We start from the raw sequence: 144,179 nt of genomic DNA, 5'->3' as shown, positions 1-144,179 counted from the left end.
TAAACCAAGCATATATGGTCAATTAATTTACAGCAAAGGAGGCAAAAATATCCAATGGGGAAAGAATAGTCTCTTCAATAAATGATGTTGGGAATACTGAGCAGCCACATGCAAAGGAAAGGAATTGGACCGCTATCTTACACCATAGACTAAAATTACCTCAAAGTGGATTACAGACTTGACTCTAAGAGCAGAAATCATAAAACTCCTAGGAGGAAATTTAGATGGGTAAGCTCTGTGACAGAGCTCTTGGTGATATTTTTTTGGATCTGACTCTGAAAGCAATGGCAACAAATGAAAAAATAAACAAATGGGACTACATCCAAAGAAAAAGCTTCTGCACAGTAAAGGAAACCACCAACAAAATAGAAAGGCAACCTACTGAATGGGAAAAGATATTTGCAAATCATATGGCTGATAACAGTTAACATCCAAAAAATATAAAGAACTCATACGGGGCCAGCCCTAATGGCCTAGTGGTTAAAGTTCGGCACACTCCGCTTTGGCGCCTGGGTTCAGTTTCCAGGCATGGAAACACACCACTTATCTGTCAGTGGTCATGCTGTGGTGGCGCTCACATAGAAGAACTAGAACAATTTAGAATTAGAGTATACAACTACGTGCTGCGGCTTTGGGGAGGAAAGAAGAGAAAAGAATAAAAGAGGGGAAGATTGGCAACAGATGTTAGCTCAGGGAGAATCTTTTCTGGCCAAAAAAGGAAAAACAAAATAAAAATGATGGGGAAAAACCTCATACAACTCAATAACAAAAAAACAAACAATCTGATTAAAAAATGGGCAGAGGATCTGAATAGAAATTTTTCCAAAAAAGACCCACAGAAGGCTAACAGGCACATGAAAAGATGCTCAACATCAGTAATCACCAGGAAAACGCAAGTCAAAACCCAATGAGATATTACTCACACCTGTCAGAACGGCTACTACCAAAACGACAAGAAGTAATGTGTTCTGTTGAGATTATTAATTGCTGCAGCCACTATGGAAAACAATATGGAGGTTCCTCAAAAAATTAAAAATGGAACTACTCTATGATCCAACACTTCCACTTCTGGTTATTTATCTGAAGAAAACAAAAACACTAATTTGAAAAGACATATGCACCCCCATATTCATTGCAGCATTATTTACAATAGCCAAGATATGGAAACAACCTAAGTGTCTGTTGATGGATGAATGGGTAAAGAAGACGTAGTATACGCATACAAAGGAATGCTACTCTGTTGTAAAAACAAATGAAATCTTGCCATTTGTGACAACATGGATGGACCATCACTATGCTAAGTGAAATGAGTCAGACAGAGAAAGACAAATATCATATGATTTCACTTATATGTGAAATCTAAAAACGGAATCAAACAAACAAAGCAAAACAAAACTCATAGACACAGAAAATAAATTAGTGGTTGCCAGAGGAGAGGAGCCTTGGGGTGGGGTGAAATGGGTAAAGGAGAGCAAGAGGTACAAACTCCCAGTTATAAAATAAATAAGTCCTGAGGATATAATATACAGCATGGTGACTGTAGCCAATAATACTGTATTGCAAATTTGAAAGTTGCTGAGTAAATCTTAAAAATTCTTATCACCCACACATAAAAAATTTTGTGTGGTGACAAGTGTATCCAAACTTATTTTGGTGATCATTTTGCAATGTATACAAATGTCAAATCATTATGTTGCATACCTGAAACTAATATATTTTTGTATGTCAATTATACTTTAATAAAAAGCATTCCTTTCCAAAGATTCCTTTGGAGTTCCTTTTCCACAAAACTTAGTGGCTTTAATTACATATATTAGAACGTTTAACCCTTAAAAACCTTAATTTTTAGTGAAAATAAAGAAGTAAACAATTATTAACTGCCTTTTATATTAGCATTCTGTGGCTTGATAAATTTACAAATACTTTTTATAAGTTTTGAAAATATATACTTTCTTGTAGTAAATTTCTCAGCATGGGACAGACTTGTTTACTAATAGACCCAAATATCTTTAGTTACTCTGTAAAAGGAAGCCAAAAGTGGATAAACCTATGTTCAGTAATTAATGTTTCAGTATTTTTTCTTATTTGGAAATGATCTAGATATTTAATGACTATCTATCATTTAATTTAACTTAGCAAAACTTTAGGTTTTAAATCACCAAAAAGATTTGGGGGAAACTTATCTAAAATGTTTGCCTAAAAATTTTTTATCCCACTTACATCTATTGAATTTACTTGTTTTAAATGATTATATTTAGATTACTTATGAAAATTTCATCATACCAAGTTATTTTTCTTGCTGATAAATTTCATAACAGAGGTAATATGAACTCATTTGGCTAGTAAAACCAGGTAGAATAAAACTTGTATGTCTACGTTATTTTTAATGCTGATAACTCTAAAGACATATCTATGGAAATGAAACCAACATACCTAAACTGCTTTTATTTGCTAAATATTATCTCAGATCATGTGAACCTGAAAAACTTTTGGAGTAGTTTTTATTTTATTTCTAATTTTCATGTAATTCATATAAGCATTTAATTTTCCTTATGCCAATTAAATAGAGCTCTTTTATAAATTAATTTTAATAATGCCATTCAGAGATAGAAAAATACCATATGTCTACAACACATATATAGACGCACATAAATAGACAGTTGCAAACAGAGACCTTATAGCTTTTGTTTTAAAATTACTGCCATAAATCAGGTACAGTAATACAAAACTCACTAGTTATAAAAGAAGTTGGATCTAAGTTGTGTTTCTGGTAGATGAATAAGTTTACCTGCTCAGATGGCTAAGGTTTTTTCTAATATTTGTGCAGGAGACATTTAAAAGATTTTCCATTGTCTAAGTTTCAAATGACCTTCCCTCTTTCATTTTCCTTCTGATGAGAGTTAACATCCTGAAGTTTGTAGAGCCCCGACATTTCAAAGGTGCAGGGAAAGAACACAAGGTCCTCTACAAAGGGCTTGATTTCCTAAGGCCAGAATTTTTACAATATTTACAAATTTTTGACATAAATAGGGGAGTTTTGGGATTAGTAAAAACGGTAGGTAGACTTTGGACTGACTCTGGAGTTGCATTTCTAATTTTGCAAAAATTTGTAAGATAAGGACAGTTGCTCTTAATTCCTTGAAGAATTAGTTGAAGCCTAAATGACATTATAGATTGATCTGCCCATCCAATTACATTATCTTTAATTTTCATTTTTTTTAATCAGGGAGAAGATCTTTAAATAAGATGGAAATCAAAAGATTTCTGTGTTCTGAATTTAGAGCCCTTTGCCTTTGGAATGTTTTAGTAAATTCTTTCACAAAGGCTTTTAAAGGTTTTTTTTTCCCTCTGGGTACACAGTTTCATTTTAGCTTAGGGGAGCAGGCCTAAAAAAAGTTCCTATCAGGCTCTGAATATACACTTCCAATTTCTAATCAAGTTCTGACCACAGAGCTACATTAAAAAAAATATTTAAATACTTTGTCAGTTTTCAGCTAGAACAAACAGTCAATATTCCTGGCAGTATTGAACAAGCCCTTGGACTTCAGAGGTGTCCCCAGAGAGGGTGCAAAAGAAATTTTATTTTCCTTTGTCAGGTGCTGTAGTAGACACAGATCTGGGACAGATGAGTCTGGTAAGAAGTCTCGCCCTGAGCCAGCTTCTGCCAGTTTTCCTGGGATTCTATCAGCAGGCTTGAGCAGGGTTTAAAGTAAAGGATGCAACTCCAGTATCTACAGGAATTTGGCAAGTTTTTCATTAATTTTAATTTTAGTTTCCCCTGGCTGTTTAAGGGAATAATGTAGCTGTTTACCAGAAAATCACTCATAATCCTGTCAAAGCCAAGAGGAGCCCATACAGGGGCCATCCTTCAAGGGTAGATATGGGGATGTCTGTAAGGTCATTAACTTGGCTGACTTTTGTTTACGGTCACGTAAAGGCAATTCAGACAGAGAACGGGTACTGGTAGAATGGGTACTCAAATAAAGGAGGACGGAGGAAAGCAGTAGGAGTTACATCAGTTTTATTGTTTTTTGTTTTTAGGCACCTCTTGTGTCTTTAACTTTTTATTAGCCTTTTGCTACAAACATTTTAATGAAACTATTTTGGAATTTTGAAGACTTTTGGAGGCTTCTGCATACCAATAAAAATAGATATCCCATTCTGTTTGTTTGATTTCAGAGCCCTTGCTTTTAAATGCACTTTTAAATGATCTTACCTAATTGGAGCATTCCTCATATTGGCTGTTTTAATTTCCCTGAGGGCTGGCAGAAGTTTGATAGGACCCTTAGCTGCAAATGAGTTCAACCCACATTTCTGTCTAGCCATATCTAGGCACAAAGTGGGTGCAACCCACACTTCTGTTCAGCCATATTTTGGGGCCCTCAACCTGATGGTTACTAAGCCAAGCTCTCTGGACACAGTAAGATTTTGCCATTTTTGAGATATTTATAGCTTCCAGGGCTGTAGTTCTTAGACATAAAATAAGCAGTTGTGCTGGAAGGTGCACGCTTAACTCTTTAGAATTTAAGCATCCTATCTCTTTTAGCGAAGACTTTGGTTCTCTTGGAGCCAGATTAATACCTAAGAGAGATGTGCCACTCAGGTGGGAATTGTGTGGTGTTTTACAGTGTACTTCCTTTCACAGAAATTTTCATGAGTTGGTGGGTGACCTAGTGTCAATTTAACCTATTCTATGACCAACTTATCCTAACACAGGAGTCTTAGAGTTAGGTGGAGAGCATGCTTACAGCTTGACCCATACCCACCAATTTTTGTGGCTTTTTGGCTTCCAAGATTCCCATTAGCCTTTATTTGCATAAAACAAGACAAACGAACATGCGCACCTTAACATACTAGCAGTAACCAAGGGATGTTATGGCACTTAACACACTAGCAGTAACCAAAGAGACATTTCTGTGGACTGGCAAGAGAAGGCCCTGAACACACCACCAGCAATTCCCAACGTGGAACTGAGGACTGAGGAAAGGACTGAACCAGCACACCCCAAAAATGAAGACAGTGGACTCGACTGGGGACTGGAAAAGACTGAACCAGCGAATCCCAAAATTGAGGATTGTGAGCTGGATTGGATTTCCAAACAAAAGGGGAATTGTGGACTGGAAAGCCAATTGGATGGGGAGCTTGATGCAGAGAGCAGAGCTCAGAACTGAGAAGAACTTACCCACAGCCCTTGGAAGAGGCAAGAAATACAGAGAACTCAAAAGGGTTCATGGGTATCACACCTGTGTTTCTCATTGTCTCCAAATGCCATTTGGTATTTGCCAAATCCAGAAATTTGCTTCGGATCCTGACAATGACACCAAATCTGGTAAAAAACAAAATTCAACTCAGTAAATTTGAAGATCTAATTGGGTTTATTCGGTGATTCATGAATGGGACAGCATCCCATCTAGTAATTAGAAAGGAGCTCTGAGGAGCTGTACGAAATGGGAGGCTTTTACAGGCAGAAGAGAGAAGAGAGTGGATTGTTTCAGGCAAGGTCACCTTCCTTTAAGGGATAAATCACCTTCCTTTAAGGGATAAAAGGGGGCTATCAGGCAAATTACCTCACTAGTGCTGACCAGGAAATTCCAGGCTGACTGGTTAGGATCATATTCCCAGGGGAGGTTGACACTGCAATTAGGTTAGATATTAAGTGTTGGTTTGATGACAGGCTTAGCACAAGTGACTCCATTTTGGGTCTATTGTCTCCTTTGTAACGCTAATTATAATAATCTAATGCAGCTATCACAAGGTCACATTGTCATTGAACATCTACACAGAGAATATGTCCAAATTAAAAGCCATTCTAAAACTGAAAAGTCTTGGGAGATTTAAATAATAGAGCCATTTCTAAAAAGATAGTGTCTTGAAATTATTGTGTATTTTCCAATTTAAATATAAGACTGTGAGTTGTAAGGAGTGTTTTTGTCAGTCCATATGCATATTCCATATACTCTGTCAGTCTCCAGGTATCCCTGAATCCCTTTTCTGCAATTTTAGAGAAGCCAGTTAGGTTGTTCCTTTCCTCAGTTTAAAATTTTTTTCTTTGAATTTGCCATAGGAGAAAAAAGAAAGCATCCAGTTAAAATTCCTTCTTTGTCATCCCTGATGCATTTTATTTAAACTGAGTTTCTCCTCCCTATGAGGAAACTATCTTAAGAACCAGTCTTTCAAGAATGGTGATTACCCAGCTATTTGGTAATGAGAGGGTGGGTAGATTATGAGTCTTGCACTGTAGGTAGCATTATGTTGGTGACATTCACACCTCACCTTTGAATGTGGCTTGTGTTCTAATTTCACTAATAAATCTTGGAATCAATTACAACATTTAAATGTTTATAAGCATATTATATAGTTAGGGCTTATCAGCTGTACACATACAGCTGGATTTCAAATATTTGCTGTGTCCATTTCTCAGTGAAAATTTAATAAAGATATTATCTGTTCACAAAAGAACAAATAAGTGCTCTTCAAGGCTATATTTAGTCAACAACATTTAAATGTTTTCGTTATGTTTGAATTATTACTGACAGCCTTTGTAAAAGTAGCGTCTGGTTTTTTTTTCCAGACAGTATGAGAGCTTCTGAGGCAAAAGAGCAGCCAGATACACTTGAGGAACCAATTTCTGATTTTCATGAGAGTTGAGGTTTGGAGTTCACATCCTCAAGTCTACCCGAAATATTAACTACTGCAGAAACACAGCATCATCTTTAGATTAGTGTGCTGGACGAATCATAGTGCTCTACGAATCCACTCCTATCCTCTTGATTTGTACTCCCTCCTTCCCTCCCCCAGTATCGAGGACTGAAGATTAAATTTCTCAGATTACCTCACAGATTCAGGATTTGTCAATATGCGGCATTTGTGAAGTTTTTGGAAGGGAGCAGAGTGGTGGATGCCATCCTTCCGGAGTAATGCAGTTACATAAATGGGCAGCTTACAGACAGTAAGCGTTGGCAACAGCTGAAATATGTGTTCTACATTTAGCACCAATTTTGTGAATGCAGGTGGTGGTAATGGGGGTAATAATCACAGCAGATGTGATCATATGAATTTGAAGTCACAGACTAGGGTAAGCTTCTGATTTTCACTCCTCTAAGTTACCAATAATCTTATAAGCAGGTAATCCTTGAATTAAAGCTCTTTTCTTGAAACACCTTGAACAGTATCTATTTCGTGTGGTGAACCTTACCTAATTAGGTATTTGGCACCAAAATTTGATCTGGAAATAGACTGACAAAGATAATAATATGGCATTGGTTGTCTGACCTGGTTGAGTTTCCAGGCAGAGAAAACTTCATGACCAGTGGGAGGTGAAATACTGTTTTTCGTGTAGCAATAGTTGAATTTTCACCTGTGGTCATCTAGAATGAAATAACTATTGAAAGCAAAGGCTTTGGCAGACCAAGTGGCTGCTGCATTGTAGTATTATGATGGAAATGAGAAATATAAAGACTTGAGTGAGATGGCTGATTGTGCAGAACTCACGGACAGAAAATTAGCTTGTGTTTTAAATTCTTGGCTGCCCTAAGAGACCTTCCTATATCTTGTAGCTACAGATCTGAACTGTCTCAAAACAAGAGCCAAAGTTTGATCCAAAGTGGGTTGCAGAATTACAGCTTAAGTTCACAACCTCGATAGTTTCCTAAGTGAAGTTGTGGTATTACTAGGGAAAGGGTGGAAGCCAAAGAACTGGAACGGGGAAATTTGGATAGATTTGGATGACTCTGAGAACCTGAATCGCTAAATCTCATTGAATATCCCTGGTCAAGAAAATCAGCCTCTTCTACCTTGTCAGCTGACATTAGTCCTTTGTTGCTTGAAATCCTGTAATGACTTCAACCAATGTAGTTACCTTCTAAAGGGATGTTGATCTTCCTCATGCCTGCCTTCTACTCTTTCAGTGCCATCAGATCCATCAGGAAAGTTAGATCACAGCGTGCTCCAGAGAGACAATTACAAAATCTACCCTGGAAGGAGATAGTTTAGAATTATAGGATTTGGCTAATTTTCACCTGCAGAAATGATAGGAATAGATTCTAAGAGCAAAACAGAAAGAAACGTGTCTATAGACAGGACTGAAATTATTAATACAGGGGCACTTACCTGAAATTCTTAAACTGAGGACACAACTCAACAATGAGGAGTAGTTTTAATGATTTGTCAGCTGTTTGACTAAACTCTGGAATCATTGGTGGCCTACATTAAAATGAGATATATGTTAGAAATTCATTGGAATAATGTGGAGGAGAGAATGCAAAGGCTTAGGGAGTTAGGAATGTGGGAGATGACTTATCATGTGCAACTCACTTGACCACCCCTTACTATGTTTGAGAAATACATTGGCAAATGTACATTGGTAATGCGTCCTTGAAAAATTATGTAGTGGCTATTTTCTGTAGGCTAGAGAGTGTAGGGATGAAAACCTTTTCTCTATCCTCTTAGGTGTGGAACTGAGACCTGTAAGTTAAACTGATAAAAAGACAGATTAACAGGAGACAAAGTTTATCACTTTTGTTGATGTTAATATTTTACATGCATGGGGACTTCATGGAAAAGAAGTGAGAAACCCAGAGAAGGGGGTTAAACTCAGGGGCTTATATACCATTTTAACAAAAGGCAAGAAATTGTGGAGAACTAACCAGACAAGGAAAGGGTATCTGGGCTTATACGGCTGATAAATTGTGGGAAAGTGCCTAGGAAACATATAGGCGAAACTAATGGTAGATAAGGGTTATTTCATAAAGTTTGTTTGTGCAGACTCATCTCAGCGCTGTCTTCGTTTCCTGTGGTAAGTGTTGTTTTCCTTTTTCTGATATGGGCAAGGGAGACAGCTTCGTAAGGGAAATTTACGCTTTGCTGTTAAGGCAGATGGAGGGCAGAGAGCTCTTCTTGTGTCTGCTTTTTCTCAATTGCCTTCAGCTCAAAATAATCCTTATGTCAAGGTGGCATATTTTGGGGTGACATATTCTGATCTCCTTCAGGATAATGAGGGAGAGAAGGTGCTGTTTTCTGAAATGGGTTCCCTGACTTCAGAAGGAATGATGGTATGACACATTGCCAGAGGCCAAACGGCAGTGCTTGAATGCCAGAGACAAAGTGGATATGTTACAGTAATGAGCAGCAGAGTCAGAGAGGTTATTAGATTGGCTTAGTCCAAGAGTATCTATGGTGTTGGCTAATTTATTATGATGTCCCTAGGGCTGAAATAGATAGGCAACCTACCAAAGTCCTACCTGATCTGTTACCTGACTCTGAAGTTAGTGAACGTAGGCCTGGCTTGAGTCATCATAATAGAGAGATACAGCCCCATGCCAATTTCCTTATCTGTGTCAGTTCACAGACCAGGAGCTTCTTAAATGCAGGGACTGTTGGGTCTCATTGAGGAAGTTCCCTGTGACAATGTCACCAGGATATCCTGTAAATTCTCCTCCTAGCTTTCATCAAAAGGGAAGGGAATGAAGCAGACTTTGGGGGGATTAGTGGGACACTGAACCGACGCTGATCATTGAGCACCCCAATTGCTACTGTGATTGCCAGTCAAAATGGGGACTTACGGAGGCCAGTTTCTGCCTGAGTCCATCTCACATTTGGTCCAGTGCGTCCCCAAAGCTATCCTTTCCAGCTCTTGAATGTGTAGTTGGATTAAATGTACTCAGCCTCCAGCTAAATCTCCACATTGATTCTCAATCTCATGGAATGAGGGTCAATATGGTATGAAGGCCCAAGTCAAAGCTCCTAAAATATCCCCTCCTTCTTGAAACAGCAGACCAAAAGTAATGCCACATTTCTGGGTGAATGTCAGCAGTTTATGCCGGTGTCAAAGGCACGGAAGTTTCAAGGGTGATGATTTTTTATCACACACCCGTTTAACTCTCCTCTTTGACCTGAGGAGAAATCAGAGAGTCTTGGAGAATGACAGTGGATTATCATTAACTTAATCATATAACTCCAACTTCAATGGCTATTCCAGATGTAGTCAGTTAACCGAAGCAAATCGACATAATTTTGGCATCTGATATTCAGCTATCAATCTGTTAAAGTTTTCTACTCCTTTCCAATACAGAGATAACAGGAGTAGTTTCTTTCACCTGTATTCCTTTGCAGTCTTATCTCAGGACAATGTCAATTATCCAGTATTCTGTCATAATCTAGGAACCTTGTTTGTCTTATCATGCCATAAGACATTGCTTTGGTCCATCATGCTGATCAGATGCGGTGAGTAGGAGGTAGCAAGTACCATAAATTCCTTGGTAAGGAACATGTGTGGCAGAGAGTGGGAGGGAAAAAAACTGTGTAAATTCAAGGGCCATGATGTCACTAAAGTTTTTGGCAGTCCAATGATCTGTAGCCAGGTTGAGACTTTTTGACATTTTTGACAAGAAGTTCTGAGAAACTGTGTGCAATGTGTGTGACGTTGTTTGTGTTCCCTGTAAATGCTTACCAAAGGCACCTTCTGCAGAAGGGGCTTTCAATACACAGAGGGATAGGGCGACCTGATATATGGATGTTAGTCAGCCTCTTTTCCTCCCCACCCCTTGTTTGTCAATGGCTTCATAAAGAAAATGAGCAATATGGAATGTAGTGGGCTGGATGGTGACCTCAAAGATATCAGGGTTTAATCTCTGGAACCTATAAATGTTACCTACTTAAAAAAAGGAATCTTTGTAGATGTGATTAAGTTGAGAATCTTGAGATGAGGAGATAACCCTGGATTATCTCCGTGGGCCCTAAATGCCAACAAGTGTTCACATAATAGGGAGTGCGACACACACAAAGAAGAGAAGGTGTTGTGAAGATGGAGCCAGAGATGGGAGTGATGGAGATCAGGAATGCTGGCAGCCACTAGAAGCTGGAAGAAGCAAGGAATGGGTTCTCCTCCAGAGCTTCTGGAGAGAGATGGCTCTGTCAACACCTTGATTTCAGATTTCTGTCCTTCGAAGCTGTGAGAAAATAAAATTTCTTTTGTTTAAGCTGACAGTATTGTGGTAGTTTGTTACAGCAGCCACAGGAAACTAATATATACAGGAGGGAGGTTATACAGGGACCCAAACAGTAGGGACTTCTCAGCAAGGCTTATCTGGCTAGGACTTCTGTGAGTGAGTGCCTAACCTGCCAATAGCAGAGACCAGTACTGGCCTTATGATGTGGAACCATACTTGGAATAGCCAGCCACTTGGTGGATCCTATTATGGAGAGGACATCGGTTTGCTCCTACTAGAGCAACACTTCTTCTAAAACGGATTTGCCAGCAGCACCACCCGTTTATGGACTTCTTGAAAGCTTTATTCAACACCGTCGTATGTCACAGAACATTGCTTCCGATCTGAAAATTATTTTATAATAAAAGAAATGGGACAATGGGCTTACATCCATGGGATTTAATTATATTTCCACATATTATTCAGGATAGGCTAACTACTATCCAAACAAGCCAAAATGAAAAGGCTTAACATAATAAGTAAATACAATAAATTGATAATTTAAAAAATTCTACTTCACACGCACTTCACAGTCCAATGGAGGTTGGCAGGACAGGGTGGAAGGCTCTGCTCCACGCAGCCATTCAGGGATCCGAAATCTCCTTTCCTCAGCTGGTCTTCTGCAATCAGCCGCATAGATGCGGCTAGAGAAAGATTGCTCAGAGGCCTTTACAGAGGGAGTGAGCTGTTATTGAGCCAAGTTTGGGGGTGATGGCCATCAAATACCACCCACACTAGATTGGCAGGAGCTCATTCAATTATAGCTCTTAGGAGCAAGGGACACCGAAAAGTGTAACCTGAGTGTGTTTCCAGGAAGAGAGGAAATGTGCTTGTGGGTCACTGTCTGCAACATGTCGTATACTCTATCTGCCTCAAGCATATAGCCTTTAAAACAGTCAAATGTCCTCTTGAAGACAGTTATGACCCGAGCTTAGAGATAACAGTTTGAGAAGCTGGGGTGCTTTCCTACAAGATGCAGTATATGCTCCGAAACCAGTCACAACTGTATAGCACCATTTCTCCCCTAGCCAGAATATTACAACTACACGCAACATTAAAAAAGGTTTGTTTGCAACTTTGTGCTGTGTTGGTTTAGAGATCTTATTTCCTGAAGAAGGAAAATTTCCACTGAGGGATACAATAATGGTTTCAGTGAACTTGTAGTTGAAACTGTCACCTGGAATTTGGGGATTCTCACGCCATTGAGCAAACAGGCAAAGAAGGGAACACGGTACCAGCTGAGGTAATGGCTGCTGTGAAATGCAGGGGAAAAGGTGTATGTCTGTAACCCAAGCCCTCTTTGGTGTCTCCAAGTACTTACATGGTCATTTGCAAAATTTAATGGATGCCTTTAGCAATCTCAAAAGGGACAGGGCTACCAACCTGTCAGCAATGAAAGTTCGGGTTACCCTACCATGTGAAGAACTTTGTGTAGCTTAAATTATGACTGAGGCAAAACACAATTGGAATGAGCAGTGGAAAAATTAAGTTAACGGTACTATTTATGGTTTTATGTCCAGTTTCAGGAAGCAGATCTGATATCATTGTGCATATTTTTCCTGCTTTATGTTTATATTTGTATAACTTAATCAAAAATTTCCCCCTCTCTCTTCCCCTTCCCACTTGATATGAGGCATATGAAGGGTGGTAAAATTTACAATCTATTTCTTAATTTAAAGGATATCAAGGTGGGATTATAACTGAACTAGAAGAGAAATGACCAATATCTCTAGATGGATACAGTGAATAGACTTTGGATCTTCTCTTTCAAGAGAGAGCGAGCATGTTCTTGTTTATTTGAGGGCCAAATGTATTATGCAAGATTGGGAGCATTTTGGTTTTGGTCTGGTTTTTGTTTGGAAGTTAAACCTGGGCGGAAGATTATGGATGCTGGGTAGCTACCCAGTGAACTGTGCTCGTTCGTGTCTATTGGCATGTGGCATCTGTTCCCACCTCTTTCTCATACGTCTCCCATATCACATATTGAAGGGCTAGAGTGCTGAAGGCCACATCTCCAGATGTCCTTGAAGCTAGAATCCTGGATACGGTTTCTGTTATGCCAATGAAATGCAATTCAGCGAATGGGTTTTTTGGAAGGAGATGGCTGTCAGAATAGCTCAGACAGACTTAACATTGAGAGCAGCTGGATGCCATGTGCCAGCGTCTATCATCAGCTTCATTAGCGTGGGGCAGCTTTGATGTCATTGACGGTAGTAGCAACGGCAGAAGCTGTTTCCTGACCTCTGACTCCCAGCCATAATAGTGGTCCTTGGATTACAAAATACAGTGGTGGTTCCGTGAATTCTCTTCCTCTAGCCTTACACCATTATGTACTCACGTGATTTCCTCTATTAAAACCCTTTCTGCTTGAAAATACTAGTTTCTGTTTCCTGCAGGGAATCCTACATACTAGAGATGAATATCCAGATATTTCACAGATGCTTAAATTAAGTACGATATGATATAAAAATACACTATTCTATGAATGCAACAGCAATAAAATTTTATATGGCTCTAGTATTCTAAAATGGTCATTCTGACCTTCAATAGGGCTTTTCCTCTTGATGTGCCCACACACTCTTCTAAATAAATACTGAGGAAATGTTTCTCTATATTTAAGGGGTGCCAAATAATTGGCCCAACTTGGGCAACCACATATCTCAGCATAGCCCTGATTCCTAGACCTCTTGTGTCATTTTGGGGGTCTCCTTAAGAGCCTAAGGCAAGGTCTTCGACGCAGAGAGTTTGAGAGGTTATTCAAGGAGGCCGGAGTGGGAGTGTTATGAGAGTAAGACAGGGAAAGAGGGAAAGTCAGTAAAGGGTGTGTTTCGGGCTGCTTACCATTGTAGGCCACTGACATACAATTCTGTGGGGAACACTGACAAACCATAAAGAAATCTCCTTAGCGTTTTGTATCTGGAGGATGGGAGACTGGGGCATCCATCTACAGATTTCTTTCTCCCATTGGTTACCCTGGGGAGTATCATCTGTAACTTCCCCCTGACTTCTGGGATGTACTTCTTCTCAGGCTAAGGAGCCCTGAAGCAAAAAACAAAGAAAAGCAGCAAAAATGAGCTGAAATGGGACACTGGCAGTATTCACGGAACTGTCTATTATAGCGCTGAAATGAGAGGTAGGCTGAGGAGTGTGGTTCTCAGCAACAGGAGCTACTGCTACATCTGACTTGACTCTTAAGAACTTGCCTCATTTTTAAAAAGAATAGTCTTGCTCTCTGTTTCTAGTATAATCCATAGCACGTATAATTGTTTGCAATATTCTCTAGGCACAAAATTTATTATGTAGTCCACATTGTTTTTTAAGAGTCGTACAGGTGATGCTATGGTTAGCCAATTGCTTAGAGAATTTTTATAACAAGACTCTAACTCATCGCTTGTCATGAGTGGTAATCTGATAAGATAGAATAATTAAAGATTTCTGAGATATAAATTTACACATATAAAAATGAATAAGTATACTGAATCTCATAATGGAAATCAACAGTCCCTCACTTCCTTACTCTCCATCCTCATTTGTGTTCCCAAGAAGCAACCGTTTTTAACTGTTTCCAGTTTGATTTCTTCTGGTAGTCTTTTTTTTGGCATTTATAAGTATCTTCTATCTTCTGGTAGTCTCTTATTTATATTTCTAAATAGTAAATATATGTTTCCTGCTGTTCCTAGATTTGCCAAGTGGAGGCATTATATAATGAGTTCCTGCTATCATAGATGAGGATTCAGCTCAGTTCCACCACGTGCACCTTATTTAAGTCTAACGATATACTTTTTTTCCCTCTACTTCTCTTATCATGAGCTGTAGAAAGTGTCTTTTGGTGTCATATTTTGTAAGATGTGAATATAAAAGTCCCTATATTTCCTTTCTTTCTATTCCCTCTTTCAATTTGCATTCTATGTCTGTATTTTTAATTTTACACTGTCAGTAGTGACAATATTTACATTCTATTCTGTTATCATAATTGCCTTCTATGTTTTGTTTTCAAGATTATTCTGAAAGTTAGAAAATCAATAAAAGGCATTCACCTTATTTAGACTATGTAAATTCTGAGATCTTCAGGGCCAAGTAGTGTCCTGATCACACTTCCTTTCTTGTATAGCTTTTCATTTTTCTTAGACTTTTGGATTGCCTTTTTGTTTTCTTGAATTTCCTATTTTCCAATGTCTCAAGTATACTACAAAATCTGTGGAATCTCCTTTTGGCCCTAGATATCTCACACCTTGAGCTTTGCAGAATGTGTTCTCTCTAGGCCTTTTGTACAGCTGTCATTTGAGGAATTCCCTTCATGTTCACAGGAGTTGAAACTGCTGCTTCTTGGGTCCACATCTTCCTCTTCCCTGGTTTATTCTCTCATTTTTCGGATTATATCCTTTCCTAAGATAAGTTATGTGAGTCGTATATTTTCTGAGTACTTATGTCACTCAAATTGCCCATTCACTTGCTTAATAATTTGGCTGAGTGTGGAATTTTAAACTCAATATCAATATTTTTTACTTAGAAATTTTGGGGAAAAATATCCATTTTCTTCATATGACTAATGTTTAAGAAAAATTGAATGTCAGTCTGAGTTTTAGTCCTTTGTTAGTGACCTGCTTTCCCCTTTTCTAACAGCATTTCTTTACCTTTAGGTTTCTGAAATTTCACAACAGTTTTTTGAGGTATGGTTATTTTTTCATATATTCTGTTACACACCTCAAAGCCTCTTTTAATTTGAAAAATATACCTCTCTTCAGCTAAGAAAAATTCTTTTCTATTATTCCTACAATTCCTTCCCCTTTCATTTTCTCTGGCCTTTTTTCCTGAAAATACTATTATTTGGATGGTATAGCACCTAAAAGCATCCTCTGTATCCTTTATATTTTCACAAATATTTTGTGTCATTTTTGCTTCTGTGTACGTTTTGGGAGACTTCCTTGACTCTATATTTCAATCCTTCCATTGCATTTTTGTTTTATCAATCACATTTTAAATTTCTAAGAATATTCATATTCTTTGATGTTGATTTTCCCCATAGTATCTTATTTTTGTCTTATGGGTACAGCATATTCCCAAATATTTCTAACATTCTTAATGAGAAGTTTTCAAAATTCCATGAATTGCCTCTGTTTCCTCTAGGGTCACATTTTCAGTGTATCTGTCTCCATCTTTCTATCTCAGAGGTGTGGAATCCACGCTTGCTGTTTATATTTGAACATGATACAAGACAAGGCTGATTGGCAGCTGCCACTCCACGGCAGAGTGTATTTTCTGTTAAGTTGGACTCACTGGAAGCAAGGGGCTAGCTGTTCCACTGGAGGCTTCCCAAGGCCAGAATGAGGAGGACTGTAATTTGAGGCACCAACACCTGTACTGTCTGCTCTAGTTCTTACCATAACCTTTTTTAAGAGGAGACTTTTCCCTTTTCATTGAAGGTATGAGAAGTGAAGGTTAGTGCTGTAATGCTAAGAATTTTGAGGATGAGAGTGGGAGAAGGGAATGGGGGTTTTGACTGTTCCATACACAGACTTTCTAAACCTCCTCTTTTCAACTCAACTTCTCACATCCAGCCTCCCTCAGTGCGGCGTTTTCTGCGGGCGATGGAAGGAACGCCGGCTCCCTCCTTCACGATGGCTACTTCTGCATGTGGCTCCTGCAGGAAGAGGAAGCATGCAGCTTCCTCTACTGTGCCTCGTGCTTCAACTATTTAACCACCTGCTTTCCATCTTCCGGAAAGTTACTGAAATCTCTCACCTGCTGTGGCCCCTTCATATTCTCCCCATTGTTGCGGGTCTACACATTTTACTGATCTTTGGCTATTTTTAAATGGAGCCTTGAGAGAGAATGAAAACAAATAGATGAGCGCACTCCACCATCTTGAGTCAGAGGGCTCTTTAATGTTTCTAAAAAAGGAAACACTCTTGAAGGCATTCTTAAAGCAAATGGGGAATTCAGATCTGAGTTGGCAGTACTGATATAACCGTGAACAAGTTACTTAATCTTTCGGGGTCTGTTTCTTCATCTGTAAAATGGAAATAGTAATATCTAACTCAAATAGTTAATATATGAGAACTAAATGGGAAAATGTATATAAAGTATTTAGTATAGTGTATAGCTCATAGCCCAAATTACTTAATGTGAATTCTTTGCATTTTTCTTGGCACCTTCTTAAAAATTCATTCATCCTCAGATCTGGTAGAGTTGTTTTATTTTTATTTCTCGATTTATTTTGTGGCAGTAATGGGGAGGGCTAGGTACTTTGCAGGTGTGTCGTTCTTTCCAAAGTCATAAGAAAGAAAATGACTGCCTGAGGCTTTTTTCTAATTGCAAGTGATCTGCAATCTGTGTTTATGTTCATCTACAGAAAAGAGTATTTTTCCATCCAAAGAAACAAACTATTCTTTACTTGCTTAAGACAGTTCATAATTTTCTTCTTGTTTTCTATTCACAGCTTAAAGCCTACCTCTAACACGGTGTTGCTATAGTTAGAAAGTTGTAGAGACTTTCCTGTGAATTGATTGTATTAAACATTTTTAAGAAAACATAATACACGGCATGTATGAACTGCTTAGTCACGATTCAGCATGTTGTTACTTGCACAGCACAGCTGGCACATTACGATTTATCACAAAGCAGTTACAGTGATGCTCTGAATTTGGAGCCCCCTTGAAAAACATTCATAATGAGATACAAATAATAGCTCCAGTGCAGAGGGAAACCTTCCAATCCAAGAGTTATTGGGGTATTAATTGTCCCTCTGCTGTCCTGATATTGTTGATTGTGGATTAATATACTATAATTTGAATTCAGGCAAAGAAAATCACTAAAGAAAATAGGATGATTTCTTAATCGAGTACTGAAGGACTTCAAAGTTTATTTAATAGCACAATAAATTTTTAAAACTTTCTCTATTAGCTCTTATTGTTTTATATTAGGAATTAATTTGCACTTGTTATAAGACAGTGACGGAATGGCCCTGGTTAGAATAGCAGGAGAGATAATCAGATTAAGGGCTCATGGTCAGGCACTGTGACAATAATAGAAATTAATGACTTTAAATCCAGAGGGGCCGACCATGGATCCCTGGATTAAGGAACATTACTAATACCATGCCCATCCCTGTATACATCTATAAACCTCCTACAGTTTGAATGGGGGGTAATTAAAAATAAAGCTGCTATTAATATCCATGTGCAGGTTTTTGTGTGGACATAACTTGCCATCTCCTTTGGGTGAGTACCCAGGAGCAAACTGCTGGATCAGGTGGTAGGAGCATGTTTGCTTTTGTAAGAAACCGCCAAACTGTCTTCCAAAGTGTGTGTACTATTTTGCACTCTCACCATCAATGAATGTTGCTCCACATCCTTTTCAGTATTTGGTGTTGTCAGTGTTTTGGAGTTTGACCATTCTAACAGCTATGTAGTGGTGTTTCACTGTTGTTTAAATTTGCGATTCCCTAATGACATGTGATGTGGAGCATCTTTTCATATCCTTATTTGCTATCTGTGTGTCTTCTTTGGGGAGGTGTCTGTTCAGGTCTTTTGTCCATTTTAAAAATTGGGTATTTCTTTGCTTGTTGTTGTGTTTTAAGAGTGCTTTGCATATTATGGATAGCAGTACTTTATCACATTTATTTTTCAATTATTTTATTGAAGTAATGGTTTATAACATTGTATAATTTCAGATGTACCTTTTTATTTATCAGTTTCTGTATTGATTGCATCATGCTCACCACCAATAGTCTAGTTTTTATCTGTCACCATATCTATGTGCTCCTTTCCCCTTATGCTCATCCTCTATCTCCTTCCACTCTGGTAGCTACTGATTGGTTCTATTTATCCATGTGTGTTTATCTTCCACATGTGAGTGAAGTCCTGTGGCATTTGTCTTTTTCTGTCTGGCTTATTTCACTTAAAATAATACCCTCAAAGTTTATCCGTGTTGTCCAAAATTGGACGATTTTGTCCTTTTTATGGCTGAGTAGTATTCCATTGTATATATATACAACATCCTCTTTATACATTCATTGGTTGATGGGCACTTGGGTTGTTTCCACATCCTGGCTATTGTGAATAATGCTGCAATGAATATAGGGGTGCATAAATCTCTTTGAATTGTCAATTTCAAGTTCTTTGGATAAATACCCAGTAGTGGGATAGCTAGTTATCCCACTATCATACAGTATTTCTATTTTTAATTTTTTGAGAAATCTCCATACTGTTTTCCATAGTGGCTGCACCAGTTTGCATTCCCACCAGCAGTGTATGAGGGTCCCCTTTTCTCCACATCTTCTCCAACACTTGTTATTTTTTGTCTTCTTAGTGATAGCCATTCTGACAGATGTAAGGTGCTATCTCATTGTAGTTTTGATTTGATTTTCCGTAGTAATTAGTGATGTAGAACATCTTTTCATGTGCCTATCGGCCATCTGTATATCTTCTTTGGAAAAATGTCTGTTCATATCCTCTGCCCTTTTTGGGTTTTTTTGGCGAGGAAGATTGGCCCTGAGCTAACATCTGTTGCCAATCTTCTCCTTTTTGCTTGAGGAAGATTCTTGCTGAGCTAATATCTGTGCCAGTCTTCCTCTATTTTATGTGGGATGCTGCCACAGCGTGGCTTGACAAGTGGTGCTAAATCCATGCCCAGGATCCGAACTTGCAAACTGCAGGCCACTCCAGCAGAGCATGGGAACTTAACCACTACACCACTGGGCCAGCCCCTCCTCTGCCTACTTTTTGATCGGGTTGTTTGTTGTGTTCTTGTTGAGTTGTATGAGATCTTTATATTTTGGAAATTAACCCCTTGTCAGATATATGATTTGCAAATATTTTCTCCCATTTGGTGGGTTGTCTTTTCGCTTTGTTCATGATTTCCCTTGCCTTGTAGAAGCTCTTTAGTCTGATGTAGTCCCATTCATTTATTTTTTCTTTTGTTTCCCTTGCCTGAGTAGACATGGCATTCAAAAAGATGCTGCTAAGACCAATATCAAAGAGTGCACTGCCTATAATTCTTCTAGGAGTTTTATGATTTCAGGTCTTACATTCAACTATTTAATCCATTTTGGGTTAATTTTTGTGTATGGTGTAAGATAATGGTCTACTTTCCTTCTTTTTAATGTGACTGTCCAGTTTTCCCAACACCATTTATTGAAGAGGCTTTCCTTACTCCAGTGTATGTTCTTGGCTTCTTTGTTGAAGATAAGCTGTCCATAGATGTGTGGTTTTATTTCTGGGCTTTCAATTCTGCTCCATTGATCTGGGTGTCTGTTTTAGTACCAGTACCATGCTGTTTTGATGACTATATCTTACTAGCATATTTTGAATTCAGGGATTGTCATGACTCCAGCTTTGTTCTTTTTTCTAAGAATTTCTTTGGCTATTTTGGGTCTTTTGTCATTCCATATAAATTTTAGGATTCTTTCTTCTATTTCCATGAAGAGTGTCATTGGGATTCTGATTGGGATTGCATTGAATCTATAGATTGCTTTAGGTAATATGGACATTTTTAACTATGTTTATTCTTCCAATCCATGAGCATGGAATATCTTTCCATTTCTTTATGTCATCATTGATTTCTTTCAATAATGTCTTAAAGTTTTCAGTGTACAGAACTTTCACCTCCTTGGTTGAGTCTATTCCTACATATTTTATTCTTTTTGTTGTGATTCTAAGTGGGAATGTATTCTTGAGTTCTCTTTCTGCTAGTTTGTTTTTAGTGTACAGAAATGCAACTGATTTTTGTAAGTTGATTTTGTACCATGCAACTTTGCTGTAGTTGTTGATTAATAGTTTTCTGGTGGATTCTTTAGGGTTTTCTATGTATAGGATCATGTCATGTAAAAACAGTGATAGTTCCACTTCTTCCTTTCCAATTAGGATCCCTTTATTTCTTTTTCTTGCCTGATTGCTCTGGCCAAAACCTCCAGTACTATGCTGAATAGAAGTGGCAAGAGTTTGTCTTGCCTTTGTCTTGTTCTTGTTCTCAGAGACATGGGTTTCAGTTTTTTCCCACTGAGTATGATGCTGGCTGTGGGTTTGTTGTCTATGGCCTTTATTATGTTGAGGTACTTTCCTTCTATACCCATTTTATTGAGAGTTTTTATCATAAATGGATGCTGGATCTTGTCCAATGCTGTCTCTGCATTTGTTGAGATGATCATGTGGTTTCTATTCCTCCTTTTGTTAATATGGTGTATCACATTGACTGATTTGTGGATGTTGAACCATCCCTGCATCCCTGGTATAAACCCTACTTGATCATAGTGGGTGATCCTTTTAATGTATTGCTGTATTTGGTTTGCCAATATTTTGTTGTGGATCTTTGCATCTATGTTCATCAGCAATAATGGCCTGTAACTTTCGTTTTTTGTGTTGTCCTTGTCTGGTTTTGGGATCAGGGTGATGTCAGCCTCATGGAGTGAGTTAGGAAGTGTTCTGTCTTCTCCAACTTTTTGGGATAGTTTGAGAAAGATAAGTATTAAATCTCCTTTGAATGTTTGGTAGAATTCTCCAGAGAAGCCCTCTGGTCCTGAACTTTTCTTTTGTGGGAGGTTTTTTGATTACTCTTTCAATCTCTTTACTTGTGGTTGATCTGTTTAAATTCTCTATTTCTTCTTGATTAAGTTTTGGGAGGTTGTATGAGTCTAAAAATTTATCCATTTCTTCTAGGTTATCCAATTTTTTGGCATATAGTTTTTCATAGTATTTTCTTATAATCCTTCATATTTCTGTGGTCTCCATTGTAATTTCTCCTCTTTCATTTCTAATTTTATTTATTGGAGCCGTCGCTCTTTTTTTCTTAGTGAGTCTGGCTAAGGGTTTGTCCATTTTGTTTATCTTCTCAGAGAACCAACTCTTAGTTTCATTGATCCTTTCTACTGTTTTGGGGTTTATATTTCATTTATTTCTGCTCTAATTTTTATTATTTCCCTCCTGCAGACTTTGGGTTTGTTCTTTTTCTAGTTCTCTTAGGTGTACTGTAGAATTACTTATTTGAGATTTTTCTTATTTCTTGAGGTGAGCCTGTATTGCTATGAATTTCCCTCTTAGGACCAGTTTTCTTGCATCCCATAAGAGTTGGTATGTTGTATTTCATTTTCATTTGTCTCTGGGTATTTGTTGATTTCTCCTTCGATTTCTTCATTGATGCAATGGTTGGTTGACAGCATGTTGTTAAGTCTCCACGTATTTGTGATTTCTAGTTTTATAGCATGGTGGTCAGAAAAGATGCTTAATACAATTTCAATCTTCTTAAGTTTATTGAGGTTTCCAAACATATGTCTATGTTTGAGAATGTTCCAAGTACACTTGAAAAGAATGTTCTGTTTACATCTATTAAGTCCATCTGGTCTAGCTTTTCACTTCGTTCCACTATTTCCTTGTTGACTTTTTGTCTGAATGATCTATCCATTGATGTGAGTGGTGTGTTTAGGTCCCTTACTATTACTGTGTTGTTAATTTCTCCCTTCAGATCTGTTAATAGTTGCTTTAAATACTTTGGTGCTCCTGTGTCAGGTGCATATTTATTCATAAGTGTTATGTTCTCTTGGTGGAATGTCCCTTTTATCATTATATGCTATGCCCCTTTGTCTCTCATTGCCTTTTTAATCTTGAGTCTACTTTGTGTGATATAAGTATGGCAACACCTGCTTTCATTTGCTTGCCATTTGTTTGGACTATCATCTACCATATCTTCATTCTGAGCCTGTGTTTGTCTTTAGAGCTGAGATGTTTCCTGGAGGCAGCATATTGTTGTCTTTTTTTAATCAATCCAGCCACTCCATGTCTTTTGATTGGAGAACTCAATCCATTTACATTTAGAGTGATTATTGATATATAAGGGCTTAATACTGCCATTTTAACTCTTGTTTTCTGGTTGTTTTATATTTCCATTGTTTCTCTTCCCCTGTATTTCTGACTGTCATTTCAGTTTGGTGGTTTTATGTGATGGTTTTCTCTATTTTCTCTTTATGATTTGTGTCTCTCCTGATTTTTTTTTAGTGGTTACCATGAGATTTGTATAAAAGATCTCGCAGATGAGACAGTCCATTTTCTGAGAGCTTCTTATCTCCATTAACCTAAGCAGGTTCCAACCCATTCCTCTTTCCCTTCGAAGTTATTGTTGTCACAAATTATCCTTTTTGTGTTGTGAGTTTGTGACTAAATTGAAGTGTTTATAGTTATTTTTTATGCTTTCCTTCTATTTATTTTTTATGTTATAATTGTTTGCTAACCTATTCTGATAGAGAGCTGCAATTTTCTGATTTTATCTGTCTATTTTTATCCTTGCTCAAGGCTTTGCAAACCTTTGCCTTTTTGTTTCAGGTAAGAGGGCATCCTTGATCATTTTTTGTCAGGCAGGTCTAGTGGCATTGAACTCCCTCAGCTTTTGTTTATCTGGGAAAGCTTTTATTTCTGCATTGTATGTGAAGGATAGTTTCACTGGATAGAATATTCTTGGTTGAAAGTTTTTGTCTTTCAGTATTTGAACATATCATTCTGTTCTCTCCTAGCCTGTAAGGTTTCTGCTGAGAAATCTGCTGAAAGCCTGATAGGGGCTCCTTTTTAGATTATTCTATTCTGCTTTGCTGCCCTTAATATTTTTCCTCTTTTGTTGACTTTTGCCAGTTTTAATATATACCTTGGAGAAGGTCTTTTTGCATTGATGTAATTAGGAGTTCTATTGACTTCAGGTACTTGTAAGCCCAGTGCTTTCCCCAGGTTTGAGAAGTTCTCAGCTATTATTTCTTTAAACAAGCTCTCTGCTCCTTTCTCCCTCTCTTCTCCCTGTAATACCTATAATCCTTATGTTGCATTTCCTAATTGAGCTGGATACTTCTCAAAGAATTTTCATTTTTTTTAGTCTTAGTTCTCGCCCCTCCTCCACCTGAAGCATTTCTATATTTATGTCCTCTAAATCACTAATTTTGTCCTCCATAGCATCAACTATGTTTTTAACATTTGTAGATTGTTTTTTATCTCATTCATTGTATTCTTTTTCGTTTTAAAGATTGGCACCTGAGCTAACAACAATTGCCAATCTTTTTTTTTCTGCTGTTTTTTTCTCCCCAAATCCCCCCAGCACATAGTTGTATATTTTTAGTTGTGGGTCCTTCTAGTTGTGGCATGTGGGATGCCACCTCAACGTGGCCTGATGAGCAGTCCCATGTCCATGCCCAGGATCTGAACTGGTGAAACCCTGAGCTGCCACAGTGGAGTGTGTGAACTTAACCACTCAGCCATGGGGCCGGCCCTATCATTCATTATATTCTTCATCTCCAGAATTTCTGTTTCGGTTTTTTTTTACAGCTTCAATTTCTTTGGTGAAGATTCTATCTTCTCATTAATTTTATTCCTGAGCTCATTGAACCGTCTTTCTGAGTTTTCCTGTAACTTGTTGAGTTTCTTTATGACAACTATTTTGAACTCTTTGTCATTTAGATTGTAAATTTCTGTAAATTGTAAATTGCTTTCTGGAGACTTGTCATTTTCCTTCTGCTCTAAAGTGTTGCTGTATTTTTTCATGGTGTTTGTTGAACTGATGCTTTGATGAGGGTTTTGTATTAGTATGCCCTCACAGAGCTCACCTGCTGCCTCTGGGTAGGGCAGGGGCTATGTTTTCTGAACCCACCATGTCTGCTGGAAGTGGTGCCAGTAGGGCTCATCTATATTTGCCTACTGGCTGCAGCCACTTGGTGGGCCACACATGCATGCACAGGTGCTCTGATGAGCAACCACTGCCTTGGATGGGGACTTTCTGAGCTGGTGCACTAGGCAGGAGAAGAGGGGTGCCTTCTTTCACATGTGCAGGCCTACTCTGTGCTCATGGGCAGTTCACCTGGGCTGCTGTGCTTGATGAGGGTGCCCACACGATGGCTGAGCCATGCCACTCAGTGTGGAGTGTTCATGTAGGTCAGGCTGCAACTCCAAAAGTGAAAGCATTCACATGCCGGCCTGCCTGCCCCCTGCATCCTCTTATGGTTGTGTGCCTGCTACTGTGTGAGGACCTATGACTTAGATCGCTGCCGCTGGGGAGGGGGAGGGAATCTGCTGCCCTCCTTCCACTGTTTCCCAGGGATCCAGTACCCCCACCTTCAGATGTATGGCTATGTGAATCTCTCAGATGTTCTATTGTGCTTTGTAGGGAATCCTCTGTTGGTTAATGAATGTCTGTTTGGTTGTAAATTGGAGGGAAGAGACTAAGGGAACAACTCACTCTGCCATGATGCTGATGTCACTCTCCATATATTTGTCTTTTGCAAATATTTTCTCTCAGCTTGCCTGTGTTCTCACTGTCTTGATAAATCATACTTTTCGGATTAAGTAATTTATCTTTCTTTAGGGCAAACAAACTGGAGTAAATATATTCCAAAATTGTTTCATTCCTGCTTGTTAGAGATAAATTGTGATTTTATAAATATATTAAGTCATAACAATCATAGACTATTATTAAGGCAATACCACTTGCTTCTCAGAATAATCAGTCACAGATATTTTAAAGTTAATCACTTATGTTTGTTATGTGTATAGTTAGTTTCATTTAGCTACTGTTGAATGAATCATCATTTTTTTTGTGCCATCAATGTGCTGTAGACGGGCAGGAAAAGAGGAAGGAGGAATTCTTTTGTCCAGTTAGAAACTGAGGCAGCTTAATTCCTCCCCAATTTCATGTTTATATTTAAAATTCATGCCTGTTTGCCCACTTCTTTATCATAATTAAGTGATCAGGTTTTGGTGAGGATTCAATGAGATCTTTCTTGAAAAGCATTTAGCCTAGGGCCTGGCACATTTTAAATGTTCAATAAATCGTCAATATTATCACAAGGTTTCTATAATATTATTGCCACAATAGTAATCCTTATTATTAGTATCATATAATTGTAAAACTATATAACAATTATTTTGACTTACAACTTGTCCTGTTTTGATTTATATTTATCAAGGATCTTGGGGAGCAGTGTTCACCTGCTGTGAAGTTCACAGCACCATATGGCCAGCTCAGTTCAGGAAAGGGATTGCCTTCCTCATACCCTGACTGCGAGCTGAGTTAGGGCAGTAGCGGAGGGATAATTAATAAGCAAATCATACACAACTAGAAGAAAGGTCTGATTTTCCTATTCTGGCATCATAGAAAGAAGGTCACCAAGACCTAATGGGACTTCTTACGATTGTGGGTATGGAATATTAATTATTTAGTATGGGGAAAGGGACAAGAGTGACAGGGAGAAGAGTGAAAAAATAAGGCAGATATGAAGTTCATTTAATATTTTTTCTCATAGATTTACTAAATATTTAGTATAAATTAATACATTGCTTTGATCTTAGTCTGAAAGTTTTATTTATATATAAATAAATCTTGATCTGAAAATTTTATTTATTTATATATGTAAAATCACAGTGTAAGTGCTTTTTAAGATACCTAGATGTGCTATAGAATCATACTACCGCTTGAAATTATCTATCTTTCAAAGACTTAATTTTAAACATCTTCAGTGATGATTAAGATTATAGCAATTTATAAGGTTGTAAAGGTTGTTATAAAGGTTAAAACTGCAACAACTTATGCAACCTTTACCCTTTCATATTCAGATTTTAAGTCAGAGGTTTCCTAATTGTTGCCATAATTTATATAAACATTTGGAGGACAGTAGTGTAATTCTGGAAACAAGACACTTCCTTGTCAAGAAGTGGTGTGCTTATGTCAGAACCCACATAGTATAAAGAGAGCTCTGCAGATCACTTTTATGGTAATTATACTTTCTACTCTCACAACACTGTTGAATGTATTAATTTGACAAATATTTAGTGAATTCTTTCTATGCACTAATTATTGTGCTAGCCCCAGAAAGATAATAATATACATCCCAAGCTTTTGCAGAAGCCAATGACTTGTAGAGAGGATGGGCAAAGAAAGAAATAATTATATTAAAGGTGCTAAAATCGGGGTGCAGACAAAGATGAGAGAGAGAGAGCTAAACTACTTGATAAAATCTTGCTTCTAATTTATAAACAGCTTTTTGGAATAATATTTTCATGCCTAGACATGCATAGATTTGCTTTCAAAATTTATGGTAGCCAATAGATATGATACTATATCAGAAACTTTGATACAATGTAAATGGAACATACTGCTTCCATATAAATTGATTGAAGAATTCATTGACTGAAATATGTGCTTATGGAAACATGAATCTGGGAAGATATTTAATTTAAAAACCACCTTATTTTGACTATGCATATAAAAATAATCAGGATACAAACTAGAAAAATTTGACCAAGTTCTTACAGCCAGCTAGAGCCTGAACCAGAATCCAAGTTTCCTCTCTCCTCATCTGTACTGTCATCTTGAACAATTAGAGGCCATTAGTATATGTGGAAGAGGTAGATAAAATAATAAGCTCAAAGAAGGAGGTTATTTGTCAGCTTGTTTCGTATTGACTGGAAGTGGCGTTATGGTTCAATATAAGAGCACAATACAATTTAAAAGAACGTTTAAAACAAATACGGTGGATTTTTACTATTAGTTACAAATTTCTAGAGTTAATGTTGCAGAAATAAGATTGTTCATATAGTGCTGGAGAGGCCACTAAATTTTAATCCATTCCTTTCATATGCAGTGTTGTAAAATGGCCAAATGCCACCCTATCACCAGAGGAGTAGGCATGATAAATGCTTATGAACATTAAGAAAAATTTTAAACATGTTAAAAATAAGAAGTAGTTGAGACCAAGTAGAGCCAGGTCATGTTGCAATTATTAATTTTTGTAATAGTAACTAACTAGGTGTTCACCATCCATCAGGGATGATGACAGAATTTGCATTGCTAAGCAAGTTTGGATGCAACCAGTTTAAGCTGATACTATGGGAATGTTCCCTAGGCACAGTGCTATTACACAACGCACTGAACATGTGTCTCGAGCCTCCTAGGCATTGCGGGATTATGTTTCGAAAATGTGTTGATCATTCATTTGTTTGACCCTGCAGCTGAAACAACGTCCTACATAGGTATTAAACCTTAGGCCTACCCACAGGGCCTACTGAACTTAAAGTTCATCTGGAATAAAAAGTTGTACTTGAAACTTAAACATCAAGTAAATCAATGGTATTTATCTGGGGAAAGGCTTTCAGAGTTCTAACTGGAGGTGCCCGTTCCACAGCCGACATCCCCACCACGATGGAAGCAGGAACGCACTGAGCCCCAAGCCATTGCTGGCAGCTCTTCCAGCTTAAGCAGAACCACCAAAGGTCAAGGGCTGGGAACAGGGGACAATGAGGCAAGAGGACACAGTCAAGAGGGAGGTAAACACCTCACTGGGTTATAAGCCTGCTATCAGAGGGTGAGTTCTTTGACAGCTGAGACAATATCTTATTTGTCTGTAAATAATGTTTCAAGACTTAGGGTTTGGCACAAGCACACATTTAAGAATGGCAGCCGTGATTTCTCTAGTAGTGGCTACAGTCATTAACACCCAATTCATCCCAGGGGTAAGTGGATAGCTTGGACTGCATCCATGAACTGAAAGAAAAACATGTGTCCCATTTTCAGAAAGCTTCAGATCTTGAAAATAAAATCAACATTCCCTGAAACTTAACAAATAGTTGGTAAACATTACCTATTCTTATTACGTCTATTGATTGAATACCTGCTGTGGCCCTCTCAACGCTGCCTCTCTACTCTGTCTGTTCCAGCAATTTCAAATTATCCCCAGAACTTAGCAGTATTTTATTTTATAAATATCCTCAATCAAATGAAAATTTCTTTCAAATCAATAAATATTTATTATGCATCTCCTTGGTATAAGATGCTGTCCTACAGAATAGTATGTTGAACCAATGAAACAAAACTACTGATTCAAGTAGGAGTATGTTTGGCTGTAAGAAAAAAATACGATTAATAATAGTTCAAATGAATTGCTCTATTTTTTTTCTTACATAGAAATCTGAAAGCAGAGTACAGATTTGGTGCAGTGGCCAACTTTAGAAGGTTGAAAAACAAATTCATGTAATTCTTCAAATAATTTTTATCCTTTCTTCTCTACTGATCCCATCTTTATTTGAAATTTTGATATTTTCTTCATCATATATTTTTTGCATTAATTCTGACTTTTAAAAGTGTGGTATTTAAATATTAATCTTGATTACTGAATTTTTTTGGCATCCTCTTAAATTTTGTGCCTGAAGCAAAGGCCTCACTTGCTTTACTCGGGCCCTGGCCCTGTGTATTCCAATTATTTTAATAATCCTTTTTAAACACATATATAGTCATTGAGTTTTGAGTCTACTGCTTGAATTACTTTTCAGTGTTCTGAAGCTTCAGAAGGAGGGAAGATATTTCAGAAACAAAAAACAAACTAACTGGAGTTTGTGTTTCCAACCATCAGAAATGAGAGCAGAAGGGCCCACCCTTCCTTAGGTCGTCGTGTGCTGGACAGCCATGAAACGTGGCTGCGTGGAGCAGGGGACTGCTTACTGAGAGCGTCGCTCTCGTCCTGGCTTCAGTGTCTATTGGCCTCAGTTTCTTCGCCCCTAAGGTGAAGGTAATAAAATCTGCCTTGTCTACCCCTCAGAGTAGCCATAAAGATCTAATGAGTCAGGAGCTTGACATGGCTTTGTCAACTGTGAAGTATGAAAGAGCTTTGTAAACGGTAAAGCACCCACTGAGGAGGTGGAGACAGTGTCAACGTGAACCATCACAGGATCAGTCATGGAAAGTTGCCCATAACCCAGGCCGGCCCTCTCGCTCTGTCGTCAGGGAAAGCGAGGACGGGGGCACACGGCTCGCCCCACCTTAGACAGACAAGCGGGGGCAGAGATGGAGCGGGACACAGGCCTGCTGGCCTGCTCCACGCAGGGCTCTCTCTCTTCTCTGAATTACGATCTCAAAGACATCAGATTCAGGGTAGAATCAGGACAGGCCCTTCTAGAAAAGGAGAGACAGATTCATGTCCTTAGTGAGCGAGGAAAATTATTGTTGCTCAGGGAGAAGGGAAAGGGATGGGAAACTGAGAGGATCTGTTTCTGAGGTGTGGACCATTTTGACTGGGACCAGCGAAACTGGCATTTCCAGGCCCCTGTGGTGAGGTGTGGCCACACAAACAAACTACAAGGAGTTACATTGACCAGGTTGCCTGTTCTGGTTGGTTTTGCCTGTGGTGCATAGACACCAGTTTAACAAAGAGGCAAAGACGAAAACAGGAAAACCATGGTGAGTCATTATGTTTACAAGTAAACTATCTTTGAAAAAAATTTACATTAAAATCAAACGTCTCTTATATAATAATAATTTACTTTAGAAACTACAGAAAAGCACCCAGAAAGGGATCCATTTTTTGGGGGGGGGGTTTAAATTCATTCTCTAAATTTCTTTGTTCTCATGAAATTAACCATTTTGCTAAGCTCCACCCAATTCCTCATTGCTGTACTTGATTCATCAACCTAATTATTAGCTTTTACAGAGTACAATATGCACTCTAATGGCATAACAAGTGAGAAATTTTATTGACATTAGTCTTAAATGGAAAAAAAATTATGAAAGCTAAGAGTAAGAGAACCAAAATTTTGTTTAATAATTATGTCTCACAGCACACAAATAAATGGTTCAAAAATTAAAGGTAAATGGCATGGTATCCCTATTGTGTGCAATGATTTTTCAGGGAACAAAATTATCTGCATCTTCTCTAAATCATTCCTAAAATCTTATTGTTTATAACATGCCGAAAGCACTCAAACAACTTTCTAGTAGCATAATCACTTAGTTTATTTCTGCTAGACTCCATCCAGAAGACAAATGAAATTCTAGTGACCTGATTGAAATAATTATGCTAAGCCTCCAGCAAAATTTCTACATCTCCTTAGCAACACTGACCTTCCTAAAGCCTGGCTTTAGGAATCCTACGTGAAGTGTTTGGTCACAGATTGGTAGCCACTTCTTGTCGTTCTTGGAAAGGGTGGGTCTGCCCCATTTGAAGGGAAAGGTTAGGCTCTATACCTAATGGCTCATATTCTCTCCAAAATTTGAAAGAAGAGATATGTGCATCTTTTGGAGTCATAAGATGGGAATTTTTAAAGGTGGTAATATTGCAGGAAACACAGCCATGTGTGTTTTAAGAGTCTACGCTTTCTGAGAAGGTGGGTTCACGTGGTTGCTATGGTCCTATATAACATATGGATAGAGCATCCCAGTGTAATGGACAAACTTTTTCTCTTCCTTAGAGTTTGAGAATCTAATGCAAGAAAATTGTCACTCTGCGGAAGAAATATTTAAGCCACAATACAATGTTGCTGATGGTAGTAATCTTCAGAAACCAGAATGAGGAAGAGGAGAGGAAGATCAAACAAACTAGGTCTGGTTGAGAGAGAATTCTGAGAGTCTGTCCTTTGCCTGGTTGTGTAGTCCAATGCTTGATTTAAATTTTATGTAAAAGAATTGTCTAGTTTCTCCACTCATATGAGACAAATTATACGATGCTATTCCTTAGAAGGGATATGAAATCACACCTCCTGTGACTTCCATCCTGTCCTCCCCACCTCTACCTTTCCTATTCGCTGTGCCTAACGTTCAAACTCCACACACCTGTTGCTTACCTAGCAGGAACATCGTCCCCATTAATGGAAAACCAACCTGGCTGAGTTGTAAAGCGGGGGCTGGGTTAGATTAGTGGCTTGCAAACTTAGCATCTATAAGAAAGACCTGGAGAGATTGCTGAACACAGATGTTGGGCTCTACCCCCAGAGAGTGATTCAGCAGGTGAATTTGCATTTTTGACCAGTTTCCAGGTAATGTTGATGCTTGCAGTCAGTCAACTACACTTTAAGGAGTAGGTGGTTAGAGAGTCACTCCATGACCAGGGGCCTTTAATGTAGCTTACACAGATTTGACCACTTCCACTCTGTCATTTTCCCTTGCTGCCATTCCGTGATTACCTTTCAAATCTTTTCGGGGGAACCAGTTCTGATTTAGAGGATCAAGTATCCAGCAGGTAGTACAGTGCTGCTGCTGAGGAAGTAAATCAAAGGGAGGAAAAAGGTCACTAGACCACATTGAGTCTGATCAGGTATGAAGTGTAGGAGAGTTAGAGGAAAAATGATTTAATTATTATGGCTTTATAATGTCTAATGCCATGTAGTGCAAGTCCCTCTTATTAATTCTTTAAAAAATATATTGGCTCCTCTTTGCTTGTTTACCGTGTTATCTTGTAAACTGTGGTTTTCAGAGTTTTTCATTATATCCATTTTCTAAACAGGATGCAATTGTGGTGGCAATTTCTATTTTAACCCAAAATTTATTTGGATGATCTTAGATCTACAAATGGCTGTTTTTCTACTGCTGTCAAATATTTTGTTATGAATTTTTGAATTTTGAATTGTAATCAGAGAATGTGGTCTGAGCCACTTATATGCATTGAAATTTTTTGTAAAATTACCATGTTTCAAAGTGATGTATTTTCTCTAGAGTATACAATTAAATGTTTATTCAATCAGACTTTTAATTATATTACTCACATTTTTCAAATCCTTACTTATCACTTATTTATTACCTCTAATCCTGTTTAGTGTTCATAGTTGTTGAATCCTATTTTATTTCCTGCTAGTTTTGCCACCTTTTCTTTTCTTTCCCTTTTTCCTTTCTTGATTTTTCTTTATGCATCCTATAATGTTTAATTTTAATGTATGTATTTCTATGTGTAATGTGTAATTTTAATGTAATACATTTAATTAATGTACTTATTTTAAGTGTGTCTTACGGAAATGGCATTTACTTAGATTTCGTATTCTGATCCAACTTGAAAGTCTTTCATTTTTAATAAAAGATTTTAATCTATTTGCATTTATTATCAATCATCAAAAATATCAAAATTGATATTTGTTCATTTTTATAATTTCTGTATTTTATCTATTTCTGTTTTCCTTGCTCTTTTAAATATTATTTTATGATTTTAAAATTCTAATGTTTTAAAAACAGGCTGGCCCCGTGGCCAAGTGGTTAAGTTCCTGTGCTCCACTTCGGCAGCCCAGGGTTTCGCCGGTTCGGATCCTGGGCACGGACATGGCACTGCTCATTAGGCCACATTGAGGTGATGTCCCACATACCACAACTAGAAGGACTCATAACTAAAATATACAACTATGTACTTGGGGGATTTGGGGAGAAAAAGCAGGAAGAAAAAAAAGAAGATAGGCAACAGTTGTTAGCTCAGGTGCCAATCTTTAAAAAGAAAAAAGTGTGCTGCAAATTTTATTTTACAATCATGTGCCACATAACAATATTCTGTCAACAATGAACTGCATATACAACAGTGTTTCTGTAAGATTAGCACCCTGTAGCCCAGGTGTGTAGTAGTCTATACCATGTGGGTTTGTGTAAATACACTCTATGATGTTCCCACAATGATCAAATTGCCTAACAATGCATTTCTCAGAAGATATCCCCATCATTAAGCAGTGCATGACTGTGTTAGTGATTGGCTTCTAATTTTAAAAACCTGCTTGCCCCTATTCTACTCATGTTTTTGACTTCAAGTATGAGACATGGTTAATTTGTCCTTCAGTTAAAAAAAGAAAACTTTGTTTAGCATACTTTCACTGCCTTGAAACACTCTTACCATCACTCACTGCTTTCCAGTACTTGTTACTATGATCTTGGATTGGAGATCCTGTCTGTTATTGTTAAGGTCCTCGTCTACGGGTGATTTTTCCCGTTATCAATTAACACTTTTAGCTCTCTCACGGCAGTATTTGCCCTTCACACTGTGTTTAATGGGGTTTATTGACCATTGTGGGTCTTTATACAATGAGTACCACATTCCTCAGTTTCTTATTTTAATTCATATCACAGCGGTCTGAAACATATCTCTGAATAGTTTTTTTTTTCAGTAAGTCTATAGCTGTTGGTAGACGTTTGTAGTCCCTTTATGTCTGAAAATATCTTTCTCTTGGCCTCACTATATCGAGTTAACAAATTGATTGAGTATCAAATTCTTGGGTCACACCCTCTCTCCCCACACTCTGGATGCCTGTTTCATTATCTTTTGTATCTCATTGTTACAGAAAAGAAATCTGAGAGTAAATGGATATATTTCTATTACTGTGGCTGAAGTTAAAAATTCCACCAGATTATAGCAAGGAGTTTGTCACTTAATAAATATTTGTTTTATTTGATGAGCCTTTAAATGTGCTGACTTGCAGTTTTAATTCAGGAAAGTTTTCTTCCATTATGTCTTTGGCTTCATCTCTTCTTTTCTCTCTTTCTGAGATTCAGATATAAAGATTAGATTTCTAGGATCAGTTCTCTGTGTCTTTTGTCCCTTTTTTCATCATTTTTATTTCTTTTTTCCTTTATCGAGTCCCCGTGAAATATAGGATGAAATCTCATCTTCGTTGCCTCCACTGTGGTTTTTAAATTTTTTTTTAAACTTAACTGAGGCATGATTTACATAAATAAATGCATTCATTTTAAGTGTGCAGTTTTTATAAGTTTTGACACTGTATTTACTCATGTACCTATACCACCATCAAGATATAAAACATTTTCATCACCCCAAAGGGCTCCTTTGAGTCTTTTACCACCCCATATTGGCCCCAAGTAACTACTGATTTGCTTTGTCCTGTAGAACAGATTTGTTTTTTTCTAGAGTTTCAGATAAACAAAACAATATATTTTGTATTCATTTGTGTCTACCTTCTTTTGCATAGCATGTTTTTGAGAATTATCCATGTTGTTGGGTGTCAACAGTTTGTTCCTTTCTATTGCTGAGTAGCATTCCATTGAATGGATGTAACACAATTTACTTATTTACCTGTTGATGGACATTTCGATCATTTCCAATTTTTGACTATTATAAATAAAACTGCTGTGAACATTCATGTACAAGTCTTTGTGTAGACATATATTTTTGTCTTCCTTGCCTAAATATCTAAAAGCAGAATTGCTAGGTTGTATGGTAATTGCATGTTTAATTTTTTAAGAAACTACTGAACAGTTTCCCAGAGTGATTATACCTTCCTACCAGCAACATATGAGAGTTACAGTTGTTCCCTATCTCCACAAACACTTGGTATTGTTAGTGAGTTTTTTTGGTCAGTGTTTGTTGTTTTTAATTTTAGTTATTTTAATGAGCGTGTAGTGGTATCTCATATTGGTTTAATTTGTATTTTCCTAATGCTAACAATGTTGCACATTTTTCATGGGTTTCTTTTGTAAAGTGTCTGTTCAAACCTTTTGCTTTTTTTTACATTGGGTTGTTTATCTTCTTCTTAATGAGTTGTAAGTGTTCTTTTTATATTCTGTATACAAGCTGTTGTCAGACATATTTGTTGGAAATATTTTCTTTCAGTCTGTGGCTTTTGAAGAACAGAAGTTTTTAATTTTGATGAAGCTTATTTTATTGATTTTTATTCCTTCTGTGCTTAATGCTTTTAGTGTTCTATATAGGAAATCTTCCCATAACAAAAGGTCACAAAGATTTTCTCCTATATTTTCTTTTACAAGTTTTATAGTTTTAGATTTTATCTTTAGGTTTATAGCTTATTTGCAGTGAAGTTTGGTGTATCATGTGAGACAAGAGTGATTATCCTTTTCTGCCAAATGAGTATGTAATTCTTCGAGCAGCATTTGTTGAAAAGAGTCTCCATTTTCCATTTAATTACCTTGGCACTTATGATACAAATTAATTGAGTATATATGTGTGAATTTATTACTGGATTCTTTATTCTATTCTAAAGATCTAAATGGTTATCTTTACACCAACACCACACTGTCTTGATTACTGTATCTTTATAGTAAGTCTTGAGATCAGGTAGTATAGATCTCCAACTTTGTTCTTTTTCAAAATTCTTTGGGCTATTCTAGGTCCTTTGTCTTTTCGATATAAATTTTAGAGTCTTCTTGTCAGTTACTATAAATAATCATGCTAGGATTTTGATTGCGGTTATATTGAATCTACACATCAAATGTAGGAGAATGGCCGTTGACATCTTAACAATATTGAGTCGTCTGACACGTGAACATTCTATGTCTCTACACAAATCATTAAATGGCTTCAGTTCTTCAAGTACCTAGCTTTCTTGATTTCAGACTGTTCTTTTCTTCATGACTGCTCACCCTAATTTCATAAATACGATTTTGTCTCAAATTAGAAATTTTCTAAAATTGCCTCTTTTTTCTTTGAGTAAATCTATTTGGAAGAAAGGAATTTCAATTTTATCCAAAGCCATTTTCTTCTTTAATAAATCTAGTCGTTTTCTTCTGCTTGCTCATTCAGAACAAAGCCCCGCTCTGCTGACTTTCTGCTGGTCACAGCCACATGGTCTGGGAGACAAAGGAGGAGGTTGCTCCTTGGTGTTGGGCTTTTGTTTGTTGTGTTCATGTGCTCCAGGAGGATGCCCACCCCACCAAATTCACGTCCTTTCCACTGCCTGCCCTTATCGCCTTGAGTCTCATACAAGACGAGCCTCTTGTTATCTACTGGTTGCTTTGCAATAATCCAGTGTGTGGGGGGGAAAGTGGGTGGAGGTACAGACAAAATGAAACTGACAATGAATTGACAGTGGTTCAACTGGGTACTGGGTACATGGTGTTCATTGTACTTCTTTCTCTGCTTTTGCACATGTTTAAAAATTTCTATAATTAAACATTTTAAAAGAATCAGCTTAGGTTAAAAACAAAAGAACCAAGTTGAGTCTGTTTTCCTCCTATTATTGAACTTATTTTATGTTTAAAAATGTGTGTATGTTGGGGAGACTTTTCTTCTACATAGGTTGAGTCACCCGTATCCCAGACATCAGGACTTGGGGTTATTGTCATGCTGCTCTTCCCAAAGCACGGCTGAAAGGAGTGAATTCTCATCTTCCTTTACCTTCCGGACCATTTGGTGTCACTGACCACCCACTTTCTCCTCTCTTCCTGTCATGCTGGAAAACACTTGCTTTTCCTTCAGTCTCTTAGACTCCCTCTGTTTTCTTTAGTTGTAGTTCTTGGTTTAGTCGTTTGTCTTCTTTTTTTTTTTTTCTCTATACACCTTTAATTGTTGATCTTCCCAATTCCATGGTTTCAAGTATCATGTCATTTATTCACTTGATATTTTACCCTGTTCTGGCCATCTGTCTTGGAGTCTACTTTGATTTATTAGATTTGCAAACTATTAATTTGTTCATTTATTTTCCAAACATTTTAAAAGCTTCTACCATGCACCAGACAGTAGGTTGAACACAGAAGATAAAGAGGTGAATAAGACATAATCCTTTTCTTTAAAATTTCACAATAATATACCCAAGGTTCCTCAATTTGTTTCTCAAGGCGTGGTCTCTTTCTTAACATCTAAGTAGGTGAAATTACCAACTGAGTAGGTTGTTAGCTTTTCAAAACTAACACATCAAAAAAAGAGTCTAATTTGCCACTCTAACACTCCACGTTTCTCTCACCATTTTGTTGGTGGCCTCAGCACTCCAGCACTGAATTATCTTCCTTCTTTTCTGTACCTTCCCAGCATTAATTCCTATTCCTTTCCTACACTGACCTTATGCTTTAGTCAATAGCTATGTCTGAACATAATCCAACCTCTTTCTAACCACCCAATATCAAAACGATTTACTCTTAATAAACGCTTCCTGGCATTTATTCTGGTAAAAGTTAGAATGCACATTCTAATAATATTAACTTTTATTTGATAACTTCTATTCCTATCCAACATGCATTTTCGTAATGACTCTTTTATCTGTGGCTATCTGAGGAGGATGTGTTATCATTTCGTTTTCTATGTGGAAAAATTAAGTGACTTGCCAAGATTACACTACTGGTAAGGGCAGGCCCAGAAAAATCATTTATGCGCTTCCCAAGTATGGCTCCTTTTCACCGCTTGATGATTATGAGGTAATCACTTTTCAGCTTCTCTTAGCAGCATTTCCCAAAGGATATTCCTTGAGATGTTAACTTATGCTATTCAAAAAAAAAAAAAGAATTCTATAGAGACATGATTTGGGGAAATGATAGGAAATTTAAATGGCTTCTGCTAGTGTTCTCTGTCTTTAGTACGCTAATGTGCATTGTGAATATACAATGCACAATATATCTTATGTAGCATTTCCCAAAGATATCTGACTAGAGAAACATTGCTTCACAGCCTCTCTCAGGACTTGCTCTCTCCAGAATAAATCTGAGGAAATGTCATCCTAGGGAAATGAAACTCTAGATCACAGCACTAGTTGTTACTCTCTTAATTTCAGCTGCCAGGTGAACCTTAACTTTAACATTTCCCCTGCTTGACTACTAAGCAACAAGCTTGCAATGAATTGAGTCATGTCCTTTTTAACCTTTGTTGAAATCTTTTCTTAAGCTCAGCCCAGCTGATGGCTCAAGGTGGTTCTCACCTTCCAGCAGAGAACCAGCTGAGTCTGTGTATGCATGCCTAGGAAAATCAGATTATTAATTAATAAGAGCTTCCACTTGTTGAGCACATGCTAAATTCAAGGCACTGGGGGAAGTACTTTTATAAGCATTATCTTATTTAGTCCTCATGGCTACCCTGGGGAGAAGATACTAATGGGGTTCAGGGTAGGCCACCCCAAAATGTGCCACTTTGGCATGTGGATCATTTCAAGCTAAAGACAATCAAGGCCAAACGGACTCAAGAAGAGCATTTACCTCCCCCTTAACTGCCTAAGAGAATTTAGCTGGGTGGCCTGTACCAGGAAGAAAGCTACTACCAGAGATAACTTACATCAGAAAGTTGAGCTGCATGGCACGGCAAATTTTTGTTTACCAAATGCTTGCCCTTCCCATCTTCCTGTGAATTGTCTGTCTCCCCTTTGAAGTCCCAGACCCTTCCCTATCCCCTTCTCTTTAGCTCAGGATGAGATATCAGCTTCAATGGCTTGACTCATAGCTTTGGGGCCCTTGTACGCGTGAAATAAAATTTGGTTTTTTTCTCTTGTTAATCTGTCTTATGTCAATTTAACTAATAGACCAGCCAAACGAACTTAGAATGGTAGAGGAAACATTTTTCCTCCCCTATAGTACTAATATGACCTCAATTTTACAAATGAAGGCTTAGTAGTGCACGCACATCCATGAACACACAGGAAGCAGTAATGAATTTGAGTTTCCTATTCAAGTCTGTCTGACCAGAGCCCGTGCTTTTAGCCCTGCACTCTTGTGCTCTGACTCATTATCAAAATATTTAAAAATAGATGAGTTTGATTAAATGAATAGAAGACTATAACAGAAGAGACTAGTACTTGTGTCCACTTATAGATATTTATGGCTGCATTCCCAGCTCCTAGCACAGTGTCTAGCATGTAAAAGGGGCTTAAGAAATCTTTGTTTAACAGAAATTGAATTGAACGACAGTGAAGAGCCTTGTAAGGGATGTATAGAAATAACGGTGCAAACTCGAAGAAGGGCATAGTGTCTTCACTGCAAGCATCTGAGGGAAAATCACATCACTCTTTGGAATTTTGGGACTGATTTGGAGAGCTATTTGTTTCACCAGGCCATAATTTTCCTGTTGGCTTATGCAGTTAGAGAAGCAGTAGCCGTGTCTGGGCTGTCGTCATCCCCGCCTTCTGTGGTTGCTCTGTGATTACACACCGCAATTGCAGCAGGGATGAATCAGGTGGACTTACACAATCTTGAGTTTCCTGAAGGACAATGGCCTATTCGTCATACGTCACCTACTCACCTGCCCGACCAGTAGATTTAATCTTATATATTTGAGCAGGTGACATGTCAGCAATATAGACAGAGGTTTTTGTAAGGAAAGAAATAAAAAGAAGAAGTAAAAATCATTTTTTATGTAACTTACTCAATTACAAGAGAGACAAATTACTAATGTTATGATGCCATCTTCAAAGGAAAGTGCATAGGTGTATTTAGATAAGTTTCCTACACTGATATAAGATAAAGATAACGAAACTCTGGGTGATGACTAAAGAAGGAAATAGCAATTATCTAAGACTATGACAGTGCAAATAGCCAAGGAGAGATAGAATTGGGAGGCCCAAGAATGAAATAATTAGGAAAAACAAAAGGCGCTAAGAAGGAAAGGAGGGAACATTTAGTCAAAGGACTTGAAACTGTCCTCTTTTGGTTCTAATAGTAAGCCTAGTCAGGGGACTATGTCATTCATCAGGATGGTCTCAAAGGTTCCTTCAAGTTGAAGGTGTAACACAGCCTCTTTACCTCCTTTCAAAGAATTTTGGACTCATTATTGATGATACTCAAAGAGCAGGCTGCTGACACCATTCCCATTCATGTGTCCATTAATGTAAATGCCAGTGTGCACGGTGATCCTGTCCATAGTGAGAACATCTGTAATCTGTTTCATTTTTCCTCATTGACCTTATGTTACCCAGACTCTTTGTTACAGGATTTGAGGAGGTGTGAGACACACCAAGGTTAATGAAACCAAACAACTCTTATTTATCCTACTCACAGCTCCTTTTGATTTGGTTCCAAAATCATTCTCTTCATGAAATTAAATATTCTTTGGAAGGTCTGCAGGTTCTACCCCACATAACCTTTTATAATCTAATATCAAGTGGAATTATTGGATTTAAGAAGTTTACGTCTCCAGTGGGGCTGTGCCACAAGTTGCCAAATGCCAGTGAAATGACGTAGAAAACACCATGAGAACTTCCATATATCAATATTGCTCTCTAGAAATACACCAGTTGAATCACGAAGTGCCTTAACTTTTCCTTTCCTAACATAATTATATAAAAATAATGTTTTTTGCTATAAAATTTTAAGAATGTAGCCTAAGTGGTTGACTTACAGAATCTAGAAGAGTAATGAACATTAAAGAACATCAAATCCCAAGTTTCAAATTTGCCATCCTTGCTAAAAATGCAGATTCCTGGGCCCCTCTTCAGACCAACTAGATCAGAATACCCAGGAGGTGATATCCAAAAAAACGGATGCACTTTAAAAGCTAAGAAGGATTTTTGGAACCATAGTCCTCTCCTTTGTTATCTAAAGAGCCTCAGGTCTAGAAGGAGCAGCTGATGAGACCCAGACCACAGAGCTCAGAGTTCCAGCAGAGGAAGGACAGAGCCATTCGTCTGCCTCCCACCCACCACTTGGTTGACCCTTCCACCTTTCCCCTTGATGCTTGCTTTTTGATTTCTAGCATACATCTCCTAATTATTTGATCCTGCCTCTAAGCATACAGATGGCCTCCTCAGGTACTCAAGTACCAGCACGGTATGTTAGAGAGAGATCAAAATGGCAGACGTGGGTTTGCATCTTGGCAGTCTTGTATGATCTCGGCCAAGTTACTTCACTTCTTTAACCTGCCATTTCCACATCTGTAAAAATGTGGACAATAATTATAACCTTACTGTGTTACTGTGTACGGTGAACTGAATGCTTGTGACATCCCTATGTTGAAGTCCTAACCCCTGATGTGACGGTATTTGGAGATGGGGCCTTTGAGAGGTAATTAGGCTTGGTGAGGTCATGAAAGCAGAGCCCACATGATGGGATTGTGCCCTTAAAGACCATGAAGAGAATAGAGCTCTTCCTCTCTCCTCCATGTGAGGACACAGCAAGAAGGCAGCCACCTACAAGCCAGGAAGAGGACCTCGCCAAGAACCCAGCCACACTGGCACTCTAATCTCAGACTTCCAGCCTCCAGAACGGTGAGAAATAAATGTCTGTTGTCGAAGCTGCCTGGTCTGTGGTATTTTTGTTGTAGAAGCCTGAGCTGACTAATACAGCATGAAGATCACCCAAGATAAGAGATAGGCCCTGGTACGTATTAGATGCTCAGTAATTATTATTTAATTCCCTATGAGTTATTCTAAAAAGGGTGAGTACCTGATGTCTCAATTTCCTGTGTAAATACCTACCACTCTACTCTGGGAGATGACAGATAGGATTATGATGAGCACTAGGTGGTGGAGCTCTAGCACACCTGTGTAGCAGGACTTTGAGAGAGGCAATCTGGTTAAAAGGGGCAACTTCTAGGGGATTTGTCCTGAAAATGCAAAGCAAGACAATTGCTTTTCTTTAGGTTCTGTGCTCTTTGACTGTCTTGAGGGAGACTGATGCAGACCAAAGTCTGCCCTTGCCCCTAGTCACCCCTCAGTATTGCCACTGATGGTAGGGTCCCCTAACACTGGAGTTCTGTCATTAAAGTCTCTACTTGCTTTGTCTTGACCCCACTAAAGCCAATGAGTGTGCTCCATGACAGGTAGTCTTTGCTGTGGAGATAGTTATGAAAGATACAGTTCCGTTCATTAATTCATTCAACTAGCAATTGTGGAACACCTATATTGAGGCACTGTCCTTCGAGGAACTCAGGGTGTAATCCTGGAGTCATCTCTGGATTCGAGAACCCATGCTCTGGCTCCTTTACGCTACGCTGGACGTTAGTCTTGTTTCATGGAACATGACAAGCCGTGTCCTGTAAAGCAATTTCGTACTCATCAGTCTTTCAGTGCTGGCCCTGGCTCCAGCCATCAACTTGCTGTCACAAGAGGAAGTGAAATTCTAAGGCCCAATTCCACAGCCATTGCTGAGTGTCAGTGCTTTAGCCACCATATTCCCTCCCGAGGAGGCGGTCATTCTCTGAGGGTAGGAATGGGTTTCTCCATTACTTATAATTCAAAGCCACTAGCGCATTTCTATGTCACCTCATTTCAACATATTTATTGGATGCCAGGCACCTTACAGAGCTAGACAGGCGTCCCCGCCTCCCGGAACCTGCTGTCTAAATGAACACTCCTGGATAAATCATTGGGGCCAGCAAGAGAAGGGCTTGGGTTTCTCTTCAGCAGGAGACGACAGCATCTATCAGTCAGTCCTTAAGGATGGAGTGCAGCCCAAGGTTAGACACTGTCAGCTGAGTCTGCTCTAGAGACAGACTTTTCCACAGTACTTTTAACTGAAACAAGGGAAACTCCATTTCTGCTATTGGGAACAGGGCCACTTTCTTGTGCAAGAGCCCCAGGGACATGGATAGGTTTAGCGAACTGTGAACTGAGCGGGCCCCTTGCCGGCGCCCCGGGAACTCCCCTGAGGGCTTGGTCTCCGACAGTCCCGCCCCAGGCCCGCCCGAGCCGCGCCGCCGCCCAGGGCGCCCCGCTCGGCGGGTGTGATGTCCCCGGAGGCCGCTAGAGGGAGACGAGCGCCCGGGACAGCAGCCTGGGGGCACCCGGCCCCAGGGCAGGCTTCCCGACCTGGCTCAGCAGTCGCTCCGGTGGATTTAGAATGCCCTGGAAAACAGCAAAGCATGGAAAACACAGTTAAATCAAAGATAGGGTCACTAGACAAAATACAGGACCCCAGTGAAATCTCACTTTCAGATAAACAACAATCTGAAATTCAGATTTAACTGGGTGCCCTCTACTTTTCTTCGCTAAACCTGGCAACCCTAACCAAAGATCAAAGAGCCCCTGGGAAGACTGAAAGCCCTTCTAGGCGATGGGAAGAAAAGACAAGGTTTCCTACGTCCCTGTTACTGGAATCTAGAACGAAGTTTTGCATTCTTTAGACCAGAAGCGGTTGTTCTCTTCGCAGCTGTTAGGAAAGCCTCCAAACAGCCTGTGGCCTTGGCTGGGCGAGGCGTGAGGGTGGTTCTCTACCTCCAAACACCTCCGTGATCTTCTCCAGGGCCAAATGCACCAGGAGAGTCCTTCCCTTGTTCAGGAATATCTCCTAAAGATGTAAATACCTTTTTAAGAGCATGTCTTAGCTCAGGCTGCCATGACAAAATACCACAGACTACATAAGGGGCTTAAACAACAGACATTTATTCCTCCCAGTTCTGGAGGCCCGACGTCAGAGGCCAGGGCCCGTGCTGGCTGGGTTCTCTGAGCCCCTCCCGGGCTGCGGGGCGCCTTCCTGCGGGGTCCTCACGCGGAGGGGAAGGGGCGCTCTGCTGACTACAGCCCTTTCTAAAGGCACCAGTCCCATCGCGGGGCTCCACCTGGTGACCTCATCTACGTCCACCTACCTCCCCGAGGCCCCATCTCCGAACACCTTCCCACTGGGGTCAGGGCGCCCGCATGTGCATTCACGAGGACGCAGACATTCAGTCCACAGCAGAGGAGCAGACCATAGGCTTTGTCCATGAGCACTTCCCGAAAGAGCGCTTGGCAGCTTGTTGGAAATCAGCACCAGACCAGAAAAAGAAATAGATTAAAAGTCCGAACTGAGAGGCAATAGGAAAAGCAGGAAACAAACGAGGCGTCAAGACGAAAGTGAGGACCTCAGAAGAGCGTGGCCGGGGTCCAGCTGCTGTGTTGCTAGTTAACAATTGTGTCCAGGGCTGGAGCCTTCCGGGGGCTGCGTCTAAAATGCCAGTAGGGAGCTTATGTCAAGTCAACAAAACGGCTTCCGAGACCCCGAAATGCATGTCATTGCTATTCATTGGCCATACTAGTCTTCTCAGACTGAATAAACTCAATCTCAAGGAGCATTTTTCTATGTTCCGTGGTTGGAACAGAGTTCTAACGTCCTGTGCATCCTCATGGAGTCAAGGCAGTCACAGGGGCTGTGCTCACTGAGCCGGCACAGTCTCTCCAAGACTTTCACCCCGCTCGCTTCTCCTATTTAGAGTTGACAAAGGTACACGGGATCCTGAGAGGTTCTTGGAACAATTATCTCTACAAGATTCACAAGAGGAAGGCTCCTCCTTTGGTTGCTTTTTTCTGAGGCGAATATCGAGCAGAGCTCCTATCTGCTGGGAGAGGCAGCCTGAGCATCGGGGAGGACGCGGAAATTACCGACCGCGAGACGCCGCACTGTCCTGCGGTCCTGGAGGCGGAGGTGTCTTTTTATAAAAACATTTTTAAGGTGATGATGTTAATATCGAATTAAAGCAGCAGGGGGCACAATTTCTTCACAATGTGTTAGGCTTCTTTTTTTTTTTTTTGATTAGAAAGAAAAATACCTAAGCTCACTCTTTGTGCTGTTTTGAATCGGCATTATCTGATAATCTAAATATGAAAATGTCACGCACATTCTCATTTTCCACAGAAAAAAGGCAACGTAAGGCATCCGGAAGAGGCTAGCGAATTTACTGACAGTGCCCTGCTAATGACATCAATCAATAATTTCTTATTTTTTTTAAATAAACTATCATGGGGTGGGTGCGTTTAGGACTGTAAGTGCAAGCACTACTGTGGACCCTGTTGCCTGTATTTATTTAAAGTTTTTCCGGAGAACCGGCCAGCCTGATGGGAACCCCCCCCATTTTCGGGGCACCAAGAAAACTGCTAGGGAGATTTCTTCTGTTGATTTCATCAAGAATTGCGGTAGCTTCTTTCAGAGCTGTGTTTTGCAGCCGTCTTCCACATCTTCTAACAGTTTGTGCATGCATAATACCTCAAAATCAGATTTATTATGTTCTCTTTTTGATTTGCTAAAAAGGAACGGAGATCAATGCACCTGTCTCATACCTTTCCCACACAGATGACACGAAACGATCTGGCAATGCCCAAGCGCCCAGCTCCTGCGTTTGTTCTTGGCCCTGACTCGGGCTATCCAGCCCTAACCACTTTATTTCTCTTGTCAATTCATCATATTACCTTCAAAAACAGAAATAGATTATAGCTGTCACACAGGAATACTGGGAAGATTCCAGAAATCTTATCACTAAAAGGTTACCAAGAATTATTTGAAATTATCATTATTAAATGCAATACTAATAACGGCCCAGCTGACACAGAACGTCCTCTCTTTCAGGCTTGGTTTCTTTGCATTTTTCAACTCATCAAATTCTTCTTCAGAGAGAGGTTGAGAAAATTCAGGGAGGGAAGAAACTTGCCTAAATTCACTGACGATAGTAAGAGGTGAGGGAGAGATTCAAAGATACGAAATCTGGCTCTGAAATCTGTGTGCCAGATGTAGGATTTTAAACACTTAATTTAATTTTCGGAACAAGTAATAATTCACAGGTTTTAAAAGTAGAAATGATACATCGCATGGGAAGTCTGCTTCCACTCCATCCACTCATGTTCCGAATTACCCCCTCCCCTCAAGGAAACCTTCTAGAACTTTATGCAATTAAAACAAAAACAGGTGTGTCTTCTTAATCCCCCTCCAGGACACAGGACGCCTCACACTGTGTTCATTATGCTGAAGTTGGCTCTTCTGCTGAACCCTCTGTCCTGGATCCCTTCCCAGAGTGCAACACAGAAGTGTCCTCATTCTCTTCCAGCTGGATGGTATTCCATTGTGAGGGTGGACCACCTTGTGCAATGGTGCTTCCCATCTTATGGGATTACAATCAAAACCACCCCTCGACATGTATACTTGTCGTTTGGTAACTCTGCAGAGATTTCTGCAGGATAAATTTCAAGAAGTATAGGAACTGGGTTAAAGGGTGACGGCATCTGGAATATTGTATGGATGGTCCCCTCTAGGGAACCTTTGCACTGTTCCAGAAATGCCCGAGACCATTTGTTTACTGACAGTCTCAATAACAAGAGTATATTGTTGAACTTCTAGATTTTTGCTAGTATGGTAGATGAGAATGGCATCTCAGCCTAGATTTAATTAGCATTTTCAGAATTGTGGGTAAGGTTGAGCATCTTTTCATTGATTTAAGGGCCATTTATACTTCTTTTTATGGGATTTGTCTGTCCAAGTCCTTGCCCATTTATCTTTTGACTTGTTGATCTTTATCATCTCAATTTCTAAGAGTTTATAAATATTAGAAAAATAAACCATTTTGTATGAGAAGAGTTGCAAATCTTTTTCTTGCTTTGCATTTGTTTTTTATTTTTCTTATGTCTTTTTGGAGACCATAAATGCATTTTTTAATTTTTACGTGCTTGAATTAAAATATAGGACATTAATATTATAAGGCATTAATTATTCAAAGTTTAAATAGATTTTATTCAGTAAAAATATATTGAGAACTTACCGCTGTGCTTCCCACCTTCTGCTAAGTGTTTGGGACAAAACCCCTCCCCTGGGAAAGTTCCCGATTGGTGGGTTAGACAGTGGTATAAGCAAAAAATTCCAGTGTGCCAGTGGTAGGGGTTAAAATAGAGATATGAAGAAGGGCTGGAAGATTACAGATGGTTTGACTAACTTTGAGAAATTTGCGAAAGATTTCATAAAGTTGTTTTTAAGCAGTGTCTTGAGGGATGTGTAGGAATTTCTACAGGTGAAGGAGAAGGAAGGCGTAGGTTAAGCCCTCATGACCCAGCTCCTGAGGGATGGAGTCCAATGACGACATTTGAACAGCTCTCTCCCCTCCAGAGTGGTTGACTTTTCCTTGTATGGATTTGCCAAAACATAGATATTAATCTCAACTCTCTCTTTCTTAAATAAGAGGGGATGTCGTATCTTATCCAAAGGAAACTTATTGTGGCTGGAATTCTGTAAAACTGAGTAAGCTTGCTATGGCTTCAGATTCTCAATGTCCGCTTAATGTCATTCTCTTCTATCTTTTTGATGTTGAGATTGGTATTTCACCTCTAGAATGAAGAAAAGAAAAGGAGTTTAGGGGCTGGTGTATCTGTGGTCCTTGACCGTGGTGACTCTAACCGCTTTTTCTCTTAGGTGAATCTCACAGTTTCTGCAGAACTGGAAATTGTTTTCGCAGTGCCCCCAATCTCTCTTCATTGGTCGGTTCAAGTGTGACGTACAGTTGTTGTGTAAACAAGGAGACACAGTGGAGTCAGCTACCGACTGGTCTTTGGGAGCTGGGGAAGCTGGGGCTCACAGCTGGTTCAGGTGGGAGACGCCTTTGTTGCCCATGCCCCGTATCCTCCCCTTCTGTCTCACCAGTGGGACCCCTGTCTGGTTCAGAGATCAAAGAGACCAGCCCAGAGGTGTTCTGTGACTCGTCTGGTCCAGCCCAGGCCGATCATGCCAGTCTAGTTCCTCTCTTTCAAAGTTGGCTATCTGGCTTCCCTTGAAGGGTGGTGTGATCTTGTTAGGGCCAATAATGCACAAGCGGAAGTCTGTGGGGAGGTTTCTGAGAAAGCTATTGCTTTCCTAGAAACACGGACAGATAGCTGGTGCCTACCTTCACTGATTCATCCTACCTTGAATGCAGATGTGGTGCCTGGAACTGTGGCAGCCGTCTTGTGACCAAGAAAACGGAAGAAGTTTTGCACTGATGTCATGTTGCTGACAACATAGCAGTTACCTATGTCCAAACTTCTTGGTATGTGAGGGAAATAAATATCCTCTGTCTCTTAAGCTACTCTTGGTCAGGTTTTCTCTCAAGCAGTCGAGCAGTCACTAAGCTGCAGCATGGGGCAACTTATAACACTATTAGATTGGCTTGCCACACTTCAATTGATTCAGCTGGCAAGGAGACAAGGAGCCCAGATGGATTTAAGCCATCTGTTACTTATGCAGACAGCATAGGCAAGATCAGCATGGTGTCAGCTACTTGTGTCCCTTGTCCCACAAGACTAGACCAAACCGAAAGGCCAGATGATGGGGGACATGAGCAGAGGGACACTCTGTTGCTGAGGAGCCAACTCTAGACTCCAGCCAAGGAGTTTCAGAGTCTCCAACTGTTTCTGAAGGAGGGGGACAGGTGGAAAGTCCCATGCCCACAGGAACCAGGGAAATAGATGAAACTGCCTTGTGACAACCTCCCACAAGGTAGGGCGGTGGGTGGGAAACAGCTCTGTGACAGCTCCTCACAAAACTGCCCCTCTGGCAGAGTTCCTGAGAGGATGAAAGACTGCTCTGGGCCTTGCCTCCGCGGCCCGTGTGGAGACCTGCAAGGGTGTCAGCCAGCCATGGCAGGGCCAGTCCCCTACAGATTGCAGATAAAAGCCTTTCTAATTGAGAGCGTTCTCCTCCCAAGGTGACATGGGGAAAAGGACTTCAGCTTGTTGAAGGACAAACATTTTTCAGAGGAATAAATGTATTCTGCTTGTGGTTTTATCTTTTGCTGTAGTATTTCCCCGTGTCTCATTGATTACAAGGACGTGTCGCAGCACACAGAGGTAGTATTGAGGTACGTTCCCAGGCGTTTGCAAGGACGGATTCCAAGGTCTTGAGTGTGTGTCTTTGTAAACGTGTGTGTGTGTGTAAACTAAACATTAGCACCAAGCCTCCCAGAGCCAGCACACTGCATCGCGTGCTTTCTGCAGCCTCCTCAGCAGGTGAGTGTATATCGCACACTCAGATTCATCCCCAGCCACACAAAGTGGCTTGTCCCACTATTGTTTCTTAAATATATACTGCAGATCTTGAAATGTGAAATTCCAATCTTAACAAGCCTTAAAAGAAACGTGTTTACAGCCCTTGCCTTTTCCTGCCTGAGAGAAAAGCTCAAGTAACTGCAGAAGCAGGGCGCAGCTGACACTGCTCGTTCACTTGTCACCCCAGCCACAGTGGGAGGGAGATGTTACTGTGACTTGTGATTCCAAGTGTTCACGTCATATCACCTGGATGTGCTGAAGTAGAATGCATGACGTCTGTACATGACTCATCCCAGCTTTCCACAGGGACAAAAACGAGAGGGCTCATTGTTGGGGAGTGGGATAGGTGGTCTTTGACCTGGAAGGGACCTTCAGTGCTCACCCTCAGCCCCCTAATTTTACTGGTGAAGGCAAGTAATTACCCAACAGCCCATCCCTACAGGCCCAGGACAAGAGCACACATGGTGTCCCTGGGCACCCTCTGCTCCTGTGCCTCCCTCCGTCACGCACTGTAAGGTGCCTCTGAGCTCATGTGTGGAAATGCCAGCCCGCAGGACCAAGCTCTTGTGCAACAACTTCATAGCCCCTTTTCATCATTGTCCTCAAAAGAGGGGTATGAAAAAAATGTTCGTAAGGTCTGATTTGCAGCCCTTTAAGAACTATCCTACTGAGTAAGCTATTCATTGTGAATTTCAGAATTTGCTAGAAAGACTTGATTAGCTTTCTGAAGTTCCCAAAGAAGAGATGGACTCCAGAACACCAGCTTGGTGTAGGTGGGGAGGGTGAGGCCAGAGGCTGGGAGCAGGAGGACTCAGTGAAAGTCCATGTGTCCCGCGGTGAGCCCCTCCCCAACCTCAGGCTCAGCCCTCTTCCCAGAGCACGTGTCACCAGGCTGGGCTCTCCAGGCAGGGAGGCGGAGGACGCTTCTCTGGAGAAACAAAGCAGATGTACAGACACCAATATTGGAGGGTCCCTCAACAGAATGGGCCCCTCTGCCTACAGCCCCACAGCGAGGTTCACCAGGAAGCAAGGCCATCCAGCGCACAGAGCCGCCCTCGGTTCTCCAGGGCGTCGCTCCTCCATGGTGAGTAAGAACAGCCGAGGGTGGGGAGGTGTCAAGGGAAGCTGCTAACACGACAGACAGAGACAAAAAATGCAAAAAATAAAAAGGAAGTCAGAGGACTCAGAAACTACACAGAGAGGAGAAGAAACAAACACGCCCAAACAGCTTATAATCGAACTCTTCAGAGAGAGACAAGAAAGTACTTTACATCCACCAACTGAGAACCAGAGGGCTCTTGGGAGTTAAAATTTGAAAGCCAAAGTGGAAAACGTTAATAAAATTCCTAAGAGATAAATTTAAGGAAATAGACCAGGAAATAAAACGAAATAAAAACAAAAAATAAAAAACTCTAAAGAGTTCTAACAGGAAAATAGAAAAAGAAACATTAAGAAAATCAGATGATTAGACTAAGACGTACGCTTAAATAAGAATGTCTGAAAAAGAAAAGAGAAAATGGAAAGGAGGGAATTACTTACAGAAGTCATGGGACATTTTCGGGAACTGAAGGATGTCGGTTTCGGATGCCGATGACAGCCCAGCCTGAGGAATGAGCAAAGCCTGGGACCAAGGGCTTCATAGACCGTTGAGAGCACCCGGCCACCAGCTGGCAGAGTTTGCACCCTCAGCAACTGTGCTCTGGTCTCTGGTTAGTCCTCCAGTTTCCTACTGGGCCTGTTCTAAAACACAGGCCACGTGTCTGGGGCTGGAGGGCACACGACGTCTTGCCCAGGCCCCTCTGCCTTGGAGGCAGGCCCTGCCTCATAGCTCAATCACTGCCTGAGGACATACTTCCACTCAGATGGCTCCTCCTGCCCCTCGGTTTCGCTAGAACAGGACCCCTCGCTGACCACAACTGTTACCGCTTTCTTCAGAGCGCTCGGCAACCCTCTTCTCACCAGAGAAGACCCTTGGATAAAGCCGCCAGCTTGCTGGACACTTTCATTCCGAGACTGGGAAGATGGGTCACCCCTTCCAAGACATGCCCGACAGTAGAGTTGGTTCCTGGTTCCCATGCTGCTCCTGCCTACCTTACTGTGACCGCCACGGGCCTGTGTACCTCCCGGCTCAGCCTGGAGTGCTTACTGAGACAACAGCCCATTATCTTCTAGTTAAATTACATGCTGAGGACAGTCTCAGGACCATATATTTGGGCCAGGAGGAATATAGGTCTTAAACTATAAGATCTCAATAAACTCATACCTGTATTAAGAAGATTAGATTCCCAGAGAGGTTATGGACAGGAAACATTACTATGAGTCCTTAATTAAACACATAAGCTAAACCACCCAAATAACATCATTCGAAAAGGAAGGGAATGAAATACTAGAGAGAAACCAAGGCAAGCTGCGTGGAGGAAGCTCGGGTGCCAGCAGCCACATCTTCAGCAAGTCTTCATTGTGAGCCTACTGTGCGCAGGGCACTAGCCTCAGCACTGAGGGTACAACAGAGAGTAAAGGCAGGCTCTTTCCTCGTCCATCGTATATTCTAACGGGGGAGAGAATAAACAAGCAAACACATTTTACTCACCTGTTTTATTTCACAAACACAATATGACTACGTGCCACATTCTGCTCCAAGGACTTTAAATAGTAACTCATTTAATCCTCCCAACAACCCTATAAAGTCAGCACTATTAACATCTCTATTTTTCAGAAGAGGAAATTGAGGCAGAGAAAAATTAAGTGCCCCGCTCAAGGTCCCACAGCCGGCAGGTCACAGAGGCAGGCTGTGGGCTCCAGGCTGTCTGGCTGACCAGCTGCCAGCCTGCCTTCCTCGGGCAGCAACAGGCTCACGGGGGCCACCAAGCAGAGTGAGGGGCTGGAGAGTCATGCGGGGGACGTGCTGATTTAGATAAGAAAATCGGGGAGACTTTCTACAAAGGTGACCTGTCGGCTTGGCTCTCCATGTGCTTTGGAGCTCAAAGGTCTCTGGAAAATATTAGGGGCCAAGGGACACTTTTTCCCTTTCCATCCTCATGATTCATTTAAAAAGCAATAGGAAGTTTCTTGTTTAGCGAGTGATGTCAAACTCCTTAAACTACTGCAAGGCCACAGTTGCCAGGAGCGGCCTCCAGTCACCCTGCCAGAAACAGTTCTTGTGGCTTCTTGGGAATTTTTAGTTCTCTCAAGACTAGATTCTGTAGGTGACATAATTCTCACCCATTTCAAATATGTGATACAGCTCTCTGTTTCTTAAGGTGTTAATGGTTTATCACTGTGTGACTGTCCCTATGCTCATAGTTGTGCTCCCTATTTGGATTTTTTATAGTCGCTGTTAGACATCACATCTGTAGGACCCCGGGAAAACAGCACAGGCATCCTCTAGCCAGGGAGATCAAGCAAGACTTCCTCTTCCCTTTGTTGTGATTCTACATTTCGGCTTTTGGTGTTCTCATGATGCTCACCAGTATCAAATTTTGTTTATATCACTTAGTAATGAAATCGCAGAACTAAAGTGCCCAGCCCTCTTCAGTCCTCTTGTGCTGTCTGCAGTTAAGAGGATCTTACAATGCCCTGTAAGAGCAAGGCTGGTGAGAGGCTTTCCTGGAAATGGTGAGAGCACAGCCGGGGAAGCTAGCAGCCCCATAGTAAACGTCTCTCTTCACTCACTCTTACGTGTCGTAAATTCTCATCAGGTAATCGATAGAAAGGACATGATTGCTTAGGAGCTCAACTCTGATATTTAAATTTCTTCTCCTCAACTTTAACGAGGGTATATACCAAAGCAGGGGAGTAGGGCAACATTTATGACACTGCCACTCCGGTCTGAGATTAGATTCAGATCATTCAGAGGTTATGCTTCAGGCTAGTGGTGATTCCAACATGTTCTAAACAGCAATTGAGGTAATTACAAAACTTGCAATAAGAATAGCAAATAGTATATTGTTTTTCAAACTGCACCTCAGTAAGCAGTAGCGTTCCAAGTTGGAGAGTGGTTGGAGCTTCTATTATATGCCAGGCCTTGAAGACAAGGGGTGCAAGGGAGAGATGGGGCTTCTGGGCAGATGAAGAAATAAAGAAAATCAGGAGTTGGAAGGAGGTGACTGGAAAAGGCAAAAGCCACAGCACCTGAGTCTATTAACCAGCGTTCTCTACAAAGCATGGAACAAGGTCATATGAAAGATCAGTCTGTGGCCATCTTCATTTATAAGTTTTTGGTAAATTCATAATGCTTGAGTTTCAGCCTTTAGATCAAAGTATACACATATTTCTTAACCCAAATTTACAGTAAAAGGAGAAACCAACTAATTCAGAATCTCTGGTGGGATGTTTGCTTTACCTTGTAGTTATAAATGTGTCTCAGAACTGTAAGAAAATGGTAAGAAAACATCCAAAGGACATTGGTGGTCGGTGAGTTCTAATACAGTTCTACCCTATTTCTGAACATTTGGGTCTAAACAAGCTACATCATACTTAAGATGAAAGCGTTTAATTGTAGCAAATACATCCACTGGTGACCCATCAGGAAAAAGCCATGGCCAGTCTTTGAACTGCCGGGCAGCCCTGGTACAAGAGCTGCTCCAACCTGCCCTCCCCAGTCTCATGGCTTCCACATGAGGGGCGGGTCTCCTGCCCTGTAAGGACCCGGGACACTCGCTGTAGGGCCCTCTGGCTGCAGCTACTCTTTTCTTCTCTGAATTGCAGTTTCATTTTCTCATTGGCAGCCTTGTCTTCACTTTTCATCTGATGGGAAAAATTTCAGATCCCGTAAAATGTGTCTTGCGTGAAGCATTGTTATTAAAGAGGTGGTGACTGCCTGACTGGTGATAGTGGGTGCTCGAGATCCTTTCTTCCGGTTTGGGGGAAGCCTTGCTTGAGAAGCTGCCCTCAGAACTGGCGGTGCTCAGGAGTCTGAGTCCCAGGGCAGACGTGTCATCCTCTGCTACAGATTTCCAGGGCTTACTGTGGTAGGTACCGTAGTATCAGCTCTGAAGCTTTCCATTTCTTCTTTTCCTTTGACTCTTTCCTGGTCATATCTGTTGTAAGCAGCTGGGACAGGATATTTGGTACATACATGGCATCCACAAGTGTTGTACTGGGGGCCAGTTTCTGTTCAGGTACATTCCGTTCTGAAGAATTGCAAACAATACTGGGAAACTGCACTTCTGACCCTCCCCTCCCCCACCTTCTCTCTACTGAAAATGTCTTGGGTCACATTTACCTCAGCTTCCCTGAAACTCCTGTGTTTTAGGGCAGTTACCTAATCATCTAGGTCAGTCTTGATTGTAGATCTTTTCTTGCTGTAATTTTTACTTTGATTGCAGCCATTTTTTCTAGTGACATAGCTGCAAAGACCAGATCTGTTCGGTTTGTACAATCCCTTCTTTGGGACTCTCCAAACGAGCAGCCGATCTCTCTTCATCAAGGTGCACACACTCTTCATCTTCAATTCGTGGTTTCTTTGCTTCTGCTGCTCGTTTAGACTGAGCAGATCCCTGAGGATCTATTTGTAGAGGGCACTTCTGTCCACACTCGCAGACACTGATGTTTTACCAAGTACATCTTTTCAGTCAGATCTTCTTACCACAGGAATGTTTTCAGAGGCAGCAGTGGGACATACACAGTACTGAGGGAGAAAGGTACACGTTATTAAGCAGAAAAAAGCTAGAACCCAACATGCCGTACTCTCTGGGCTAGACTTCCTTTCTAGTCTCCCAAACTACGTGGTTGGTCCTGACGTTCTTGGGCTACTAGAAAGTCTGACAGTCACTCTGTCTCTCTTCACCACAACCTCAGAACAGGCAGGTGTCATGTAACGACGGGGATACATTCTGAGAAATACATCGTTAGGCGATTTTGTCATTGTGCGAACATCATAGAGTGTACTACACAAAGCTAAATGGTATAGCCTGCTACACACCTAGGCTATATGCTGCTAATCTTATGGGACGGCCATCATATATGTGGTCTGTGGTTGACTGAAACATCATGATGCAGGTGCGTGACTATATCACAGAACATGGAGCACGTTTCCCCTGCCTCGTTGGCTCCTCAACGAACCGGCAGCACTAACAGTCATCTGAGCCCATGACAGCAGCAGGGGCGGCAGCCTCCCAGCCTTCGAGAACCCTGCACTGTTGGGCCTCATAAGGCCACATGAGATCATCTTGCCAGGCCTTCCCCTCTCCATGCCTTTTTTCAAAGAAGCAGGATCCAAAGTGCATATCTACAACAAATACCTCCATTAAGAGGAATTAGCCTAAGACTTCACACTTGAGATGTCCAAAACTGACCTCTTGATTCCCTGCCCACACCCACCCAAGCTGCTTCTCCCCATCTTTCTCATCTTAATCAACAGTACTACTCAGTTGATGAGGCTCTTAACCGGAGTTACTCTTCATTTTTCTCCTTCATTCCCACTCTATATCCAGCCCATCCAGAAATCCCATCTCTGGTCCAAACCAGTCATCTCTGGGGAAGATTTCTATAAAAAACTTCTAACTAGTTTTCCTATTCCTATTTTTAACTCCCATCCCTCCCCAACCCCCACATAATCTAGTCTCTAAAGTGCAGCCAGAAGATCCCTTCAAAAGGCAAATCAGATTGTGTCATTTTCTTGCAAAAACTCTCCAGTAACATCACCAGCATTTAGAACAGACCCAAAGACCTCCCTGGGGCCTCAAGTCCTACACGGTCGTGTCCCTGGTTGTCTCTCTGACAGCAATTCACACAATTGATGAGCTCCCTCTGCTCATCACACTGGCTTCCTTGCTGGTCCTCATATGCCAATTACAGGTCTGCCTCAGGTCCTTTGCACTTGCTGTTCCCTCAGCCTGGAACCTCTTCCTCTAGGCAGCCCAAGCCTGGCCATTCATCTGCTGCCCTGCTCAGAGACACTTGTCCTCTTGAGAACGTCATCTGAAACATCACTCTCATCCCTTTGTTCTTCTTTATTGTCAAAGCATTTATGGCTACCCAGGATTACAGATGTATTTTTTTGTTGATTTGTTTATAATATTTGCCTAATAAACTAAGACCCCCGAAGGCAGGGACTCTGCTTTGTTGTCTGCAGGGTCCTCCATACCTGGAATGATGCTTGGCATCAAATATGTGTTTAACACATGTTTGTTGAATGAACGGCTGGATGGCAAAATTGAAATAAGACAATCTGTCCTTATTTCCCTGTTTTTCCCAGGGTCAGTTTTGCCAAGGGAAAGGATAATCCAGTGTAGAAATCACTTGGGCATCCATGATCGGAAATGGACTGTAATTTGAACTCAAGTCCTGTTGTATCCCTTTGTGGCTCCCTGTTGATGGTCATAATAAAATTTTCTAATGGTCCGCCTGATGAAACTTAAAAGTAAATTCTATTTTAATTATTTCCCCCTGATGTTTCTGAGTAAAAATGCCAGCCCTGACCACGCAGAGAGTCTGCAGGAGATGACTCACTGGAAGAGCATGCATGCCCAACCTGGGATTGGTACAGTGATGTCAATACCGCATTTGCTAAATCGTGTTGCTAATGAGGACCTTTCTGGGGAGTTCCAGTGACAGACTCCTCATTGACCTCCAGAGCTGCATGCACAACTTCAACAGCCCTGAAAACAGCTTGTAACGTCAGTGCATGAATCACTCCCCAAGTGAGCAAAGGAAACATGTCATGACTTACATTTACCCCGAGTAATAGCAAATGGAGATGAACTTTTATTATTTACTTACTTTGGTTACATCAGCTTTTTAAATTGTTCTAGTTGAACTATAGAACTCCACCAAATGTCTTGGACTGACCTATCAAGCAGAGTGGAGAAGTCTGCAGTGGCAGCGAGAACACAAGTTTGTTTCCATCTCATGTGCAAATTTGGGGGAGCAGTTTACATTCCTTCTGTCCCTTGTTAAAGCAGAGGAAAATTCAGTTGAAAATTTCCAAAAAACCGAGCATTTTCAGGAAACAATAACACAATAGGCTTCCCCTTTATAGGAAAACAAATAAACAATTTAAAATACATATAGAAAACATATTTCTGGAACAAGATTTGAGTGTCTACAAATGAATGTATAGAATAAGGAGTTTCTCTAAAATTCTGTTTTCTGTATTTCTAAGTGTCCCGCACTTCATCATGCATTGATTCCAGAATATTTATGGAGCCTCTGCTGTGTTCTACACACTTTGCTAAATACAGCTAGGGATATGCAATGTGGAGAACAGACATAGACGTAAACAAGTGTTATTTTTATAATTAAGTTGTAAGAATATATTCTCTCTGATTAAAATAATCTTGGTTTCCAAAAAAGTTTGAGGGGGAAAAAAGGGGAAGGAACTGTCAAAACTTCAAGAAAAATCTTGTACACCAACAATTCAAATGAATTGAATAGTCAGGTTGCATCCACATGGCTGTGGAAGAATTGGGTTGCAGAAGTTGAGAGGATATTTGCAACTTTTGAGACCGGTCTCTGATACCCCTAAAAGTATCATTTTAGCTCTTTGAGTTCTTTTGAAAATCTCTTCCATGAGTTTATATGAACCTAACGTCCTCCCCTCTGCCGACGCCCAGCAGCCAGATGTGCTGAGGCGGGAGCTCTCACGCAGACTTCCGGAGGAACAGCTCGTTGTGCATTTCTGGGAAGCAATTTGGACAAATGCTTTCTCCTTTCACACGGCATTTGTGGAAAACTTTACTTCAGATCTGGCCTTCGAAAGCATGAAGAAGACATCGACCTGGAGCCTCCAGATTCCCTTTTCTGCACCTTTCTCCTTCCCAGAGAGAAGCTCTTCACAGTTTCCCCCAGACAAACCTGCACCTAGGACACGATTCTCATAGAGTGACTCACACATGCTTCAATTGCCTGCTGCGTCTCGCTCTTTTCCCAGAGGCATTTGCACTAATAAGGCTCAACCCTTTAAACAAGGAGAATCACTTCCGAATTTCTTATTTTATCATCTGTTAATTGGAGGTGTAGAGTGACTTTCAGCTCTGACATTCTGTGGTTCTAAACGTTTAGCGTCCTATTTGTCCAGGTATTATGGCGCAGGGAGGAGGGAAGAGCAGGGGGTGGAATTCTTTGTGGAAGGCCCTATTATCAGTTAGGGTGATTTTCCCTACAAGTAACAAAAAACTAAGAGTCTTAGTCAATAAAGCCATTTAATTATTCATCTAACAAGAAGTTTAGAGGTGGGAGTTTCAGGAGAGGGTCAGCTACTCGACATTGGCAGGCCACTGAGTCAGTCTCTGATTGGCTTGTCTTCCCATCTTGGTTACCTAAAGATTTGCAGACTCTGGCCAAAACTGAGTCAATCTGCTACCTCTAGAAGCAAGGAGTTGACAGAGACCAATCTTGAGTTATCCTCTAGGGTTAGACATATTGAGAACTGAGCAAAACATAGGCTTTGTTAGCAAGGAAGCAAGGAAAAGTGTTGCTGGATGGCACTCAATAGTGTCTGCCACAACGCTGGCACTATGTCACCAAGGAGCTGCTCTGAGGTCTGTGGCCAGGCTTGAAAATGGCTGAGTCAAACGCTGGCTGGGCTCTGTCCAGTCCTCTCCACCTTCCATTTCCTTCCTTGCAAATGTTCAGGTGAAGAGGGGAGGAGGTCAGGTCATAGAACAGATGGTGAGGTTCTAAATTAAAAGAGAAACAGGATGTGGTAGCACTGTGTCCAACTTTCCTATTCTTGTCACTTGTTTCATATTTTTATTCTTTAACTTGAATTTATTCTGCTGCAAGTTCTAGCAAACTTGCTAGAAAAAGCAATAGGGTTTTTTTTGGTCAGGCTCTTTTCTCACTGAAATGGTTCAGAGATGATTGTATTCTGTTTTATTTTTAAAATCTCCACTTATCAAATGCTGACATGCTAAGAAAACAGATGGTTTGATCTGAGGCTTCCTTTGTTGTATGCAGGCTAATGTTTTAAACATCATGCCAAGATTTGATTTGTAATTTTAAAATTGCTGTTTTCCCAGGCTGAGCTTGGGATACTATTAAAATTGTCAGTTTTCACGAGGGGAAAGCAAAATTTTTGCGTGAGGCCTAATTCAAGAAAAATAAAAATGTTTAAAGGACACATTTTCCCCAGTCAAAATAGAAATTGTTCTATTTATTCCAATGGGGGAAAAAGTCTCTAGTTTTAGGACATATAGTACCTATTACATTCAAAAGAAGAATGTCGGTTTTCAAATTTTTACTTCTTTTTTAGCTATTAAAATACTGATCTTAGCATCTTTGAAAAAAGCGAACTTAGATTGATCTTTCCAGTCTTTTATAGTTGGATAGAGTTTTAGAATTCATGAAATCTGTTCATACATATTATTTCCTGATGTCTTTCAATTAACCTGCCAAAAATATTATTATTATTCCCAATTACAGTTGAGAAAATTGAGGTTCGAAAAAAATAAAATGACTTACCTAAGGTCACAGAATGTTAGGTATAGAGTTAGGGCTAAAATGCAATGTTATATCTATTGCAACACTTGCTAGTGTCTCTCCTATGTCAAGTGCCATTCTGACACTGGAAATAATAAAAGAAGAACAATCAGATCTAATATTTATTGAGCACTAGGTGCCAGGCACTGTCCTAGATACTTCCATGCATTGTTTCAATTAATCCTCTCAATAAACCCATGACATAAGAACTATGAAAATTCCTGTTTTATAGATGTGGAAACTGAGGTATGGAGACTTGCAGAAGGTCACACTGCTGGAAATGGGGAATTGTCAGCTCTGAGTCACTTAACAAGCACAGGCCACTCTGCGCCTTGGTTGCAGTTATCTCCTCTCCGTGGAGCTGGTCCGGGGTGATCCGTCAAGCTGGAGCCACATCTGCAAGCATTGGCTGCCATGAGACATGGCTGCTCTTTGCAGTGCTCCCGCATTTCTTCATGACTCTCAGGTTGCCGTGATGCAAACCCAACTCAAAGAAGCTGAAGCACAAAGGATGTCTGTTGACTCGTGGGATCCAAGGGAGGGCTGAGCAACCGAACCACACCCCCAACGACAGGGCAGGGGGGCTGCTGGTCCCGGCACCACTGGAGCAGGCACCTGAGTGCTGACTGAACGCTTGCCAGCTCTTGCTTTCGCGTCTTTGTGCACGTTGGCTTCATTCTCACTACCAGTGGCTTTTTTCAAATGGGAGGAATCTGAGTCACCAACAGGTCATGAAATGCATCTTTTGACTTGCGCCAACAGAGGAGCTCTGACTCTCTTGAGTCTAGTTGGAAAAAATTCCACAGAAGGGCTCTGGTTGGCTTGGCGTGTATAAAAAGCCACCCCTGGATCAACCATCTGTAGCTAAGGAGATAGATCACGTCAGAACATAGAAGGGCCGACGCGGGCCGTTGTGCGGTTTGTGGACTTCACAAAGGTGTCTGCATGAAGGGTGTGTGGGGACTGAAATCAACCCCATGCACTGTCACCAAGCCACGCAGCCTGGAGTAGGAATCTTCCCAGGGGAAGGGAGGCCCTTTACTTCTCGAAGGTATGGGGGCTTGCCAGCTGGGTGCCCAACAGACCGAGCCCTTTTTAGACACGAAGTCATCACTTAGGCTTGTGGCTGCCCTGTGCAGAATACGACTGCTCCTGAGGAAATCATATATTTGTAGATAGAGGAAGAAAGGGAAGTATTAATTTCAGAAAAAGAGGAGACACCCAACAGAGAGCTGAAGGGAATTGAAGGCATTGGCGGTACGCTGAGGTTTCCTGCTTAGTGACAGAGAGTGGATTCTCCTTAGAAAACTGTTTCTACTTCATGTAAATTTTTAAGAAACAGTTCCACAATTAAGTCATGAAAAAATGATAAGTAGAGGCCATAGTGTCAGGCCTCACGGCGCCTTGGGGAGCAACCTGCTCCTTTCCCAGGCGTACGCCTGCCCCTCTGAGGGTTCGGAGGCTCCCTGCAGTGGATTGCAATTAAACAGTTTCATGGTTTTTGTGTGAAAAGGCAGGCTGACATTTAGCGGAGATGCCTGACGGTCTGATAGTCTCCACCAGCCAGGCGCTACTGAAGCAGCTTTGGTTACGTTAAAATGGTATTTTTAGCACCAGGCTTGTGGAGCCATAAAGACTTTTTTTTTTCCAAACAAATTTAAGTGGTTTCTCATGGGTCAGAGTGTCAGAGTAAGGTTTTCTCTGGAATACAGTTACACCACCTCTACCCAGCAGGCCCTGGGTGTTCTCCAAAGCCGTGGGCTGTGGGAAGAGGAAAGACTGAGCGTGTGTCTAAAGATGGGGGCTTCACCAGCCTGGGCCCGTTTCAGTGCAGGCTGCCTCTCAAGCTACGGTGCAAAGGGCCCAGCGCATTTATTCTGGGATAACCAACTCCCAACGAGCAATATTCTTCCCCAGGACACGTGTAAAATCTCGAGGGTGAGCTTTGCAAATATTATCAGGCAGAGTGCAGCCAGGGAAAAATCTGACATTGCAAGGGCTGGGGCAACAAACTCCAGCGTTTCACCTTCTACAGCCCCTCCCCAGCTTTTGGATTTTAGACTCTTCATTATCCTTTGCTCCTTACTTTTTATAGGAGCAAAGGAAATTTTTATTTTTGCTCCTTTGTTCGTTGTTTTTTAATCCAGTTACCCTTCTTTGTTAGCCCAGACTCACATGTCTTCGATTTCCCACATTTTTCTCATCTTCCCTTTGTCTTTCTTCATTCGATTAACTAGTCAGGACCCAGAGAAATGAACAGCAGTGGAAGAAAATTGTGCCAAAGCCACTCGGCAAGGAGGCGAGTCCTCACTGTCATGATTCTCCTTCTCTCCTTCGTTTGCTATTTCTCTATTTTCTTCTTATACTTCACTCATCATCTATTTTCCACATATATTGTTTGTCTTTCTTTTACTTTACCTACAACCAAGCGGTTCCTACAGAATTTCCCATGTCAGGAAAGCTAGCAGGCTGCTCAGTACAGTTTAAATGTGACTCTCGTTTGCTCAGTTAAAACAACACGCTCTCAGGCAAGGCGCTCAGGGGCTTTCCCGGGGCGTGTGCGCGCAGGTGGAGTTAGGAGGCTGCGTACACACGTTCTTGCTCTGCCTTGCCCGTCCCCAGGTGGGGAACCTGCTTTGGGTAAGCGGAAGTCACACACGTCGCTTCTGGGTGTTGGCTTTAAGAGCCGGTGCTGCTTTGCCGTGTGCTTGTTGCCTCCGCCACAGTGGCCGGCCGCATTTCCGACGGCGCTGCCCCCCGAGCTGAGTCCTGGGCAGCGGCCACTTTGAGCAGAAGGCACAGCTGACCGGCTTTAGGCGTGGAGCAGAAACAGGAAAGACACGCTTCTTGTTTTAGGCCACTGAGGTTCTTGGGCTGTTTGTTGCTGCGGCATAACGTAAGCAGCCTCCCGCTCGGTTACAGCGGAGGAGCTGCCACAGCGGGAGACGGAATGACATCTTTCCACGGAGTAACCCCCGTGGAAAATTTCTGTTCACACCATGAAATTGCAGTTCGCAGCTCACTTAGGTCAGGAGGGTAGGCCCGTGACAGGGACTATGTCTGGTGCTTACCAACTCCGTTTTACTTATGCTGCAGGCAGGAAGGACCTGCACCAAATCAATTACAGCACGGCCCTGGTGTGTCCCCTGCGCAGCCTCTGTTCTCCCGCTCCGCTGGGCCGGGTGGTTCTGCGCTGGTGGCCTGGGGCGTTAGGGGTACTCTCTATCCTTTACGGGTGTGTTGAAAGCAAGGGCAGGTCCTTCCCTAACTACCCACAGCTGAGACCAAGCTGTACCTTTAAACAAGGCTTCACTGAAGGTTTGAGGAAAACGCAACACCAAGAAAAATTTACATTACTGACCAGGCAGGAGCCAGTTTTGGGGTCTCCCCTCTTTGTCACTCTCTCCTGACCAGAGGGAAGCCTCTAGCCTGCTATGCTCGCCACTCTTACACTGATCCCAGTATCAGAAATGCTCCCAGGGGCCTGCCGGTGGCGCAGGGTTAATTGCGCACTTTCTGCTTCTTGGCATCCCGGGTGCGGACATGGCACCGCCTGCCAAAAGCCATGCTGTGGCAGGCGTCCCATGTATAAAGTAGAGGAAGATGGGCACGGATGTTAGCTCAGGGCCAGTCTTCCTCAGCAAAAAGAGGGGGATTGGCAGTAGTTAGCTTAGGGCTAATCTTCCTCAAAAAAAAAAAAGCTCCTGGAATCTCCCTTCCTTAGACCTCCAGGCCCATAGAGCAGGAAAATTTTCTCTCCTGAGTTGCTTACAAAGTCCTTATTTCTTAACCCAGGCCTCATCATTTCCTAAGATTGCCAATTCTGCGAGTATCTGCTCCTTTTGAGGAAACGCCATCCTCATCTTCGTGTACCATGACCTGAACCTGTGGCTCCAACAAGGCAAACACACGATTGTACTGAAAAGAACAAAATAGGCTCTGCTGTGCTGACAAACAGCCCAAGACCTCAGAAGGACGCTCATGGTTCAGAAAGCCTTTTATGTAGTCTGTGTACTGGTATTCAGGAAAACTTGTAAAAAATTTTATTGAGCTGATAATAGTTTATAACATTGTGAAACTTCAGTTATACATAATTTGTCGGTCACCAAACACATGTGCCCTTTTAGCCCTGATGCCCACACCCAACCCCCTTCCCCTCTAGTAACCACTAATCTGTTCTCCTTGTCCATGTGTTTATCTTCCACATATGAGGGAAATCATGTGATGTTTGTCTTTCTCTGTCTGGCTTATTTCACTTAACATCATACCCTCAAGTTCCATCCATGTTGTTGCGAAGGGGACGATTTTGCCTTTTTTATGGCTGAGTAGTATTTCATTGTATATATATATACACCACATCTTCTTTATCTAGTCATCAGTTGATGGGCACTTGGGTTGCTTCCATGTCTTGGCTCTTGTGAATAATGCTGCAATGAACATAGGGGTGCATGAGTCTCATTGAATTGTTGATTTCAAGTTCTGTGGATAAACACCCAGTACCGGGATAGCTGGGTCATACAGTATTTCTATTTTTAATTTTTTGAGAAATCTCCATACTGTTTTCCCTAGAGGCTGCACCAGTTTGCATTCCCATCATCAGTGTATGAGGGCTCCCTTTTCTCCACAACCTCTCCAACATTTGTTGTTTTTTGTCTTGGTGATTATAGCCATTCTAATGGTGTAAGGTGATGTCTCATTGTAGTTTTGATTTGCATTTCCCTAATGATTAGTGATGTTGAACATCTTTTCGTGTGCCTGCTGGCCATCCATATATCTTCTTTGAAAAGTGTCTGTTCGTATCCTCTGGCCATTTTTTTATTGCGTTTTTGGTTTGTTTTGCTGTAGAGATGTAGGAGTTCTTGACATATTTTGGAGATTAACTCCTTGTCAGATATATGATTTGCAAATATTTTCTCTCAGCTAGTGGGTTGTCTTTTCATTTTGGTCCTGGTTTCCTTTGCCTTGGAGAAACTCCTTAGTCTGATGAAGTCCCATTTGGTTTTTTTCTTTTGTTTCCCTTGCCTGAGTAGACATTGTATTCAAAAAGATGTTTCGAAGACCAATCTCAAAGAGTGTACTGCCTATATATTCTTCTAGGAGTTCCATGGTTTCACCTCTTACCTTCAAGTCTTTAATCCATTTTGAGTTAATTTTTGTGTATGGTGTAAGATAATGGTCTACTGTTATTCCTTTGCATGTGGCTGTCCAGTTTTCCCAAAACCATTTGTTGAAGGGACTTTCCTTTCTCTATTGTATGTTCTTGGCTCCTTTGTTGAAGATTAGCTGTCCAGACATGTGTGGCTTTATTTCTGGGCTTTCTATTCTGTTCCATTGATCTGTGTGTCTGTTTTTGTACCAGTACCATGCTATTTTGATTACTGTGGTTTGTAGTATATTTTGAAGTCAAGGATTCTTACACCTCCAGCTTTGTTCTTTCTTCTCAGGATTGCTTTGGCTATTTGGGGTCTTTTCTTGCCCCAAATGAATTTTAGGAATCTTTGTACTATTTCTGTGAAGAATGTCGTTGAGATTGCATTGAATCTGTAGTTTGCTTTAGGTATTATGGACATTTTAACTATGTATAGTCTTCCAATCCATGTGCATGGAATATCATTCCATTTGTTTATGTCTTCTTTGACTTCTTTCAATAATATCTTATAGTTTTCATTGTATAGGTCTTTCACCTCTTTGGTTAAATTTATTTCTAGATATTTTATTATTTTTGTTGTGATTTTAAAAGGGATTGTATTCTTGAGTTCTCTTTCTGTTAGTTTGTTATTAGAGTATAGAAATGCAACTGATTTTTGTAAGGTGATTTTGTACCCTGCTGCTTTGCTGTAGTTGTTGATTATTTCTAATAGCTTTCCCATGGATTCTTCAGGGTTTCCTATATATATAGAACCATGTTGTCTGTAAACAACAAGAGTTTCACTTCTTCTTTTCCAATTTGCATACCTTTTATTTCATTTTCTTGCCTAATAGCTCTGGCCAATACCTCCAGTACTATGCTGAATAGGAGTGGTGAGAGTGGACACCCTTGTCTTGTGTCTATTCTCAGAGGGATGGCTTTCAGTTTTTCACTGTTGAGTATGATCTCAGCTGTGGGTTTTTCATATATGGGCTTCATTATGTTGAGGTAATTTCCTCCTATACCCATTTTATTCAGAGTTTTATCATAAATGGATATTGGATCTTGTCCAATGCTTTCTCTGTATCTATTGTGATGATCATGAGGTTGTTATACCTCATTTTGTTAATGTGGTATATCACATTGATTGATTCGTGGATGTTGAACCATCCCTGTGTCCCTGGTATAAATCCCACTTGATCATGGTGTATGGTCCTTTTAATGTATTGCTGTATTTGGTTTGCCAATATTTTGTTGAGGATTTTTGTATCTATGTTCATCAGCAATATTGGCCTGTAATTTTCCCTATTTTTGTTGTCCTTGTCTGGCTTTTGGATGAGGCTGATGTTGGCCTCATGGAATGAGTTAAGAAGTGTCCTGTCTTCTTCAAATTTTTGGAATAGTTTCAGAAGGATAGGTGTTAAATCTTTTTTGAATGTTTGGTGGAATTCTCCAGAGAAGGCATCTGATCCTGGGCTTTTCTTTTTTGGGAGGTTTTTGATTACTGTTTCGATCTCTTTACTTATGGTTTGTCTATTCAGATTCTCTATTTCTTCTGATTCAGTTTTGGGAGGTTGTATGAGCCTAAGAATTTGTCCATTTCTTTAGGTTATCCAATTTGTTGGCATATAGTTTTTTATAGTAGTCTCTTATAATCTTTTGAATGTCTTTGGTTGTAATTTCTCCTCTTTGATTTCTAATTTTATTTATTTGAGCCGTCATTCTTTTTTCTTAGTGAGTCTAGCTAAGGGTTTGTCAATTTTGTTTACCTTATCAAAGAACCAGCTCTTAGTTTCATCAATCCTTTCAGCTATATTTTGGTTTCTATTGCATTTATTTCTGCTCTAATTTTTAGTGTTTCCTTCCTTCTGCTGACTTTGGGCTTTGTTTGTTCTTATTTTTCCAGTTCTGTTAGGTGTAGTTTAAGATTGCTTATTTGAGAATTTTCTTATTTGTTAAGGTGGGCCTGTATTGCTATGAATTTCCCTCTTAGGGCCAATTTTGCTGCATTCCATATGAGTTGGTATGGTGTATTTTCATTTTCCTCCAGATATCTCTAGATTTCACCTTTAATTTCTTCATTGATCCAATGGTTGTTCAGTAGCATGTTGTTTAGTCTCCACATATTTGTGACTTTCCCAGCTTTCTCTTGTAGTTGATTTCTAGTTTCATAGCACTATGATCAGAAAAGATGCTTAAGATGATTTCAATCCTCTTAAATTTATTGAGGCTTGCCTGGTTTCCTAACATATGATCTATCTTTGAGAATGTTCCATGTGCACTTGAGAAGAATGTGTATTCTGCTGTTTTTGGATGGAGTGTTATGTATATATATATATATCTAAGAAGTCCACCTAGTCTAGTTTTGCATTTAATTCCACTATTTCCTTGTTGACTTTCTGTCTGGATGATCTATCCATTGATGTAAGTGGGGTGCTGAGGTCCCCTACTGTTACTGTGTTGCTGTTAATTTCTCCATTTAGGTCTGTTAATAGTTGCTTTATGTATTTTGGTGCTCCTGTGTTAGGTGCCTATATATTTATAAGAATTATATCCTCTTGGTGGAGTGTTCCTTTTATCATTTTATACTGTCCCTCTTTGTCTCTCATTGCTTTTTTTATCTTGAAGTCTACTTTGTAGGATATAAATGTGACAATGCTGGCTTTCTTTTGCTTGCCATTTGCTTCGAGTTTCATCATCCCTCCCTTCACTCTGAGCCTGTGTTTGTCTTTAGAGCTGAGACATGTTTCCTGGAGGCAGCATATTGCTGGGCCTTGTTTTAGTACTTCCAGCCACTCTGTGTCTTTTGATTGGAGAATTCAGTCCATTTACATTTAGAGTGATTACTGATATATGAGGGCTTCATACTGCATTTTCACTTGTTTTCTGGTTGTTCTCTATTTCCCTTGTTTCTTGTCCTGCATATTTCCAACTGCCAACTCAGTTTGGTGATTCTCTATTATGGTTTTCTCTTTATTTATCATTTATGCCTCTGTTCTGATTTTTTGTTTAGTGGTTATTGTGAGGTTTGTATAAAAGATCTTGTAGATGAGATAGTCCATTTTCTCATAACCTCTTACTTCCTTAGTGTAAACAGGTTCCATACCTTTCTTTTTCCATCTAAGTTATTGTTGTCACAACTTATTCTGTTATGTGTTGTGAGTTTGTGATTAAAATGAAGTGATTATAGTTATTTTTGCTTTCCTCACCTTTATTTTTATAATTGTTATAATTATTATATATAATTGTTATAATTGTTTGCTAAGCTGTTCTGATTTTGTCTATTTATCTCTTTGCTCAAGGCTTTGTAACCCCTTTCTTTTTTTTCGGGTATGAGGACCTTCTTGATCATTTCTTATAGGGGAGGTCTTGTGGTGATGAACTCCCTCAGATTTTGTTTATCTGGGAAAGCTTTTATTTCTCCATTGTATCTGAAGGATTGTTTCATTGGATAGAGTATTCCTGGCTGAAAATTTTTGTCTTTCAGAATTTTGAATATATCATTCCACTCTCTCCTAGCCAGTAAGGTTTCTGCTGAGAAATCCACTGAAAGTCTGATAGGGGTTCCTTTGTAGGTTATTTCCTTCTGCCTTACTGCCCTTAATATTTTTACTTTGTCCTTGGCTTTTGCCAGTTTTACTAATGTATGCTTTGGAGAAGATCTTTTTTCATCGATGTAATTAAGAGTTTTATTAGCTTCATTTACTTGTAATTCCAGCTTCTTCCCCAGGTTTGGGAAATTCTCAGCTATTATTTCTTTGAGTAAGCTCTCTGCTCCTTTCTCCCTTTCTTCTCCCTCTGGAATATCTATAATCCTTATGCTGAATTTCCTTATTGAGTCAAATATTTCTTGGAGAATTTCTTCATTTCTTTTGAGTCTTAGTTCTCTCTCCTCCTTCATCTGAAGCATTTCTATATATCTGTTCTCTAAATTGTTAATTCTGTACTCCATAATATCAGCTCTGTTTGTTAAGGAGTCCAGATTTTTCTTTATCTTATTCGTTGTGTTCTTCATCTCCAACATTTCTAATTTTTTTATAGTTTCAATCTCTTTTGTGAAGAATTCCCTCTGTTCATTAATTTTATCCCTGAGTTCATTGAACTGTCTTTCTGAGTTCTCATGTGACTTGTTGAGTTTCTTTTTGAGAACTATTTTGAAATTTCTGTCATTTCGACTGTCAATTTCTGTAACTTCAGGATTTATTTCTGGGTGCTTGTCATTTTCCTTCTGGTCTGGAGTATTAATATAATTTTTCATGCTATTTGATAGGGTGTACCTTTGCCATCACATAGTGGTAGTATCTGGTCACAGATTCCACCTGCCACCACTGGGGGGGCTGTATTTTCTGAGCCTACTGTGATCCCTGGCAGTTGTGCCTGTCTGTTGGAAGCTGTGCCAACAGGGCCCATCTGTGTTTGCCCACTGACCACTGCTGCTTTACACACATATGCACAAGCGCTCTAGTGGGGATCCCCTGCTCTGTCCTCTGCACCTTTTTGACAAAATTATTTACCTTTTTATATTGTGATTTGCCTTTTTTGTGTCTTTCTCCATTTGCCACAAGATAGCTTCCTGAGGATGGGAATTAGGCATTATTCATGTGTCTATCCTAGTGCCTCACACAGTACTTGGAAGGTAGAAGTTCTGCCGTATGTGTCAACTGTGTGGATGCACAGCATCTAAGGGCATCATCATCTCCACATTCGTACTTGGATGGCACATGTGTGTTTATGTGTTATGGGGTGTGGAATAGAATTATAATTCTGTAGCATCACTTGTGAAGGGATGTCCAAAATGACCCATATTGAACCTGTCAAAATAGCTCATGGGGCCAGCCCTGGTGACCTAGTGGTTAAGTTCAGTGCACTCCACTTCACTGGCCCTGGTTCAGTTCCCAGGGACAGACTTACACCACTTGTCTGTCAGTGGCCCTGTGGTGGCAGCTCACGTACAAAAAGAGGAAGGTTAGCAACAGATGATAGCTCAGGGTGAATCTTCCTCAGCAAAAAAGAAAAAGTTCATGGATTGAAATATGCAAAAGGTTTGAGAACTGTTTATGTAGATAATCACATCCTAAAAAGAAAGTTTGAGGTTCTTTTCCAAAATAAGGCTTCCCATATATCATGGTAGTAACCTCATATTTATCCCGTTACATTTATCCCCTTTATATTTAAAATCAAAATTTTCTAAAACATTTTCTTTTTTTCTCTTAAAGGCACATGACACATTATTGTATCCTTAAGCTGGTAGGTTGAGATATTTTTAATATGAAATAAAGGAAATGATCTATTTTTTTTCTTGATAGGGACTTTTAAGCCCACAGGATAAACCAGCATTTAAAACAAATTTCTTCATCTGAGTTCTCCTTTTCTGGTTTTACTTCTTATTTTTTATGAGATGAGCATGGCAAACTTTACTGAAAAACAGAAAAAGAGAGAGTGGCAGATTTTAACTGAGTTACTGCAGAATTGCATTGCTGCGTTTTACCCTCTATTATTAGCAATGGTATTTTGTCATTTTTCAACCCCCCGCAAATATCTTTTTTCTCTCCATAAGTCAAAAATGTCTTCTTTAGGCATACAGGATAAGTTGTAATAACACATTTGATAGCTCTAAATAATTCTCTTCTATCAGTGTACACAGTGAATGTTATTAATGGGAAACTTTTTCCATGGGCCCTGAAAATAGCCAATAACTCAACTTGTCAGCATTTTGATAACTACAGGCTTCAATTTAACATGAAGAAATATAGGATTCAGTTTAGCAGTTTCAAAAGCCATGAATACAGATGAAGAAATTTCTTCTTTCAGGCAAAGAGACTGCAAATTATTATACACAGACACTTATTTCTAATAATGTCATTTCAATTTACTTCTCAGTTGCCTGATATTAGAAGTATTTGTCTAGGAATTGGATGAGGATTTAATCATCATTTCAGAGCTTCAGGCCCAATCTCAGGGACCAGCTGAAAATCTTATCAGCAACTGAGTGGCAATGCGTCCACCCATTTTCTACACTTTCTTATCTCCTTTCTCTTCTTACCTTCCACATTTATTTCTAAACATCCCAGAAATAGCTTTATTTCAGATGGGAATTAACCACACTGTCAAGATAGTTCTCACCTAGGTGTGGCTGTTTGTCTTGTCCTTCCTTCCATCCTTATTCCCTTCAAGACACAGATCAGGCCTCTTTTTCTGAAAACCCCCTCCCTCCTCTGAAGACTCACTCAGTCTGGGTGAATGAGAAGAAACAGGTGTTCTCAGGGAGTCAAGCTGCACTGAGCTGCTGGCAGGAAGGACTGTAAGACTGCCGCTTGGAATGGCAGACTTCCATTACTAGGATGCTCTCCTCACTAGCAAGGCCACTCCTCAGACTGGAAAGCCTTCCAACTCCCATTGTTATGCCATTGATAGGTGCCACCTGCTCTCTCCCAACTTCACCCAGCTGCAGAAATGTGGAGGTCCCTTGCCCAGGGAAGCACCCATGCTTCTTCAAGGCGTGGTAAGAGTCAAGGGACCACATGCACATTAATGCTCTCTTCCTATAAGATTCGCCAATAACCTACTTTAGCCAACATCAAGTGTTGGGGTTTTTTCGGTGTTAGTGCCACACCTGCCTTAACACTTGGGTATTCTTTCTCTGTGCTTCCATGAACCTCATGTTTCCCTCCCACACCAATCTCTAAGGTAATCATCTGTGTGCTCCTCCGGTAGTGTATCAGGCCGTGGGCTCCCTGAGGGCAAGCACCTCATCTTCTACGTCATTGTATCCAGAGAGCCTAGCATGGTGGTAGAAAGTGCTCAATAAATGCCATTGAATGAATGGTTGAATGGTCAAAAATTATAGACAGCAAGATCAGAGAAATGTTAGCCTAGGAACTTCTTTTCTACATTTATAGATTTCATGCATCTACTTTCTAATGGGATTTTTTTTTTTTTTAAGATTTTTGTTTTTTTTCCTTTTTCTCCCCAAAGCCCCCCGGTACATAGTTGTATATTCTTCGTTGTGGGTCCTTCTAGTTGTGGCATGTGGGACGCTGCCTCAGCGTGGTCTGATGAGCAGTGCCATGTCCGCGCCCAGGATTCGAACCAACGAAACACTGGGCCGCCTGCAGCGGAGCGTGCGAACTTAACCACTCGGCCATGGGGCCAGCCCTCTAATGGGATTTTATTTTGCCTCTAAAATCAGTCGTGATATAAAGAGCAGGCCCACTCTTTATCTCCAAGAGTATGTTGTGGCAAGGAGCAGTGATGTGCTGGTAAATGTTTATCAACGTATCTGATTTTGAGCTGCTGGATAGGACTCTTCTCAACTGTCGGTGTCGCAATCCAATGTACACATCAGGATAGATGCGGAGAGGGCTGATGGCCACTCTGAGTTTATTATAACCAGCGTTTCAATATATACATAGCTTACATCTGTTAAACATACACAGGTGTTCTGGATGAAGTAATTAGCAAATGCCAAGAATTCTTAGTGATTTCTCAAGGAGCCCTCTCTTGGCCTCTGTTTTGATATTATCATGCTATTGCTGTGCTCGTATATTTTTATCTTGGAGCAGGCAAGGTCTCTTAGGCAACAGTCCCTCCTGCTCCCGATATCGATATCGTTTGTCCATCTGTGCCCCCGGGTGGTCGCCGCCTGTCTTAGGTTGCCTCCCCCTGGAGGTCTTACCCGTCATTGGCTAACCGGCCTTCTCACCTCCGGGTCACGGTTGGCAAGCCTTTTCCAGTGATTATTAACCCTTCCTGCGTCAGGGGCGGCTACAGCAACCTGCCTTCAGGACCCAAAACTTCCCAGCCAACCTTAAACCCACACGAGATCCCTTCAACCATTTCCTTGCAAGCATTCTCCTCAGGAATATCTGCTATTAGATTGAACCAGCTAGTTGTTTTGGTTAGTGGCAGAGAAGTACACAGGTTTGTAAGGAAGGGTAGATAGACCAGAAAGCAGACTGGGACATTCTTTAATTCTTCAAAACCTAGAGCCTTTTACTAAGTATCTTGAATTGCAGCTGAAGAGCCTACTTCACCTTAGTGTTTTTGCATCTGGCAGCACGGCACATTTCTATACCTCACCACCTCCCAAGTCCAGCTTGATTTCAGTTACTCACTTCTGTCCAACTGTGTTTTCTGGTCTATATGCCTCCTTTCAACCTTCTTGACTGTACAAACAACTTCTGAAATCCCACTTCATACCAGAATTATCTCTTGCCTCGTGGGTGAAAGGTGATGATTTCATCACCATTACTCTACTCCTACTGTCCCCACCACGTCACATCAAATTTTCTCTTCTTTTCCTAAAAAATCTCATCCAAACATTTCTATCTGCCTTGATTTTGTGAATATCTCATGAATATATTGAATATTTTCCTTGCCCTTTTCTTTTTATGTTTCCCTTTTAGACTGCCTGTTCTTGATGGGCAGTACTCAGGAATCATACCCATTTAGTTTTCTTTGCATCTCACTCAGTAAAGAATCGTGAAGAGCTTTATAAATGTCTTTATAGCTTCAGGAATGGGGATATTCATGATGAACTCATTGATAGGTAAAGAATCATGCTTGTGAGTGGCAACATATGAAACGATCAATCTATCTTAGAGCACAATTCCTCATTAAAGAGTAAGTAATGATGATGACAATAATGCTTTCAAATTTCTGGCATGGTCCCTGTGTTTTAGCTCATTATGCATGCACCATAGCCTATACAGGCATTGCACCAAGACGCACTCTCAAAACTGCACAATCATTGTGTCTTTCTTTATATATCATCTAAATTATGCATACATGACACATAAACAAATTCAGCTATTTTGTGCCTTAAGAGTAATGAAACAATGTTTCAGTTGCCTTATCCTTTGAAACAGAAACAACCACTAGGTTTTATTTCTAAATGTTTAATTCATCACCACAATCATCATCATCTGAGCAACAGATGGCAGACACACTCTCTGAGACTCTATTTCTAAGTAAACAGCATTTTGTTGAACAGTTCTGAGAGAAGATGCAGTATTTACATTCCTCTCAGTTCTTCCCTGCATTTTGCCCAAATTTACAAGTGTATTTGGGATGAGAATGGTATCACTAAAGAACAAGTGTATTTTCTCAAATTTGGTTAAGGAGAAAAACTAAACTAGACTAGGGGAAAAATTCTTTCAGAGAGCTTTTTTTTGGTTGAGCTTTTTTTTTTTTTAATTTACACATAGCGTATTCAGTCTTTTTTGTAAGGGCCCACATCATTTCCATTTCTATTTTCTCTGCTCATGAAATAGCTGACCAAACTAACTCACTTAATTAACAGCTCTCTAAACAGATTGAGTTTGTCGCCTTAGGGCATAAACCCTGGAGGCCAGAAACTCCTGAGATGTCTGGCAAAACTCCAGAAGTGCTGAAGCACACACTGGGACTGAGGACACAGGACAGACTGCAGTGCACATGACAGCAGCAGACAGCAAGGCCGCTGGGTGCCGAGGAAGGGGATGAAGAGGAGACGAGCCTCCCCATCCTCCATGTCTGCAAGGCCAGCTTTAGGCAGGCTGTTTATGAATCCCAGTGATGCACACAGATCCAACGAGCCCAGAAATCAGAACAGGCAGATGTTAGTAAAGCCAGCTTACTGGAATTTCTGGAAACAACAGTTTCAACCATTTGACATGAGTCTTTGGTCACTGGAATTATGAAACATATAAACAAAAACTTAAAAGAAAAATAAAATAGACAAAATGAGGTTGATGGAAACTATCAAATGAATGAGCTTACTGGGCTCACGGAATTTATCCTGTCTGTGGCAGGAGAACTTTAGTTGCACTTCTGAAGTTTGCTTTAACAATGCTGGTCTCCAGGCTGCAAGATAGCTGGGCACAGGTTGTTGGGAGTCCTATTGAATTAGCTGGCTGTGTGCTGTTAGAGAGCAATCACATATTTCATACGGCTGAGAATAAAGTGGCACAGGTGCACTGGGGGCTCAAAATATTTGTGACTGTTAATTACAGATTTCGATCAGCATTCTATATCCTTCTCTATATTTCTTTACTCCCAGGTGGATCTGATACTTGATCAACAAGGAGTAACTGGAAGGAAAATTAATATATTTTTAAATACAAATTTCACCACCTAAATTATCACCAGCAACAAACAGCTAAATGTTGCCATATGGTTATCTTTTCCCATGTTGGCCTCCAAAAGCAGCCCAATTAGAAAGCACAAGCTCTGCCTCTGACTCAGGGACTATTACAAACCTGAATTCATTTCTTCAACAGCAGATAGTCACTAAGCACCTACCCTGGGATGAGCATGGTGCTAGGTAACGTGTTCCCAGCTAAAACCACAAACTACAGACCTTTGAATGGAAATGGAGGCTGAGCGGTCCTGGCCTTCCAGCAGGGTGAGAACCGCAAGTTCTTTTGTTTGACCCACTAGTTGTTTTTCTCTTCTAATTACTTCAGTGTCTTAAAATTAGGAGATTACATGCACAAAAAAACCCTTCATATTTCTATATTCTCTTGAAAAATGAGAAAATCTAGGCCAGTATTTCCGCAGGGCCACAATCCCCTGGGTGTGAACGGATGACACTAGAGCCCTCGCTTCAGGAGAGTCTCCCAGCCCCCGGGGAGGGGTGCCCGGTGGCGCAGCACCTGGGGCCTCCCCCATTCCTTCTACCTGCCTGGCCCAGGAGACATTTGGGATCTGTCTTAGAATTCCTCATAGGGATTGCCTTAGATTCTCTACTGAAACTGTGTGAGCGTCAGCAAATCACTTCTCCTCTCTGGGCCCGTGTCCTCATCACTAAAACAGCACCGGTCACAGCGCAGCTTCCTCACAGTGTTCGTGTGAAGGTCAAACGAGCCTGGAAAAGTGTCTGCTGTATAATAAATGCTACGCATGTGGGAGCTGTTCTTATTAATTGATTATTAAATAAATGTATAATTACATAATTAATTGTTAATTAATATAACAAATTATATGAAAGTTAGATGATTAATTCTATCTGATTTTTCTTCATGTTCTATTATCATCCTCAATATGTCAAGAGTAATCAATAAACAATAATTTACCATGATGTATCTTGCTGGCGGACAGAAGCAGATTTACTATGAAATTAATGAAGCTTCAGAGCCCCTCATTTTCATGGACCATTTCCAAGACCTGGGAGAAACCTTGGAAATGTGTTCATATTGTCATATGTTTTTGTAAAATTTGCTGAAGTAAGATATTTCACCAGTTACAACAATTGTCTCTTTCCACTCCAAGTGTTCCTTTGTCATACTTGCTCTTGGGTATCCAGGGTTTTAGACTGGCATGGGTTTGGGGAGATACAGATAAAGGGAGTTGATCTGAGGAAACATTTGTTTTTGGCTTAATGGGGCATATTTATGCAGCTCATGGTCACTCCTGGTACTGTTATTCTTTTGCTAGGTGTCCAGGTACGGGAAAGACCTCCAGGAATATTGCTATTGTCCCCAGTGCTGACTCACCTAACATGTAGCACGAAGTGTGGGGCCAGAGATCATGCTGCAGTGTGAACATGCCCTGTCTGCTCAGCCCTGGGAATGAGGACTGCGCAGGAGAAGGATGGCTTGGCATGGACGGACCTGAAGCTAGTCTGCTGAAATTTCTTCTAATTATTAGACACGCAAAACTGTTAGTGGAAGATTTACTTCTCTGCAGTGCTTACTTAAAACGGAAATTTTATCAGGGATAAACTAAATAATTTCAGAATAGACAAGTTTCAGTACTCTGTACCTTTTTGTCTTTTTTAATGGGAATCATGCAAGAGAAAGTTTATAAGAATTCTTGTGTTTTTGGAGCAAAACCGCAACAGTGCCACATGCATGGAATGCCCGTGTGTGAGGTTTGCATGTTTTCTGCATCCCAATGTCTGGGATCATATATTAGCCTGTCCAGCACATCTTGTCCTCACAGTAGTTTCAGATGAAACAACACACAACCTTGACCCTGATGTAGTGAGACCACACACAAAATTGCCCAAAATGCAGTGAAATGGCCTCAAGAAAACAGTGTTCCACTGATAAAAATTCCTACACATGTCCATCAACAAGTCGACGTATGTAGTACAGGAGTAATTTGATTACCAATTTATATAGCTCTATACAACATAAGAGCAATTTGTAAAATGCATTTTTTAAAATTTAAGCTTAAATTCATTTATTTATTTCTATTGAATAAATTTGACACATAATGTTGATTTCATTAGGAATCATGTCTTCTTTCATCATGTTGTTACAAAAGGCAATAAATTTTCAACATTGTTAATGACAGTGTTTTTTCAAAATTGTGATCCTAATAATGTGTATAGAGAACTGAACAGAATGTGAAATCAACAAAAAGATGAGTCTCAAACAGATATTTTGAGAGAAAAATTGTAAATGGTTAAATTGTTTTGAGATCCTGGCTAGCCCAGACCAACATTAAAGGTTGCATTAATTGTTTGTAAACAGTATTCAATGAGACAGACAAAACTTGTAGAAGAGAGTGCTCAGGCTGAATGACCGGACTGAGAATTTTCAAGTTGTGAAGACTTCACAGAGTATGAGCAGGCTGTGTTTACTCCTGTTATATGCAAATCAAACAAAACGCACTGCCTCGGTGTCTTAAAGAACAAAGACAACGCAGTATTATCTCTGGAGTGAAAAAGCAGGTAAGTTGTTGAATTCTAAAAGAAAGAGCTTAGTCCTTCAGAGGTCATAATAAAAAGTCAGGTTCTTAAATAATAGAAATTTTATGGGAATGATCTAATTATTGAATTTAATCCATTGGTACATAAGGACTTAGAAAAAATGTCAAAATGCAGAAACAAATCTGACTTATTTATCCAAACACTTTACAAAAAAAACTGAAATAATAGGGTGGCCCCGTGGCCGAGTGGTTAAGTTCGCGCGCTCCGCTGCAGGCAGCCCAGTGTTTCGTTGGTTCGAATCCTGGGCGCGGACATGGCACTGCTCATCAAACCACGCTGAGGCAGTGTTCCACATGCCACAACTAGAAGGACCGACAATGAAGAATATACAACTATGTACCGGGGGGCTTTGGGGAGAAAAAGGAAAAAAAAATAAAATCTTTAAAAAACAAAACTGAAATAATAGGAAAATAGGTACAAAATGACACGGTAAACCAGACCCCACATACTGCTCCCCAACGTGGATTCCACAGTGGATGGGACGCACTCTCATCACTTGGTAACAACAGTGCGTGATTGTTACAAAAGGAAATCCTAGGAGCAGTTTTAAACTTTTCTTTTGAAAAATGAAAAACATCTATTTTGAGTTTCTTCAACCAATGAAATATGTTCTGGACAAATATGTGGTCAGAAAACATTTGCCGTCAGTTGTGTGAAAACAACGGCAGTCACGTGAGATGAGGACCGAGAGCTGTGTGAAATCTTCCAAAGCAGGAATACGGCACACACATTGCTCCATGTCTTCATCTCATCGGATGAAGAGAGACATCTCAGGACCAGAAGTTATTAACTACTTTGATGTTTTATAACAGTTTTGTTTCCTTTTCGGGTTCATCTGGTTGATGGAGTAAATTAAACACCCATGCTATCTTGGATTATTTTTGAAGAGTAAGTGTACCACGATAGTGCACCACTAATGCACGGGCCTAATGATAGAGATGAGGCAAGGCTGGCCTGTGTGTGTTTGCCTGGGCTGGGTGATGAGTTCACCGTACTGGTCTATCTACTTTTGGGTATATTAAAAATTCTCCATTAAAAAAGTTAATTTTTTTCATGTGGTAGTAAAAGGAAGAAAACTGATTTTATGTTCATTCAAATTATGTACAGACACAGATTTACTTATTAACTCACTTCCTCTAACAGAAGCTACATCAAAATTGGGGGGGGAACTCTTCTTTAAGTCATTTCTCACTTTTCCATAGATTTTATGCTCAACACTTGATGGGCTATAAGAAAAGAAATGAAGATGAGTAGTGAAATAGATGTATTTTGGGGCACTAAGAAGCAAATTGTAACAAAAAATTTTCAGAGCACAATAAAAGCAGTAGTTCCCTAAGAGAGAAACTTCTAATAGAAGTAATTAATAGGATATTTGGTTATTTGCTAATTCAATTAATGGAAAAGAATGAATTGTATGAACAATGAAGAAAGATTTATATGATTTGCTGATTTGACATGAAATGCTAATATCAATGAAGATAACCTAAAATTCAAAGTACATTTTCATCACTCCAGAAAAAGCTCCCCGTCCCAATTTTTAATCAACCTCCCCACCCCTATCCCCACAACCAGAAGCAACCGGTATTCCGATTTCTGCCCCATCCCTTGGTTTTGACTGTTCTGGAATTTCAGGGAAATGGACTAATACACTGTTTACTCATTTGTGAATGTCTCCTTTCAGGCCAAGTATTGTTTTTGAGATTAACCTACAGTGTTGTGTGTATCATGATATGGTAGATTGGTGAAAATAGCCTTCCAATGAACCACATTTTTCTGTTACATTCTCCCTTTGTAATGTAACATTGCTACTCCTCCTATCAAGAGAGAGGGTCTATTTCTTACCCCATGAAACTGGGCTGCTTTTGTGACTTGATGGACCAATAGAATGTGATGGAAGTGACGTTCTTTGACTTCTGAATCCAGGCATCAAGAGAGCTTACAGCTTTCATTTTAAATTTTAGACCCCAACAGCCATATGAAGAAGTCCAGGCTGGCCTGCTAAAGAAAGGGCCACATGTACAGAGAGCAGCCCTAGAGGGTGAGAAGACCACCTAGATAAAGTGGCCAAGTGGAGGAGTTCTAAGGTACCCAAGCCCACAGCCAGCATCAAGGCTCCTGGCAAGTGGGTGAGGCCGTCTTGGATCTTTCCAACCCAGTTCAGGCAACAGTTGGATATAGATGCAGGAGGGAGCCTAGGCAAGATTGGCAGAAGAACCATCCTGTCAACCTACAGAATTGTGAGAAATAATGAATTGTTGGTTTTTGGTTTTTTGTGGGTTTTTTTGAGGAAGATTATCCCTGAGCCAACTACTGCCAATCCTCCTCTTTTTGCTGTGGAACACTGGCCCTGAGCTAACATCCATGCCCATCTTCCTCTACGTTATATGTGGGACGCCTACCACAGCATGGCTTTTGCCAAGCAGTGCAGTGTCCGCACCCAGGATCCAAACGGGTGAACCCCGGGCTACTGAGAAGCCGAACGTGTGAACTTAACCGCTGCACCACTGGGCCGGCCCCAAATTGTTGTTTTAAGTCACTACATTCTAAGGTGTTTTCTTACACAGCAACAGATAACTGACACACAGTAGTTTGTTCCTTTTAACTGTTGAGTAGAATTTCATTGTATTGATAAACTGCCATAGAATTTAGCAATTTATTTCCTTAATTGGATTTTTTTTCCAGTTTTGACTATAATGGAACAGTTGCTATGAGAATTCCTGTACGAGTATGAATATAGTTTCACTTCCTTTGAGTGAGGGCTTAGGAGTTGAATTGCTAAGTTACATGAGATGCATATGTTTAAACTACCAAATTGTTTTCCAAAGTAGCTTTATCTTCATGCATTCCCGGCAGCAAGGTATGACAGTTATGTCTATGGCCCTCCTCATACTTAGTACTGTCAGCATTTTTAATTTTAGTTATTCCAGTTAGTTTGAACTGGTTTACCATTGAGGTTTTAATTTGATGACTAATGATGTTTAGCATCTTTCCATGTATGTATTGGCCATTTATGTAATTATAATCAAATAATTTATTTTGTGAAGTGTATGTTTCAGTTTTTGCAATTTTTAAAAAAATTTATTTCTTTGTCTATTATTAAGTAGTAGGAATCGTATATATATTCTGCGTATCTATTGGGTATGCGTCTTTTGTGAGACATGTACTGCAAATATTTTCTCCCAGTTATGGCTTACCTTTTTATCAACTTGATATCTTTTGATGCGTAGAAGTTTTGAATTTTGATGGAATATATTTTCTGGTTATTATTTTTTGTCTGTCTATGAAACACCTGCCATCTCTAAGATCACAAAGATCTTCTCCTATGTTTTCTCCTAGAAGGTTTAGAGTTCTAACATTTAGGTTTACGTATACCATGTATATTGGAAAAGGCACACACATATGCATGCATATGCAGAGTACTAATCTGCTTCTCTGGTTGAACCCTGACCGGTACACAGCTCGAGCATCAGGGACACTTACACAGCAGCTCCGACCTGTAACAGAACCACCTCCTTTTCTGAACTCCATTTAAAATTTCTAACATTTTTGGTTAATTGGGTTGGAGTGATATACCGAAATGATATATATTTTGTTTCCAAAACCCAAAGAGACCCACTACATATTGTGCCACTTTCTTAGGGGGCCCAGAGGCAGCATTTTCCCCTCACCTTGGAAAAAAGATCTCAACATGCCCTGGACCAGTGGACCTCTAGGAAATTCAGAGGGGAGGTTTTCATGTGTCCTATGTCACGTGAATGTCCCATTCTAACCCAGGGATGGTGATATATTACCCTTAAACTCCGTTCCAGGTGAGAAACTTGAAACTATAGTAGGAAAAGTGAAAGTAAGGAAACAGTTTGGTTTCCCTCTCAGTAAAACAAAAACAATGAAAAACCTTTATGTAGTCTTGTAAATAGTAGACTGCACAAGGCATGTGATAGTTATGTAAAAAGCATTCACATTCCATAATTGTACTCACTGGCTTATTTTATTTTATATACTTTTTCCTGATTATTAATAAATTAAAAAATCTTAGAAAATAGTGAAAAGAAGAAGATAAAAAATTATTCAGAGTCCAACCACCCAGAGACAATCAACTTTAATAATTTGGACTAGTTCCTCCGATTTTTAGAAAATATATACTATTTGCAATATATTTCAAATATATTAAAATTCACATACAGTTAATTTTGTAACATGCAGTTTTACATTCTGAACTTTTACAGTTAAAAAGAAAGCCAAACTTTTCCCAAATAGCTTCTAAAACATTATTATTATTATTATTATTTTGGTGAGGAAGATTGGCCCTGAGCTAACATCTATGACAATCTTCCTCTATTTTGTATGTGGGACACCGCCACAGCATGGCTTGATGAGTGGTGCATAGGTCCGTGCCTGGGATCCAAACCCACAAACCCCAGGCTGCTGAAGTGGAGCGCACAAACCTAACTGTTACACGACTGGGCTAGCCCCTAAAACATAATTTTTGTAATTATATTTTGTATTATATTTGTATTAATTTTATAATTAATATTCTATGATATGGTTGTTTTAAATCTTATTTGAAAATTTAAACATCATATTTTAATTTTTTTATGTACTATATAAGGCTGTGATAAACATCTTGAGAAACACACACAAACACACACACAATAACTTATTTAACCTTATGTTTATTTATTTTCTTAGGATAGATAACTAGAAGTGGAATTACTGGACCAAGAGATATAAAAATACTTGAGTGTTTACACATGTTGCCAAATTTAGTGCTTCGTAAGATGATTGAAGAATTATAATTTGGTTATTACCAATTTCTTACACCACAAGGAACGGTTCCTAGGGTAAAGGGATGGAATTAAAGTTTAGGAGAGAGTGAAAATATGTAACATGATGCCAGCACACTACGATGTTTGAGTTAGCCAAGAAAATATGATCAAAGACTTCAAAAAGTTCTTTGGGTTCAGCCCCGGTGAGGTTTCCGGCGTCCTGTGTGAGGTTGTCCTAGTCTCCGGGGGCCTCCCAGCCCCTCGTTTGTCTGCACATCCTTACAAATGGAAGACCAACTCTCTCTACAGTTTCTCTGGAGTGTGGCTGTCCTACTCTGTTCCGCCTGCTCTAAGAAAACACCCTAGACTGGGCAGCTTATAAACAACAGCAATTTCTTTCTCACAGTTCTGGAGCCTGGAAGTCCCAGATCAGGGCGCCAGCGCCGCCAGGGAGGGCCTGCCTCTGAGATGGATGCAGACTTCCTGTTTCCTCACACGTGGGAAATGGTGAGGAATGTCTCTGTGCCCTTTTTCTAAGGGCACTAATCCCATTCTAAGGCAGAGCTCTCCTGCTCTAATCACCTCCGGGAGATGCCACCTCTACTACAGTCACCTTAGGGGTTAGGACTTGGAGGTGTGAATTGGGGGGCAGGACACAAACCTTAGACCCTAGCACTTGCTCTTTGCATATCAGTAGCTATTTGAACGACGATCAGGTATTACTAGCTCTAGAAACTGAGGATTTTAAGTTATGAATTTTATATGTGTTTTAAACAGCAAGCTTTAGAGAAATAAAGGAAAAAGACCATCCTTTTCCGCACCCCAATCACAGATCCACCCATCCTCACTGTATCTGGGAACTTCTGTAGTATTTTAGGCCTTGGGGTTTAGAATAATGGCTTATTTTGATTAATGGATAGGATTAGTCTGGGAAAAAAATCAAGGTTGAAGGCATTATTTATTGCCAGATGTGTTTTGTTTTGTAAGCAGAAATGCAAGTGCACTTCTTACTCCACATCCCCGGGGAGCGGAGGAATCAGTGACCAGAGCCGCGGCCGCAGCGACGGGGTCTGCGGGCGCGCTGGAGGCTCAGGTCTGCGGACTGGAAACCCCCTCCCCGAACAAGAACACCCTTTTCAGTTCATGCTGATCAGAGACCATCGTGTTTTCGTTTAGCTGGTCTCCTAGGAAACAGTTTTTTTCCAATTGTTTAGTTCAATTGTCTTTTCTGCTAGACGTGAGGCTTCCGTCTTAGCCTAACGGAAGAGAAAGAGGAGTTAGAAGATGATAAGTGATTTTTCACGTTAGAAACAGCCGAGAAGCATTTACGAATGGGAGTAATTTAGGCTCCATCCCTTCCCGGGATTTACAGCAAAGACCTGGGAGACTCGGGTTCCCGCCTCCACAGCTGCTCCCTGCTTCTTCTGGATGGTTTCTTTCCCAGATGCAGGGATCAATAAAGTCAAATGGAATTCAAATGGAATAAATATTACTGTCTGAATCACTCAATTCCGAATAGCCCCTGAGGATTTCGCATTAAATGGTAGCCTTTTGTCCTAGAAAAGAGTTAACGAAACTGCCCTGCGGCTTCGCAACAAAATGTCTCATTTGTCCCCAGAACATGTCTTACACGGAAGTAAAGAGGTTTGCCGCTTCCCAGCTCATGGTATTCGGCAAAATTCTCCGGGCACCCCACATTTTTTTATATATATTTCTTTTCTTGAGCAATCTCTTTAACCATTATTTCATTTCTTCAAAAATAATCATTCCTTTTTCCCTCTTCACCCTTCATAGGCCCAGCATGATCAATGACTCTTCAAATATAGAAAGGCACCGTTTAATCGGCTTAACAGAGAGCACACGTTGTTCTTTGCTAGGTTTGCCGTTGAGATTAAAATGCCCGAGACTTGATGAAGCCAATGGCATTATTGTGCTAGTTTTTGAAGTCTGAACGGAGATATTTTCCTCCCAGGGAAATTCTAAAAAGTCATAATTCAATGTCAAAGTGCAAATAAAACACCAGAAAATTTAAAAAATAAAATGAAAAGAAACAAAAAACCTTTAGAGGTCAACCTTTAACATAGAAGAAACTTAGGTCAATATAGACACTTGTAAAAGTTTTTCCAAACAAAGCTGAACACCTAGCAGGTAAAAACTACCTTACAGAGCAGCTGTCTTCTGTCTGGTTGAGGTTTTGAGTGCTGTCACTCTCAGTTTCCCCAGGGAAATCAGCTCCCCTAGATCCAGGCTGTTTAGCAGCCATAGACTGGGTGCAAGGGGGGCTGGGTCTGTTAATGAAGGCATGTGTCTCCTCTCCTCCACCCAGCACCACAGAAGTCAGGACAGATGCTGAGGTTTATCATCCAACCAATAGACCCCACAGAACGAGCACTGACGCTTCCAGCTGGGAGACTGGTTTCTTTGGCAACAGAGCCACAGAGAGGGCTCCGTAAGAGGATTGCCTTTCCTGAAAAGGCTGGAAAATGAGTATGAGAAGAATGAATTGACCAAGTCCAGTGCTGCTTTACTTTCTCACCCTTGATCCTGGATCTGAGAGAAAGCCTGAGACGGTGCAAGAGAGAAAGAGCAGGGTTAGGGATCTTTCAGGTCTCTGCTCACAGCCCGAAGCTGTGTGATCATGTCTGCGTTTTCTGCCCTTATGATCTCACTTCAGGTTGGTTACTGCCACGTAGAACCTCGAAGTCTCACAGAATATCCAACCTCAAAGGCTGTCGGAGCAGCCAGTCACGTACCTTCTGCAGCCCCTCAGAAAAGAAGAGCCTGTTAAGTCAGAACCTTCTCTGGACGTCCATCGGGGTCAAGCAGCCCTGAAGAGAAAACCAGTTCAACACACAGAGACCACCCGAGGGAACAAGAACAGAGAGCACGCATCAGGATACACCAGAGCAGAGAAACGGAAGTCAGTGGTCAAGAATTGACGGGTTTACACGTCTTAGATAAGATTCTTTTTATAAATAGTGACAGAAAACTAGCTCATGCTTATTTTAAAAGATTCAAAATGAACCAGAGCATCTTAAAGTATATAGTTTAAGGAATTAATACTAAGATACATTACAAATTAATGGATTTATAATTAGTATAAAAACAAGGGTTTAAAAACATTTTTTTTTTAAAGATTGTCACCTGAGCTAACATCTGTTGCCAATCTTTTCTTTTTCTTCTTCTTCTCCCCAAAGCCTCCCAGTACATAGTTGTATCTTCTAGTTGTGAGTGCCTCTGGTTGTGCTATGGGATGCCACCTCAGCATGGCTTGATGAGCGGTGCCATGTCAGTGCCCAGGATCTGAACCCGTGAAACCCTGGGCCACCGAAGTGGAGCTCGTGAACTTAACCACTCGGCCACGGGCTGGCCGCCCCCCCCCAAAAAAAAACAAAAAAACAAGGGTTTAGTATTCACTATGAATTCTTTTCACTGCTCCACACGAGGCTCTACTCTAAGTTCCAAACAGATGCCAAAATATGTACCATTTTATTATTTAAAATAATGTTCAGTTTATTTACATCATTCATACAACTGCCGAAGGCCGTGTGCTGCTGGGTATGCTCTGGGTACTGAAATATTGCATAACTGGGTGCATGTATTTGTGGTCTTGCCATGTGGGTCTAGACCATTTTCTCTATAGATGTCTGCTTATTCTTTATTCCTTTTTATTTATATCATGATCTATGACATATGCTAAGGAGGTTATCTACAGTCGTCCCCCAGATCTGCAGTTTTGCTTTCCATAGTTTCAGTTACCTGTGGTCAACATCAGCCTGAAAATATTAAGTGGAAAATTCCAGAAATAAACAATTCATAAGTTTTAAGTTGCCCGCAGTTTTAGGTAGCATGATAAAATCTCGCACCTTCTCGCTCCATCCCTCCTAGGATGTGAATCATCCCTTTGTCCAGTGTATCCACTACCCACCTGTTCGTCAGCAGCCCTCTCCATTTCAAATCAACTGTTGCCGTATCTCAGGGCTTGTGTTCAAGTAACCCTTATTTGACTTAAGAATGGTCCTAAAGCACATAACTGTGAAAGCTCCAAAAATGCTGCTTTTAGGGTTACAAGTAAATTTTATCAAGTAGGTAAATTTACGAATACGAAATCTGTGAATAACGAGGATCCACTGTATTAGGAAAGAAAGTTCCCAGTGACATAAGGAGAGGGTGCAATAAAATTCTCTGTGGACTGACCAAATCTGACCTTTCCAATATCCCTTAGGATACAGATTTAGTATCTGAAGAAATGCTGCATATTTGTAAATTTCTTTCATCCAAAGCACTTCCTGGAACCAAAGGAATGGAGAAGTCCATTATTTCCCCATTGTGGTCCAACACTATTAAACTTTATCTTATGGATGGCCAATGATTCTAAGTGAGCTTGTCTGCCGAGAAAGTTGAGAGGGAGTCTTGATAGCCCGTGGCCGAGTGGTTAAGTTCACAAGCTCAACTTCGGTTCAGATCCTGGGCACTGACATGGCACCGCTCATCAAGCCATGCTGAGGTGGCGTCCCATAGCACAACCAGAGGCACTCATAACTAGAAGATACAACCATGTACTGGGGGGCTTTGGGGAGAAGAAGAAAAAGAAATAGTGCATTCCCTATAGGGTCTTCTGAACTGGTAATCTGTGCTCAATACAGAAATCCTAGTTTTTCATGGAAGAGGAATTGATTTGAAGAGAGTAGTTGAGACTGGCCCCTTCTGAGGTAGTCACCCTGGTATTGGGGCATCCATTGGGATCAATGACAATGTGATATAAATGATAGAGCCATAGCTGTGGCACCTAAGATTAGGGCATTTTCCCCCAAATTATAGCATTTAAGAGGTGGATTCTGCTCCCTATTATAATCCTCTCAGACTTTTTAAAAGCAGTAGAATTCATTGAATTCTCCTGATTTTCCTCCTAAATTCCTGGCCAAGATTTCCTGCTCTGACCAACCAGGAATTTTAGAATACTCAAAGTTTGGTCCTGGGAATATCCACTGCAATTCTGAAGATTTCTTTTCCTTTTTGTCGGGGTAGAAGTTTATTTTGCAGCAGAATCCATCTCCTCTTCTAGGTTTTCTTTTGATCTTGCCTTCTCTTCCTCTGCCCAAATTTTAATTGCTTGAGTTCCTGGATCTGGTCTTGGGTCCACTTCTTGGTGATCTCTTTTGTACCGATGATTTGCATCATCAGTGACTCTCAAAATTAGATCTCTAGGGCCTGACCTCTTCTCTGAGCTTCTGACTCCAAATAAAACTGCTTACTTTGCATCTCAGCTTGAATATCTAAGAAGCATTTTGAGTCAGAACTGTCCAAAACAAAACTTTATTTCTGTATTCTCCGTTCACACTTGTTTCTCTCGTTATCTTTCCTAACTCATCACCATTCATCCAACTGCTCAAAAACAAAAAGCTAGGAATCATCCTTGATTCCTGTCTCTACTTCATCCATCGTATCCAAACCATCAGCAAATTCCATCAGCCTCCCAAATCTGCCCCAACGTGCCTATCTTCCTCCATCTCCAGTGCTACTGTCCTAATCCTAGTCACCACAATTTCTTGCTGGGATGATCCCAATTGCCTCCCACTGGCTCTCTTGCTTTCATCCTCTTGTCTCCTTGCACCAAGCACACAAAAATGCTTTTTAAAAGATTGGATTGTGTTACACCTCTGTTTAGAACCCTATAATGGCTCACATACATCACCCAAATATCACTTTCTCAGAGAGGCATTTCCTCACTTCTTTTCTGATGATGCCTGACCCCTCCAGCCTCCCTTTATCCCACTTCCACTTTATTCTCTTTGCCATACTGCTGTCGGTATTATTTCGCTCATCTTCTTGTTTGTTCCTGTGCTGTCTATTCCCCCACAGAACATAAATGCAGGGTGGTTTGACTTTTTTGTTCGGGGCAGTATCACAATGCCTTAGCATAATGCTGGGAAGAGAGCCAGCTTTCAAGACACCATTGTTGAATGAGTGAAAGAAACCCTTTCAAGGAAGCTCACTACACAGGAAAAGAGCTCAGAGCAAAGTTGCTCTGGTTGAATGGGAGGAGCTGAGGGTGGGATGAGTGGTGGGATGGTGGACTGACCCCTACTTGGCCCTCCCTTCCAGCTGCTTCTGGAAGTCCTTGGAGAACAGTATGAAACCCAGGGGCAGTGCGAGGAGGGGAGGAGCCAGCAAGCTGGGGCTGTCTTGGTCAGTAATTTTTAAAAGAGTTTTAAAACATCACTGAAATAAATTAGTAAAAATAGTAACACTTAACTCCAGTGTCTATTCATAGGTCTATACATTACTTGAAAAATATCTTCTCGCGTTGGTATAGTGGCCTCAGATAATAAAAAGCAAAATCCAAAAATTCCCTTTCCTGCAGCTAAAACATCCTTGTTGGATGGTTTTGTGATAAGCATTTGAACATTGCTTGGGGCAGCCATCAGCCAGGCCACCGGTTCTCAGAGCCATCAGCAGACAGTCTCCAAAAGCTGGTGGTCAGTCAGCAACATCGCGACAACAAATTATAAGCATGGGACTGTCTTCTGGGATCAAGTTTTTAATTTTGTTATTGAAATTGTAAACAATTTAACTCCCAAGAAGTTCTCTGGTTTAGAAAGTTGCATTTAACAACTTTCTTATCTGAACATTAATGAAGAGATTATATAATTAACTAAGAATGAGATGTATAATTTTAAGAAAAGACATGTATAAATTTAAGAAAAGAAGTTAATTTCTCCTGTCATCCAAAAATAAATAATATTGTTTTAATGTTGATTTGTAGGGCTACCTTTCCCAAGGTTTTGTACGTCTCGACCTTACCTTAAATAAATGTGTGCAGTTCTCAAGGGAATGTCTTGTTTGAGAAACACCACTACACTCCTCTAAGCCACAGGGACACGTGCATCCTGGGCAGATGGCTACACCCCCTCACAAGCCCCAAAGCTCCATTTCAGTCCTGCCCTGATGAAAGAACTGATTATTTTATATCGTAGATTCCTGGTTGCTCTTGAGAAGCTGATATTCAGATGAGAAAGAAATAAAAGACTTCCAAGGTATTTTGTGTTTTTAAATTTATATAAAACCTTCATTTAAAAATTATGTTTAAATATTTCCAAATGACCCTTTTACTTAAGTACAGTAACTGTAAGAATAGAATGACAGGTGTTGGAGCAGACTCATGCCTTATAATCACAGACACAATACAAATATTGATTTGTTGACAGTTGAGAGTAGGAACCGAGAAAGGGAAAACCCTTGGTGTAAGTCAGGACTTTTCAGCGCAACATACAGAAAACCCGTCTCGTGCTGGTTTAATCCTTAAAAAGGCATTTCTTGGCTCTCAGAACTGGAACACTCAGGAGCAGAGCCGGTCTCAAACACAGTTGGAATTGGGGGCACGAGGGATGTCACCGGGTTGGGTTTCTCTTCATCTCTTAGCTTTTCCTGCCCTGTGGTGACTTGATCCTCAGCTCCACTTTGTAGAGCTTGGGCAGCTTCCAGGCTCTGCTTTTCCCACTTGCTGTGTGACCGGAAGGTGGCATGTGCCTGTCCCTCACCTGAGCTAGCACAAGCGTCAGTGGGTCTTATTGGTTCTCCCTGAACCAATCACTGCGACCCGAGGGAAAGCACAGATCAGAGAGGACTGCTAGGAGCTGGGAGAACCCAGCCACATGCAGTCACAGTTAGAGGGACTCAGCCGGGAAGGAGCACGACTGCAGCTACTGCCCCAGGAGTAAGGATGTGTGAACTCTGGGGGTTTCCTCATCGGGGCCTCGTTTCCTCATGGATAAACATGCCTGGTTCATAGTGTTGGAAGGATTAAGTAAGATATCAATCAAGCACCCAACAGAACAGTAGACTCAATAAATTTTGAAGACAAATTAGTTCTTATTCTGTTTCCTTTGTGGCCTTTGTTAGTCCAGTCTTTGCATAAGCGTCAATGACCATTGTCAGTGTTAGGTGACAGTCGTGTGCTGGAAGGTAATGGACCGGCTCTTTGGTCAGTAGGAGATTAAGAAGTGGCTGGGAGTGATGAGGATTTTTAGACTGGTTAATTTTAAAACGGTTTATGATGAGGATTTTTAGGCTGGTTAATTTTAAAACTACAGATGAGAGGCAGGCTCCGAGGAGTGGAATTTGCTTGCCCCTTTGTTGGGACATATTTACATTTCTAAGGGAAACCTCTATCTGTAAAGATGCCTCCCTCTCTGTGCCAGGAAGAAGGGGGACGGCATTATCTCTAGAAACTCTTAATGCCAGAGGCAAGAACTTAAGTTGGTTGCTGTCTGGCAATCTCGTGTAACTGATTTAGGGTGGTGGCTTCTGACCTTTACTTAATCTGATTTGATTCTTGTCTAAAACTCATGGGATCACCCAATGTCCAGACCCCACCTGCACTGATACCATTTTAACTTTTTTTCATGTTCTTTCCTTTGTCTTGTAAAGAGATGACTCACATACCCATGCCTTATAAAATTAGCCCTAACCCTCAACTTGGGGCAGTAGCAGGAGCTCTGACTGCCCCTGGGTCCTGTCCCCAAGCACCAGCTCTGCCTGCCCATGGGTCCTGTCCCCATGCCAGCGGGGGCAGCAGCAGCGGCTCTGCCTGCCCATGGGTCCTGTCCCCATGCCAGCAGGGGCAGCAGCAGCAGCTCTGCCTGCCCATGGGCCCTGTCCCCATGCCAGTGTGGGCAGCAGAAGTGGCAGCAGCAGAAGCTCTGACTGCCCATGGGTCCTGTCCCCATGCTATTCTATTCTGTAAATAAAAGAGCACTACTGCCAGATCTTAAGAGTCTAAGAAATCTGTCTTTTGACTCCCCAGCTCACCAACCCCGCATCAGGAGGACCTCATCAAGATGGCTCATCTCTTCCAATGGACACAACCAGTTTACAACAATTTTTGGAAAAATTACCCTGGATTGAAAACTAAAAACTGGATAAAAAGAACCCCCACAACAAGGGACAGTCATTCCTTGATGAATGGAGAAATTCCTGCTGGAGAGGAAAAAAGCCACCTTTGGGAGCAGCAGAGCTTCTCAGCTGGCCAGGCGGGAGCCACCCTAAGGTCAGCAGCCCTCCCTGGAGGAGTGAGGTCCAGAGTTGAGGCAATACTGCTATAAGCATCCTTCAGACGCAGCCCAACTGAGACGGGGGTCTTACTGTCTGGCTTCGCTGGCTATTAACTGCAGTGAGGATGCCCCCAGAAAAGCTATCAGCTGAAAGCCAAAAAGACCCGGGTCTTAAAGGGCCCACGCACAAACTCACTCATTGCAGCAACCTAAAATAATCAGAGAGAAGGCTGACTGTCCTTTGGTGAAACAAGACTCACCTGGTGGGCTCTGAGGGCATCTTGGTGAGAGGAGGGACCTCTCTGGAGACTGAGACATTGGTGGGGGCCATTGTTCTGAGCTGGTCCAGGCGTGCTGACACGACCCCGGTGGGGGCCATTGAGGTTCATCCCTTGGCCTGTTAGCCCAAGGGTCTGCCACACCCACCAGAGAACAGATTTAATCCAGTTCAGCCAGGGCAGGCAACCCACCCTAGGGACCCGCCCCACCTAACAGCAAGCCCTCAGGCTACTTTTCCGCCTGCATTGACTGGGTGCCTTGATCCTCTACAGGCAAGCAAGGGTGTCTGCCCCTGTGGGGCAGGGCCTGTGTGAGGGCCAGGTGAACTGTGGGGGGTACTGGGGGAGAAATGGGGGTCTCTGCAGTGCAGCATTGGGGTATGCTCCACGGGGTTGAGAAGTGTGCACGGACCAGACCTGTGTTGATGGTGAGTGTGGTCCTGTGTGGGGTGAAGCTTATCAGTTGCAGAAGACCTGTGCTTCACAAATAGCCATAAAAAGGATCAGCCCCACCTTCCAAAGCCTGAAACAATTGAGTGCCCCCGTGCCTAGGGCCAGCCCCACTCAGCTGCACTCCTAAGAGAACTGACAATAGCCTTGTAGGCCTAAGGCCTATGGCAACTGTAAACACCTGAGCCTAGCAACCAGCTACACTGGGTACCAACCCAATTAAGAGGAAAACTGCAACAGGAGTGTGCTGATAGACTCTGTAGCCAACGGTGCTGAGGCTCCCCAAACCGGATTTACAAACAGCTGGCCAGGAAAGGAAAGAATAGACTCCCTGGGTACCTGCAGTGGGAGCAACCTGCCACAGCAGAATGACACAAGTAGCCCACAAAGGGGTCACTCCTGGTTCTTATGGACTGATGACGAGAGGGAAGCACACTACTGGGCCTCATAAGGCATCTCATACATAAGGCCACTTCTCCAAGATAAGGAGACATAGCTGACTCACCTAATACATAGAAAATAGCACAGAGAAAGAGGCATAATGAGGAGGCAAAGGAATACTTTCCAAGCAAGGGAACAGTACAAAACCACAGAAAAAGGACTAAATGAAACAGAAACTAGCAACCTACTCAACAAAGAGTTCAAACAAAATATAATGAGGATGCTCACAGATATGTGGAGAAGAATGGATGAACACCATAAGCACATCAGCAAAGAACTGGAAGACGATTAAAAAAGCCAGTCAGAAATGAAGAATACAATACTGGAAATGAGAAATTCACTAGAGGGACTCAATAGCAGAGCAGAGGAAGCAGAAGAACGGATCAGTGAGCTAGATGAAAGACTAGAGGAAATCACCCAAGCTAACCTGAGGAAGGAAACAGACATCCAAGTTCAGGAAGCACAGAAAGCTCCAAACAAAATAAGCTCAAAGAGACCCACACCAAGACAGATTATAATCAAAATGTCAAAAATTAAAGACAAGGAGAGAACCCTAAAAGCAGCAAGAGAAAGGCCACAAGTGACATATAAAGGGAAGACCATCAGGCTGTCAGCAGACTTCTCAGCCGAGACCCTACAGGGGAGAAGAGAATGGCACAACGTATTTAAAGTGCTAAAAGGAAAAAACCTACAGCCAAGAATACTCTACCCATCAAGGTTGTCATTCAGAATGGAGGGAGAGATAAAGAGCTTCCCAGACAAGCAAAAATTAAAGGAGTTTATCACCAAGAAACCAGTTCTGCAAGAAATGCTGAAGGGACTTATTTAAGTGGGAAAGCAATGACCACAAGTAGAGATTTAAAAAAAATTATCAAAAAAACAAATCAACAACAACAAAAAACCATGCAATAAAATCACTTGTAAGGTAAAAACATAGTAAAGACAGCAGATCAACTACCTGTGAAGATAATTTGAAGGTTATAAGACAAATGTACTAAAATCACCTATTTCAATGATAAGAGGGTAATGGATAGACACACACTAAACAAGAGACTGTATATGATTTGAAAAACATATAATGTGGGAGGAGGCGAGTGAAAAAGCAGAGCTTTCAGAAAGAGGTCAGCTAAAGAGTCTATCAAGTCAATATAGACTGTTATATGCATAGTATATTAAATAGGATCCTCATGGTAATCACAAATCAGAAACCTATAACAAGCAAGAAAAAAAGTAAGGCAAAAGAAATCAAACAAACTACTAAAGATAGCCATCAAAACACAAGGGAAGAGAGCAAGAGAAAAAGAAAGGAACAGAGAAGAACTACTAAAACACCCAGAAAAAAAAAGTGACAAGATGGCAATAAATACATATTTATCAATAGCTACTTTAAATGTCAATGGACTACTAATCAGCCATAAGAGATGATGAAATCCGGCCATTTGTGACAACATGGATGGACCTAGACGGTATTATGCTGAGTGAAATAAGTCAGAGGGAGAAAGTCAAATACCGTCTGATCTCACTGATAAGTAGAAGATAAAAATGACGACAATGAAACACGTAGCATTAGAGAATGGATTGGTGGTTACCATAGGGGAAGGGGGGAGGGGGGAGGGCAAAAGGGGTGATTAGGCTCACATGTGAGGGGATGGACTATAATTAGTTTTCAGGTGGTGAACATGATGTAATCTACACAGAATTTGAAATATATTATGATGTACATCAGAAAATAAATAAATTAAAAAAAAAAAAAGAAGTGGCTGAAATGACCACTGGCAGTTTGGAGGAAAACGTGGGGACTGTGAGTCCAACTCCTGCTGCAGTGAAACCAGCCTGTGTGACCTTGATCAAAGTCTGAATTGATCTCTGGCCTGGATTTCCTCAAGTAAAACTTGGAGGCCAACTCTCCCTTTGTCTTTTAAAATTTTGTTTCTTCTATAAAAAGTGAGTCTTGTATTTCACAATAATAACCGTGACTATGCTCTCAGAAGCCAAAAACTGCTCAACAGTCTTGGTTGTTAATATACGCTGTTTAAAAGTATGACTGTGGGAAGCATAATCCATTCATTTATTGCCAAGGCGTTGCTCCCCGGGAGGCATGAAAGATTTGGTGTAATTTTGTGAGGTAACTAACGGGCCGGCGGAGATGCCCTCAAGTTACACACAGCTCAGAAAATTGTCCTTAGAGGCACGTGATTTGGAAACCTCACTATTAAAAAAAGTCACACTGAGCAGGCTTCAAAAGTATTTGCAGCCGTGTAATTATGTTTTAATGTTAGTTCTTAAAATGACTTCGAAAAGAAGCAGCAGCTCCTCACATTTCAGGTCTGGAACGTGCTGGAAGTATCTGGGGCGGCAGGAGGGTGGGTGGCGAAATGGTCACATGTGACTGGGCTTCAGAACCATAATGATGACTCTCCACTTTTGCACGAATCAAATCTTATAACAAAGTTGAAATGAGATGATGTGATAAAAGTTAGAATTTACTGGCATAACATCTTGGGGGGTATTGTGTTCCTTAACACAGAGTTCTTTACTACAAGGAAGTTATGTGCTGGTTCCATCTTGGTCAGTAGAATAATCCTTGCAAAAGGAGACCCAATTGAAATTCTAAGAGTGTTCGCACATTTCTGCATTCCATGGAGACGGGAAGCAGCCTACTCTGAGCACTTGACCTTTATTTTGCAGCATGCGCTTCTTTCAGGAGAAAGCCTTCTGAATTCCGAAACCTGGAAGGTGGGGGTGAGGGTTTGTTGGTGAGGTGTGGATCAGATGAGTTCTCAGGTTTTCTTCATCCCTTATAAATCCAGACTGTAGTTTACACAGTGCCTTACAAAAGGGGAACAATAATAACTCATGTATTTATTTTGTTATTTTGCTGCTGTAGAAGGATCTGAAAGAATGAGAGCTGTTTTGTTTTTACCTAGTCTCTGTTTTCCCTCCTCCATTTGAAGGAGAGAACCAGGGCTTGAAGCCCTTTTGTTTCTGGGTGGTTCTTGTGAGGCCAGAGCAGAGAGCCCAAGCTACTTTAAGGCCCCAGGAGGGCTCAAGACACAGCATGCTGGGCCCCACTCCCAGGGCTTCTGATTCAGCAAGTCTGGGGTGGAGTCCAGGAACTGGCATTTCTAACCATAAATCACCCTTTAATGCTGAGGCTGCACGCCAGGACCACACGCTGAGAACTACCCTGGTCAGGTCATCTCTCTTCCCGACAGCCTGGAAACCTCCCTTGTCTTTCAGAGGCTTGGAGCCGGAGCTTACTGAGAGGACTGTGCTGGGGAGCGCATGTGTGTGGGGAAGGGAGAGGCAAAAGCCTCTGTTGTCTGTTGTCTGTCGAGGGAACATGGAAGCTCTTGAAATTGAGGGAAAGGACAATCCCAAAGCCAGGAAAAACAGGGATATCTGTAGATCCTGAACTTCTGCAGGACCAGTGCCTGTTCCTTAGCGGTGCCCCAGGGCCAGGCTGAGCTCAGGTGAGAATGGGGTGTGAGGGGAAGCTGCTTGGCCCAGGACCAGGCCCGCCAACCTCCTTGCACCCCTTTGGACAGTGAAGATCCACAGCGCCCACAGCCTTCTAGATTTTCGCATATGCCCTGGCAGGAGGAGAGAATGCAAATAACTGAATTTCTTGTCAGTTCAATGGCATAGGGGATGGCAGTCAGATTCATTTGATTTGAAGAAAACAGATATTCTTGCCTACTTGTGTTTGAGTAAAGGCCACACCCTCTACACGAGTTTCTCACTCATAACACATCATGCACACGTGTTAGCATTCAAGGCTCAAACTAAGCTCTGCCCTGGCCTCAGCCCCAGGTGGACCCCGAGGGAGGCCCAGGTTTTCCCGCCCAGCCTCACAGCACGCCCTGCCCACCGCGTGCAGCTGAAGCAACTGGGCTGAGAGGAGGGGGTTACTTTTCCTAACTTCCTAAGGCACACGCAATTCCGCCATCATAGTACACCATGTGAATAGTCTACTCTTTTGGTGTTGTCTTCCACGTAATTTCTACTTTTCACTGCCAAAACCAGCCCTTGTATCTTTCGCCTGCATACCTGGGTACTTTTAAGTTAGATATTTAGAGATGGAATTGCTCAACTACCTGGGATTTTTGCTTGACATTTCTCACAGAAATTCTGCTAAGTAGAGATGCCGTCGTGTGAGATGGAGTTTGCAACTTGCAAAGACTTCTGGGAGTGTTCCTGCCAACACCCGTGGGTGTGAATTAGCCCGGGCAGGTTGCTGTCCTCTAACTTCTGGTTGAGATATACTGTCCTGAGCCAGGGGAGGAAAAATGAGAGGAGCATGAGTGGAGAATTACCAAGATAAGTACATTTGGAGAGGGGATTAGGCTGCAATGCCTAGCCACTTGAAGTACAGACAGGCCCTGATTTCCTGAGGGTGGAGCACAGCGACCTTAGAAGACAAAAAAATTGTCAACGATTAGCTTGTATCTCAAAATTATAGCTCCGTCCAATCCCATTTCTCACTCAGAAAGAGGAAAAAACATCGACTTTCCTCTCCCTGGGACCCAGGGCTCAGGTGACCTGTAACCCTCACCAAGTGAAATAGACTTTGGGGGATCACATGGGAATTTAAATACCATTGCAACATTGTTTCTATAGGAAATGGATTTCTCTTTCCAAATAACTGTTAAATTATATGCTTTTGGTGCCTGACCACTTATTAGGAGGAGCCTGTCTGCATTATAAAGCTCAGGCTTGAAGGACTCTGGCTGTCTGACTTCAGTAAGCACAGTTAAAATGGCTGAGCTGAGAAGGAACCTTGCCCTAAAATTTCTAAGAGGTGTTTCAGCAGGTATTGACTGCAACTCTTGTGTTGGGTGGTTTGTTGTCATTTAAAAGCTAGGCTGTAATACCACAATGTGTCCTGTCTTTTTTCTCCCCTGTAACAAGGTGAGCCCCAGGGCAGCTCTGTGGAAAACAGCTTAAGAAACACAGCCACCAACTCGGCTGCTCTGGGCGAGGGGCGGCAGAGGGGGCTTGCATCACCAGCTGCAGGAAACTGTTACATTCCTGACCTAGTTTTTGAAGATAATCAAGGAGAAAGCAGGGGCACTCTGCTCTCTCTAGCCCGGCTAAATAAGACCATGTTCCTTTTATCATTTCACTTTAGCCACATTTGTTTGAGCAGCAGGTGAAGCCCTTTTAAAAGACCAGCGTCTCCGGGGGAAGTCATCTGTTTTCCATTAATTGTCCATTAGTCTCCAAGCCTCCATCCATTAACATCCTCAGCCACTCATTACGCATACTGTGCCCCGAGTCCTGCTGTCAGCTTTCAATGCAGAGCTGTTTTTCCACATCTGACTTAATTGCTCTAAGTGCCTGTTCTTTTGAGAGAGTGTTGGGGTACCAATTAATGCTAACTCTCTTTTCTTGCTAGGTTGCACAGATAAGCCTAGGTGAGGACAGTTCCGCTGCTGTTTACTCTCATTTAACAGAGACATTTCTGCCTCACCCTCACACCTGGGTTCTTTACCTCTATCCTGCCCTGTGTGCCTGATGACTTCTGGATATGTTTTGAATGGACTTGGTTTCCTATAGTGAAAATACTCCAAAAATTTCCAATTCATCCATGTTATTGTGATGGGAGATTTAAATTCCCTTTTCTCCTGATTGGTTAAACATGTAATTTTTAAATGCATGTGGCACTCTGAAGAACTCCTTGGATGAAATTGACTTTGTTGATGAGAAAATTAAGCTTTCATCCTTTCCAATTACAGTTCAAAGGGCAGCAGCACAATAATTTAATTACTGTAGCTGCCTTATTATAACTGACTCGCCTACCTTTAGCCCCATGACTGCTATTTTGAAAAAACACTTTTATATGGAAGAAGAGCGAAAATCATTACGATAACCAATCTTAGAGTAGCTTTCAGAAATTTTTGATAGGCATGGAAGCAGATAAAAGTATGTGGGATGGGAGAGACAGAGATGAACAGAGTATCTTCGACTCTATATAGAAGTACTAGAAGAGCAAGAATTCTGACATTCTTTGAAAAAATTGTACCATATTCTCACTTATTATTGCATTTTATACACTCACGGAAGGTTGGAGATAATAAGAGCGTGTTGTTTTAGGCTGCTGAGTGTGAGGTATTTGGTTATGCAGCAATAGAAAACTAATACTCCACCCTGGCAATGAATATATTGCGTTGTTTTTATTACCCAGTAGCCCTTATATCATTGTTGAAGTAGGTAAATCTTTTCACATGAACCACGTACAAGTTCTTCTTGCTCTTTGGTGTTAGAAAATGTACCCAAGTCACACCCCGGGCTCTAGAGATGACTTACATGTGACCCTTATGTTTCCTGTAGGCTTTGCTACCAGATAATCTCAGCGCAGGCTTGGTGCCCAGGACTGGGAGTAGTTCCTTTCGACACCTGGGCACGTCTGGTCCCTGTGCTACCTTTACTGCAGGGTTCTCTAACATTCCAGCCTCACCCAAAATTCTCAATGGAAATCTAACATTCTGGTCCCTTTTATCCAAAATTATTGAGGACCCTAAAGAGATTTTACTTATCTGGGTAATGTTTATTATCTACTCTATTTGAAATTAGAACTGAGCAATGTTTAAACATGAGAATACACAGTCCCTTAGTTAGCAGAACAATGACATCATCATTCACTCATCACGAAGCCTCTGGAAAACCCCATTGTTCACTTGTGAGAGAATGAAAGTAACAAGTTCGATAACATCATAGTATTATCATAAACTGACCTTGCAGACCTAAAAGGGTCCCCAGGCCACACTTTGAGAACCACTGCTTTATATTTTAAGTTTTCATCTTTGCTCTGTTTCACATTGCATTAAATTTTTTCCAGCTTATTGAGATATAATTGATGTACCACATTGTATTAAATTGTATTAAGCAAACTAAACTAAGTTTATGAAATCTATGAGGTAAACACTTTAAAAAATAAAAAACCCAAAAACCTAGCTGTGTGATTGTGCTGGTTATTCCTTCCTTGCCCCATGGATAGCTCATCAGCCTCCTCTGCTCAGGCCTGTGGCCCGGAAGCTGACCTCTACAGACCGGGTCAGGAGCCTCCTGCCCTCTGGCTTCTAGCTGGGTTCGGCCAGCAGGGGGCACCAGTGGGAAATGGGAAGACACGAGGAGAGCGAGGTTGAGATCATATCTGTTCCCCTCTTCCCGCCACACTGGGGTTCTGACAGGCAGCCTTTTTCTATAGCTTCTGCCCTTAGCCAGGATCCCGTAACAAGGTTGCTTCCCTTTCCCTTCAGGTTGGGGTTGCAATGACGTCCTGCTGCTCTCAGTTCCCGGGTGTCTCACCAGACCCTGTTGGCTTCCCTAATACCGCCCACATGCAATTCATTACTTTATGTTTTTTATTTTAAACTCTTTTGATTATTCTGTTTCCTGAGGGATTCTGGCTGATAGGCTAACTTTAGACAAGCCCTCTGAGCTAATATTCCCTCAGTTTATTTAGCTGTAAAATGAAGGGGATGAGCATTGCCCAAAGTGGTTTCTGCACATCAGTCTCAACACATTCTGTGGTCAAATATGTCTGGGAAACACTGAATATAATGCCCCCATTTGGAGAGCCACAATTTATGACACCATATCCAAAGCCCTGAGAGGTCATGAGGAAATAAGCCTATTTAACTTGTTTAACCCAGTATTTCCCCAGCACAGGTAACTATGGAACCACTGCTTTTGCAGGAAACCTAATAACATCTAGTAAACACTAGACCAGGGCATCTCCAGGTCTGCCAGGTCTGGCACGGTCTCATTCTACAGAAGGTCTCCTTACGTGTATTATTGATGGTGGGAATATTTTGCGGTTGGCCCTCTATCCTGAGACCTACCATTTTCCTACCCACGGGACTCAGTTTACTCCAAGCACAATAATGGTGAAAACCTAGTCCCAGCCTCGCTCTCAAACGTTCAAGAAAAAACGCTCCAGTGGTAAACTGAATCAACCCAGCAGGTCTACCTGGGGGCTCCTTCCACTTCTGCTCATCCTCATCCTCCCAGGTGGGACCTGGATTAGGTGATATGAATGGGAAATAGGAGACCAAAGCCAACTTGTGGAGGCTACTGAGTGTGGAATTCTATGTCCATGACCTCAGACCAATGTTGAGCTTCTCTTCTGACCGTGACTTTATCATGGTAAAGACGTGTTCCTCTCGTTAAAATCAGAGTCAAAAGCAGAGTTCCAGAAATAGCTGAATGCAAATACTTAGAGTACAATGGAATCCAAGCACAGTTGAGTGTGGTGACGTAAAATAAGGTGTGTCCCATAGAAACTCCCCAAAGGTCTGTAGCTGTCATGAATAACAGGCCTGGCCAGTCTTAGGTTCCCTCCTGGCTTCCTTTTACGGTGAGTAGTTACCCTCTTGACCAGTTTCTGGAAAAGTCGACATACGTCTCCTCCTTATTTCTTATTGCCAAAGCCTGTATCAGGCACCATGCCACTCCAAGGTGACAAAAAGGTGGGGACCTATCCACAGCTCCAGGGTTAAATCCTGGCCGAGCTAAGCCAGTTTGTATGGTCCCATTCTCCTTCCAGTGATAAGTTTAGGGGTGGGCTTGTGAAATACTTCTGGCCAGTGGGACGTAAGAAGGTTGGTGTGTTGGAGGGATTTTGAGGAAAGTTGTCTGTATTTCTAAGAAAACAAATACCAGACCCTGTGCTCCCTGTTTGCCACCCAGTGTTGCTTTGTTTCTGCATGTCTCACTTGGAAATGCTGCAGCCGTCTTGTTTCCACAAGAAAAAGAGACTGGAAATAGAGCTGCTGCTGAGGACAGCAGAGCAGAAGAGGCGAGGACTTTGGGACGGCATCACTGACACTCTGATTGCGCAGACATTCCGCTCCATGTAGTTTCAGCCAGTTTGAGCCAGTGTTTTCTGTCTCTCGAAGCTCAAGTCTTTCTGACAGATGGCCCTTTTAATGAAACTATTCATGGCCGTTATTTTCTCTCAAATTCTTCCTAGGAATCCCCTGTGAGTGTGCAGGAAGCAGCAGAAAACGAAGCACTGAGTATCTGCGTTCCTCCCTCCTCCTGTGCCCAGGCACACAGTGGCAGTGGTGGTGCTGCCCTGGCACGATGGCATGTCAGAGCAGCTCAGGAGTGCTGTCATGGAGGGCAGCACTTGTCTGGAAAGGCCGCCCACTGAACAACTCCAAGCAGAAGATTTTGGAAAGAGAGGAGACATACTCATGTGGTTTTCCTGCTTCCAATAGATTCCCTGATCAAGTTTTCCCTCAACCCACACTTTTAGGTACTGTGTCTACGCATACATCTTCACGTATGTTTGGCCATTATTCTGTCTCTATTTTATCTGGAATTATTGGAAGCCAAGGACTTAATCTTTGACATGTGTCCCCAGGACCAGAGATGCTGTGGTCTAAGTTACGTGCATTGGAGGAACACTTTCCCACGAATATCCCTGCTGTTTGTGTTATGGGGAAAGAGAGGCCATGAGAAAACGAATCCTTTGCCCCTGCATCAGTCAGAGGCCAATCAGGAAGACAGAAGCCATTCTAGGTTTTTCGATTAGAGAGAGTTGATAGAGGAACTGAGGCTTACGCACCATTAGAAGGGCCGGGTAAGTAAAGGCCAGAAGGCTGCTCGTGGGACAGCTGGGAGTGCTGAGATTTCAGGGGGAATCGGGCTGCTGACGTGATTAAGCTACCCTCCAGTGAGTGTTTCTCAAGAGGACCTCCCAGATGCCAAGGTCTGAGTGACTGCCTGCTGCTGGCACCAAGGAAAAATGTCTTCTCCTTCTTTACCGCCTCAACATGTCGTGCGGTGCCTCTCACTGGTCAGATCTAACCTGGAGGCACGTGGGGAAAGAAATTCTGGGAAATGAGGTTCCCGTTGTCCTCTGAGACAAAGGGAAGAGCATGGGGCGTATATATCACAATGAAGCCGAGTCGTCAACAGACCACCCAGCAGCCCTCTCCCCTCTGCATATTAACAGAAAATAAAGTCAGAACAGAAGCAAAGAGCAACTGATAAACAACTGTCTTCAAAGTATACCAAGGACAAGACCACTCTGGCAAAAAGCGTTTGATACTCAGTTAATTGGTGAAGTGTCTCTGTGCGGAAGTGGAGGACGTTTTTATTTTTTTATTAAATTATTTCTTGCTCAGAACTCACTCGGGCACCTGGGGTTTGATGCTGGGGCCAGATATAGCAGCATCGATCTCGCTGGCACTTTCTTTAGAAGCCTGACATCTGGAGCAGCTTTCTGAAATCTGCAGCTCTCAAACCGACGCAATTGTGTAAAAAGCTCCACATTTGCTTACAGCAGCCTCGAGTACGTAGTAAAATGACAGACACGATCTCAACCAAGAAATTAGCAAACATCCCCCTCTTGATTTGAGAAGGAAGAAATAGCTTCGGTGGAAAGTGGCCACGTTTCTAAATTTACACACACATCCGCATCCACGCAGTTTGCTCCTAGTGATCATCACGTTTGCAGCCGGCCTGGTTTTCTGAGATGAGCCTGGGATGAGGGGAGACAGAGCAGCTAACTGACGGGAAGCGAAATGTAGCAAGACAAAAGGCTTTGTATTTTGTACCGAGGACGACTGTGTTTCTAGAGGAAGGCTGATGCTTTGGTTAAGGACAAGGCCCAGTTATGGACCCGGCTCCCCAGAGACCTGCAGGGAGACTCTGCAAGGCCTCCAGCGCAGGCGTCTGGAAACTTCCTAGGTTTTTGCATTTTCTGAAGCAAACACACCAACACAAAAAAGCACTGGCAGTCAGAGGCTCAGAGAAGCAGATTTGGGTCCATCCTCAAGCCAAGGAGGACGGTGGGGGACAGAGACAGTGTTCAGGGAGTGTGAAGTTTGGGGTCAATTATTCCTTATTTTCCCTATCTCTCACACATCAGCATGGTAACTGAAAAAGGACCATCCAAGTGTGTATTCATGGATGGTGGTAGGTTTAGAGGTTGCTAATGACATTCTACTTAGTAAATGAGGCCAAAATCATTGTCCTGCAGGCAAAAAGGTCGATTGTGCAGCAGCCAGTTCTCCTCAGAGCCGGGGTCCGGTTCTCAGGGCCTGGCATCTGCAGCACGTGCCTCACTGCGTCTTTGAGCAGGACTTCTGCTCACATCAGTACCTTCCACTGGCTCCACATTGCTGCGGCCAGTGAGATTTCTCTGCTGCCCTCTGCCAGGAGTGGGGCAAGGTACTGCCTGGCTTGGAGGCTCAGGCCTGCCTTTGTGCCATGCTCCCTGAGAGGCGCTGTCCTCCCCTGTCAGCTCACACAGTGACACCGGCGTCCTGTGGCGCCTGGTGCATGTGGCTGGCCCGCTGGAGCTGAGCACAGTCCACGCAGCCAGTTGCACCCAGGTTTGCAAAGTCCGTTTCTTTACGTGAGTCTGTTGGTCCTCACACGATCTGCAAGGCGATGCGGATTGAAATGGGCTCGTCAGCATTTTGAGTTAAGTGCTTTCTGCTTGTGAGATTATTTTCTATCACATAGAAGGAAACCGGAGCTCATGGAAGCACATATTTCAGTGCTTAGGTGAGAAAAGTCTGAGTTAGATAGGTAGCTTCCTTGTAAGAAAAAATTGGTATATTGACGAGCATGACTGCACAATGTAGTCAGAATTTCGATGTGTGATAAATCACGTGCTTCATTCTTTGAAAGCACAAATGTTAGGGCTTTTTATGCTAAAAGGGGCACCCTATTCAAATAACACTCCAGGCTCTCAGTGCACCAGTAAACATGTGCATTTGGGGAGAATCAAGAGATTTGTCAAAAAAAAAAAATACATTTGCTTTTGAACAAAAGAATAGCTCGATACAATAACTACTCTATCATAGAGTTTGCAAAGCAGATATTTTTATAGTGATTATCGGTACTTTGTATTGCCATTGTTGGTTTAATTTTCAAAGATACTGCTTTGAAAATGGTTATAAATATATATCTTTGTGTTATCTTTTGTATTCTGTTTTCACATCTGGCGAGTGGTGTATGTTGCACACCCTGGTCTTCTAGGTCCGGGGTTATTAAGGGACCAGATGAGCGGCGAATCTTACAGCAGAAAGATTGTTCGGTGAGTGGGGAATGCCCTCCAAGCTCTGTCCCACCCATTCCATATGAGCCACCATCCATGAAAAGAATAATGGCAGGTAAAAAATGGCAGGTAAATAGAGCAGCGCTGCACACTAGTCTGGGAGCATCACCTCTGTGTGCTCAGGCCAAGGCTAAAGGCATTGATTGAAGTGAAATGACCTCCAGAAAGTCAGGCTGTGTGCCTGCTCAGCTCCCTCAGCAGTCACCTGGGAATCAGCCCTGCCCTCTGAGGTCACGGCTGCCGCTTACAGAGTGCTCAAGACACTACGGGCCAGGTGCTGTGCCAAGTGCTTTTTTGAGGTACCCAGGGGACCCTCACCACATGCTGAGGAGTGAGGCAGCCAGGGCTTGAATCCTGGCTTCACCAAGTACAACCGGTGTGACTTTAAGTGAGTCATGCAGTCTCCCTGCTCTTCAGTTTTTCTCACCTGCGAAAGGGGGCACTAAGAGTGCCTCGTGGGCTAGCATATGTCAAACGCTCAGCACAGTGCCTCATACACGGTAAACATTCAGTGCGTTAAATGTCATGACAACTATGTCTGTGACTAATCTCTGCCTGCAAGCGGCTTATACGTAATCTAGTTGCAGAGGGAAAACCCCCGGATCAGTCTGAGAACAAGTAAGACTTGCTGCAGACCCCAAAAACCAGAAGAATTCCAAAAAGAGAGGGAGAAATGGGGGCTTGACCTGGTTAGAGCAGTCTTTGTGGGGACAGTGGGATTTGATATGAGCTTTAGAGAATGGGAGGAAGATGAAGAGAAAGAAAAGAGAAAGAAGGGTGTTCTGACAAGGGCAAGAAGAGGGCAAGGCCTAGAGGTGGCAGAGACTGTGTTGAGGGCAGCAGATGGCAAAAAAAATCAGCCAGTGAGTGAAAAGAACTAGGGATGGAGAAACAGAGACCAGGGTGCTATACCCAGCTGGACACTAGCCTCCCCCTGAGAGGATCTAAGAGTGCTGTAGGGGATGTCAGGATGCTGGCTCTCCAAGTGTGGCTCCGGAGCAGCAGCACCAGCAGCACCTGGAAATGTGTTAGAAATGAAAATTCTCAGGCCCCAACCAGGCCCACTGAATCAGAACCTCTGGAGGTAAGCCCTCCAGGTGATCCTGACACACGATAAAATCTGAGGACCACTAGTACAGGGGGTGGCAAGAAGACCCCTGTTTCTTCCCCATCCTTCCCACTCAGGCAAGCACCCCCTCCCATTGGCACCCCCAGCACAGGCTGATTGGGGTCCATACTTCAAACACATTTCCTTCCACCAGAAAGAAAAATTCCAAAGAATGAGCAATGGAAATGGAGAGCAGGTTCCTGACATCTTAGGTGAATTTCAAATCCCCCATCCCAGTGCCCGCCACCGACATCTGGGAGGGAGTTAGGCCTGTTGGTGTCTTGTGGAGTGGATCCCGGGCAGCAAAGAGCTAGAAGAAGAATTTTGGCTGGCGGCTAGTACATGGCGACTAGTAAGTGCTTCGTTCTCTTTTGAGGATCTATTTAGGAAAGTTTATGATCAGAAATATCGGAATGATTTAGATTTTTCCAGAATAGGAGGAGGCTATATTACAGCCTCCAACCCAAGCTAATCCATTTAAGAAGTTGACACTCCAGTGATGATTTTTCTGAAACAGTCCAATCCATTAGACTCATGAAGAACTTTGCATTTTCGCTGGCTACTATAGCTTTTTAGTCTTTGTTAAGTGCTGGGCTTGTGCGGGTGGCCATTTGGAGGGTGGAGTGTGCGACAGCTGTTAAGAGCCTACAGATGGCTCTTAGACATGTAAAGGAGCATTTGTGGAGGTAGAGACGGTCATGTGACTTCCCTCAGGAAGGAGCTCCAACATCTCCACTAAGCACTTTTGGGCACTTAATTTCAAAACGCAGGCAATAAAACAGGTAAATTACATTCACGGGCTTCCTTAATTTACCTGATTGAATTGATTGGTGCTTAAAACTCAAAGACAAATCTAAATTCATTCAAGGGTTTACTCTTTCCAAAATAATTCCAGAATATTTCAAATTTCACTTTTTTTTTCTGACACATAAGATAATTTTCACCTTAGACATGGTTGCCTTTTAGAGGCATAAAAAGAATATACAGAAAAGGATGGCGTAGGGGAGCCAGAGGACAGAGAATTAAGCAACAATATATAGACTCTTAAATTCCCATTTCCATCCACTGTGTAGGTAAAGAAAATTAGTTTATTATGTGTCACTGCAAAACATTCATCTAAAAGCCTAGAGGGAATCCTTTGCCCAGTAGCCATCCCTTTCTGCAGCATTCAAAATCTATACAAACTGGCAAACTAGAAATTAAAGCAGTGGTGTAAAACTGGCCTCCAAAACTCCTCTCTGTCAATTTAAAATTCATTGCCTAATGGATGGGGTAGAACAGGAAGTTGTTTATTGGTTAATAAAAATTCCAACTAATGTCATGTGAACCGCAGCTCATGGGCCGGGACAGGCTGTTCTTTGCAGAGCTGAGAGGATGAGGAAGACGGAGACAAAGGTTCTGAAGGGGGCGTTGTTCACTTCCGCTCGTCAGAGCCAATCAGTCGCCTGGTCCCGCCATGTCTGTCTGGCACTGACACTCTTATAGAATGATAATTTCTGTTTCATTCTCCAGCCATGTCCTGGCCCAGAGCCTCATCCACCACTCAAAGATTACTGCAACAGTCACCTGGCAAGTTTCCCAGCGGCTGGTCTCACCTGCCCCCGTTTCATGCAGCTTACCCTTACCTGAGTAGTTTTCCTAACAATTTCAGTGGTTCCCCACTGCCTTGTATGGTTGTACACACACATGTGTATGTACTATTTGTATTGATACACATGATATTTGACACTATCCTATTTGACATGCGAATATGGTATTTAACCTCTCCACAGTAACTTTGAAGACCCTCATTAGACCTCCTATATTGCTAACCACATCTTTACTGCCTTTCAACTTAGCTGCGGATGGTTTCGCAGGATGAAACCATGCTTACCGCAAGAGGCACATCTCTTCCCATGCCTCCCCTACTCCACCTCACAGCCTGGGAATGAGTCAGACCAGAAGACTTAACGTCCAAATAGAACTTCTAGCCCGTGGATATCATTGTGCCCTTGCTGTTACCTCTGCTTGGGTTAGGCCGTCATCAACCGGAAAAATACCTACTTCTCTTTCACAACTTAGCTCAGGTGTCACCTCTTTTAAGCGTTTTTCCAAGTCTTCCAGATGCAGAGGCTGCTTTGGTTTTTGTCCCCACCCCCTACGTCTCTAAGGCACTTGTCACTCTTTTTTGCACCCATCTGTTTACATGTTTACTGTCCATGCTAATCCATATGCTCATTGAGGGATGCAGCCATGTCTTACTCATCTTTGTCCGCATTGCATTTCCAAGGCCTGGCCAGTTCCTGGTGTGTGGTGAGCTCTCATAAATATCTGTCAAACTGATGAATGGACAGACAGTCTTGCCATACCTGATGGAAGACATTTAGGGAAAAAGATGGCCCTCGGGCCCTGGCAGCATAGGCCATCACTACTACATTAAAAATGGGCTGGGTCAAGTAGTAAAGATTGTTCTGTGGGAAAGAGGATTCAGGGAAGTCCAGAAGATGGCTCAGGACCAAATTATTCTGAAATCCAAGAACCTGCAGGTCTGGCATACAAAGGACAAAACAGGTTTCTGCTCAGAAGTCACCTCCTCTGAGGGACATCCTTCTCTGGGCTCTCTCAAATGTCAGCCCCTCCCGATCTCTCAAGTCCAGTACCTTGCTTTATTTGTCTTCATCATTCTCATCACCATCTTACAGCTTATTTTATACCCACCTATCTATTGTCTGGTCCCCACTATAATGTAAGATCCACAAGGGCAAGAACTTTGTTGAATTCACAGAATCTACAGCAGCACCAGGCACATGGCAGACCCTCAGTAAATATTTGGTAAAAAATAAAGGAGTAAATATTTTTTTTCCCCACAAAAAATCAATGAATCATGTTGCTGCTTGTCCCTGGTATTATGATTAGTGATTTAATAAGCTTAGTTTTCCGGGAGTTTGAGCTGAGATTAAGAGATGAGACGGAATCGAAAGTCCCTAGAAAAGCTCAGGAGCCTGGGTCACAAAGGGAAAAAGCCATCCCGAAGGCTTATCCATCCTCTGCCAATGACTGTTGTTCACAACATGACCTTAAATCATGACACAGTTTGGGTTTATTTTTCACTTGTAACATTTCATTTCACTCATGTACATTTCATTCTGTGAACATTTCATTGTTCACTCATGTATTTATTGAATCACTCAGTTACCATATCTTTTGCACCTACCATATGTCAGACAATGCTGGGTGTTGTGAGAACACAAATACTTAGTTCAACAACGTCTCTTCCTTTAGGCCTCATATTCATGAAACATAAACTGACATGTGCTACAGTGGACACTGGATAAGGGCTAAGAGAATACATCTGTGGGACAATAACTTTTTATTGGAAGGGAAGGAAGTCCCAGGAAATATTTCATAAGGAGGCGACATTCAAACAGATGCTTGAGGGATGAGCAGAAATTCTCCCAATAAATGCCACCATCTTCCAACTCTACCTCCACCTCATTCACTTGAGTCTTGATTGAGCCAGCAGCTCCCCCTCCCATAATTACCCTCAGTGAGTCCTGTAGCCCTTCTTTTTGCATCGTGGTGGATGAAGCTATGACCTACTGATGGCGGCTGGGATTGACATTCCTAGCCCAGTGTGCTCCAGACAGGACACTATGGGACTTTGGGCACATTTCTCAACTTCACTATGCCCTAGTTTCCTTACTTGAAAATGAGAATTTTAAACTAGACAATCTTTATGCTGCTTTCTAGTGCTAGAATTCCTTGGGTGATGACATTTATAAAAATATTAGCAAAAATGTTTAAAATAAAAGCAGATCAATTATCCTGGAAAAGGTCTGCATACAGAAAATCCTGCTCTACTCAATAAGGCTGGATAAATGAGGCCCTCATTCTCATCAGTGTAGCTAAAAAAGTTAATTTAACCTTGTGAATGCCCTCTTCCCCTGGAGTGGGCCAAGCGAGTTTTTATAAAACCCCAGAGCATCTTCTGGCATACACTGTGAGCCTGAGTTGCTGGGGTGTGACTAGAGAATGTCCTCTTGCTTCCCAAAATGCAAAGCCTTCTAAAATCTCTGGTTACCTGGGGAAATCCAGGAAATTATACAAAACTTAAGCTACTATTAAGGTTTTCTTTTTTCCTTAAGATTATATTAACTGTAAATATAAGTTGCATAATTCCTTGGAATATATTACATTTCATTCTAGAGGTTGTTAAAATTCACACATCTACCTCCAACACATCCTAAAAGAGGAAAATAGTGACCTGGTAATTGCATGAGACTGCTCTGATCTGGCTGTGGGCCATTTACAGGGAAGTCTAAATAGATGTCTTAGTGCTGCTTATTGGGGAAGCGCAAACGGAACCCAGCTTCCTGATGGTGCCTCATGTACCAAGGGCTTCCCTGCAAACTGGCCCTGCTGCTTCCCATGAACTGTCACTGCTCTGTGAAGACCACCAGCCCGTCACCAGGAATGCGGGCTGGGAGCCACTCTGAGATCAAGGGTGTGCTGTGGCACTCTGACTTTCTCCAAACCTCGACACAAGATCAAATGTGACGGGCTTTTTTCTTTTTCTAAATTCAATCTTTTATTTTTCAGATAAAGTGACATAAGTAAAATTAATTATTGATTTGACAACTCTTCTAGTCAAAACAGACTGTTCATGTGTTACTTTTCTTGTCCCATCAGAAATTAAAATTTGCTATTCCTTCAATTAAGTCTGAGACCAACAATATGTTTCTGGAACTCAATTTAGTTATTAAACAGAGGAAATTATGCTATTACATAACAGGAAATTTCAGCCTTTTACAAAGTTTGATATTTACTATTAAAGATTCAGAATGCTAATGGAATCATTATGTTGGGTTTCAGTGAAAATATGAGTTCTAATTGTTTTGTGGAACTACTTTATTTTTCTTCAGATACAGTTTAAGCTACAATAAGATATATAAACTTTTCACTTCTCGAGTTAGCAAGGATCTAGAAGTCTGATAACACACTCCATTGCAGAGGCTGTCAGGGAGACAGGCGCTCTTACATTGGTGGTCGGATATAAATTGGTGGAATCTCTCTGGATGACAATTTGGTAAAACCCTTCCGAATTAAAAATTTGGATAGGGGCCGGCTCCGTGGCTGAGTGGTTGAGTTCGCGCCTTCTGCTGCGGCGGCCCAGGGTTCGGATCCTGGGCACAGACATGGCACCGCTCGTCAGGCCACGTTGAGGCGGCGACCCACATCCCACAACTAGCAGGACCTGCAACTAAGATATACAACTGTGTACGGTGGGGGGGTGGTTGGGGAGATAAAGCAGAAAAGAAAAAAAAAAAAAGATTGGCAACAGTTGTTAGCCCAGGTGCCAATCCTTAAAAAAGAAGGAAGATTGGCAACAGTTGTTAGCCCAGGTGCCAATCTTAAAAAAAAAAAAGAAATTTGGATGACATTAGGTGGAGCTGAGTAAAGTAGGCCTCAGTGCATGAGGGTTGGGGTGAGGGAAATGGGGCAGCTGAGCAAGGCAAGGAGAGGCCATGCAAGAAGGTGACCAGGCACAGGGTCAGCACACAAGCAGAGTGAAAAGGGAGTCCAAGTGGGCAGATGGCAGTTACAGCAGTCCACTGCAGGGCATCAGAGCCCAGGTGGGATGAGGAGGACTTCGGCATGGTGTGGACGGCTTGGCACAGGGTTTCAGAGTCCAAGTAGGGTTAGGAGGCAGATTGTGGGGGAGGGGTGGCCCAGAACAAGGGGTTGAAGCCCAGTGGAGGTTCAGTGCAGAGTGACAGAGTCCTAATGGAGTGAGGAGGATGTCCACAAATGGGGTCTTAGGAGAGGGTAGTGACAGGGTTTCAAATTAGTGAATATATTGAGGAGAATGTGAGACAGGATTCTCAATGTTGGAGAATGGAGTTACAGACATGGAAAAGGAGAAGATTAGAATGAACCCTGTGGTGTTGGATTAGAATTGAGGATGTTGGTGTGAACTCATGGTTTTTAGTATGTAGACATAGTTGTAGGAATAAGTATGATGTGAATATATATATGTGGGTGCATGTAAGTGTGTGTGTGTGTGTGTGTCTGTGTTGTACATACATAGATTCCCTAGCTCTGTCCACTAAGAAAGCCTGGGATCTGTGGCACCTCAATAGCAGTGAACATACCTAGTGCATAGATTTTGGTTTCTAAATACCCTTCTGTACTAAAGACCTTAAATAGAAAAGATCCTTTATCCAAGGAACCAAAGATCCTTGGATAAATAACTGATACCAGGGCTGAGGTAGAAAGAGTAAAAGCTAAGCTTGAACATCTTATTATGTAAGAAAACAAGGAAGTGCTCAAAGAATGATGGGGAAATGTATGAAATATGAAGACAGCTTGAATGGGTTCCCACTGACCAAGTCTGGAATAATTTAAACATCCAAATAAGTAATGATACTAATGAATTATAATCTATTGAATAAACTAGGAATCCATGAGTTCATGATGATATAAATGAATGAATGGATGAATAAACTGAAAGTTTGAAGAGGAATGGGATAAATACATGGCTTCAAAATGCTGTCCCTCAAAATGCCTACTAATTATATGGGGAAAAAAGTCACTTTACATTGTAGAAGCCTGGCCGACATCCCCTTAATCAAGCGAAGTTAATATCACCACTACCAGGACAAACGGAAAGCAGGCCCCACCGGATGCAGAGAGAAGACCGCAGTGGGACTTCCGTGAGGGTGTAAGGGTGCACACCCGGATCAACCGTGAGGAACCTCACACTAACCCCACCTGAGAGACAGGCTGCTAAATAACCGACCTGTAATCTTCAAACCACCGAGGTCACGAGGGTCGAGGAAAGTCTGAGGAACTCTTCCAGAGTGTAGAAAACTAAATGCAACATGCGAGTGTGGACTGGCTGCTTTGCTATAAAGGATGTTTGGAACACTTGGTAAAATTTGAATGGAATCTAAGATAAACAATGTATCAGTGTTAACTTCCTGATTTCGATGGCTGTGTTGAGGTTATATAAGAGAATGTCCTTGTTTGTGGGAAATACACAATAAAGTATTTTGAAGCTGAGGCATCATATCAGTGACTCACTTTCATATGGCTCAGGGAAAAAATTCTTTGCACTATTTTTGCAACTTCTCTATGAGTTTGAGATTGTTTCTAAATAAAAAGCTAAAGGATGTATATACAAATTCCACTTTTATAAAAGTTCATATGTAGGTTTTCATCCTACAGATATATGCTCCCGTATGTGCAAAATATTGCATGTACAATAATATTCATTGATGCATCGCACCAAGAGATAGTATATAGTAAGAACTCAATAAACGGAAGCTTGTTTTGTTCCTGCTACCATTCTTCCTTACACAGCCTGCAGCGAGATTACAGAGCCTGAGTGGATGGGCAGGGCGAGCTCATGGGATGGGGGCGGCTTGGCGTGAGCAGCCTGTCAGTGTCGGGGGTTGGGGTGGTCCAGAGCCAGATATCAAAACCGACTGTAGCTCTCAAAATCAAAGGGATAGAAACTGAATTTACTCTTGACCCAGTCTGTTAGCTAAGCTGTACAATTTACTTAGAACGTGTGTTTCAAAACTTCATCTTGGAAATCATGAAGAGAAAGGAGGAGATCTTGCATCAGTGGTTCCTAACTCCAGCTGCATATTTAAACAGAGCTTTAAAAATACCCATTCCTGGGCCCCACGCTCAGAGATCCTGATTTAACTGGTCTGAAGTGGGGTCTAGCCGTCACCATTTTTCAGAAGTTCCCTGGGTGGCTCTAACGTGCAACCAGAATGGAGAACCACCTTCTGTCGCCTTGACAGTGAAAGGTACACATCCAGTTTCGAGGACCCTAAAAATGGGTTCTCGGGGTGACTTAATCAGTGCTTCTCAGACACTATTCATTCAGACTTCAGCTTCATGAATTTTCACCACACCTTCTGCCGTCTCCACTATTATGAAATATTTTTCTTCCAATTGACCCTGTTTCACTTAATTTTATTGTAAAAAGAATTTTTAAAAGAATATATTACTGCCCTGTGTGGAAAATCAAGATTGCTTGGCATAAAGAGAAGGTAAAGTTAAAAATAAATACTTAAATTCCCCCCAAATATTATTACATTCTTAAAATGTGATAATTAAATGAAACAGTAAAAAAATAAAATAAGAATAATAAGTCTAAGCCATTCCTATAAAAACATGAATATCTGAAACACAGGTGGAATTAAAACTATAAGTGGTCCTTCCTAGAAGGCATCGTCTGGTTGGGTTGCATTTAGGCCAGCATGGGACGGTTTCTAGGGGAGGCAGATAACTGGGTTTTTAGTTTTACCGTCAGTGAGTTCAGAGAGACTCTCCCAACATGTACAAACTGGAAAGGGCATAAAGGATTCGAGCACTAATTTCTAATCCAAATGTCATAAGAGGCTTTTTTCAGTTAAATATCGTTTCAGAAAGTAATTGTAAATGTGTTCCGGGTGCCAATAATGGACTAGGGGCCAAGATCGCTCAACCTTCCATTTTGCTCCACTCCCACCCCGACCCCCAGGTCTCAGCAACCGCCACTGAAAATCAGCAGGGCAGGCCAGCAGTCTGGAAAACTCCAGCTGCACGGTTATCTGTTAACCAGTTTTTACATGAAAGTGCACATTTCAAACACACCTCTACCCCTTTCTTCTTTCTCCTTGGCTTTTAAGGAAATACTATCACCTGGAATTCAAGCCACTCCCTGAACCCAGTTTCTAAGGAGACACCTATCCCCAGGCAATATTTTAAAATAGGTTAGCCTTTCTCCTTCTGTCTCTATTCTGTTTTTTTCCTTTCGATCTACTTCCCTACCCTTACTCTGTCCTTAAGGATGGGGGGGTCTCTCTGTCTCTGTCTCTGTCTCTCTCTAACCAAAGCTACCCTCACCCGCATGGTGCACACAAGGTAGGAACCCACAGCCCAGGAGAAGCTGCTAGGTGCTGCATGAGTCACACCAAACTGGGAATCAGAAAATTGTGTTTAGACCTCAGCATTTATGGGAGCATTAGGAATTCCCTTAACCTCTCTGATTCTTAGTGTTCTCGGGCCAAAGTGGTGCTAACCGAAGATTATTTTCTCTGGCCAACCTTTAAGACTTTGGTAAGGAGAAAAATAAAATGAAGTGTGTGAAAGCCCCCAAAATATTAAGGATTACTACTATGAGGAGGTCTAAAATACATATGCCCTACCAAGGCTTGACTCTTTCATATAGGACATGTTCGTAATTTAAAACAAGTTTTCTCAACCTCTGCCATACTGACATTTGGGGCTGGAGAATTCTTTATTGTGAGGGGCTATCCTGTGCACTGTAGGATATTTAGCAGCATCTCTGGCCTTTACTCACTAGATGCCAGTAGCCTCTCCTCTCCCCCCAAGTCGTGACAAGCAAAAATGTGTCCATCCGTTGCCAAACATGTCCAGGGAGGGGGGAGGGCAAACTCTTCCGGTTGAGAATCACTTCTGTAAAAGTCGGGAAGCCTCCTTCAGAAAGGTAATTTATTTCCCGCAAATTATCCTGAAGTAACTGGAACTGTGCATACACTTTTGGGGTTTTTTCCCCACTTAAGCAACAACATTATTTATAATATGTAAAAATTGAAAATTACCATAATGTCCAACAAAAAAGAATTATGGCATAGCCATATGATGGAGTACCATAGGGAAGTTGCTTTGCAGAGCCATATTCGCTCTCAGGATGCACCCCTGCCTGCCTACGGTTCCAGCCTCCCTGCGAGTGAGGCGGAGGCCAGGAGGCCCATCAGCCCACTGACAGCAGAGCAGGAGGAAGTGTGTTATATCTAGGCCAAGACAGCTAGAGCTTGCTCTTCCTCCTCCATCTTTCTCTTCTCCTTTGGCAGCAACCACAAAAGCCATGTGTTGAAGTGACAGGGCCTCAGATGGAAGCATCTTGTGTCCCAGAGTCACTCGTTGGAGGAGAGCTGCCCTGGAAAGCCACCTGGCCCACAGCAGCATTTTAATTTATCAAGAAAAAGCTTTTGAGCCACTAAGATGCCGCCGTTTGTTTGTTACTCTGGAATGGCCTCTCCCAACATGTACAGATATTCATGTTTATAAAAGACTGGAAAGACAGAGAGCCAAATGTAAACCATGCTACAGGGCCGGCCCAGTGGTGCAGCGGTTAGGTTTGCACGTTCCGCTTCGGCGGCCCTGGGTTCACTGGTTCGGATCCCAGGTGTGGACAAGGCACCACTTGCCATGCTGTGGTAGGCGTCCCACATATAAAGTAGAGGAAGATGGGCACAGATGTTAGCTCAGGGCCAGTCTTCCTCAGCAAAAAGACAAGGATTGGCAGCAGATGTTATCTCACGGCTAATCTTCCTCAAAAAAATAAATAAATAAAAATAAATAAATAAACAGTGCTACATTTCAGTGGTGGGCTTACCAGTAATTTATTCATTTCAACAAAGGTTGACTGAGCCCTGTGCACCATCACTGTGAGAGGGGCTGGGACTCAATGATACACATGGGGGCCTTGTCTTGACCTTAGGGAGCTCCCGGTCCTTTCACGTGTCAGGAGAAACTGCAGGTGAGACGGTCTTCACACAAAAGGTGGACAAAAGAAAAGAAAGTCATAAACACCAAAAGGAGAAAATTCTGCATCTGTAACCTGAAGAGAGAGAAATAACTGGGCACACCTTTTGCGTACCTTTGACACAGTATATTTTGTGCAATTTAGTTGGTACTAAGGTTAAAAATACAGAGCTCCAGGATGTTCTGTCACGGTTGAGCAAACCCAGCTGTGAGCACGGTTTGTCGAAAGACATTTTATTAGAGTGTATAAAAGTGCCACTCCTTTTAGGACTGAATGTTTGCAATCTTTCTGCTCTATTTGCTGCATGAACGTTCATTATTTCAGATCAAAGAAAACAGAGGAAGCCACTCACACTTCCCCAGTGTCTCTCTCATTAAAATTAATTATTTTCCGAATTCACTTCTCTTTGTGCACGAGCATGTCCAGTGAGGGAAATAGGTCTTAGGAAACCCAATTATGTCTGAGGCAGTTTCTGAATCAGATAAAAGGGTTGGGAGCTGGGGCTTAGCAGGCCTGGTGGGGAATAACCTCACATTTCCAACAACCTGCCAGACGAAGAATTCTCCTCCTTGGGGTTAGTTTTGAAAGCACTTCGCCTTAAATATAGGCATTTTCCAGTTTTAATTTCCAAAACTGAAAAGCATGAATTTCACTCAGAAAGAAATGGAACAGTTTTTTATTTTGCTTTATAGCACATGAATTTAATTACAACATCAGCCGATCAAAGAACCACAGTGCCTTCTGCGAAGGATTTTGGTAATATTGTGCAGCTATGGATCACACTTCTTTTATTTAATGAACCCGAAGCACACATATAAATGATCTCTTCAAACAGGGAGGCTTGATTCCCAGTTCACTGGGGAACGAATATATTGATTATTGTTAATGCATAGACCAGGCCCAATTAAATATTTCAGTAGAAATCATCTTATCAAAATAAGGACCTAGCAGCACAGCTTAAGGTAACTTCTTTTAATTTTCATTTGTTAATAGAAAGTAAGAGCTTGGTGTTCCAAAGACAAAAATAATATATTTAAAATTTCAAAAGAGTGATAAAAACGAAAAGTTAGTGCTATCATTCGCAGACTCATCTTGACCCGACAGGAGAGCATCAACGTGGCACCCGTGTCTGAGGAGGCCAAGGAAGGCTCTGCAGAGTGGATTCCATGCCCCCACTGCGGCCGTTCCTTCTTGTCAGCCATGTGCTAACGGTGCTGTTCATCTGAACTTGGAAAACAGTGCCACCTCCCTCCCCTAGGATGCGAGGCCAGTGCGGCCGTTGCCATGACTAAGGCCCTGGAAGGGGCTGGTGCATAATCTTCCCCAGAGAAAGGGAAAACGGCTTGGGTCTGGTTCTTGAGGCATCCTACCCTTTTCAGGCAGCTGGGCGGACCTCGGGAAAGTGGGGGCTGACAGTGAGGGGGGACTCTCCAGGGCTGCTAAAAGCGTGAGCAGTCTGCTGTGGACTGAAGGTTGGTGTCTCCCCAAAACTTACATGTTGAAACCTAAGCCCCAACGAGATGTATGTGGAGGTGGGGCCTTTGGGAGGTGATTCAGTCATGAGGGTGAAGTTCTCAAGAACCGAATCAGTGCCCTTCTGAAAGAGACGCTGGAGAGCTCCCTCAATTCTCCCACCACGTGAAGACGTAGCAGGAAGAACACCATCTATGCACCAGAGAGCAGGTTCTCCCCGGACACCGAGTCTGCCAGCACCTTGATCTTGGACTTTCCAGCCTCCAGAGCTGGAGAAATAAATGTTTGTTGTTTAAGCCGCCGAGTCTGTGGTATTTTCGTTAGAGCAGCCTGAGCAGACTAAGACACAGTCCGAATGTGCACTATGACTAGCAACAAGCAAAGCTGGGTTTTTACTTTTCGTTACAAGCATTGGCTCATTTTTGCTATAAAATATCTTCACTGTAGAAAATGTAAATCATAAGAATTCAGCAGAAAATATAAAACATATATATTCCCATTACTTCAAAGGAATAATCATTGTCAATATTTTGGATTTTGTCATTCCAGACTTTCTCCTGTGTATATATTTAATACTTTATGAAAAGGACACATTTTAAAGACTATTTTCAATTTGATTTTAAAATTCAATAGTATTTCAATGATATCTCTCTGTGTTACTCTGCATGCATCTACATAACTTTTAATTGTGGCATACTGTTATGTTGTGTAGCTATAATCTAATTTATTTAAATAAGACGACATTTGGTTGTTCCCATTTTATTCTATTATATGCCTTTCCCTGAAAAACATTCCTGCATTCCTTTCTTTCTGCACCCATGCAATTATTTCTTTAGGATAAATCTGAGAATTAGAACTGATGTGTCAAGGAAATGTATATATTTTTTATGCTTTTGATACATATTGCCAAACTGTCTCCTGGGGTGAGCAGGCTCTAAGATGGACCCCAATGATCCTCACTTCTGATTTTCCATCCTCAAGTGTGTGGGCTCCCAGTACTTTTATAATTTCGTTGTGGGCTAGACTGATGTCTCTGGCCAGCAGTCAGAGAGGACCGGAGACCTGGTACCAGCAGCGACGGGGACCCTGCCCTGGAGGATGGGGGGTTGAGCCTCCTGTGCCCGAGCCAAGCCCTCGAATGCAGCCTTGGGAGGCCCCTGAGCTGGAGGAGTTTAAGTTATAGTTAAGCTATACAGTTAAGCTATACCCAGACTCCTAACTCACAGAACTTGTGAGATAATTACTGTTTATTACTCTAATCTGCTCAATTTTGGGCAGCTTAAATAGCTTCCCCCCAAGACAAGCCTAATGGAGAGTCTCATCCGCAGTAGACTCATGAGTGCACATCTCCCACGTGCTCACCAACACTGTGCTTTAATCTTGGCCAGGCTGTTCGCATTTCTTTTATTACTATCAAAGCTTAATATTTAAATACATATATATTGTTTATTTGTATTTCCTTTTTAATTGAATTGACCTTTTGTATCCTGTGCCCATTTTCCTATGAAAAGTCTGTCTATTTTTCTTGTAGATATGAAGGGTGCTTTATATATTTGGGACATTGCAAATTCCTATTCCACCCCTCTACACACACACACACAGACACACACACGTGCATGCACACACACACACAGATCTTTTCTATATTTCTATTTTAATTTGATATTTTTGTTGCAAAAATCTTTTGCATCTTTATATGGTCAAATTTTTGTTCTTTCTGTCTTTGATATTGTACTTTATATTTTCTTCCAGTACTTTTATAATTTCAATATCTATAAAATATCTTAAATCTTTCTAGTATTTAATTTGGTGTAAAATGTAGTATTTATTTTGGCTTTTTCCCCACAATAATTAATCAGTTGACCTAATATCATTTATTTAATAATTCTTTTCCTAATCATTTAAAGTACTGACAAATTATAATCCTTTTTAATGTCTTATAGGTCAAATCCCATATTATTACCATTTTCTATGAAATTTTTCTTAGATGTTTTTATATATTTACTCTTATAGATACATTTTTAATTAGTTTATCCTAGTCCCCCAAGTTCAAATTAACATCTTTATAAGGGTAACTGTTCCCATCCAGGAATAGAGTATATCTCCGTTTATGCAGTCTTTCCTTTGTGTACTTCAGCTAACTTTTAGAGTTTTCTTTATAAAGATCTTGCACATCTCATTTTACATTTATTCCTGAAAATTTCATTTTGTGTTTTATTTTGTTATTATTATTACTGTTGTAGTGGTGGTGGTTTTGTTGGTAGACTTTAAGCTCCTTGAGGGGAGAATATATTGGTTGTGCTCATCATTACATTCCCAGCACCTCGCTAGCCCCTGACTCACAGAAAGCACTTGATTCCTACTTCTCAAATAAATGAATGAATTAATAAACAAATAAGTGATAAATTAGTCAATTATCCATTATATTTTCTAACATGTTATTGATATATAGGAAAGCAAAAGGTATGGAAATGTCATAACATAAAAATATACAAATGCTATACACATCTAATTACCATTAAAAATCTACAATGTGAGGAAACAATACTTAGAACTTATAAGAAAAGGGGAACAAAAATACAATCCCTACTATACAAAGAGTTCTTTCAAATCAGAAAGATAACACCGACAAAGTGGGCAAAAGACATTAGTAGGTAATTTACAGTAGAAAAAATGCAAATACCCAATATCTGTATGGGAAGGAAAAAAGACATGCAAATGAAAACAATAGGAGCTATTATTTGTAAAAGCGTATGGAAAAGATTTTAAAGTTTGATGATAAAAGCCAGTTTTGTCATGGGCAGAGAAACAAGTAGTTTTCTGCATTATTGGCAGTTAGAGTTTTAAACTGGGACAGTCCCTCTGGAGGGCAGTTTAGAAATACAAGTCAAAATTCAAACTGAGCTGATTTGTAGATACAGCCATTCTACTTCCGGTAATTCAATTCTAATTTTACCTTCACCTTAATTTAAATCTTTAATTTATATTAAAATAATTACATAGGAATATACATTTAGAAGAAATTAATAAAACTAACCATCAGGGAACCAGTCGTTTGGATAAGTTGTCTTGTGGTCTCACACCAATCCATGTGAAAAAAGGGAGAAAGAGAGAAAGGAAGGAAGGAAAGAAAACATGAAAGGCCTAGGCCAATCTCTCGAGGCACTCACAGTTCAAACAAGATGCTATACAGACATAAAAATATAGAAAATGGTTAATTTTATGGAATTGCACTTCATATTCAAAACAAAACTAGGTCAACTGTCAACTCTCCTTTATCCAAAAGAAAGATAACTCTTAAATTAATCTCTTTCACATGAATCCAAGTAGAGAGACTGAGATCATTTCCAGATTCTATTTATCTTGCAAATTGGCTAAAAACGCAGGACTAGAACTTGAGGGGGCCAGGGGTCCATCTAGTAATTCCACTAACGGTAACTTTGAGAAAACTATGTAAACGTTTTTGACTTTCATGTCCTCTAAAATATCATTCGTCTCCTGGGACTCCTGTTTGTGGCAGCATTTTCAAATGTATAAGGTACTATCCAGATGGAAGGGAATGAGTAACTGTACATCCTGAGCGTACACGCAGGATTCTCTTCTCAGGGGAGTGATGGTCTCATTTCCTTACTTTTTTCTTTCTATCGGCTTAGAGGATATATTTGGGAGGCTCTAATTTTATTCAAGAGCATAGTAAGAAGTAAGGCACTTTTTAAAGTGGTTACAGGAGCCAGGCAGGAAGGCCTCTGACATGCAACAGGACCATGCAGTGGGCTGTGATTCTAGGACGATTCTGTGATTGAATTGTGCCACCAACTCCACTCGGTTTGACTCAGAACCAGTGGTCCAGGCACTGGGAGGCCTTTGACTCTCCTTGGAGGAGAATAGAGTTGAGGCACTCTCTGGTGAAGAGGTCCACTTCATGGGTGGGCAACTGGGCCTTGGCCCTAAGGGCCCTGTGCTTGGTGTAATGCTCTGCAGTTGCCGTCTTGAAACTCACGTTTTTACCAGGAGGCCCTGCATGTTCGCCTTGCACTGGACCCTGCAAATTATGTAGCTGGTCCTACTAATAAAGGATGTTTCCTCAGGGGTACTTACAAACCAAAGTAATCTCATTCACTTCATTTGAAATCGTCCCTCCAACCCCTAACGATAAGCATGCCTATCTCTGAGGTTTTTGCTTGACCACCAATAGTAGTAACTACAGGTAATCTACAGGCACCTGACACGTATCAGACACTAGGCATTTTATATCCATTATTTCTGTTCGTTTTCTCAGCATCTCAATTTGTGCTATTATTATGTACATTTTACAGATGTGTGAATAGTTAAGAAATGTGCCCAGGGTCACACAGCTGTTAAGTGGTGGAACCGGCATTAAGCAGATAAGAGCATCTGCTCCCATAGCCTATGCTCCGTCTGTTCTGTGCTGCCTCCACTAACACCTCCTCTGAGGCTTAAATGTGTAAAATGCATACTTCAGACCCCACATTGCCTAGCGTTTAAATATGGTGAGGGCAGGACAACTTTATGAGCCAAAGAGATTGGTCATCATTGACTCTTTTTCTCACACCTCACACTCAATTCATCAACATGATCTGTGAGTTCTATTTTTAAAATACTTCAGGAGTTTGACTTCTCATCACCTTCCCCAGTATCCACTCTTTCCAAGCCACAGTCATTCCTTTCCTGGACAACATATGCTTCTGTTATTTCTGAACACCAGAGCACCTTTAAAATGTGAGTGAGGTTGTGTTTCCCCTCTGTGCGACGGTCTCCCATCTCATTCAGAATAAAATTCCTCCTGTGTGTGGCCCTAAGTAACGTGACCTCATCTGCCACCACTGCCCAACTTGCTTATTCTGCTCTAACCTCACCAGCCTTTTACTTGTTCCTCAGAACAAAACAAAACCACCAGAAACTTTCTTCTCCCAGTTCTCCACGTGGAACACTCGATCCATCACTTCCTGCACGTCTCTGCTCAGATGTCCTCTTACACAAAGGCCTTTTCTGACAGCTCTTCTAAGAGAGAGGCCCTCTCCTATCACATTTCATCTCCTTACCCTGCTTTATTGTCTCCTTATCACATCTGTTATATAAACGGTTCAAAGATGGCCTCTTTGTGTTGCCCCGTAGGTTGTCTATTTCTTCACTGCAGGCTGAGCCCCATCCAATTATTTTAAAAATAGACCAGACATGCAGATTTTCAGATGTTTAGAGCCTGCCTGCTTTGCATACCCCTCAAAACCTCACCTGACTTTTGTTACTCATTGATAAGACAGGGCAGTATAGTTATAAGGCCACAAGCTGCTGCCGCCCTTGGGAACTCTCTGACCCAGACACTGCTCGCCATACTGCTGAGCGACCTCACCTGGACATATAAGCCCCCTTTCCAATCCCACCTCCACTAGGAGTTCCCTCCGCCCCTTCTGGACAGTGGCCTCCTCACCACAAATCTCTGGACAGTCTCACACTGTGAGGGACTCCCCTTCTCATGCAACCCCATGTAAGCATCACCCAATAAAGCTTGTTGTGTGTTACTGCCTCTCTCATTGTCATGTCTTTTTCCTTGATCAGCCCCCAGATCCCTCGAACTCAACCCCTACAAGCTACCACCCTTATGTCTTTTCTGTCTCCCCTTAATGGAACCTGAGTCTCAGAGAGCAGGGCCTATGTTGTGTTCACTGAGGTGTCCCCTGCAACGTCTCCACATTGCTAGTAGGCATTAAACACATATTTGTTGAAGTGGCAAATGAATGACTGAATCATCACTGTTCTTCCTTTCCTTTCCACCCAGTTGCACTCTTTTATACTCATGCATCATAACCTTGTAACAATGAATTCTCTTTCACAAGATAGCAGAAGAGATGCCAGCATTATTGTGGAGAAAGGTAAGGAGACTTGCAATAGGGAAGCCACTCCCAGATAAAGGAAACTAGATCGAAATCTTACCACACTCAGTTCTAGCTTGAGATTTCCATCCTCCACCTTGCCATTCCCAGCAATACTCCCTTCCTTAAAGTCAGGAGTTGGCACAAGAGAAATGGAGGTTGCCAGCTCACCAAGCTTCTGCTACACTCTCTGTGGCTTCAACCTCAACACCCCCACAGTCCCTCTCACCAAGATTTATATAAATACAGATAGGCCTCATCCTCTTAGAAGAGAACAAAATAATCCACTTCTTAGGGACCGGCCCCATGGCTGAGTGGTGAAGTTCGCGCACTCCACTGCGGTGGCCCAGGGTTTTGCTGGTTCGGATCCTGGGAGCGGACATGGCACCGCTCATCAGGCCACGTTGAGGCGGCATCCCATATGCCACAACTAGAAGGACCTGCAACTAAGATATACAACTATGTACCAAGGGGGATTTGGGGAATTAAAACAGGAAAAAGAAAATAACAATCCACCTCTTATAAGAGAAATTGGTGGGGAATTTAAGGTGCCTACCATCTGTAAGTGCAGTTTTGTTTGTCCTGTAATATTCACTGGCAGGCCTTCATGCCTCCCTTACTGCTTTAGGGAGAATGTTGAATTCTACTGTGCATTTGTTGGTAAAGCATGAGAGAAATTTCCTACACTATTCAATATAGTACGAACACCGCTTTCACAGGAACACAGTTGTAGCTGTGGTTTACTTGGGGATGCACCGTGCGTCAGCCCACACCAGGCTGTTTTCAGCAATTCACTCCCAAGGCCACACTCTTGACTTTGTCATCAGTTTGAATAATTCTACCAATGACATCTTAAATTCTAACCCAGATACCCATTGCTTATCCACAGAATCCTCACACCTCTCCCACTCTGACAACTTCTACCAAGCCTCTTTTCCATCTTGTCAAGACCTCCAAGTTCCTTCCACTCTCCTTGGGTACCTGGAACACAGGATAATTCCCTAACAGCAGATCCTTGAACCATGCTTCAGTTTCCTTCCATTTCTTCCCCCACGACCCCTCCGCCACTCCTGCACTGCACTTTCTTGCCCAAACCACCTCATTGCTTTCTCTTTTCCTGTTCCAGCATCCATTATACCCTAGGAGTGACATTAGCAAGCCAGGCAGTTAATTCACCACTCTCTTGGCTGGATTGCTGCCCCCACCCAGTGAACTTCCATCTCCGCTTTCAAGTCTTTGCGGATAATGAGGACTTCCCCAAACACTTGATTTAGAATTTTAAGTCATAGTTCCCCCCGACAACAACATCTGATACCTCTTATCCTGATCTATCATTTCCATACTGCGTATCACCTTCTAGCATTCCATTCCACTTACTAATTAATTATATTTTCTCTTTATTTTCAGTCTCTTCCCCAAATAGAATATTTCCCAAAGGCAGAGTTCTTTTCTGTTTTGCTCATTGATATATATCCCCATCTATTGAAAGAGGGTCACCACATAATAGATGTTCATAAATAGTTAGTTCTTAAATAAATAAGATACATAAGGTCATAAATAAATAGCTCTGAAACACGTAAATGAATGAACAGTTTGTTTCAGAGATCACATAGACCCACGTACCCTAGTACAGCTGGCCTTTCCCCTGCAGTTTTCTTTCCCACTGCAAACGTACCTTACCTTTAATGCTTGTTTTTGGGTGTGACATCTATATCTATTTCACGCTGAAAATATGGAGGGAAACTAGCCCTTGGTCTCTAAATTCCTTTTCTTCCAAAAGCATCTACCCACCTAACCGCTTTCTCTTCCTTCTCAGAAGCAGAGCTGTGTGTCTTTCCTCCTTTCAAAGTCTGACCCTTCCAACCACGCTCTCTATCTTCTGCCCACCCAATTTTTTAGGGGGGAGGGCTTGCTCAGTCAATGTCTGGCAAATTGGTGGGGTTTGCACCCTGAATGGAGCACCCTTCCTTCTGTGAGAAGAACTAAGAAAGAGGGAGAGAATTTCCTCCACCCTGGGGTTAGAAAGGACAACTCTAAAGAGGAAGGGGCAGAGCTATGTGGCTCAGAGATTATGCAACTCAGGTAGGATCCCTGGACCCAGCAAGGATGATTGTGAAAGTGTGCCGGGGGAGGGTGCCAAGACTGGAGGTTTAGGCAGCAGATTACTCAGCCACCATGGGGCAGGTCTCAGAGAGAGACCCCTCAATGCAGTGGCTCAGGAGAGACTCCAGGGGAGAGGCAGGACCCAGATCTCCAAACTTCTTTTCTTCCTAAGGTAGCAGCTGCACCAAAGCCAGGGAGAGATGGAACCCACCAGAAGTCCCCCAGGAGTGTAGTGTTAACTACCTGGGCCCACCTCCTCCCCACGCTCCAAGGTCAGGGACAGCAACGACTGCTGGAGAATCAGTGCCACCTTGTGGCCACAACAGCACAGGATGCCCCTGCAGACAGAGCTGGCTGCTCCACTCTGCTTCCTACCACTGTACTCCGGAACAGGTAATCCCCGGTTTGAGGAGTGTTTAGTTTGATCGCGGGAGGTGGAGGAGGGAAGGGATAACCTGGAAAGGAAGACAGGTGTTATTGCAATAGCCAAATGGAGACTTCAGCCATTTTGAATATGGAAGGAGATGTGACATTTTATACCAGTCACCCTGGTAAAAAATGGCGCATATTCACAGTGCCTCCTCTCTCCATCTTCAGTTTCTCCTTTCCACTGGTTCCTTCCATCCCTTCTACCATGAACATAAGCCAATCCTCTCCACTCTAAAAAAGGAAAAAAGAAAAAAACTGACTCAATCTGCTACCCCTTGAAATCATGTCTTGTCTCCTTTTTTTTTTTTTTGTAAATTATGGTAAAATATACGTAACATAAAATTTACTGTTTTATCCATGTTTAAGTGTACAGTTCTGTGGCATTAAGCATTGACAATGTTGGCCAACCATCACCACCATCCAGCTCGGAAACTTTTCATCTTCCCAAACTGAAACTCTGCCCCCATTAAACAGTAACTTGCCATTCCTCCCTCCCCCCAGGCCCTGGCAACCTCCATTCTACTTTCTGTCTCTATGAATTTGACTACTCTAGGAACTTCACATAAGTGGAATCATACAATATTTGCCCTATTGTGTCTGGCTTATTTCACTTAGCAATTGTCTTCAAGGTTCATCCAGGTTGTAGCTTGTGTCCAAGTTTCATTCCTTTTCACGGCTGAATAATATTCCATCGTATGTGTATATACCACGTCTTGTTTGTCTGTTCATCTGTTGCTGGACATTTGGGCTGTTTCCACCTTTTGGGTATTGCAAATAATGCTGCTATGAATGTGAGTGTACAAGCATCTGTTCAAGTTACTGCTTTCAGTTCTTGTGGGTATATACCCAGAAACGGAATTCATAGAGTTAGAAACATGGCAATTCTGTGTTTAACTTTTTGAGGCACTGCCGTACTGTTTTCTATGGCAGCTATACCATTTAACGTTCCCACCAGCAGTCACAAAGGTTCCAATTTCTCCACATCCTTGCAAACGCTTGTTATTCTCTTTCTTTCTTTTTTTTTTTTTTATAATAGCCATCCTAGTCTGTATGCAGTGGTATTGTCTCCTTCTTTTCTCTAAAGTTGAAACTTTAAAACACAGCCTACACGAATTGTCTGCACTCCTTCCTCGGCATCCGCTTCCTGGAATCTGGACTCTGCCCTCATTAGCCCCTCTGCTCCTCTCCCCATGACCGTCCAGCACTTAGAGAACAGCAATGGCTGCTTTCTGTTCAGTTTCAGTTTGCCTTTATTGACCTCTCTACTGGTTTGGCCATTTTAATCACAACTCTTTCCTTGGCTCCTGCAATACTCAAAACCATTTTTCAGTTCATTCCCCTCCCCTACCCCTGCAGTCTTCTTTCTCTAAATTCTGCAACTCATAAACTTTGGCATCGCTATCCAACTACCCTTGCAAATTAGAAACTACCATCCATACTCAATTTCTCATCAAGACCGCTGACTCTATTTGCAGAACTCCTTTGAAATTGGAACGTTTCTCCCTATTTGTAAAGTCACTGGGCTCCCTAGACTTCCCTGAGTCCATCTTGATTGAGCCCACACCTCTGGAACGGTCTCCACCAGCCCAATTTTCTTTCGCCATGTCTACCCACCTGCTGCAGGAGGTATCTTTACAGAAGAATCACGTCATTTCATTACTTAAGAATCCTCTTCAGTTCCTCGGTCCCTGGCAGAAGGTGGCAAGGCACGCATGGCTATCGACAATCTGGCTCTCCTTCCCGACCTCATTTCCAGTGACTCTGCTCTGTGCAGTTCACATCTCACTATCCAAACCTCCTATGGTCCCCCCAGCTTGCCGTGCCTCTTGACGCTCTGCACCCTTGCTTCTGTCCATCACTGTGTCTGGAATATTCATCTTCCCTTCTCCATCCGATGAGCTCTTGCTCATCAATATTGCCTGATCTGAGAAGCCTTCCTGGACTGTCTCAGAGTTATTCACGCTTTCCCCTGAGGCAGTCAAAATGATCCCTGCTACAGAAATGGATTTATTCATTTAAGTGCCTATGAGTGATGCTATATGCCAAGCAAGTTCTAGGTCCTGCCGTTATGAGACAGATGAATCATCTGCCCTCAACTAGCTTGCATTGTTATAGAGATAGGGGGAGATCCAGAAAATAAATAAATACATAGTATGTCAGATGGTGATAAGTGCTGTGGAGGAAAAAGAAAAAGCAGGGCGCCAGTGTGGGAACGTTGCTATTTTCCATAGAGAACACCTCCCTGAGAGGGCTAGAGGAAGAATGGGCACGATGTGCACAGATTCTGGGGCTGGAGTGTTGCAGGCGGAGGGGACAGCAGAGCGAAGGCCTATGTGGCACAAGTATGCTGGTCACGTTCATCAGGGCCAGTGTGGCTGGCGTAGAGTGTGTGCAGGGAGAAACGTAAAGCTGAGGCCCGAGATCACTCATTCCGAAGAGCTGAAAGTCACCCCAAGTCGGTCTGTTCCAAAGCCCAGACTCGGTGTGAGACGGTGCTCCTTCAGCCTGTTGGTCATTCAGACACTGAAACAGCTATTGGGTGCCTAGTGCATGGCAGGCTCTATTTTAAATGTGGAAGATGCACTGATGAAAAAAATATACTAGTGCTCTTTTTCAAGAAGCCTAGCATAGCAAGGCAGATACGCACACATGTTGGTGCGACACAGTTTTAGGTACCCGGGTCCTAGTCTGTTCAGTGGATGCACAGAGGTAAATTCTACCTGGTCTGTTCAGGAAGTGCTTCACGGAGGGGTCAGTGCCTAGGCTGATCTTGAACAAGATTCAGGGGCCTTCTTGAAGGACATCCATCACACCGGCAATGCGATTATCTCTTTAGGCCTACGTATTCATTTCCTAGGGCTGCCTTAACAAGGGTGGCCTAAAACAACCACTAATGGGCTTAGAATTTACTGTCTCATAGTTCTGGAGGCTACAAGTCTGAAATCAAGGGATTAGGAGGGCCAAACTCTGTCTGAAGTCCCTAGGGGAGGATGTGTCCTGTCTCTTCCATGGTTCCTGGAAGTCCTTGGCATTTCTTGGCTTACAGATGCATCATTCCAATCTCCGCCTCTGTCTTCACTTGGCCTTCTCCGCTGTGTGTATGTGTCCCCAAATCTCTCTCTTTTTGTAAAGACACCAGTCGTTGGGTTTAGGGCCCACCCTAACCCAGTATGACCTCGTCTTAACTGATTACATCTGCAAAGACCCTATTTCCAAGTAAGGTGACATTCACAAGTTCCAGTGGTTAGGACTTCAACATATATTTTGGATGGACAGCACAATTCAATCCATGACAGCCTGTACATTTGGTATTTTTTACAAGAAGTGTGCACTAATTTTACAATCTGAAACGTGTTTTCATTAAAAATAACATAAGAAATCTTTTCTTAAGCTGTTGGATTAGCAAAGATTAAAAAGAACAGTGATAGCAATTAATGAGAGGCTAGCAAGGAACAAGAACTCCCCCACTGAGGAGCGTACAGGATTAGTTCAGTGTTTGCGAAGGGCAGAGTGTAAATAAGTTTTAAAATTTTGAACGAGCACACATACCCTTTGACCAGGGATTCCACTTCTGAACATTTAAATGAAGGAAATGGACAAATACTTGAAAGAATGTGTACGAGGATATTCACTACAGTGTGGTTTTATCTAACAAGTGACAAATTGGAACCTACTTAAAATGGTTATTTTTTTAAAACAGGTTATCAAACAGTATTTTTGTAAGAGAGAGGGTGTGTGTGTGTGTGTGTGTGTTTACAGAGAAAAAGGTATGGAAGGATATCCATCAGAATATAAATACCCACAGTGCACAGTGACTAAATGTTAAAGGTGGGGGGGGGGGAGGCCCAGATTACCCGATCCTTTCCTGAAATTGTTGTGCCTGCCCTAATGCCACCACCCGTCCTCCTCTGGAGGGCTGGTCCCAGCCCTCTCCTGGTGGTTCCCGACCCACCTGCCATGGCTTCGCTAAAGAGCTGGGATGGGGCAACATGTTCACCCACCCCACTTCTAGGTTTATTTCCAGGTAGTGGGTTTTTAGGTAATCTTTATTTCTTTATTTTACTTCTCTGTACTTTTTGAATTCCTTTTTTTGAAACAAAAATGTGCTATTTTTATAATAAGAGAAAGCACTTATAGTCTTTTGAAAAAAGAGATGCGTAGGTGTTTACCAGGCATGTGGGGTAAGGCATTCCAGGCAAAGGGAGCGGCAGAAGCACAGATAGCTGGAAGGGCAGTGGAGGATAGGGTGACATTTTAGGTAAAGTGTCATTCCATTGGCAAGATTAGAGTGTAGATTACAGTGAGGGAAGAGGCCTAGAGAAATCAGCAGGGGCGAGATGTGGGAGGCTCCGCCGGCCATGCTGTTTGCCTTCTTACACAGGCTGTGGGAGAGAGGGACTTTAGACAGGTGAGATAACTGATCAGAGATCGCTTTAGAAACAAGACTCAGACGTATGCGGCAAATAGATAAGGAGGGAGAAGATGAGACTGGGTGAAAGTTGGGAGACTGTTGCCAAAAGCCCAGGCCATACTCAGGGCCTGAGACAGGGATACAGGGTAGAGAGAAGTAAATGGATATAGGAGGTGTTAAGAATAGGAATTGACAGGACCAAGCAATTGCTGGTCTACTGAGGGGAAGGAAATGAGGAGGTATTTGGCTTGAGTGCCTTAGTAGATGGTGGTGTCAATCACTGAATGAAGGAAGGGAGGAGGAGGAGCAGATTGCGGGGAAAGTCCATGAGTTCACTTTGGGCAATGTTAGGTGCTGGGATTCTGGGAGCCAACCAAGAGGAGAGAGCAGCTAGTAATTACATGTACAGGCAGAGAGTTCATGAGGGAGCTCTAGGCTGAAGATAGAAATGTTTCGGAGAGCAGATGGGTAGTGGCCGAAGTCATGGGAGCGGATGGGGTGCCCAGGAAGAGGAGAGTAATAAGGAGAGAAGAGACTTCAGGGCAAAATCCTAGAGTATCATTTAGACTTCTTTAGTTCCAAGAAATAGAAACCAAATCTAATAAATATAAGCAATAGATAACAAAAGAACTATTGGAAGCCTGCTGAGTAGGTCACAGAATAAATAGCTGAATAACCAGACCTCAGGGAAGACAGGAAAGAAGGGAGCTCCAGGGTCTCTGGGCAGAATCTGTGGCTGCTATACCAAGAATACCATAGACTGCGTAGCTCAGACAACAGACATTTATTTCTCACACTTCTGAAGACTGGGAAGCCAGATCAGGCTCCCAGCCTGGTTGGGTTCTGGTGCTAGCTCCCTTCCTGGCTTCCTCACACGGAGAAGAGAGAAAGGGGAGGTGAGCGTGCTCGCTCCCTCTCTCTCATATAAGGGAGGAGTCTCATCTTCTAAGGCAGTGATGGATAGGGCAAGCCGTCAGGAAAGAGAGGCTGGTACTCTCCTGCACAGGCTGAAACTGCTGTCCAGAGGCAGAATTTCTTCTTTTTCAGTGAAGCCAAAGCCCGAATTTTAAGGCCTTTCAACTGATTGAATCAGGGCCACCCAGATCATCTGGCATAATCTTTGTTGTTTAAAGTCAACTGATTATGGACTTTAATCACATCTACCAAACACCTTCACCATAACACCTAGATTAGCGTTTGGTTGAATAACAGGACTGTAGCCTAACCAAGTTAATGTATCAAAAAGATCATCACAAACATATTCTAAATATTTAACATGCTGTAAACATTATTCTAAATATTTTAGCCAGAACATTCTTTTGAGGTTCTATGGTTCCTCCTCTTTTGCAGATAAAGAAATTAAAACTCTGAATGGGCAACCAACCTGTCCAATGACTTGCAGCTGGTAAAAGGTGGCGCTGGGGTCTGACCCCGGGCATCAGACTGCACAGCCCATCAGCTGAGCCGTCTGCCCTGCTGCCTCTTTGCGGCAGAACAGGATGCAGTGCCTGGAGAGCAGAGGCCAGCTGTACTCACTTTTGTGCTCTCAGCACCTAGCCTGGCAGATCACAGGGAGCTGACTGTTGAATTAACTAGTTAAGGTATAAGATTTAAAATAGTCTGTATATACTCAAGGGAAGATCAATGAAATCCATTTAATGGGTTCCTCAAACTGTAAACTCCAAAAACCAATTTTCTTAATTTCTATTTAAGTGTTCTTGGTTTTCTAAAGGAATTAAGCAGTTATTTAGTTCAGAGCTAAAGATTTTAAGTAAAATACTTCAAGCAAGACTTTTTCCCTAAATTGCCCCTTTAATTTTCTACAATGTGGCTTTATCCTTTTATGCATGATATGAAGCCAAATTCCATATTTAATTAAAATTCAATATCTTTATGAGAATACAGGAGATATTTTCTTTATGAGTTCTTTCTTTGGAAACTAAATGGAACATGTTTAAATTTACTTAGTCACGAAAATTAAATTGGGGGTTTTCAGTATTTAACCATTTTACTGACATTAGCTCCAAACATAATTAAATTGCAAAACAAATTCTCTGTCGCACACAAAATTTCTTCAATCAAGAAAAGTAAAAGCAAACTACAATTATTCAAGATTATGGATAATCCAAGTGGAAAAACATCTCACAAAAGAAATGAGAAATGGGGCGTGTAAATCCTGTTGTATTCATGAAGATTCTTTTATTTATTTTTATTTTTTGTATTTGAAAATGCAGCTGTCTTGATTAGTGTGGCATCATTGTTAAGAGCACTGTCTTTGCTACAAGCCCAGCCACTCTGCTTCTAAGCAGTGTGTGCATTTCAAAAATTGACTGTTCTGTTCCTAATTTATGTTCCTCTGAAAAGTAAAAATCACATAAGTGTCTCTAGCACAGAGTTTTGAAGATTAAAAAAAACTTAACTATATGTACAGTGTTCATACCAGTGATTCATGCAAATTATTATTTAAATGCTAATACGGTCAAGGATTGGAAGACAAAAGAAAAACTTGATTTAAGCAAATATTTCTGAGTAGGAATTTGTAGTAAATGCAAAATAATTGGATTTCAGTTCATCTGCTACATATAGAAATCTTATATGAGGCTTCTTTTAACACTCGATGATAACCGATGCTCTGTAAGAATAAGAATCTGGCACAACCAGAGGCACTCACAACTAGGATATACAACTATGTACTGGGCGGCTTTGGGGAGAAGAAGAAGAAAACAAAAAGAAGATTGGCAACAGATGTTAGCGCAGGTGCCAATCTTTAACAACAAGAAGAAAGGCAGATCAAGTTTAAAAAGAAAAAAGAATAAGAATCTGAAAGAGATTAGGCAGATTTGAGACAATCCAAAACCTCTAGCACGTTAGAACTGGAGAGGATGACCGAGACTGCCTGGTCTCTTCCAGGGCAATCAGCAGGCGAGACCTCGAGGCTCAGGAGACACAGCAAGTGCGCTGCCCGAGGGCGTGGAGTGAGGGAGCTGTCTGAGAGGTGTGCTAACCGTGCGCCCTCCAGTCTGCCCTGTGAAGCCAGACGGTGCGGGGGCGAAAAGGTGTCATAGGCGAGTGTCCACGACTTCTCCCCGGCCAACCAACCCACCATCCACTCTTACCTCCTTCCAAGTTACTCTTTCCTCCTTGCCTCAGATTCCAGACCTACGCGAGCCCTCCTGAGACCCCCCTCCTCAACTTAGGACTCCTGCTTACATCTCACCCCTGTTTCCTCTTTTGGCTTTTAGGTTCCTTGCTGCTTTGGATGAGAATTCTCTCCTTCCTCCCCTGAACCTGCGGCCAGAGCCAGCCCTCACAGGGCATGGGGAGCCCTAAGTTCAAACAGCTCTATATTTGAGATTAAACTTGGTGAGGAAGCCTATTTGCAAGACTATGCTCAAGGTATTTCCCAATGTCAATGGTCGTGTTCTCAGTGTCTTGTGCTGCTGCTACTGCTGCTGCTTCTTTTTGTGTGTGTGTGTGAGGAAGATTGGCCCTGAGCCAACATCTGTGCCAATCTTCCTCTATTTTGTATGTGGGATGCTGCCACAGCATGGCTTGATGAGTAGTGTAGGTCCACACCAGGGATCCGAACCTGAGAACTCACCCCCTCCCCCCAGCCACCACGGAAGCAGAGTATTCGAACTTAAGCACTATGCCATCAGCCGCCCGGTGTTGTGCTTTCAAAGCCACAGAATCCAGGTTCAGACAGGCCTCTCAGTCCATGTCTTGAGCCCATCTTGTGACATGTGATTTACCTCCACAGCCTCCCTGTCAAGGGTTTGGTCAGTAGTTGCCTGACAAACCCAGTGCCCAGGAATGTGAACCCATTCACCTTCAGAACATCCCGACTCTTAGAAATTTCTTCACATTTTGCTAAAACCCTGGCCTTCTGAGTCTTCTACCAAGGAGCTGACGGTGTTGAATTTTACCTGAGCCCCGTGCTCCGGGAAAACACTCTCCTCTCCCCTTGCAGTCGTCCCTTCAAACAGCCTCTCCTTGCTGAGTCTGGATTTGTTTTTCTTTGACAGAACTGCTGTCATCTCCTCAGCCAGGCCCCACAGTCTCTCAGCGGGGGCATGGCCTGCAAGGGGGACAAAAAGAAATTCTTGAGTGGGGAGGGGGAGACAAAAAAGTCTTAATCTTTTCCTGTGTCAAGCACAGTTATACACATAAACTGATCTGTAGTATATGTGTGGTATTGAAATTTCATAGTGGGGGTGGGGCAATTAGGATAAAAATATCTGAAAAGGCTCCGCAGGGAGACGATTATGAAAAAAAGGTTGAAAACACTGCCTTGTCCTTTTTCCATGTCGGAACTCTTCAGATGTCTTCAGGCAGCTGTCCTACCCCTGCGGCCTTCTCGCTTCCAGGGAATGAGGCAGCTCTCTTCCTTTCTCGCCATTGCTGTTTCTGAGTCACTTTCCCTTCCTCCTCCTTCAAACCTCCCAACCCTGGCCATGCTGACGACATTGTGCCCTCTTTGAAATCCTCATTTTTAGGCCCTTATTTACCAGAGACTGGGCATTTGGCTCATGTCCCCTTCTTCACCCTGCTCTTGTCATCTTTACTGGTGACCGACTCAGTCCTCCTGCCTCCTCTCAATTCCTTGATTTCCTCACCTCTTAGACTCTTCTCCTCTGCCCCATCTTAGCCAATCTTCCTCCCCCTCCCCAGCACACCACCATCTGGGTCTTACTCCAGCCTCTGTCATCACCATTCCTGAAATTCGATTTCACGTGACCCTTCTCCTGTCTGCCACTTCCAGCTCCCCCAGCAGCCCGCTCCCGCAGCAGGTCTCCGTTTCACCAAGACCTCAACCTGCTGACCTACCTTTTTGAGCATCCACAACTCCATCCTACCTTCCCTTCCCCGTCCTACCCAGCTTGGATTCCGAAGCTTGGTATTATCATCCTTCCCCTGCCTTCCTCGTATTGCCTGCCCTTGCCTGCCCTTATTGCCCATCCCCTGCCTCCCTTGTCTGATTTACCTTGCAAACCCCAACCTTGTTTTAAACCAAGCTGGCTGACTTCTGTGCCTGCATCTGAGCAGCTGAATACTGAGGAAAGATCATACAACCTGGCTCCTGGGTTCACTTTATATGCCTTGCAGTAGGTCTTGTTACATTAACATAGTTAGGAGCTCTGATAGCCTCTTTTACGTGGATTTCCATCTCCTTCCCCAGGTTTGGGAAATTCTCTACTATTTCTTTTATTTCTTTTATTTTTTTAATTTTTTCCTTTTTCTGCCTTAAATTGGTGTCTGTCACTTAAAATTATACACGGATATATACATACCTGCATGCGGGGTGAGTTATTTACATGGAAATAGTACATATACTCCGTTTTTCTAAAGGGCAACTCATTTGCTACAGACTTTTAAATGTCTTCTTTACTTGTACTTTTTCATATTTTATCAGAGCCCGAATTTAAAGCTATTTCTTCAATCACCAAGTGACAATAGCATGCAAATTCTTGATGTGATATGCGATACAAAAATAACATCTGTTAATTAAATCATATCTGCAATCTGATCCCAAATAGCAAGCGAACGCCAAGCCCCTCCCCTCGCCCCTCCCTTGCAGAGCTCTATCGACATGTTCGACCCTTTGTCCACTTTCTCTCTTCACCAGCGCCGACGGCCGGCTTTTGGGGCTACGGAGCACAGCCGCATGAACGGGATTTGTAGACTCCAGTGGGTCAGATGAAAACAAAAGCATAAAATAAAAGAAGTAGATTGCAATTTCTGTGGGCGAGGAAGGTGGAGTCTGGAAGTGAAGGCCAGCTGCCTGCACGGGAAAATGGGGACAAGCAAGCACACTGACGTTAAGATCATAGTCCCCCAAATCAGGGAGATTTAGACATCTCAAGAGTGGTTGTTTTTGTTTATTTGTTTGTTGTTTCATTTCCATTCCACTGTTTTAAAAAGTACATAAAACTCCCTCTCCTCGATTTCTCAAAAAATTAAAAATAGAAACACTGTATGACCCAGCCATCCCACTACTGGGTATCTATCCAAAGAACTTGAAATCAGCAATTCCAAAAGTCCCATGCACCCCTATGTTCATTGCAGCATTATTTACAATAGCCAAGACGTGGAAGCAACCTAAGTGCCCATCAACTGATGATTGGATAAAGAAGATATGGTGTATATATATACAATGGAATACTACTCAGCCATATAAAAGGGTAAAATCATCCCATTCACAACATGGATGGACCTTGAGGGTATTATGTTAAGTGAAATAAGCCAGAAAGAGAAAAACAATCCCTGTATGACTCCACTCGTAGGTGGAAGTTAAACATGTGGACAAAGACAACAGATTAGTAGCTACCAGGGGAAAGGAGGGATGGAGGGTGGACACAAAGGGTGAAGTGGTGCGGCTACAACACGACTGACAAACAATAATGTACAACTGAAATTTCACAACGTTGTAAACTATCATAATCTCAATAAAAAGTTAAAAAAAAACACAAAAAGCCTCCCTCTCCTCACCATATTTTTTAAACAATATAAAAATGCCTACAAATATAGTGTGAAATCCTGGCCGGCGTTTACACATACACACACACATGTATATAATATGTCTGTGTCGTGCATGTCATTTAAGGACACTGCCATATGATTGGCCTCAGCAAATACAGTGCGCATCCCCCAAATTTCCAGGCAAATGCTTATTCCTATAATTTGCTATATCTGTGAAATGTAAAAGCCTAAAAATGAGAGTGAAGAGAAATATTTGATGTAATGCCTCTAATGATAGAGCCTAGGAGAAATTTTAGAACAAAAATGTGTAGTGCAATTTTAGCAACATCAGAAATCTCAAAGTTTCACACTTTGCTGACAGACTTTCAAGCCTTCACTGCTATAATTTTTAAATTTTCGTTGAGGGTTGAGTGACAGATTGGTGTCAATATACTAAAAACACTTGTGAAATATTTGGGTCTGCCCTGCACAATATTTTGTAGGAGGTAAGTTTGCCTTCTGGAGCCCCAGCCTTTGCTTTTGGGAAATTTTTCTCTGCACCCCTATAATGTCTTCTGTTTTCAAGCTTTATGTATTTACATATGAATACCTAATCTTAGAAAAGGAGCTGATAAATTCAACCATGATAAGGTACAAATCACTGGAGATTGACTCCCAGGGGTTAAACCTTAGCCAACACTCAAAAAAAACATGACAGTGGAATTTTGAACAAAATCATGATAATAGCCAAATTTTAAGCTTAAAAATGTTAGAAAGACACTGGCAGTTTTGCCCTAAAGCATAAGTAACGTCCATGAATGAAATACCTTGGCTAAATTTTGTAATTATAAATGAATATAATCTAAAATTTTGCTAAGATTGGTCATTTTAAATTCATATCAAAATTCCATGGTGAGTCAAAGCCTTTTTAAAAATCCCTTTATTCACTGTCGGATGCATGTGATAAAATATGAATGTGTGTTTAGATTCATTGCAGCAGTATTTTTTTTATTGTGGTCATAATAGCTTATAACGTGATGAGATTTCATTGTACATTATTGTTTGTCATACACCGTATAAGTATTTCCCTTCACCCCTCATGCCCACACTCCAACCTGCTTCCCCTGGTAACCACTAGTTTATTCTCTTTGGCTGTAAGTTTGTTTATATTCCACATATGAGTGAAATCATACAGTGTTTGCCTTTCTCTGTCTGGCTTATTTCACTTAACGTAATGCCCTCAAGGTTCATCCATGTGGTTGCAAATGGGACGATTCTGTTCTGTTTTACGGCTGAGTAGTATTCCATTGTATATATATACCACGTCTTCTTCATCCAGTCATCCGTCAATGGGCACTTGGGTTGCTTCCATGTCTTGGCTATTGTAAATAATGCTTCAATGGACATAGGGGTGCATAAGTCTCTTTGAATTGTTGATTTCCAGTTCTTTGGGTAAATACCCAGTAGTGAAATAGCTGGGTCATATGGTATTTCTATTTTTAACTTTTTGAGAAATCTCCATACTGTTTTCCATAGGGGCTGCACCAGTTTGCATTCCCACCAGCAGTGTATGAGCGTTTGTTTTTCTCCACAACCTCTCTAACATTTGTTGTTTTTTGTCTTAGTGATTATAGCCATTCTAACGAGTGTAAGATGGTATCTAAGTGTAGTTTTGATTTGCATTTCCCTGATGATTAGTGATGTTGAGCATCTTTTCATGTGCCTATTGGCCATCTATATATCTTCTTTGGAAAATAGTCTGTTCATATCTTCTACCCGCTTTTTGATTGAGTTGTTTGGTTTTTTTGTAGTTCATTTGTGTGCGCTCTTTATATATTATGGAGATTAACCCCTTATCAGATATATGATTTGCAAATATTTTCTCCCAGTTGACAGGTTGTTTTTCATTTTGATCTTGGTTTCCTTTCCTTTCTAGAAGCTCTTTAGTCTGATGAAGTCCCACTTGTTTACTTTTTCTTTTGTTTCCCTTGTCTGAGTAGACATGGTATTCAAAAAGATCCTTTTAAGTCTGATGTCAAAGAGTGTACTGTCTATATTCTCTTCCAGAAGTTTTATGATTTCAGGTCTTACCTTCAAGTCTTTGGTCCATTTTTAGTCTATTTTTGTGCGTGGGGAAAGATAATGGTCTACTTTCGTTCTTTTACATGTGGCTGTCCAGTTTTCCCAGCATCATTTATTGAAGAGGCTTTCCTTACACCAGTGTGTGTTCTTGGCCACTTTGTTGAAGATTAGCTGTCCACAGATGTGTGGTTTCATTTCTGGGCTTTCAATTCTGTTCCATTGATCTGTGTGTCTGTTCTTGCACCAGTACTTGCTGTTTTGATTACTATAGCTTTGTAGTATATTTTGAAATCATGGATTGCAATGCCACCAGCTTTGTTCTTGTTTTTCATCCTTGCTTTGGCTATTCAGGGTCTTTTGTTGCCCCAGATGAATTTTAAGATTCTTTATTCTATTTCTGTGAAGAATGTCATTGGGATTCTGATTGGGATTGCATTGAATCTGTAGATTGCTTTAGGTAGTATGGACATTTTAACTACGTTTATTCTTCTGATTCATGTGCATGGAATATCTTTCCATTTCTTTATGTCATTATCAATTTCTTTCAGTAATTTCTTATAGTTTTCTTTGTATAGATCTTTCACCTCCTTGGTTAAATTTATTCCTAGATATTTTATTCTTTTTGTCACAATTGTAAATGGAATTGTATTCTTGAGTTCTTGTTCTGTTAGTTCGTTATTTGAGTATACAAATGCTACTGATTTTTGTAAGTTGACTTTGTACTCAGCAACTTTGCTGTAGTTACTGATTATTTCTAACAGTTTTCCTATGGATTCTTTAGGATTTTCTATATATAAAATTATGTCATCTGCAAACATTGAGAGTTTCACTTCTTCAGTGCCTATTTATATTCCTTTTATTTCTTTTTCTTGCCTGATTGCTCTGGCTAAAACCTCTAGTGCTATGTTGAATAAGAGTAGTGAGAGTGGGCATCCATGTCTTGTTCCTGTTCTCAGAGGGGTGGCTTTCAGTTTTTCCCCATTGAGTATGATGTTAGCTGTGGGTTTGTCATATATGGCCTTTATCATGTTGAGGTGCTTTCCTTCTATACCCATTTTATTCAGAGTTTTTATCATGAATGGATGTTGGATCTTGTCAAATGCTTTCTTTGCATCTATGGAGATGATCATGTGGTTTTTCTTCCTCATTTTGTTAATGTGTTGAATCACACTGATGGATTTGCAGATGTTGAACCATCCTTGTGTCCCTGGTATGAATCCCACTTGATCATGGTGTATGATCTTTTAAATACATTGCTGTATTCAGCTTGCCAATATTTTGTTCAGGATTTTTGCATCTATGTTCATCAGAAATATTGGCCTGTAATTTTCCTTCTTTGTGTTGTCCTTATCTGGCTTTGGTATCAGGGTGATGTTGGCTTCATAGAATGTGTTAGGAATATTTCCATCTTCCTCAATTTTTTGGAATAGTTTGAGAAGAATGGGTAATAAATCTTCTTTGAATGTTTGGTAGAATTTTCCTGAGAAGCCATCTGGTCCTGGACTTTTATTTGGGGGAAGTTTTTGATAAATATTTCAATCTCTTTACTTGTGATTGGTCTATTCAGATTCTCTATTTCTTTTTGATTCAGTCTTGGGAGGTTGTAAGAGTCTAAGAATTTATCCATTTCTTCTAGATTGTCCAGTTTGTTGGCATATAATTTTTAATAATATTCTCATAATCTTTTGTATTTCAGTGGTATCTGTTGTAATTTCTCTTCTTTCATTTCTAATTTTGTTTATTTGAGCCTTCTCTCTTTTTTTCTTAGTGAGTCTGGCTAAGGGTGTGTCAGTTTTGCTTATCTTCTCAAAGACCCAGCTCCTTGTATCCTTGATCCTTTTTACAGTCTTTTTGTTTCAATTTCATTTATTTCCGCTATAATTTTTATTATTTCCCTCCTTCTACTGAGTTTGGGCTTTGTTTATTCTTCTTTTTCTAATTCTTTTAGGTGTAGTTTAAGGTTGTTTATTTGAGCTTCCTCTTGTTTATTAACATAGGCCTGTATTGCTATAAATTGCCCTCTTAGGACCACTTTTGCTGCATCCCATAAGAGTTGGTATGGTGCGTTTTCATTCTCACTTGTCTCCAAATATTTTTTGATTTCTTCTTTTATTTCTTTGATGACCCATTGGTTGTTCAGTAGCATGTTGTTTAGTCTCCACATTTTTGTTCCTTTCCCTGGTTTTTTCTTGTACTTTGTTTCTGGTTTCATAGCATTATGGTCAGAGAATATAGTAGATATGATTTCAATCTTCATAAATTTATAGAGGTTTCCCTTGTTTCCCAATATATGGTCTATCCTTGAGAATGTTCCATGTGCACTTGAGAAGAATGTATACTCTGCTGTTTTGGGATGGAGTACTCTCTATATATCTATTAACTTCATCTGTTCTAGTTTTTCATTTAATTCCACTATCTCCTTGTTGACTTTTTGTCTGGGTGATCTATCCATTGAAGTAAGCGGGGTGTTGAGGTCTCATATTATTATTATTTTGTTGTTAATATCTCTTTGTAGGTCTGTTAATAGTTGCTTTAAGTACTTTGGTGCTCCTGTGTTGGGTGCATATATGTTTACAAGTGTTATATCTTCTTGCTGAAGCGTCCCTTTTATCATTAAATACTGCCCTTCTATGTCTCTCTTTACCTGTTTTATCTTGAAGTCTACTTTGTCTGATATGAGTATGGCAACACCTGCTTTCTTTTGTTTACCATTAGCTTGGAGTATTGTCTTCCAACTCTTCACTCTGAGCCTATGTTTGTCCTTAGAGCTGAGATGTGTTTCCTGGAGGCAGCATATTGTTGAGTCTTGTTCTTTAATCCATTCTGCCATTCTGTGTCTTTTGATTGGAGAATTCAGTCCATTTACATTTAGAATGATTATTGAAATATGAAGGCTTAATACTGCCATTTTATTGCACATTTTCCAGTTCCTCTGCATATCCTTTGTTTCTTGTCCATGTATATTGGGCTGATGATTTGATTAGGTAGTTTTCCATTTTGGTTTTCTTCATTTTCTCCTTATTTATTGTGTATGTCTCTATTCTAATTATTTGTTTAGTGGCTACCATTAGGTTTGTATAGAAAGTCTTGAAGATGAGATAGTCCATTTTATGTTTGCCTCTCATTTCCTTAGACGATACTGAGTCCATCCCTCTCCTCTTCCCCTTCTAATTTATTTTTGTCATATCTTATTCCATCTTGTGTTGTGCATTTGTGGTTAAGGTGATGATATAATTTTTATTTTAGTGTTTTCCTTTTCTTTGTGCTTGATGTAATAGTTAAGTGTTTACCAACATGATCTGATAGAGAGCTGATGATTTCTGATTGTTGCATACCTATTCATCTCCTTGCTCAGGGCTTTGTAGCCCTTTTCCTGTTTTCCTTTTCCTTTCAGGTATGAGAGCCTTCTTGAGGCTTTCTTATAGTGGTGGTCTTGTGGCAATGAACTCCCTTAGCTTTTGCTTATCTGGGAAAATTTTTATTTCTCTGTCATATCTGCAGGAGATTTTCACTGGATAGAGAATTCTTGGCTGGAAGTTTTTGTCTTTCAGGATTTTGAATATATCATTCCACTCTCTCCTAGCTTGTAAGGTTTCTGCTGAGAAATCTGCTGAAAGCCTGATAGGGGTGCTTCTGTAAGTTTTTTTCTTCTGCCTTGCTGCTCTTAATATTTTTTCTTTGTGGTTGACTTTTGCCAGCTTTACTACTATATGCCTTGCAGTAGGTCTTGTTACATTAACATAGTTAGGAGCTCTGATAGCCTCTTTTACGTGGATTTCCATCTCCTTCCCCAGGTTTGGGAAATTCTCTACTATTTCTTTTATTTTTTTAATTTTTTTCCTTTTTCTCCCCAAAGCCCCCCAGTACATAGTTGTATATTCTTTATTGTGAGTCCTTCTAGTTGTGGTGTGCTATTATTTCTTTGACCAAGCTTTCTGCTCCATTCTCCTTTTCTTACCCCTCTTGAATACCTATAATACTTATATTGCATTTCCTGATTGAGTCAGATATTTCTCTCAGAGCCTCTTCATTTCTTTTTAGTCTTAGTTCTCTCTTCTCCTCTCTCTGAAGCATCTCTATAGTATTGTCTTCTAAATTTCTAATTTTGTCTTCCATATTGTCAGTGTTGTTGTTTAGGGAGTCTAGATTTTTTGAAATCTCATCCATTGTGTTTTTCATCTCTAACAATTCTGATTGGTTCTTCTTTAAAGTTTCAATCTATTTTTGGAAGAAGCTCCTGAATTCGTTAATTTGTCTGTCTGTGTTTTCTTGTAACTTGTTGAGTTTTTTTATGGTAGCTATTTTGAATTCTTTGCCATTTAGGTTATGGATTTCTGTGACTTCGGGGTTGACTTCCAGGTAGTTGTGATCTTCCTTCTCGTCTGGAGATTTAATATACTTTCTCATTTTGCTTGATGATATGGATTTTTGCCTCCACATGGCATTATTATCTGGTTGCTGCTGCCACATGCCTCCACTGGGTGAGGATCAGGCACTGTGTATTCTGGGTGCAGCACAATCTAGGGCTCCCCAGCTCCAGCCACTGGCTGCTTTTCTCACTGTGCGATGCTCTGGCTGATGGCAGATCTGAAGCACTGGGCAGGGGGAAGGGTGCTATCCTTCCCCTGTGCTTCTCTCAGCCTCCACTTCTCACTCTGTGTGGAGCCCTGGGTGATGGCAGGACTGGAGTGCCAGGCCGGGTATGCAGCACTTTCTTATACCTGTATGCCTCCCCCAACTGATGCCTCTCTCTCTGTGTGGTCCTCTGGGCACTCATGGGGCTCCACCTGGCACTGTTTCTCTCTCTGTGTGGTGCTCCCTGTGATCGTGTGGCAGGAGCCCTGGTCAGGAACAAAGCTTCCCTCCCCAGCTGAGCTGCTCCTCTAACAGGCCCTTCTCTCAATGTGCTGGTCTCCCAGCAAACATGGGACTGGAACATGGAGCTGGAGAGCCCGGTGGGAACAGAGTGTCCCTCCCAAGCTTAGCTGCTCCTCTAACAGGCCCCTCTCTCACTGCATCATTCTCCCGGCAAATGTGGGGCTGGAGTGCCAGGCAGGAACAGAGTGCCTCTCCCCAACTGTGCCCCTCCTCTAGCCATGGGTCTTCTCTCTCTGTGGACCTCCTGCCGAGCAGCTTAACCTTCTTCTGGAGGACCCAGCCTCACCACCACCTTCTGGCGTATGGCTGCGTGGGTCTCCCAGATGTCTCCTGTGTTGTGTCTGTGTCCTCTGTTGGTGTTCGAAGGTCCCTCTAGTTGTATTTTAGAA

General features: G+C 41.5%; 1 pseudogene; it reads right to left on the bottom strand.

Annotated features, from left to right (window-relative positions):
- Positions 1 to 53,439: 53,439 nt before the first annotated feature.
- Positions 53,440 to 134,770, bottom strand: LOC100069484 (parafibromin-like; annotated as a pseudogene).
- Positions 134,771 to 144,179: the final 9,409 nt, after the last annotated feature.

This window comes from Equus caballus, chromosome 10, assembly GCF_041296265.1.
Source record: "Equus caballus isolate H_3958 breed thoroughbred chromosome 10, TB-T2T, whole genome shotgun sequence".
NCBI lineage: Eukaryota > Metazoa > Chordata > Mammalia > Perissodactyla > Equidae > Equus > Equus caballus.
The sequence above is the reverse complement of the archived record's forward strand: the minus strand, read 5'-3'. Positions and strand labels throughout refer to the sequence as shown.